Raw genomic sequence first — 144,179 nt, forward strand, 5'->3', positions numbered from 1 at the left:
CTTGGTATTATGAAAATGTTTTCACTTTATAGATCCTTTGAAAGGGTCGTGGGAAGCTCTAAGGTTCCCCAGACCACCTTTGGAAAAACCACTAATTTAATCCAAGAAATGAAGAGGGGAAATCCTTTTGAATGGTTTGGAGGTCAGGGAAGGGGGAGGTTGATTTTGGATTAGACCCCCAATTTGACCCACACTCCACAGAAAGCAAACTCGAGAGGGTTCTACTAGATTATTTTTGAGATTCCTCCCAACTCTTAACCATGTGGTCTCACTTTAATTCAACAGACACCAAGCACTGGCTCTGGACTGGGTCCCCAAAGGATACGGAGATGAGTAAGATGTGGTCCCTGCAATCACAGAATTTATTGTGTCATTGGGGGCCACATAAGGTCAGGGCAGGCCCACTGCCAGAAGTCTGGAAATGGCATCAGGCTAGCAGGTGAAGGAGAAATGGCTAATTTCCACTTCCATCAAAGAGAAAGACCAGGAGCTGGGGAGATAGCTCAGTCGGTCGGTAGAGCGCTTGCTTTGTAAGCACAAGACCCTGGGTTCCATCCCCAGCACCAAAAAAAAAAAAAAAAGATCAGATGCAATTTCCTCTTGAACCAGCAAGTTGAATAACGTCCCCACTGGCATTCAGGGGTCCCGTCATCCTTTACCTGCCTCTTGCGCGGTTGCAGCATGTGTCCTTAGCACTTAGCAAATTGAGAATCCATGGTGCTGACCTGTCTGAAATCTGGATATCCAGGCCCCCCTACACCTCTGCAGCACCCAGCTTTGTTCCTGCTGCTGCCGCCCTCGGGCACCACTCTGGTCTACAAAGTCTTGGCTCGAGGTCCCCCTCACCTTCCCCACTGGTGACACCTCATTTCCCAGCTCTTTGAGGTGTCCTTAGCCCATTTTAGCCCAAATTTCCCATCCCTGCTGCTCACTGGCTGCTGCTCTTTTCTTCAGTCCGCTCCACTGCTCCTCGTCTACCTCTCTGTTCATTCACTGCCAGAACTTCTTGAAGGGATGCAGAGACCTGCCGGCTCCCTGGCTTTGCTGTTCCTGTGCACTTCTGCATACTCCCTGCTCCCTTTACTCTCACTTTATTTTTCGCTTTAACACATCTGTTGCCTATGTTCTGTACCACAATGGAAGTGCCCTAAAAGCAGGGATTTTTGAATTTTGCTTCCTGTTGAATCTCCACTTTCCAGATAAGTGCTGGGCATAGAGCAACAGACCCTTATATATTTGTTGAAAAATGAATGACTTGTCTCCCCTCACTATACTGTAAGCTCTGTGAGGACAGGGGCTTGGTTTGTTCATGTTTTATCATGTTATATCCTCAGCACAATGCCTGGCACCTAATAAGCATGTGTTTATTGAATCAATGAATGAATCAAGTTCCAGGTAAATTATTTTTTTTTAAAGCTGCTTTTGCCAGGCGTGGTGGTTCATTACTACAAATTGGGAGGCTGAGGATTGCAAGGTCAAGGCCAACTTCAGCAATTTAGTGAGGACCTAAGTAACTCAGTGAGACTGTGTCTCAAAAAATAAAAAAGAACTGGGGATGTGGCTCAGTGGTAAAGTGCCCCTGGGTTCAATGCCAGGCACGTGAATAAATAAATATATAGAACTGGGGGTGTAGCTCGGTGATAAAGTGCTCTGGGTTCAGTTTCCAGTACCAAAAAAAAAAAAAAGCTGCTTCGGTTGCTATTATTTGTATATTGTCCTTTGCATTTGCCCCTTCCTGCTGTGACCTCCACCTTGGCTTCAGCAATAACCTTTAAGACTCTGCAGCTGAAATCCATCCTACATGTGTGTGCCACATTACTTAGCTAAAATAATATACTGATATTGCTCTGCTGCTCAAAACTTCCAGTGCCTCCTCCTTGTCCCTTGTCGTTTCTAATATATAAGACAGGCATTGTTGCAAAATCATCTCTAGGTTGACTGTTCAGAACAGTGGGAAAACTTTCCCATCCATGCCACATACGGATCAATGAACCAGGTCATGGTTTATGATGCCCGTATATATACAGTATATGTATATAGATACAAGTACATCATGTATATTCATAGAGACTGTAACAAAGAGCTGAACTGTAGCTTAAATAAATATAAAACAATGTTTCTAGAGGAAAGTGCCCAGGTTCATTTTGGGATGCCCGGCAGGCACATTTCCCTGCCTAGGAAATTCCCCCTCCAAGTCAAAATTGGTGATTCTTACGGGCTATGACAGTAGCTGTCTAAATACTCCTGACATTCAGAGCACTCTCATACCAGTGTCATCATGAAAACTTCAAGATGGAAATCTATCCCATCATTCCAGTTAACAGTGATAGCTTTCCTGCTGTGAAGTCTAGAAGGCTTATTTGACAACTATTCTACCTACTATATTAACATGTTTATTTAAGTTTTAAATTTGTTCTAATTAGGTATACATTGTACACAAATGGAGCACGACTTCGACTTCTCATTCCTCTGACTGGACATGGTGCAGTCACACTGGTAGTGTAATCGTACATGTGTACAGGGTAATAATGTTCGTCTCATTCCACTGTTCTTCCCATTCCCACACTCCCTTCCCTCTCCCTCATTCTCCTCCACAATCCAAAGTTTCTTTATTCTTTCCTACACTTACCCCCCCCCCCCATTATGGATCAGCATTCACTTATCAGAGAAAACATTTAGCATTTGGTTTTTTGAATATAGCTTATTTTGCTTAGCATGATATCTCCAGCTCCATCCATTTTCCTGCAAATGCCATAATTTCATTCTTCCTTAAGGCTGAGTAATATTCCATTGTGTATATGTACCACATTTTCTTTATCCATTCATCTATTGAAGGGCATCTATGTTGGTTCCATAGTTTAGCTCTTGTGAATTAAGCTGCTATAAACATTGATGTGGCTACATCACTGTAGTATGCTGATTTTAAGTCCTTTGGGTATAAACCAAGGAGTGGGATAGTTGAGTCAAATGGTGGTTACATTCCAAGTTTTCTGAGGAATCTCCATACTGCTTTCCACAGGGGTAGCACCAATTTGCATTCCCACCCGCAATGTATGAGTGTACCTTTCTCCCCACATCCTCGCCAACACTTATTATTGCTTGTGTTCTTGATAATTGCCATTCTGACTGGAGTGATATGAAATCTTAGTTTTGGGTTGTGTTTCTCTAATTGCTAAAGATGATGAACATTTTTTCATGTTTGTTGATTAATATTTCTGTAAACACTGTGAAGTGTTTGTTCAGTTTCTTAGCCCTTTTTTTTTTTTTTTTTTTTTTTTTTTGGTGTTGTTTTTTTAGTTCTTTATATATCCTGGAGATTAGTGCTCTATCTGAAGTGCATGTGTAAAGATTTTCTCCCATTCTGTATGCTCTCTCTTCTAGACAAAGGTGCCAAAACATACACTGGAGAAAAGACAGCCTTTTCAACAAATGGTGCTGGGAAAACTGGAAATCCATATGTAGCAAGATGAAATTAAACCTCTATCTCTCATCCTGCACAAAAATCAACTCAAAGTGGATCAAAGGCTTAGGCACTAGAACAGAGACCCTGCACCTAAAAGAAGAAAAAGTAGGCCCAAATTTTATTCATGTCAGCTTAGAATCTGACTTCCTTAATAAGACTCCTAAAAGTGCAAGAAGTAAAATTAAGAATCAACAAATGGGATGGATTCAAACTAAAAAACTTCTTCTCAGCAAAGGACACTATCATGTATTTTTAATTCTGAGTATGTCTTAACTCTGATAAGACTGTAAGCTCTTGGAGGGAAATGGATCTGTTCTTACATGCTGTACAATCTGTGGGATACAGTAGTAAGCACTCATTAAATAGTCACTGTGTGAATGGAGGAATTAATGCCAATAGAATTCCAGATGACACATCCAGGCAAAGTCAGGAAACTTGTCTTCATAATGGCCAATTCTCCTTTACCTCCCTGCAAAGTATCCCGTAGCGCTAATATCAGGAACTGACTTGGAAATGTGTGTGAGTGTCTATAATAGGAAATGGCTGAAAGTATCAATGAGTCAGTGTGAAATGACCTTGATTAATGTTAGCTACTGTTTTTCACAGGCCTCTGTGTGCCGGGTCACTTATAAACATAACCTTACAACTGTAGTTTTCTGTGAGGAAACTGGAGCTCTAAGATAATGGGATATCTTGTTCAAAAACTTTTCAGGGATACAATCAGGATTTCAAACTTGGCATTGAAAGCAAAGTGCTTCTGACCTCAGAGCAGGTTGTGAAGATGATGTGGAGTAACCTATTGCCTTACAGACTAGTCAGGGATGGTGTGATTGTCCGAGGGCCACACTGAAGCTTCTCCTACTAAAACTGCTGGTCCAAAGGGGATGGCATTAACTTTTCCAGATCAAGTATTTTTTTTTTTTTTTAACCAAGAGCACATGAGCGGCTTCTCTCCCCAGTCAGCACCTTCAGATCCCAAGCCCATGGTCCTCTGACAACATCTTTGCTCCTGGAAAAACTCAAGACTTGGATCAGGTCAGGCATGGTTGTGCATGTCTATAATCCCAGCAGGTAGGAAGTCTGAGGCAGGAGGATCACAAGTTCAAGGTCATCCTGGGCAACTTAGCAAGACCCTGTTTCAAAATAAAAGGGTTGGTAGAGTGACCCTAGGTTTGATCCCCAGTGCTACCAAAAAAAAAAAAAAGGCTTGAGTCAGACACTGCATGTGCTGTTCAAGGATCTTGCCTGCAACATTGTTTATAACAATAAAAATAATGAACTACATGAATACCTTATTATCAGCAGAGGGTAAAGTGACAGTATGGTTAACCTCTGGGTGAGGTACCATGCTATGCAGCTGTGAAATGATATATATATATTGCTACAAAGAAAAAGCAAGATACATACATATGTGTCTAAGCATAGGAAATTCACAGGGCTTTTTACATTGACTATTAAGAATTTTAAGGTATCCAAGAAACTTAACAGGGACTGCCTGAGAGAAGTGGTTCGGAAGGAAACACTTGAACTTTTCAGTAAGTTTCTGTGCATTTTTTGAAAACCAGGGGCACTGCTTTTTATTAAGCCAAAGAAAGCGAAGATTGATAAAACGAGTAGAAATACTCAGCAGATGTTTGGAAAGGGAGAGAGTTATAAGAAACAGGTGATAAGGAAACCAACATCGTCCTAGTTCTGCAGTGAGGATGGTAGTGGTAACACCCTGATTTCACCTCTAAGGGGTAGAACAGGTGAGCTGTAGAAATGGAAAAACCTGGGGCTCAACTTCCAGCTGCCCGGGCCCCTCTAACCGCAAGATGTTGAGATGAGCATCTGTAGGTGGTGTGAAATCCAAGCCGAGGGAGCGGCCGCTTTCAGTGTCTGGAGTGCGTCTTGGTCACTCATTTCCCAGGCTCAGCTTCGAGCTGGACGGATTCCGATTCTGGAACTACTCTGCCCATATTACCAAAGGGACACTCAGGCTCCAAGGGTCCCCGAGCTGGGGTGTGATTTTGACCCTCGCTGACCTGAAGGCCTCACTTCTAGTAGCTACGTGTCGCCAGGCTATTCCTGTCTGTTTAACTCGGCAGCCACCTGCCACCCTCGGTGGCAGGTCCGCAGGCCTGAGACCCTGGGGGTCCCGAGCCAGCACCGCGGAGGCGGCGTCGACGCAAGGGGCGGAGTGCCAGGGCCCTCCAAGCCACACGAGTCTGCTTTCACCATTCAAGTCCCGGGACCAGAGAAACCAGGAGCTCGGCGTGAGCCCGCCCCCGGCAGCTGCGCGCCTGTCACTTCCTCCCCGCAGCGCGTGCGGTCCGAGGATGAAGGAGCGAGAACAGCCACGGCCTAGGCTCTCTGGCACCCTTGGATTCTGTCAGTTAGAGCTGGACCGTGACCCTGTTCCGCAGGCCCTCGGGACCGCGAGTCCCGGGTGCGAGGTTCGCCGGGAAAACGTGAGAAAGGCGGACCCGCGCCCGCCGGGACTTTGCCAGGGCGCGTGCGCGGTGCGCGTGCGCGACGAGGGCGCGGCCGACCGGGGCTGCGGCTGCGCAGAGGCGGTGCCAGGCGCTGCGCCTGCGCAGTGGCGGGGCGGGGCGGGAAGAAGGGAGGCGGTGGCACCGGCGGCGGCTGCTGAAGAGGAGGAGGAGGAGGAGGAGGGGGAGCGAAGGGAGGTGTTTCTGTCAGTTCCGGCTGTTTGTTCGGGAAGTGGATCCGCCGCTGCCGGAGCAGCCCGGAGGGAGCTGCGGATCGCGAGGCCAGTACCGACCCCGCCCGCCCGCGCGCACCGCCCCCGCCCGCCATGGCCCGGGACTACGACCACCTCTTCAAGCTGCTCATCATCGGCGACAGCGGTGAGGGCCGCAGCGGCCGGAGGCGGCGCGGGCCCTGCCGGGCGCGGCCCGCGGGGGCCTCAGGCGGGCGGGCAGGCGGGCGGGGAGGTGCCGGCCCGCGCGGGGCGGGCGGGCGGGGCTGCCCGGCGGCCGCGGGCCCCAGGGGCGCGCCGAGGGGCTCCGGGCCGCGCGGAGCAGAGTCAGGTCGCTGGGCTGCTGAGCGGAGGGGCCGAGCGCGCGGGGTTCACTCCCGGCGCCTGCTCCTGCCTCACGTGTGACCTTGGTCAAGTCGCGTATTTTCTGGAGTTGGAGAGACCTGGGTTCGAGTCCTGGGATTACCAGCTTCTTCACTCTGTGACCTTGGGCAAGTTGCTTCACCTTTCTGATCCTCAGTTCCTGCATCTGAGAAGTGGGGACTTACCTCGCTGGGTGGTGTGAGTGAGTATCCAGTGAGATGAAGTGGGGAAAGTGCTTAGCGCCGGTTCTGGCGTAAAATAAGTTCTAAGTAAATGTTAGCTATTGTTGTTATCATCATCCGTATCTTCTGTAAGAGTCACGCCTCTGTAAAATGGGGATAGTCCCAGAACCTGCCTCATGGGATTGCTGTGAGGTTTAAATGATAAGGCAGGTGAAGCGCCTCTGCATGGTTCAGTTTCCTCATCTGTAAAATGAAATCATAGTAAATCTGCTCCAAGGCTGATGTGAGTGTTCAGTGAGACAGTGCACGTGTGGTGTTCTGAACAGTGCTTGGCACATAGCAGTGGTCTTTGCTGTCACCCTACAATATACCAGAGGAAAATTGGGGGTAGCTTTAGCCAGTATTATAAATGTGGACCACATACACACTCCTTGAGTCCTCCTAGCTCAAACGGCTGCTCCATCTCCAGTTCCTAGAACAGTGCCTGGCAGCCAGTAAGTCCTTAATACATATTTGTTGAATGAATGAACACTGAGGGTCTGTAGGAAAGATAGACTAGTTTCTGGCAAGGGTGAAGGGGTTTTGAGGTGTTTGGAGTGTGGCAGCTGAGCAGGTTTATAGGGTGACCAAGAAGTCAGGAAGGCAGGCCCCAGAAGTTTATGGGAGTATAGCTGAGGTGCTGGGTTTATATGATGTCCAGGAAGGAGTCTTGGGAGCAGTGAAGTTTATAGACCAGACTTGAGTTGAATGTGGGGAAGCAGGTCATGTGACAACTGGAGGCAGAGGCCAGGTTGGTGGTAGAGCCCATGGATTGCTAAGGGGAGAGAGAACCAAATCCCTTTTAAGATCCAGAGTGTAGGGGTGTGAGGTGCAGTGTCATAGATGGGTCATAGACGTGGATAGTTTTTTGGTCTCATTTGTGAGTGGGTTTGGGATGTGGTTGGTGGTTTGGATCAGGTGGAAGATGGCTGGGGTTTCTCTGGTTGCTGATGGAGGGGAGATGTAAGGAGAAGAGTTAGGGCTAACCAATAAGATGGAGGGGTTGCTGTAGTTGGGGATGGAGTTAGAAAGGTGGAGGACTGATTGGTTGTGGTTTGAATGAAATAACTAGGCAAGCTGCGTAGTCTTGTACTTTGACATGGCCTTTGGCACTCCTTGGGGTCCTGAGGCTTATGCCTTTATAGGATTTACTTTCTGCTCTGGCCTTGGTTCTGAGCAGCTGGCCCCAAGGTGGTTTTTTTTTCCTTTTGGAATTAAAGTTAGCCTATCCTGGTCAAAGGTCTTTACCCGCCGCAAGACATCTTCAGCTTGTGTGTTGATTTCCAAGATGAAAGGCCTAAAGTCAAGAAGATGCAGCTTGCTGGCTTTTCTACCCCAGAAAACCCAGTGGATGTTTTCGGCCTGCTTTCTCACAGTGCATTTTGCCTGGTGTATTGATTTTCCATTCAGAATTCAGGTGTGGGAGAAGACTCATTGGGTCAAGATTTATGTGATCTGGCTCCTAGTTCAGTCTGAGCATGGAGGCCTGGCTTGTGGAGAGGAGCTAGATGCTTTGCTGTTTGATTTCTCCTGACAGTGAGCTGAGTCTCCAGGTTGAACACTTGTGAGACTGGGAGATGGTAGCCATGGGAGTTCAAACTAAGCTTTGCAGCTGAGCCGGGAGCCTGACATCATCGCTACCCTGCACTGGGCTCCTTGTGTGTGTGCCTCTTAAGGCATATCAAGTGATTTCGCGGACACTTTCTCATTTGATTCTCACCATTGCCTGTATGGCTTGTCAAATAAGGAAACTAAGGCTCAGAGGAGGTGACTGGCTTGCCCAAAATCACACAGCTTATCAGAGGCAAAGCCGGGAATTAATGCACATCCCTGCTAATATGGGTAAGAGCATATGGGTGTTGGACTGGCAAACTGTAGGCCCTCAATGAATGTTAGTTTCTTTCTTTATAAATCTAGAGTTCTTCTTCCCACTCTGCCACATTGTACATGCTTCTGGAATGTATTCCCTCAGCTTTTGCATCTCTTCTTTATGCCTGTGATTCTACACTTCCTCTTTATATTCTTGTGACATTGGATCAGATTTGTAACCACATTTCATCTGCATCCGTTGGGTCACTTACCCTCGTTCTAGAACCTGGAGGCTGGAGTGGCTTTCAGAGACCTAGTTAAAGCCCTTCACTTTACAAATGAGTAAACTGAGGCTCAGAGATGCGATGTGACTTGTCTGAGGCTGTACAATGAAGTAGTTGGCTGAGATGACTACAATTGAGACCACCTGAAGGTCTAAGGGTCTGCAACAGGTTGGAATTGAAGCAAAGAGGGCTCAGGGGTCAGAAGCCCAGGGGAGGAGCAGGGCCAAGGTGAAGACTTTTGTGTGGCTGGCATGAGAAGGACCAGAGGCAGAATGCAGGCGAGTGCTGTGACAGTTGAGTGTGGTGTCTCCTGGCTGCCAGGAAGCATTGAGTGCTGCTGGGGCCTGTGCTTCCTGCAGGGTAGGGGATGATCGGATTCAGAGGTTTCTTGCTGGAGGTGGCCATACGGAATCTTAGGCCGTGGCAAAACAGATTGGTACCCTCTGTGTCTCCTGAGGCAAGTGCTATCGGGTGAGTGGTGGCCCTGTGTTTTCTCAAGGAAGCCTCTTCCTGGGATATCTGGAGATGGCGTGTCTCAGTGGGTTTCTATTCCTTTTAAAGGGAGAATGGTGTTGGAGATGATGTTGGGTCCAAAGCAGCAGGCCATGTGGTGACTCTGGTGGCCTTCTGCAGCCTAATGGTTTTCAGCTGCTCGGTAGAGGACCTTGGGGGTAAATGCAGGGGATGCTGCTGTGTCACTGCAGAGAGCACCAAACCGCTTGTCTTTTGTAGATATGTGGATTCGGATAAATTTTAATTTTAAAAAAGATTCTGCTGCCCCAAAAGTTTGAAAACTGCTGCTTTGGCTCCTGTTAATTCTGCAGTAATAGCATTAGGCAGCAGAGCTGTCAATGAGATTGGCATTTTCCAGTCATAATTCATGAAGCAGTGTTTTGTTGGTGCCTACTAAGTGCCGGGCCCAACTCACACACGGAATACACAGGGCGAGTGAGGCCAGGTCTGCCTACTGGAGGAACTCAACCTAGTGGCCCAGACGCAAGCATTTAGCTGAGTAAGCTGGTCCCAGAAGACTCCAGGAGAAAGCAAGGAGGCAGCAGGGTGTTGGTGTCAGGCAGGGCACCAGTGAGGACCCAGCCCAGAACTTGGGCTCTCCTTGGGCTTAGCAGGAAGCCTCACGGCTGAGCAATGAGGAAGTGGTGCTGAGCAAGAGCACTGTGGGCCCTGGGCTGAGCAGCAGGTGCTGTGGGCACACACCTGTCTGCTCAGGAGAGCCTCAACCCAGGTCTAGGAAGGCAGACCTGGTTGTGCTCAGAGAAACAAGTTCTTCTGGACAACGCCGGATAACTCACTCGAAGTCCCGAAAAGAGATCCTTAGAGAAGACTGGCCTAGGAGGATGTTAGGGGTTAGGTTAAGAGAAACACAATGGCTCAGTCTGCAGCAGTGGTTTGCAGATTTGGTTACTTAGGGGGCGGGAGGGGGGAGGTGGAGACCGTGCCCTCTTTGAGAATCAGATTAAAGCCTTGGGCTTCTCCCACAAATAGGCATACATACTCAAAATTTGCATGTAGTTGCAGGGCGTTTATGAGATCCTAGGTCAAGAGCTCATAGTTTGTTGGCATTTCCATTAAAAATCTAACAAGAGCGAGATGTAGCAACCCACTGGGGCCACTTTATTCTGCTTCCTGAGACAGGTGCTAGCAGACTTCCCCAGCAGTAGGTATCAGGAGGCGCTGTAGAGCCCTGGCTTTAGGATCTCTGCTCTACTGCTTCCTGTGGAGGCGTCTTAGTCAGCTGCTTAGCTTCTGGGAACTACATCCTCTGAGGGGACTCTGGGAGCATTGAAGTGTCCACCCTGCAGGCAAAATCAGTGCATGTTAATTCTTCTGAGGTTGACCTCGTTGGACTTAGGGGTCACAGGGGCTGGGGATGGGGCAGGAGTTCACAGGGCAGGGGCACTTAGAGCTCGTAGCCACTGTGTTTTGCTGACAAGGGGAAGCTAGGCTTCTGAGGGTTCTGCCCACTTGTGGAGTAAGCCACCAGGAGCTGCTGCAGTATGTGCAGTGGCCTGAGCACTTGGCGCTGGTGCAGAGCCCTCCACGCCATCCTCCTGGCTGGTGGTGATTCAGCCAGGGCAAGGTGGCTCATGGTTCCAGCCGTGGGTCTTGTTTTCCCTACCTGCAGAACAGCCCTGATGGTCTCAAGGGATCTTGTCAGTTCTAGAACTCCTTGTTTCAAGCTCCTTGAAAACAGAAGTCCCATACATGGGTGTGGTTTTCTAGGGACCACGTTCTGGATGCACTAGGGGGACAGTCTCATTTGGTTGACCTTTGTCCTACAGTGTCTGTCCTCTGCTATCTCCCAGGACAGCTCTCAGCAGGGCTGCGGTGTGAGACCCTCTGTCATCTCCCCCAGGGGATTTAAGAGCAGCTTGTCTTACAGGAGGATGAAGGAGAAGGTCAGGATAGAGTGAAGAGATGTTCGTGGTGTGTGACTGGTTGGGGAGATGGGAAGCGGCCTTGAGGAGACAGCTGGCACCACCAGCTCCTTATGGGGACTCGGGCAGCAACTCCCCCAGGAAGGACGGGCTGGAGGGAGGAGCGCCCCAGCCTGCTCATCGGCGCTGTCTCTCCTGCAGGTGTGGGCAAGAGCAGCTTGCTGTTACGATTCGCAGACAACACGTTCTCAGGTGAGTCTTCCCCTGGGTGCTGGTGGGACGTTTGGGTTTTGAAACCTCCTTCCCCGGCACCAGAACACACTTGCTTCTGCCTAACGCGGGGAACTTTCTCATTTTGGTTGCCAGAGGAAGGAAGAAGAGGGCTGGAGGCTCGGGTCAGAAGCCTCTGTGTTCCGCCTTAATCCATCTTGTTAAAAAAGAAAGCTCCTTTACTGCTCACCATTTTCCTGCACAGCATCTTCTTGTGTTCAGCTTTTTTTTTTTTTTTAAGTTAAAAAATTTTACTGGCAGTACATGCTTGAGTAAGATTTCCAATAGGAAGGACTTACTAATGTGAGGATTACGGATGTCCCGGCTCTTGCCCCCTGCTGCTCCAGGAGCCTGTGTTCCTGGGGGGTGGGGGGGGGGACGTATCTTTCAACTGTTTTCTGATTCCTTACCTTCTCAGTCTACCAAACATGCTTCCATGTTGCTATGTGTAGACCTCCCTGGTTGCTCTTCCTGCCTCTGAGGTTCCCCGAGCTGTGTGGATGCACCACGATTCATTACCAGTGCTCTTGTTACGTGTGTGGTTTCTGGTTGCTTCTGTTTTCATTGATGCTGCATTACTTGGGGTACACTGTATATTCTTGTACACACAGTTCCATAGAAGTGGGGTTACTGGGTCACAAGGAGGTGCATTTATAGTTTTCCTAGGTACTGTCAACTTGCCTTTCAAAGATGCTGAGACTAGTTCATATATAGTCCTACTGAAGAGTTTGAAAGTATCCCTTGTCAACTCTGATTAGTGCTTCAGTTTCGTTAAAATGATAGGCAAAAAGTGCAGTCTTGTTTGAATTAGTATTTCCCTGATCACTGGTAAGGTTGAGCATGTTATTGTTAGTTAAATACATCATGACCACCACAGGGGCTTCAGGTGGGGTCGGCTTTGAGTAAGAAACTGAAGTGTGATTATCTTGTGGGGAATTCCTTCTGCTGTGTTGGAGGGCATGCGACACTTAGGAAGTGTTTATATGGCTAGTGCCTCTCTCTTGGTGAAGTGGATTTTGCCCCCTTCTTCTCCCTGAAATGGCTCTGCAGCACGGCTGATGTTGGGGTGTTGGAAAAAGCTGGCTTCTCTGTGTTACCCTGATGTGGTAACTAAGCCTACATCGGTGAGGCAGAAGTAGTTGTCCTTCTGCTATAGATTGTTGTAGATCACCTGAGATTGTGCACATCACAGTACTTGGAACAGAGTAATCACTCAGTACACACCAGCTATTTGTGGTTGCCATTATCTTCTGTTCAAGGATGATAATTACTGATCAACCTCTAGTTATGCTGGAAAACATTACTCTTCCTCCATAAAGTCCCTCTGACTCCACATCAAATCAGCCTTCAGCTCTTGGGTGACTCTCCTGCGTTTTCTTCTTTCTGAGTGGACTAAAGGTGGCTTGCTTTCATTGGTTTTAGCTGGAGGCATCATGGCAGCACCTGCCAACCACGTCGCACACTGCCAAATTTATTCTGCTAGTACACATCTTTGGCAGGTTCTTTTCTCTGTTTAATAACCTTGGTGGCCTTCTCTCACCTGAGCAGAGTTTACAGCAAGTTTCTCCACTTTGGAACTCTTCACACTTGGCATCTTGACTGTGTTGTGGGGCTGTCCTGCGTGTTGAAGGATTTTAAGCAGTATACCTGCGCTAGATCTACTCAGTAAGTTGCTAGTAATGTGATAACCAAAAATATCTCCAGACTTAAAATCATTCCTGGTTGAGAACCACTGGTCTTCCTAACCTGTTTCCAGCTTTCTTCCTCTTGCTGCTTATTCTGCATATTCTTTCGTTTTTGATTTTTTTTTTCACTCCTTCAACTGCCCGGTGTTTTGGAGAGCCTCGTGGTGTGAGGTCTCTACTCCTTGGTTGTCCAAGAGTGGAGGAGCACCAGGTGCTGGCTTGGTTTCTGAATGCATTCTGGTTGGGCTTTGACCTTTACCTTGCTTTACCTGGTCATCTGTGTGTCTCATTTCCTACAGTAGGTGACATGGGACACTCTAAAGGGAGTGAGAACCTGTGCTCTTCTTGGTGGTCACCTTTGTGAGCCTGGACTGGACCAACTCACTGGCCATTCTCCTCAAATCCATCTTTCACACAGATGCCTCAAGAAAGCTGTTTAGCATGCAGCTCATGCCCCTGGTTAGAACCCTCAGTGCCTCCCCATCACACAAAGAGAGTCCAAGTTCTCGAAAATGGCACAAAGGCCCAGAGATCTGGCCTTGGCCCCTCCACCTGCCTCCCACCCCAGGCTTGTCCTCACCGCGCCATTGCTAGTTCGCTGCTGTCTCCTCTGCCTGGCGCAGTGCTTTTCAGCTGCGCGCGGGTTGGGTCCTGTTGGTCTTTTAGCAGGTTAATTTTGTGGTTCATTACATTCTTTTTAAAATAGAACAGAAAAGAAAAACCCAGAGTGCATCATCGGTCTGCCCCATTCTCAGGTTATAGCTGACATGTCCCCACCCTAGCCACTTGGACAGTCCGTCCCTCTTACCCAGTCACATCCTAGTTTTCATTTCCTTTGTAGCAGTTATCACTGTGAAATTGCCTTGCCCAGTTTCCTTCTCTGTGTCCTGCCTCACCTGGGGGCAGGCCATGTCTTCCTTACTCGGGTTCCTGGGGCCTGGACCTGACAGGACCCCGTGTGGGTGGGGCAGGGTTGTACAGCCCTGTGCAGTGCGCGGCCTGGCTGATGTCGTGTGTGTGCAGGCAGCTACATCACCACCATCGGAGTGGATTTCAAGATTCGGACAGTGGAGATCAACGGGGAGAAGGTGAAGCTGCAGATCTGGGACACAGCGGGGCAGGAGCGCTTCCGCACCATCACCTCCACGTGAGTCCCCTCCCACTCCCACCTGCGCCCCTCGCCTCAGACACCTTGCATTTTTGCACAAAGTTGAGTGACAGTGCTGGTCGTGGTAGAAATGTCACTGGGTGGGTCCCAAGGCTGTTGGGAAGTGAGCTGGTCGCTGACCTCAGTGGGTGGGGTTTGGCTGTGCCCTTCCCCTTCCTGAAGATGTCGGAGGACGAGGGAAGTGCCGTGGCTGCTGCCGGGGTGGGCGGGCCTGCTCTGGTGTCCGGCAGGACAGTGGCTGCGCACCCTCCCCTTGGACGCTCAGCTTTACCCTCAGAGTGGCAACAGCAGTGGTGTTTGCCTTACCAGGTGGTTGTGACGTGCCCGGCCCAAGTGAACACTGAGTCAGTGGCAGTTCCTCTTGGCAGGTGTCCGTTCTGTGCGGGCTCCCATCACCAGGCCGACTCCTCGGAGGTGGCTCTCTTGGGAGGCCTGGAAGAACATGGGTATGTGGGAGCCTCTTCCTCTACCCCCGAAGCTTTGACCGGACGTCGGTCTTGAGTGCATTGCCCTCCTTTGCTGCTATGGTGCCTTTGGTTCTCCGCTGCAAACAGGAGAAGACCTAGCTGACTCCAAGTCCTGTGCAGGGGCTCTTGGTTCTTGGGCCGTTGATGGAACAGATTCCCGGAAAGCAGGGCTCGAAGGCAGACGGCTTGAAATTTAAATTTCTGTTCTGCTGTGTATCTTCAGACAAGTTGCCTAAACTCTCTGGGTTTCAGTTTCCCAGAGGGCTTATTTTTAGGATTTGTTTGAATGCTGGGACCTGGGTCCAGATCCCCTGCTTTAGGCTTTTTGTGGGTCACCTCAGTGAATTCTCCCATAGTTCTCTGTGCTTGGTGCTGCCGTTGTCCTCATTTTATAGCAGTGGTCTGCTCCCAGGGGTGGCAGAGCCCTGGCTCTTCCGTGGGGGGACTGCCTGAGCCAGAGCAGTTCCCCTGGGAGGATTGGAAAGCCTGTGAGAAAGTTCCCCAGCCAGAGACCCTGCCCTCCCGTCAGCGTGGGAGCAGCGTGGAGCCAGGCTGGTGCCCATCCTGGGCCCCTCAGGAGCCTCTGAGGGCGGGGGGGCTGTGAAGGTGAAGCACCCGCACAGTGGCAGCCAGAGCGTGGGCAGGAGGGCTCTGTCACCGTTAGCCTGTGCTGAGCACTCGTGAGCCATGGCCCAGGACTGCCCCACGCCCTGGGGTTCCCACGCCTGGGGCTGCTGGGCACAGTCCGTGGGACTCACCTGCCTGAGTGAGGGCGGTCAGCCTGCCCTCCAGGTGTAGTGGGAACTTGAGGACGACTAGGTGGCAGGATTGCTGTTGAGAGCTTTGGTTGCCTGGAGACTGCAGGCCACGCAGGAGCCCCTCGCAGGGCACCAGAGCTGCCAGGCCTGGGCACTGACCCACTCGTCCTTACGCTGGACCAGGCCTGTCGCTGAAGGCTTCACCACCCGTGTTTCACTTCTCCCAGCGGAGAGGGCAAAGTGACGGGGCTCAGTTGCCAGGTCAGGATCAGAACTGAGGCCATCTGATGCCAAAGCTCAGACCTCCACCTCGTTCATGGTTGTGTGGCCCCACAGACCCGGCGGAGATCCCCTTTAGGGGGCTTCAGGGTGGCCTTGGGAGATGCTTGCGGCTGGGGCCAGGCCTGGTGGGCTGGGGCCCTTTCTGCAGCAGATGCTCCAGCCGCTCCCCTCCACGTGGTCAGCTCTTTCCAGGACGGTGGGTGGGAAGGAGGCGACCGCTCCTCCATTCCACGGGGGAGACTTCGGAGGAGTTACTCCGCTGCCCAGGGCAGTGTGTGTTTTTTCCAGGGTGCTCGAGGGAGCCGGTCCCTGCCGGCCACCCTGCCTGTCTGGGGGTGATGAAGGCCAGCCTCATTTAGGGCTCCTTGGCCCCTCGAGGTGGGAGGCATGCACAGCCCACCCAGGGGCCACGGACGCTCGCGCCTTATGGTGGTTGACACAGAAGGAAGGAGCGGTCGGGAGGGATGGTCTGGTTTTTTGACTTGGGGCATGAAAGAGAAACCAAAGTCGCATCCTGTTAGCCGCTGACAAAGCCAGCTTTCCCCTCGTCTCGCTGCCCCTGAGAGGCGGCTGGGCGGGGAGAAGGAGGGGGAGAAGCCCTGGCATCAGACCTGGGGACCAGGCGGGACCAGGGCATCCGCCTGCTCACTCCCCACAGCCTGAGCCCTCACTGGTACTGGCTGCCCTGACACCTGTGGGACCAAGTCCTGGCAAAGACGAATAAGGGGTGGTGCCGAGCGCTGGGCTTTGCGCGTGGCTGGGGCGGAGGTCTGCTGAGGGACGAGGGTCCTGCCGTGCGGGAAGCCCAGGAGCACCGGATCCCCAGCCCAAGCGCCTTCGGAGACTGCTCTCGGTTGAGCCCCTTCCCTGGGCCCCTGAGCAGGCGAGGTTCCCAGGGAGCGGCAGGGGGCTTGGTGCTGGGCTGAAGCTGGAGGCATTTCTTGGCATCTCAGCAGTCTTAGCAGAGGAGGTTTGAGAGGCACTCTGCTGCTGGCGCTTCCTCTGCTGGCAGGGGACAGTCGCCTGTCTTCATGGTTCCCGGCAGGCACTCCCGCACCGCCCTGGAGTGTCCGCCACGCTGCTTGGTGTGTGCTGAGCTGGCACAGCAGCTGCTGGGGGGCCAGGGCTGGTTCTTGGGATTGTCAAGCTCCCCCAGAACCAAGGGGTGCTGCGGCCCTGGAACGAGGCAGTGGACGGAATGACCTGGGAGTTCTCCGCGGATGTCCGTGGGGTGGAGACAGATGGACCTGAGTGTGGTGGCAGCTCCTCTGGCTTGCAGTCTCCAGGCCGCCCCAGCATGCTGCCTCTTGGTTTCCTGCCACCTCTGTCTGGGACCCCAGACTGCTGTGGAGACACTAAAGACGCCCAGCATCCACTCCGTCCTCCTTGCAGCCCTTGTGGTGGCATTAAGTACTAGTGTCCCTGTTTCAGAGCTGAGGAAGCTGAGGTGGTGGCAAGGTGGAGCCAGGGTTGCTCTTTGTCCTCAGACTGGCCATGAATGTGGAGGCTTCTCAGATTGCTGCCCACCAGCCTGCCTGCTGCACCCTGTGCCACCTCAGAGCCAGGGCTCGGGCGCAGCTGCTTTCCAGATGTGCTGCAGGAGCATGCAAGTGTTCAGGGCCAGCCAGGTGCAGCCAGAAGGTCCGGGGGCAGGCAGCCTGTCCCTTGGGTTCGCATCCTGGGTGTTCTAAGCCGCCCCCAGTGATGGAAAATCTCTGCAGCTTCGGGGAGGAGAGGGGCAGAGGGACGCTGTTGGGGTTTATGTAGTGATGGGGTGCTGCCAGGGTTTCAGGGAAGTGTGAAGCCCTGTCCTCCTATTTAATGTTCTTCATCTGTCCCCTGAACAGTTGGGGTGAATGGGGATGCTAGTCTGGAGTGCTGGGTGCCAGGTGTCTGGCGAGGAACGTTGGACACCCTCCTTCCTCCTGGACCTAACTGGTGTGCGTCTGCATATTTGGGTGGTGGTGTGGCCGGCCCCCTCTTCTGGGCACCCTGGGTGCCCACACAGCTCCCACACTCTCCCTGCCATCAGCGTGGATGAGCCAAGAGTGGCAGGAAGGGAAGTGCCACCTGCCCCTGAGGGAGGGGACACAGATATGCCAGGCTTCACTAATGCTGCAGCTTCTTGGAATGGCATCGTACTAAGTCAGATTTGGGGAAGGAAAATTTTTTGAATGTTTAAACAGGGATAGTGATAACATGATGTCAAATACAAAAATTGTCAACTCTAAAAATAAAAGGAGAACTACATAGAAGTGTGCAGCTGGTGGCAGACCGAGTCCCCTGGGGCGACTGCTTAGACCTGGTCTGCCACCTCAGGCGGGCACCCTTCCTCTGCAGTGCCTGGGGACAGACAGGTGTGAGGAGCCCGTGCTGCTGAAGCAGGCCCTCTTGCTGGCCAGGCATGGCTTGGGCGTGGTGGCCAAGGCCGGGTGCAGAGCCCAGCTGCTGGGTGTCGGAACGACTGCTCCTCCCCAGCTGCTGGCCTGCTGCGGGCAGGTGGCCATGGGGAAGCGGGTGCCCTGACATACACCCTGGCCTTACAGGTATTATCGAGGGACTCATGGGGTCATTGTTGTTTACGACGTCACCAGTGCTGAGTCCTTTGTCAATGTCAAGCGGTGGCTTCATGAAATTAACCAGAACTGTGATGATGTGTGCCGAATATTAGGTGAGGCTGGGGACGGTGGGATGCAGCAGGGTGGCAGGAGGTGGTGCCCTGCGGGCCGGCTAACTCTGCTTTGCCTTGAAGTGGGCAATAAGAATGACGACCCCGAGCGGAAGGTGGTGGAGACGGAAGATGCCTACAAGTTTGCCGGGCAGATGGGGATCCAGTTGTTTGAGACCAGTGCTAAGGAGAATGTCAACGTGGAAGAGGTGAGGCCCCCCGCGACCCTGGGGAGCGGGCCAGGTGGCCCTGCTGGACCTCCACAGCCCTCCTCCCGGTCCCCAGCTGATCCTGCATCTGAGTGAGCAATGGAGAACATTATAGTGACTAACATTTACTGGGTGCCTACTGCGTGCAGGCCCTTTGAAGGTCGTGGCTTGTTCTCACAGGCCTCTGAGGTAGGGATCTACATTTCTAATTGGGGAAACTGAGGTTCCAGGTGTTCGTCACTTCAGGAACGTCACTCAGCTACCGAGAGGCACAAACTTGGGTCTGCTACCCCCCAAAGCCCTGCACGGTCCACTTCGGCCCCTTCAGTCCTCCTCATCCCTCCACTGCTAGCTCTTTCTGCTCTGGCTTTCCCTGGGGACGTGGTTCTTTTTCTGTGGCTTCCAGAGCAAAGGCTGCTTGCTGCCAGCTCCTCCGAGCGGCTCCAGGGGCTGTTCGCATCCCTGCAGACCGTCGGAGCCTTGGTCTCCGGAGCGTCCCTTGTACTCTTGTGCGCCTGCTGAAAAGTGGTTGCAGTTCTGAGAGAGAAAAGCCAGGCCTTTTGCCACAAGCCCAGTGTGGCTCCACTTGCCAGCCTTGGGGTAGTCATGCCTGCCCATGTGTGGAGTCCAGGGCTCCCCACTGCATGTGGGGACACTGGCCACACAGTAGTGGGGAACAGACTCCTCAGAGTCAGGCCAAGACCCAAATCCTGGACCCACCCTCTCTGGATTTCATTTGTTCATCTGTAGCTTGAGGGGGACGTGAGTCCCTGCCTTACAAGGTATGAGAATCGAGTGAAGCAAGTCACGTCGAGTGCTTGGCACGAAGTACATGCTCAGTAGACGCTGGCTTGGCTTTCTCATGCCTTCTGCTCCCACCCCTGACGTTGCTGTTACTTGCTTTTCTGGGCAGAGTGGGGAGGACTGTGGATTGGTAGATGGAGCTTCACGGGACCCTGGCATTGGAATGAGTGGGGTGGTCCAGGAAAGTTTCCAGGCAGGACATCCGGGCCTCACAGGCACTGAGGTGGCATGGGGTGGGCAGACTGTGGTCCCCTCCGTCTCCCTACAGGGCAGGGCAGCTCTGTATTGTCAGAAAATTCCAAATCCAGAGGAAAGGGGTTCTCCTGTCAGTGGCGATCCCTGAGATTGACGTCCCCAAGTCCACACAGCTGTGGGTCTTTAATGTTCCTTGGTGACCTTTAAATAATTCACCCCCTCCTCCTAGAAAGGGTTCTGGGGACACACCTGCAAAGCCATTCGCGAGCAGAAACAGAGTGCTGGGCCTGGGGCGGCCGCTGTGCCTGTCCTCTAGGTCCGGGGCTAGTCCCGCCATGTCGTCTTTCCAGATGTTCAACTGCATCACAGAGCTAGTTCTCCGAGCAAAGAAAGACAACTTGGCGAAACAGCAGCAGCAACAACAAAACGACGTGGTGAAGCTCACGAAGAACAGTAAACGAAAGAAACGCTGCTGCTAATGCCCCACAGTCCACTGCAGAGACTGCACTGCGGTCCCTCCCCAGCCCGAGGCCTGCGGGGGTCCTCGGGGGACAGTCTCAGTTTCGTGCCGTTATTTAATGAATTCTCTCCACGTTTTTGTATCGGGAGGCGCCATTGGCACTTCCCCCCCTTCCCCCTCGAGTGCCAAGAAGGCGTTGGACAAGCCCGCCCTTCCCACTGGTGCCCTCTCCCCGCCGAGGCGCCTGGACCTGGTGAGGACGCTCCAGCCAAGCGGACTGATTAACCCATTTGTACATAGTGTATATTGCTTTAACCAGCTGCACACCCTCGTTCTGCTCTGGCTTTTGCCTCCTTAATGCCAACCTGTCGCAACAGACCCTCCCCAGCCCTCCTCACCGCCAGCAGCTCCTGTGGAGGCAGCATCTCGTTCAAGCTGCGTCTGTGGCCGACCTGGGCCGGTGGAGTGGGCTGCGTGTTGCTCACTCTGCAGGCGGTCAGCTTCTCCAGGGCCCATGCCAGCCGTTCTCCTGCCCCCACAACTGCTCCGGGAGCGGGGGGAACCTGGCCTTGAGGCAGACCCTGCCCTCTGCTGGCCCCATGCCTTTGGTTTGGCAGAGACAGGCCGTCTTGCCCTCTGGCTGACAGGTTTCTTCTCCTGCCTTCTCCACGCCTCTGGTACAAACCCAGGGGGCTGCGTCTTCTTAGAGCCACATGTTTCTGTTCCAGCAGAAAGGTAGGGTGTGTTTGTGCAGATGGGGCTTTCAGGGGGCTATAGGAGCATTATTTTAACAGATAAAGACTATGAAGCCAAATCAAATGAATCAAGTTCCTCACAATTATTTTCTTTCCCCGAGGTTTGATTGGCACAGCAGCAAAAATTGTGGCTGTCCCACTTTGGGTCCAGTGTTCTTAGAAAAAAGCAAAGCAAATGGCTTTGTGTCCTTGTGGGGCTGGGCCCCTGGCCCTTTTCTTGGGAAGAGCCAGTAGTCTGTGATACAGCACCGGGGCGCCCTGGTGTAGGTGTAGGGGGTGGGCACCAGGGCTGCTGGGTAATGAGGAGGACACTGCTGAACTGGGACAGGGGACTTTGGATCACTGACATAATCATAGTACCAAGGCAGTAGGAGGATCTCAGCAGATGGGAAGGATGGTAGCGGGGCTGGCTAGGGCAGCCATCTACCCGAGTCCCCTAGAGAAAGCCAGGGAAGACTGTCTGCATTTGACCATTGCCCTCCCCTTCTGTGGGACACATCATTCCCCTTCCCCTAAAAGGATCACGTAACCTGGGAAGAACTGATTTCAACATCATGAAATGTTTTATTAACGTTCCTTTCCTTGGCGATTTCCAGGCAGAGCCCTGATTGGACAATCACATCACAGATCACACTGCAGATTTTCCGTGTTAACACTGTGGATGGGTTTTTAATCAATAAAAAAATGGGGGTTTCTTCTCACCTGTCTCTCCACTTGTCCAAACTGTTAAAAGGTGGGGTTCTGTAACGGGCCTTTGCTTTGGAGCTGCAGGCCGGGGTCCTGGAGCTGTGGGTCACGGAAGCAGGGGCCATGGACGGTGCCGCAGGCCACCCTATCTGGTTCAGGGTGGCTGGGAACAGACATGGGGCCTCTGCCTTCAGGACTGTCCTGCTGACCAGGAGCCTGTGGCAGAGGCCTGTCATACTTGGCTCTGAGCACTCAGGTGAAGCCAGGAGGGAGTGCTTGCAAAGTCAAGCGATGAGGCCAAGCTTCCAGCCCAGGGTAGAAGCCTCAGTGGCTTCTGGCACCCTGACACCCAGATGCAGGTGGTGGGTTAATTTTGGTGACGACAGTGTCTGTCTCACTGAGTGTTACACGCATGAATGGGGGGTTGTTGGGTGGGGGTGGGGGACTCAGGGCTAGACCAATGTCCTGGTGGACTTGATGTGAAATTCCTGTCAACAAAACTTTTAAATGGTTTGCTAGGATTATTTCTGTATTGAAAGTTTCTAATTATGCTTTTTAAAAAAATTACTAAAAAAATAAAGGTTCAAGCTGCCAAATTTTCTTTCAGGGTCTGTTTGCTCTGCTCTGAGTGGGCCTGGCTTCATCCCACCTATTGTGCCCAGCTCTTGTGTTTGGCCTAAGTCTTGTACAGGCCCCTGTCAAGGCCCTGGGACATTTTAAGAAGCCAAGTCCACTTTCTCCAGGAGCAGTTGGTCCAGGGTCGAGTTTCCCCTCCAGATCGACGCATTGGCTGGGAGCACACGTGGGTAGATGCCAGGGGAAGTTCCATGTTTATTCTCCACGTGCCAGAAGGACGCAGTGGCAGCTTTTGCCTGGAGTAATTTCTGGCTGGATGTTTTCTGCCAAGCTCCAGGGCCCTCTTCTCAGCCTGGGGAGCAGTGCTGGCAAGTCTGCCTTGAAGTCTGCACACTAGTGCCCGCAGGGAGCCCTGCCTGATGGAAGAGGTTCAGGGTAGGATGCTGGCTGCCCCCCTCCAGGAAAGGTGCCCCTTCCTGGTCCAATCCATTGGATACCAAAGGACAGGAGGTGACCTCCCAGGTGTGGGCCCAACTATTGCTACTCTTCAGCAGCCAGTGGTTCTGACGTGCAAGCCACATTTGGACCAAATGACCCTTCCATATACCCAGGCCCGAGGCAGAAAGCTCTGTAGAAACTCATTTTATTCTTATTCAGACTATTTTCAAAAGAAGCAGTGGTGCAGTTTTTCTAAAAATATGCCTTTATAGATTTATATATATATGTATATTATAAAATCCATACATGTATTTACATGATTGCTACATACAAAATTACAGCACTGTGGTATGTACATATCTGTAGGTACATTCTTTCCGCTCATCCCTGCTGTGCTTTTCCCCTGGGAGGGAGGGAGACTGAGTCAGTGGTCAGCAGCCTGAGGGCAGGCTGGGCCCGAGAGCCTCGAGTTAGGGCCTCAGCAGAGACGGTGGGCGGCTGCGGTGGAGGGCGCAGAAGCAGCAGGTTCAGGCCGTGGCCCTCTGCAGGCCTGGTGGGCAGTATACGGAGGCTCCCCGCAGCCTCCCTTTATACACCCATGGTGTCAGTGCTGCCTTGGAGGAGGGGGTGGCTGGCCATACCCCTCTGAGGACATTCTGTGGCCTGGACTTGCTCAACTGGGCCAAGAAATTCTATCTGAGGGGCGAGGGGGCCATGGAAGAAAGATGAGCCCTCTCTCAGCCCTGGGCCTTCCACAAAGAAGAGAGGACTGGACCCTAACACCTGTCGCCAACCAGCAACAATGCTGCCTGGCTCAGGCCTTGCTAAGGGTAAAGGACTACTCTGGAGAAGGCCTTGGAAGAGTGTTGGTGGTGGCCAGGGGACAGAGCCCTCCCTTCCTCCCTGGGGCTTCAAATGGCCCTAGTCGAGCTTGGGTACACCCCAGCTCGTAGACTCCTCGGCCACAGGCTGGGCCTCCTGCCTGCGGAGGGGCCCCAGCAGAGGTGCATGCACATGGGTAAGGGGCCGCACCTCCCCTTACTCTGGGCCAGTGGCAGGAATGGAGGCACAGGCCTGGGCCTGCTGCCCTGCAGGACTCGGCAGACCCCTGAGGCTCACGCCTTCCAAGGCATGCGGACAAGGGCCTCCGTTTCTAAAACTGAGGAGGCAGCAGTGTCTGCAGGTGAGCTGTGAGCAGGTGGGTCTGAGCAGCAGAGCCCAACCAACGGCTGCGCTGGGAGATGCCTGAGCCCTGCTCGATAATGGGATCCTGGGAAGCCCAGGCTTGGGCTTGGCCCTGGCCCCACTGTGGGGACTGGTTCCTGCCCATCCCTTGGTCTAGAGCAGCTTTCAGAGGCCAAGAAGGCCCCTGCCTCTTGGTCTGTCCACACTGACAAAAGGGAGTGGGATCTCTGGGACCTACTGGGCCCCAGTGTGGGCGGCAGGGCGGCTGCCCAGCCAGGCCCCAGGGGAGGGAGGCCCTTGCTCACACCGCCTTTTAGCTGTCTCCAGTCTGCCCACCCTTGGTGGCTGACTCCTCCCAACTTAAATCTTCCTGAAGAATGAGAAGAGCCGTTTGCCTTCAGTGGTGCTGGGCTCATCGCCTCGGCCTGCACCGTGGCCCCTGGAGAAGGCAGCAGCAGGCTGGCTCCGTTCCTTCAGGTGCGTGTCCATCAGCTGCCGGTCAATGACCCTGTGCATGTCATCCTGCAGAGGGGGCAGAGTGGACAGGGCTGAGCACCAGCTCTTGCCTGGACCTGGGGGTGAGCAGGGAGGAGGCGAATGTTGGGGGATGAGATGAGGATGAGGGATGAGGGGTGAGGCGAGAGCAGCAGCGGCCGGGGCTGCCCAACCAAGAGCGCAGCGAGTGGGCAGAGGCCAGGGTGCACACGCAGCCCCCAGTGCTGTCTCCTCAGGACTTCAGCTGGCTTCTTGCCAGTGTCCTTATGCCACTCCCTCGGCTGACAGCTCAGCTGCTGTCACAAAAGGCCACCAGAGAGCCAGGCCGCCCTCACAGCAGGGGCGACCAGCACTCTCTTGCCTCCTGATCTCTAGAGCTGTCTGGTTCCTTGGCCCTGTCAGAAGGCCCAGGGTGACCTTAGTGTGCCAGCTCTCCAGCTTCCGGGGGCTTCTCCTGCCATTCCCTCCACCTTCAAATCTGCAGCCTGGGCTGTTGATGCCCGTACTCCTGGCAGTCCCAGGGGGCGCGGGAGGAAACAGTCCTCATCCCCGCCCCACAAGCGCCCTGTGCGGCACGGGCCATGAAGCTTACGGCCTTCGGGGCTGTCTGTGCCAACTCTGGAGTATTTCCATTGGCTTCTTCCCTAGGGTAAGACCGTATCCCCTCTAACTTGCTGGCTGCCCAGAAACTGCACCCTGCCCAGCCTACGGAGCAGCATCTCACCCCACAGAGGCTTCTGCACAGACTTCACTCTTTCCACTCTAACTGACAGATTCTGATTCTGTGTAAGAGGCCATCTGACAAAAGGGCTCTTGTCACTCACAGTCTGTGAACTGCTGGTAAGATACATCAGTGGTCCCCTGCGCACGTCGCTGGCAGTAGTTTAACGAGAACCTTGGTTCCTTCAGCCTGGAACCCAGCAGCAGGCTCTGGATGAGCCTTTGGCCAAACTCCGCGGTGAGCTGGCCACTTCTCTGAAGCTTGGGCAGGAAGCTGGGATGTCTGAGCCCCCTGCCTGACCAGTGTGACCCTCACCTGTCTCACCCCCGCTTCCACTTGTAGGTGTCATTCAAATGTCTTTGCAGGGTTCAGGGTGAAAGGAAGGTACCTTCCTGTCCTGTCACCAGGAGGGTGACCTCACCCTCCCTGGCTCATGATCTGCACCCTGGCCTTCCTCTATCCCATGCTCCTCAATCCTTCCTGGCACCTGTCCTCCTCGCCCCCCGCCCACTCCCCCATTCTACTCAGGTCTGATGCTGTGCCAAGTATTCGCCAGCACATGGCTCCTACCTCCAGGTCCCAGTGCAGCTTCCTCAACACAGCCCCCTGTTTTTTAATTTTTTTTTTTTTTTTTTTTTTTTTGGTACCAGGGATTGAGCCCAGGGTGCTTAACCACTGAGCTATATCCCCTACCCTGATGGTGGCCTCCAATTTGCCATCCTCCTGCCTCAGCCACCCAAGTGGCTGGGATTACAGGCGTGTGTGTTTTTAAATACAACACAGGAATGTTAATGGGTCCCTTAAAAGAGAATCCTCTCAAAGCTACCAAAGTTTTCTGGCAAATCCATTGCAAACTGCACTTTTATACTCTAGACACCCAAAACTAATGCCATGAAACGTATCTTTGGAACTTCACAGACACTCGCGTGCTGCTCATAATCCCATGTCTGCTGTCATTTCTGGAGGCAAAACAAGCCAGCTACAAGGTGGTGGCACTGAGAAACCAGGTCAGCCTATCAGAGAAGGCCACCCTGTCACTGCTGGCCACATGCTGAGGAGCTTGCTGAACACGATGTGATGATGGAGGGAGGCTGGGGCTCGAGGACACATCACACTGCACAGAGATGATGCCAGGCTCTGGCACACACAACACGGTGGGCCACAAGGGGAGGTGGCAGGGCAGGACGGCAATGGCAGTGTGGAAAGGGAGGGTGGACAGAGGGCTCAGGCTCACCTCGAAGGCAGGAGGGGTGTACAACTAAAGCTGTTGATACGGGAACTGAGAAAGGCCACTAGATCAGAAACCAAAGGAGCCAGATAGTAAAAAGCCCTGAGGAAGCAAACTGCAGCCAGGAGAGAAGAGAGAGAACAGTGGCGGTAAGCCGGGGCCTGGCCAGCTGACAGCTGGACAGGAGCCAAGGAGCCAGTGACCAGCACTCTGGAGCCAGGATTAAGGCTGCCAGCCCCACAGGACCTGAGAGGAATGGTCACTGCTAACCTGCCCTCCACAGAGGGGCTCGCTCACAGGTAGCTTTTCATCAGTCTAGCGGGGATTTCTTGAGGAGAGACATCAGTGGCTACACCCACATCCTGATATCATGCTACCCAAGGTCACCAATGCAAAGCCAGTCACAGGCTGGGCCCGCAGGGAGCTGCACTGCACCCTGAGAACGGTGGTCCTAGAGATGGACACGCTGATCCATTTTTCCCAGTGCAGCACATGCTCTTTGGGAAAGGGAAGCTGCAGGCCTCTGAGGACCACAGCTGTCCCAGGGTTGCTGCGCTGCAAGCAGCTGTGAATTTTCACTTGATCACGTGGGGTTCCCAGCCCCTGCATGTTAACAGGATTTCTTTCTCTAATTTAAACCATGCCCAAATGACCAGCTGAAGTAGGGCCTCAATCCAAGTCTGGAGGGCACTGCAGCAGCAGCCTGGGGTTTGCCACTCCCAAAAGCACTCTCAGGCATTATCCCCAGGAAATGGGTGCACAGGAACTCTGGATTTCTTCAGGTAAAGACAGGTACTGTTCACCCAGTTGCGTGGGACCCTATGTAGCAAACGTCTACTCTGCCGGGTTCAAAGACCCTCCTGGAATCTTCTTTTGCCCTGGGCCTCAGGGTTTTTTACCTGCCAAGCCTCAAGCTGCTGGGAGAGGTTCAGTTTCTGCTGAATGGCATCCAGCAGCTGGCTGTTCAGAGACATCATGTCCATCTTGCACTTGGCAAGTTCTAGCTCCACGGCATTCTTCCTGAAAACAGACAACCAAGAGTGAGCACACCAACACCCTGTGCTGGGGGACTTGGAGCCCACAGGGTTAAGGAAACAGGCTCTGACCCCAAACTCACAACAGAGAATAACCATAACTATGGTTAGTCTGCAATATGCCTTCCCACATATTCTCTCAGTTATAACCAACCTACAGGGGAAGGGATTATTTGCCATCTCCATTTCACAGATGGAGAAACAAAGGTTCAAAGTAGTTGAGAAGATGATACTTATGTGAGGACTGGAGCCCAGAGGGAAGCAAAGGCCTCGCACAACACAGAGGAGCTACTCATCTGTGCCTCACAAGGCCAGGGCTCCCTGGAGGTTGGGACCTTGTCCTCCTGGCATAGAGAGAGGGTCTCCCTTTAACTAGTTACTTTCTTTAAGGGAACTGTCCCAAAGTTCTGGACGTGTGTGATGGCAGCCACACAACAGCACTCATCAGAGCTTCGTATCTGACAGTGGGAACTGGTAAAAATCAGGTGATGGAACACAGTCACCAGTAAGAACTATGGCGTAGAGTACTTATGGGCAATTCATGATGCTGCTCCGTGGAAAAAAGATCAGAAAACATTAGTTTTGTGAACTAAAAATCGCCAGTCTGTTGGAGGTTGTACACAGCCCTTGCTGGTTATACGGGTGATAATTACTGATGGTTAACTCCCACAGACTTTTGCATTTTCGCATTTCCCATATTTCATGTGTTACTTTGTTTCCCTTGCTCAATATTCCTAATTTACAGCTGTTAAATGCTGGAAGAAATTAACCTTGGGGGTGGGTGGGGATGGGAATAAAAAGCAGGAGGGAGCAGCCTCTGCAGAGGCGGTCCTGACTGCCCAGCCATCGGAACGTGCTTCATTTGGCTCTTGCCACGTCAACCACTCCCTCAAGTCCTCGAAATGGCAAAGCTCAGTGTCCTTGTTGCACACGCCACGACCACTGCACCACGGCGCACCGCCCAAGGACAGCTAGAGGATCCGCCTGCAGAGATCGACTGCCTGCTCCGGCCTCGAAACACTGTCTGCTCCAATGGAAGCCGGAAGGAGGAGCAGGTGGGTCCCATTTAAGGCCACCGCGGTGACCAGCACTTCCTCTCTGGCCTTCACGCCACCGAACAATTAGTCACCTATCCCAACACCCAGCCACCCGCCTTCCCTGGAGACGCGGCTTCCGAGGACTGTGCGCCAGCCAGCCCCGCCCACTGCGGCTGCGGACAGCCCGGATAGGACCTGAGCCTGTCCAATGGGCGTGGAGCTCAGAGGCAGCAGGCTGCCTCCGTCACGCCCACTGCCATTGGCTGGCGGCGAACAGTGGAAATCCTCGCGTGGAGCCCGTTGCCATGGACGCCGGCCCGTGCCGCAGTCCCAGCAAGGACGTCAGAGCACACCGCAGGCTGGCTGGGCTGGAAGGAGGTGGAGACGACCTCACGAGCTTCCGCCGGCAGGTGGCACCGTGTGCAGCCGGAGCCCCCAGGAATGTGCTGACTAATGTCGCTGGCGGGGCCAGATTGCCAGTGGTGCGCCCCTAGCGGGGGTCTTCTGACCTCAGGAGCCCCGAAGACCTGCACCCCCTGAAGGTTTGCTCACTGTGGAATCAGTACTTGTCATTCATGAGAAGCCCCAGACCCGGAGAGCACAGCTAAAGGAGTCGCCGATCAATATATTAACCATTTTTTAAAGAGGAACGTTTCCAAGTACTAGAATTCCTCGCTTAGATGAGACCACTAGCCGGGCGCCGTGGCGCTAGCTGTAATCCCAGCGGCTGGGATCACAGGTTTGAAGCCAGCCTCAGCAGTTTAGCGAGACAGTAACCAACGTAGTGAGACCTTATTTCAAAAATAAAAAAATAAAAAGGGCTGGGAATGTGGCCCGGTGGTTATGCGCCCCTGGGTTCAATCCTGGTACCAAACAAAGCAAAAAACCCATTAAGTCACTCTTTGTTTTTGTAAGGCAGATTGCTAGCCCAAGGTTTACTTTTGTTTTTAGGCAGGGCCTTTCATCTGTGGGGAGATAAAATTATTTTAACTTTCCTGACACTCAGCTGTCGTACAGGATAAGGTACACTTTAAGGTTCCTACAGCCCAGTAGGAAAGAGAAGTTATTTTTCGTAGGGACTCTCACCTCAGAGTACACATTAAACTCACCGAGTAAAGTAACCCCGACTACAGGGATTAGGACTTAATTGTTCCGGGAGGGCCACCCTGGTACTTGCAGGAGTTCCCCCAGATTATTCTAATGTGCAGCCAGCATGGAGGAGAATCAGAGATAATGTATACAAAAGTATTTTGCAAAATGAGGTGCGGGTTCCACTTTAACTGATCCCTTATGCCCGTTGTTTCAATTCTAATACTGAGATTTTCATTTCCAAGGAAGAGAAAAAGACCCCCGCCCCTTACAGTGATCTACCACCTTCCTTACCCAGCTAAGCCCTGTTCTACAGGGGTCCAGGAGAACAGGGTCCTCACTCCAGAGTTCTCCCTTTGAAGGGGACACACCTAGGAAGGAAGGTTTGCAAATCTAGTCAGACTGGGGCATATTAGCTGGGCCTCCCCTAATAGCAGGCAAGGGCATGGACTGCAAGAGTTGGCAGCCACCTCTCTCTCAGCAGAGCTAGTTTCCATTCTCTCTCTCTCTCTCTCTTTTTTCTTTAAAGGAAGAGGGACTAGACAACCTTTATGTCGTTTTATCTCCCAGCTTCATGCTGATGGCAGAATATGGTCAGAACTTCATGTTCAGCCTCTTCTCTATTCTGCTGAGAGGATGAACAACTTGTCTGTATTATTAACTTCATCCTGCTTTTCATTCCCAATGGGCTTTCACAATTAGCATCTTAATTTTACTGTTTTTATTCCCTCATTCTTGTTAGATATGGAAAATGAAAAACTCAAGATAGTGCGGCCTGGGAGACGGGAGTGAAAGAGAGCCATACATTTGATAGCTTTCATCTCTTTCAAGATAAATCCTTTTCAAATGCTGACAGGTGGGGACAAAGTGTTTCATCAAACCTAGATTGATAGTCTCTAGGAAACACTCAGCTCTTCCAAGATAAAGCCTCTCCAGGTGCTAGCCACTGACCCCCAACCCCCAAACCCAAATTCCTGAGTGCCCACACCGATATACTCACTAAATCAACTCTCAGTATAGCCTACATAAGCCCGAACTTCTCCTCTGGCCAGTGGCTCATTTTCCACAGGAGAGTGGGTCCATCGGAGGTGTACTCCTGTTCCTGAGTAAAGGCTGAGATGATCTGTGAAGTTTGTGTCCAGTCCAGTCCTTTTGTGCTAACAGTTCAAACAAGTTTGCCCTTTGCTATTCATAAAGGTACGTTCCTCCACTTTCTATCACACTGCCATTCACGTATCCATTACTGGGAATCCAAGGAACAAATATTCATAAATAGGTATGTGAGCCTCACCAAGAATTTCTAAAATGAACTAAAATTGATAGATAACCTGATACGAGGTTTTGACCAGCTAGACAAGGGAACCCAAAGGTAAATAGAAATGAAGATGAAAATATAAAGACACAGCGGGAGAGGAAAAGTGTGTGAAGAAATGAGAAAGGGGAAGGTTACAGTGTGAGGGATTTTAAAGTCACACACTAACTGTGTGCTGTTTTGTGTTTTTAAAAAAGGCATAGTGCAAAAGCTGGGCACGGTGGTACATGCCTGTAGTAATCCCAGCGACTTGGGAGGCTGAGGCAGGAGGAGTAAGCAGGCCCTAAGTAACTTGGTGAGACCCCGTCTCTAAATAAAATACAAAAAAAGGCTGGGGATGTGGCTCAGTGTTTAAGCACCCCGGGACTCACCACTCAGTTCCAAAAAAAAAAAAAAAAAAAAAAAAAAAAAAAAAAGCCTATAGTTAGAAGTTGTTTCCAAGGAGCTCACTCCGGACTCCTGAATCAGGAGACCTGAAGGTGGAGGCTAGTGAGTCTCTACTGGTTGTGACCGTCTCCCTACCTGTAAGGTAGGGATTAAAAGGTTTTTACATCTTCCTGAGGCTGGGAGGATGAAAGGATATCATGTTGTGTGAACAAGACAGAGATGTACAAATGTGGCTATTAAGCTTGCTCTCTCTCTCTCTCTCTCACACACACACACACACGTTGTTGACTGACCTTTATTCATTTACTTATATGCAGTGTTGAATAATCAAACCCAGTGCCTCACCTGTGCGAGGCAAGCCTCTACCACTGAGCTACAACCCAAAACCAGTGAATACGTTTTTGGCAACTTTATTTTTATTTTTTTAGTTGCAGATGGACACAATACCTTTATTTCAGTTATTTCTATGTGGTGCTGAGGATGGAACCCCGTGCCTCACACATGCCAGGCAAGCGCTCTACCACTGAGCTACGTCCCCAGGCCCCATTTTTGGTAACTTTTATAGCCTCGCAGGAGCTCAGTGAAGAGGGAAGATGGAGCCCACAATAAATAATTCACAGGGAGATGGGGAATATGTAAAGATGGCTTGCGACCGGCTATGGAAGATATTTCTACAAGACAGCTCCCCAAGAAATACCGAGGAACAGCACGGCTCAGGAGGAGGGCGGGGAACCTGGCCAAAGGCAAACCCTCCCAGAGCACCCTTCCCTCAGAACAATGGGCCTTCAAGGACAGTGGCAAGTACTGAATGCTGGGCCCTAAGCTTTGACGTCCCCATCGCAAATTAGCCCTAAATGGAGGCACAGCAAATATCAACTCTGGGAAACAATAGACCCCACAGAAAGAACAGCAATGGGCAAGATCAGAGAGTACTTGTCCCTGGGATCTGTACTCTTCTCTCCCAGACAATGAGTTTCAACCTTTTTACAACCACCCTCCTAAATTAAAGTTTTAACCTGTACAACTAGCCCCTGACGTCAAAACTGCACATACATGGCTTCCAATGATTACATCGTTGTACCCTATAAAACCAAAATCCCCTCTGTAACTGACAGCCATTTTTTCATCTGGAAAATGGGCCCCATCAACACCCAAGCCTGGAAAGGAATAAAGGCTTCTTTGAATCCATTGAGATGTGCCTCCTGTCCTTTCACACTTATGGTCTGTGCCTATGTATTTCCAAGTTTTTGAATATAAGAGAATGCATTTATACATTTCTTCTCTGTAAAAGAAAACCCAAAACACTATTTAAAAAAAAAATGATTGGTTTATCAGAAACAGGGAAGACAGAAGAAACTGATAAATGACACTATGGGATGCAATCGAACCCAGAATGTAGAAAAACAGACAAATTATCCCATTTTTCAATAAATGCAATATGAAAAAGAAAAAAAATAGGGATGGAGAAGTATTATAGACTTTTGGGACCTACCAAGTAAAAGGAATATCTGGAATCTGGAGTTCAGATTCTACTTTTTTTTTTTTTTTTGGGTACTGGGGATTAAATTCCTGGGCACTTGGTCACTGAGCCACATCCCCAGCCCTATTTTGTATTTTACTTAGAGACAGGGTCTCACTGAGTTGCTTGGTGAGCCTTGCTCTTGCTGAGGCTGGCTTTGAACTCATGATCCTCCTGCCTCAGCTTCCCAAACCAACTGGGATTATAGGTGTGCACCACTGTGCCTGGCCAGATTCTCATAAATTTTAAAAAGGACAGTCAAGGGACAATTGGGTAACTTAAATACTGACTAGATACTAGATGTTAAAAAAAAGAAACAAAACTGTTCTTTTTTTTTGATAATAGGGATTGAAACTCAGGGGTGCCCAACCACTAAGCCCCGGCCCCAGCCCTTTTTACATTTTATTTTGAGCTGGGGGTCTAAGTTACTTAGGGCCTTGCTAAATTGCTGAGGCTAGCTTGGAACCTGCAATACCCCTGTGTCTCTGGTATTACAGGCATGTGCCACTGTGACTGGTGAAACTGTTTTCAATTTCACCATATTGTGGTTATGTGTTTTAAGGAGAGACTTTCTGGTAGAAACATATACTGAAGTGTTCATGGATGAGATGACTCGATATCTTGTGATTTGCTTTAACAGAATCCTGTGGAGAGATGGAGGAAGCGGGTGGGGACACAGATAGAAGAACTGCAAATTGACTGGTGTTGAAGCTGAGAGATGGACAGATAGGGGTTCCTGTTATGTTCCTTTCTTTTGTGTGTGCTTAAAAATGTCCATAGTAAAAAAGTAAAAAGATGGAGCCAATATATATAATGAAATTGGAAAGCTAACATATAAGTGGAAACAAAAAGCAATGCATGTAGCGTGTCATCCTGCTGTTTTTAAACACACAACTATATAACACACATGCCATACACGCACAGGAAAAGGGTCTGCCACAACACACACCTGACTTTTTTTTTTTTTTTTTTTTTTTTTTTGCTACCAGAGATTGAACCCATGGACACTTAACCACTGAGCCACATCCCCAGCCCTTTTTGTGTTTTGAGACATAATCTTGCTAAGCTGCTTAGGGCCTCTCTGAGGTGGCTTTGAACCTGCGATCCTACCTCAGCCTCCCGAGTGGCTGGAATTACGCACATGTGCCACCCAACTTTCAACAGTAGTGTCTACCTGGGGAGAACAGGACTGGGGTGAGGGTGGGTGGTACGGAACTCTCACCTTTGTAGTCTTAAATATGACTGGATTTTCAAGACTCAACATGTAATCCAGCGTATATGCTCAATTTTGTAGAAATTAAAAAAAAAGGCATCCCCACTTACTTTGCAATAGCCTCATCCCGGTCCCTGATGGCCTTCTGAAGCTGCTCCTTTGGTTCCTTGTCCTCAGATGTCACTCTGAGTCGGTCCCTCTCCTCTTTCAGTGCAGTCATCTCCACACTCAGCAGTGTCACCTAATAGGAGACCAAAGAAAATGGAGTGTGATAATGCCACTGCTGCTGGTCTGGGTGATTTCCCTTCCAAGAGGGAAAAAGGACCTAGAACCTCCAGGCAGGCCTGGTGTGAGGTGAGCAGACTGGCGGTGCCCTGTTGCCGCCCTGCTCCAAGGTAGGGCCCTTCTCTCTTGAGAAAAGAGCCACAGGCTGGCATATGACCTAGCCTTGCCCGTCACTCCCTGCTTCCTGGGAGTTGAAAGAGGCTGTGCGAGTGGGGGCCATTCCTGAAGCAGCAGGTTGGTTCTGCTGTCCCCTCCCCACGGTTTCCTCCTGTTTGGGAGCCAAGTTCTCCCACTCTTCTTCCGGTTGGTTCTGTAAGCTGTCAGAGTTCATTCTAAAGCAGGCAAAGCTTTTGGTACACACGCCTTAAGCGTGGCAGGGTGGGAGCCCCTTCTTCTAGGCCGATGGGATCAGATATGAATCGGATGCCTGACCCTGCCTTCTTGTAATATATTATACATTTCTCTGACATTTTCCCAAAGAAGGATGGGTTTATTCAGATCTGCCTTTCTTCCATACAGGGACAGATGTCACCTTTCAGCACACTCTTCAGCTTTTCAAGTCTTGGGTCTAATCATCAGATAGAGTGAAACTGAGCAAAATCCCCAGGCCTAAGGCTGAAGATTAAGCTCCCCAGACTGAGAACGCAGGGCTGCCGGCCCTAGGAGTACAGGGAGGGCAGCCACTCTGGGGGAACTCAAGAGGGCGCCGAACAATGAAGTGGGTAGAAAGACGACTTCTCGTTGCCAGGATGGGCCGTGGACTGTGCACTCTGCACTGAGGACAGCCCAAAGCCGCAGCCTTCAGGGGTGGGGTGGGGAGGACAGCTTAGGTGAGCAGGGTCACGGCTCGGGGAAGTACAGGAACAGCTGAGGCTGAGGCGGGCCAGGTGCAGGTGAGACGCCTGGCCTCATGCTAGTCGGGGCAGGTTCTGCAGCCTGGTGGATTAACTCAAGACCCAGAAAGCACCTGGCAGACAGCAGGACCTCTTTAGACCTAATGAGCTCTGACGTGGCCTCCGGTCAGGTGGTCGTTCTGCCGACGGTGTAAGGGGCAGGTAAAACCATATGCTGGACGGAAGAGCCAACATTTAACACGCCTCAGATAGAACTCCAGAACTTTTTACTTTGCCCTGGAAAACCTAGACAAGCCAGAGCCCACCTACCTGCCTTAGGAGAAGGAGCAAGGGCCCTTTCTTTTTGAACCATATATACTTTCCATAAAGATCAGGAAAATAAAAACACCCAAACTATTTCCCACCACCAAGTTGTTCTGCGGATCAAATGAGCTCTAGCTCACCAAGGATCTGGGGTGAGGTTGTGGGTTCTGCTCTCTTCTCCTCCCTGCCAAGGTGGGACCTACTTGTCAATAGCCGTCATGGCTTGTCCACACATGGTCTTAGGTAACATCCGCCTCCAAACCCACTTTTTCCAAATGAGGTGGGTGGCTGCACAATTAAACAGTATCAAAGACAATGCCCTGAGGTCACAAGTGCTCAATCTGCTCTTTCATTTCATGATCACGTGAGCGCTACCTAGGCAGCCTTAGAATACGCAGCTGAACTAGCGGGGGCACTCTGAGAGGAAGGGATTCAGCAGGGTTTCGAGGAGGAAGTGAAACCCGCTCTGGAACCTGAAGGGCGAGTGGGTGGAGGTGGTAAGAGGTGGGAGGGAAAAGTCTTCCGGGCAGGCAGTGAGCTGGAGAGAAGGCCCACGTGTGGGAAAGCCTGAGGAGTGTGCACTGCTGCCCTTTTAGAGCCCATGTTTAGCTGTGTGAACACAAAATGGGTGAGGTGGAGTCAGGAGGGCAGGAGACGGGTGGCCAGTGGGCAGGCACTCTGTTGGCCGTGGGGACCCAAGGCCTTCTATGACCTGAGTATAGAAGCAGGCCAACTACAGGCAAGGGGCACCCTGTTTCCAAGTCACTCTTCAGGAAGGTCATCCATCAGGTGCAGGAGGGCAGACAGACTGGGAAGTGGTGACCACGGACAGCAGCAAACGAATGCAGGTCTCAGAATGGGGCAGGGGTCAGGAGAGCTTGAAGAGGAAGTCACCGCACCTGACAAGGGAAGCTCCAGGATGCTGGGTTCAGCTCCCTTCTGGAGTATCTGGCAGGCCCCCGTCAGGCATGATGGCTGCCCAGTGAGGCTGCCCTGAGTCTCCTACCACCTGGACTGAGCTGCAGGCCCCCTGAAGAACAGGTTTCATATTCTGCAGACTAGTTCTGAGGACCATTCTGCCTCCTGGCAGCTGATCCAGTCCTCAACTGAGGAGGCCTGGGCGAGAGCTGACACCAGGGGAGGAGCTGGGCGATCTTCAGGTCTGCCCAGGGATTCTGCCTCAGATGGGTAACTACCAGTTGGATTAAACTTGGGCTTTCTTTTTTTAAAAAATGTGGTAAGTTTCTGAGGGGGTGGGGCACTACTGGCCACTCACCTTCTAGACCCACACCTGACTTCTAGTTTCCAGGAGGGAAGAGCACTCAGACAAGAAAACAGCAGCTTGGAGGTCAGAGCATTCATCACATGAAGTTTGACCCTGGTCTAGGAGTTGTTGGCTAGAACCTTGGTCCCAGCCAACCTTGTCTGGGTCCTGTTTTCAAAGGGTTGAGATGGCTCCGACTGCCCTGTGACACTGTATGGTCCTAGAGGGCAGGGGCCCTACACAGCCATCTTGTACCTCTCAGAGTCAAGGCACACCACTGGGGGACGAGGAATGTCAGGCCCACTGTGTTGGCCGCCATTCCTAGGTCATTCTGGAACTCGATCTGCACCCCAACTGCTGCTGTTTTGGGATGTCACTGTGACTCCCATGGGACAGTTCTGGTGGATGCAGTGTGGCAGAGAGGCTTTCTGCTTTCAGTATCTGAAGCGATGACCTATAGGAGAAGCCCAGTTCTATACCCCACGTGAGACACGAGTGCAACCACCTGCTGGGTGAGCTACGTGAAGGGAGTCCACGGGAACTGCCTGAACAGGTCATCAGCTGAACTTCTAAGGTAGCTTCCTCAGTGGGATGGCCTCCTAAACGGTTCTGCCTCAGACTCTTGGCAATCTGCTCTTTGCCTGAGATAATGCCTTCTGATGAATTTCTAGTTTTATAATCCTAATAAGCAAACAAAACAAACTCCCACAAAACAATACCAAAGAGCTGATAAGCAAGAGCTTATTAAAAATAAATAAACTGGGTGCAGTGTGTCTGCCCGTAGTCTCCACTACTCAGCAAGCTGAGGCAGGAGGATCCGAGCCCAGGAGCGCAAGGTCAGCCTGGGTGATATAGCAAGTTTCTGTGTCAAAAATTTTTAAAAATTAGAAAAAAAATACGATGAAACAATAAAATAAATAACATTTTAATTAATACAAAGAAGTTTTAGATCCAACTTTGTCTGCACTGGGCAATTCCAGTTTGGAAGATCTGTCCCTACGCGTGAACTGCTCTCCCTGGCCGTAAGACTACATGAGTTTAGGTAAGAGAACGTCTTTGGCTGTCCAGTCCACTCCCAGGGTTTGGCCAGGAATAAACCACAGCTTTAAACAGCATCTTTCTGCCTTTGTTCTCTGGCTCCTCAAAAAGAGAAGAGTGTACTGCAGTGATGGCAGCAGGCGGCCTCCCAACATCTTCACAGGGGACCACACTGGGGCATTACTTGGATGACCCAAGACAGACAGTTAACAGAAATAGAAGTGTAAGAAACACCGAGGTGAGGGCTGGGCTCCGATTCCCCCCCACGGCAACCTCAGGGAGGAGGGAGGGAGGGGGGACCCTTCCGACCACGAAAGGACAGGCTGGAAGGGGCCAGCTGTAAACTGCTGTTTGCTGGTGATCCCTGGCCACCACCCCAAGGAGAACAGAACCTGCACTCGAGCATGGTCAAACCAAGAGCCTCTATTTGTCTCGTAGGACAGGTTTTAGAGGCTCCTTCTGGTTAAGACTGCTCCTAAGTCCTTTAAAAATTTTCAGATCAGACTATAAATGTCTTTGTCCAGTGTTCACAAGAGACGGAATCATGATCAAACAGGAAAGGGACAGCAAAGGCAGCAGACACTTCCCTCACACTGACCAGGCCTCCAGCGGTGACGGCGCGTACACCGAGGCAGCAGCCCCGTGAAGATCAACAGTCCATTTCCCTACCAAGGGCTGCTGGGAAAACCCACAAGGGCCTGGAAGCAGAACTTTCAGCTGCCAGCATCGCCCGTCAGCCTGACTCTGGCTCTGCAGACGTGTCCCTGGAGGAAATGGAGGACCGGCCATTCGCAGTCCTACTAATTATACTCTGGGCTGAATGAGAGGACTGGTTTCTTCTGAGGACGCCCAGTTCACCTCAACTTCGGTCACAGTCCCCTGAGAATTTGATGGAGGAGAGTCAATTCTCAAATAGAAGTGGGGGTAGCTGGGGGTCAGTGCGCATTCCCCACACGAGGCTGAAGATGGGGGTGCTCACCTGACTGTGGAGTTGCTGCAGCTCTTCTAGGCTCTGCCTCAGTTTACCCCTCTCTCCCTCCATGAGCTCCCTCAGGGCTCTCGAGTCCTCACTGGTCTGCCTTATCTGTTCTTCTAAAGAGTCATCTTCAATTCTCCGGGAGCTCTGGCCACAGGAGCAGCAGCCAGAGATCGAGAGTGGAGGGATGGATTGTGAGAAGATGGAGAGGAGACAGAGGTGAGAGGAGAGAGAGATGGTGGGGAGAGAGCAAGAGAGATGGAGAGAGGGGAGGGAGAGAAAGAAAGAGGGCATGAGACAAAGGGGGGAAAAGAAGGGGTTTAGGGAGAGATTCTTGAGTTCATTTCGACGATAGCTAGGCATTCATTTTCACTTCAGGCTTGAGGGAGAGGCGGCTGTGTGTGTGAATGGCACACTTATAGCTCCTGCCTCCCAGTAACCTGGCCTCCATACTACGACATGCCCTGCCAGACACCACCAGGCTTCACCTACCACCTTCCTCTTATTCCCAATATGGACAGAAAGGTAAGTATTCTGCAGGGGGATGAAACCGAGAAGAAATAGTTGCTTAAGAGTTGGGCATGGGGGCTGGGGATATAGCTCAGTTCAAAGAGTGCTTGCCTGTCAAGCACAGGCCCTGGGTTCAATCCCTAGCATCATAAAAAAAGTGTGATGTCTCACCAAGTAGAGAATATCAATAAAGAGATGGCAATGTCTGCAAGGAAAAAAAAAAAGAGTTGGGCATGGGGATGCAGTCAAGGAGAAATCTCATGAAGTTGAGGCGAGGCCAGTCTGCCCAGGACACATGGGACATCCCCACAGGGAGCCACATCTGAAATGCTAAGAGGGCCCTGGCATTGATCTGTCGGCTTTTTGTGTGTGCTCACATTCCACCCCCACCCCCCTGTACTGGGGATTTAACCTAGGAGTGCTTAACCACTGATCTACACCCCAGTTCTTTTTTAAAAGATTTTATTTTGAAACAGGATCTTACAATTGCTGAGGCCTGCCTTGAAGTCTCGATCCCAAGTTGCTGGGATTAGAGGCGTGTGCCACTACGCCCAGCTTTTGTTACACTCCTCTGGCAGGTCTTCTAAGCTTGCCTACCCTTAGCTTATCCCAAACAAGGACCAAAGGGCTACAGAAAAGCAACCTGATGTTTTTACCTGGATCTTATTCCTCTACTCAGTTTCCAAGGAGAGTCCTCAGACTGGAGTTAACTCTACGCTAATGCCTGCAGGACACCTTGGAGCCCCCATTCCTTGGCACTTGGTCCCTCTGTCTGATCACTCATACTCAGGGCTCTCAGTCATAACTAGGGGAAGGAATTCTGACAGCCACTTGACAGACTCTGGTCCTGGGGTTGACATCACCTGCTGCACCTGGCCCGCCCCGCCCCCTCCTCTTACCGTGGGCTCCATGCCGTCCACGATGCTCTGTATCAGCCTCTTCAGTTCGTTGAGGGCAGTGCGTAAGCTGCCGGCTGGCACATCCTTGGCGGACGAGGTTTCTGAAGACTCATCCATGGAGGAGTCCGTGGACACAGCTGAGTCAGCACTGTCATTTCCTCGAAGGTGTGAGCACAGATAGCGAACCTGGCAGTAGGCCTCCCAGAGCTGCAGTCGCAGCTGTGTCACAAAGAGATATTCTTGACTATGGACTCCAGAGGATCCTGGCCATCTTTGTCTAGTATCTGAACCCAAAGGACACCAGTTCTAGGAGAAAAGGTTTTGGTTTCTAAACTTATCTGTCCCAAGAAACACTCATCTTGGGCCAGTACACCTACCCAGACTGCCAACTCTCACCTGCCCTGCTCTCCAGCCCCTCCCATCGCCACTTCTTTGTTATATAATTGGTTCTTAGTTGGAGTCAGGAAGTGACGGGGAATGAGAGATTACAGGAAGGATGGAAAACTGAAAAGCAGCATGGAGTAAGGCTACAAGCATTTCCTCAGATATGGGGTGAGACCAAATAGGATGTGCCTGTGCCTCTGACGCTGTCCTCTGGAAGCTCCGCTCCAGGCCTCAATGGACAAGGTGTGTGGGACCTGGAGGGCTGGGGACAGACTTCAGTCAGGGCCTGCCTCACACTGCTCTGGCCTGCCGGCCTAGGGGCCCTCACCAAGCGACAGCAGGGTGCTAGGGAGGACAATGGCCCTGAGAGCTTGGGACCACCTCACATGCTGGCGAAGGGATGTCAGCACCTGCTCTCTCTCCTGCTCCAACTCCTCGGCCTCCATGCTCTGCTCTATCTCTGACAGGAGGGATGCGCTGGTGGCTGCGGAGCTCTGCAGACTCCTCTCCTCAGTGAGCTCCTCCACCTTCACCTGCAGCTGCCGGCAGGAGAGCCGCACCTCCTGCAGCTCCAGTTGGCTCTGGTGCAGCTTTCAGGGAGAGAGTACAGGTTAGGTTCATCCCAACCGAACCGAGCCGGCGAGAAGTGCCTGAGCCTGCCAGCGCCTCTAGAACCAACCCACAGAAAAACACGAAGGTATGGAGTGGAGCAGACTGCACCCGGAGCATGTCAGCCAGATCCAGAGCTGGGAAACGCCACGGCACAAAGAGCCCCAATTCCTCAACGGAAAAAAAAGGCAAGGGAGGAAACTAGAGATTTAAGAAGACTCAGGGGACTCGTCAACCAAATGCAATGCGTGGGCCTGTTTTAGGTTGTATCTTGATTCAAACAAAAAATGTAAAAAAAACATGACATTTATAGGACAACTGAAAATTTGAACATTCATTGGGTTTTTGATACGGGCATACTGTTAATTTTTTAAGGTATATAGTATTGTGGTTATATTTTTAAAAGTTCTTTTAGAGATACTTAAAAAAGCATTACATGTAATTATGTTAATTGCATATTAACAATACTTTTTAATGTTTTATTGTTTTAAAAATAAAAATTCAGTGAAAGGAGTATTGTCAAAAGACAAAAAATCATAATTTACAGTTTAAAGCTCTTTATTGGCTTTATTCCACATATATATATATATATATATATTTTTTTTTTTTTTTTTTTTTTTTGCGGTACTGGGGATCGAAGTCAGGGCCTTGTGCTTGTGAGGCAAGCACTCTACCAACTGAGCTATCTCCCCAGCCCCCTTTTTTATAACATTAAAAAATTTTTTTTCAGTTGTTGATGGACATTTGTTTTATTTATTTATTTATAATGGGGTGCTGAGAATCAAACCCAGTGCCAGGCAAGTGCCCTACCACTGAGGCACAACCCCAGCCTCATTCGCTGACTTTATTCTTGATTCTAGAATCAGGTAACACTTCACTCTGTAAAACAGAGTAAGTGTTCTTTGAAATATCTTTTATTTACAGCTGTACTTATTAAAATTCTGGGACTTACTTCCAAATAAAACAAAAGAAGTGGGTATTATGAAGATGGGCAGGCCTGGCACGAGTGCGGGCTGGCAGGGCGGGCAGTGAAGCATGTGGAGCTGCCCCGCGCTACTCCGCTGCTGAGTCTGCGTGGAACCCTCCATAAGGAAAAGCTCACACGCCTCCTGAGCATGCCACGTGGGGCTGTGGTGGGGCTCGGTGGCAGAGCGCTTGCCTGGCACAGGTGAGGCAGGGGTTCCATCCTCAGCACCACATTAAAAAAAAAGTGTTGAAGGCGTGGAACAATCAGAACTCTCACTGCTGGTGGGAGTGGAAAATGCAGACACACTTTGGAAAAGTGCCTGGTGGTCTCTGTGATCCAGTAACTCCACTCTTGGTTGCACACCCCCCAAATATAAAATGAGCACAGAAGACATGCACAGAATATCACAACAGTCATGCCTGGTAAAATGCTAGTAAACGGAATGGGTAAATTGTATGTTCAGAGGCTGGAATACCATATAGCAATAAAAAAGAATAGGCTGCTACTATATACCACAATATGGCTCGATTTTATAGAAATGCTTGTGCAAAAACCAGGCATAAAAAGTACATGATGTATAATTCTGTCATTAAGAAGTTTCCATACTTAGGGCTGGGGTTGTGGCTCAGTGGTGGAGTGCTTGCCTGGCACATGTGAGGCACTGGGTTCAATCCTCAGCACCACATTAAATAAACAAACAAACAAATAAATAGGGATTGACACCTACAGCTAAAAAAAAAAAAGTTTCCAAACTTCACTGAGATAGACTGAAGTTGAACTAAAGGCTGGCTTTTGAGGAAGGGGCAGGGTTATTGCTTGCAGGGAGTTGGTAATGTTTTCTATCTTGACCCAGGAATGGGGAGGGGGTTACCAAATGTACATATTTGTAAAAATTTGCTTGACTATCTACTCAAGGGTTTGTACACTTTACTATGTGAACAATATATTTTCAAGAAAAAATTAAGAGAATAAGGGGTAGCTTGGAGAGGAGCAGGGGTGGGACTTGGAATAACATGTGGGCCATGATGCCAAACGCTTTACTGTACTTCCATGGGAACAGCAGTGTCTCTGCTTTCAGCGTCACACCCGACCACTGCAGAGAGGCCCTGGAGCAGAGGCCCATCGGCCTCATTCCTGTAGCCACAGGTGCTGAGCCACAGGGGAAGAGGGCTTTCCCAACACTGCTGGTGGAGACTCCCAGGCGGGCTCTTCCCCTCTCCACACACCCTCCCTGCTGGCCTCCAACAGACCAGCAGATCCTTCAGTCTGCCTTAAGGATCTCTGAAGTGAAGCCCATGGTTCTAGTTCTAACACTATGAGCAGAAATGTAGATGACCTCAGTCTAACATACGCCCTGCATCCTGTACTGTAAGCAGTTTGCCCTTTCTTGGTCCTTTCCTTTTTTTGCACTGGGGTCTGAACTCAGGGCCTTGTGTATGCCAGGCAAGTGCTCTACCACTGATCTACATTTCCAATCCTTTTTATTTTTTTGAGACAGGGTCTTGAAGGTCCAAGGCTGGCCTTGAACTTAATGATGCTCCTGCCTCAGTTTCCAAGTAGCTGGGTTTACGGGTGTGCCTCACTGTGTCTGGTTTTTTTTTTTTTTTGGTCCTTTCTGAAGACTGGAAAGAGTTAATAATTACTTCGAGATGTTACTTTTCAAATAGCTTCCATTCTGCAAGCCAAATATTAGGTATGTAGCCTCTGACTTTTCCCACACATTGCTTTTTGATTTGTAAAGTATCTCAGAGATTTTCCCGTAAGCCTACATTTTTAGAGCTGACAGGGCCACAGAGATCAATGAATCCAAGCATCTCAGGCTCCTGACGATGAAACGGGGCTCAGAGACGGGGAGGGATGCCAGATGAGGGAGGAAGCAGCAATGCAGGGGTCACGGCTCCTCCTCCCTCCCCGCCATTACTCTGGCCCCTCTGAGTTCTTTATGCAGTCTACACAGGGCAGCACTCTCTGGTAAAAGGCTGTCCCTCCTGCACAGGAGGGAACAACTCAGTCACCGCTGCTATGTGCTGCCCTCTTCCCTGTGCACTCTGCAACAGACCTGCTCCTCACATAGCAGACATAGCTGCAGAGTCCTCGCCAGCCTGCTAGTGACCAGGCACGTAGCCAGATGTCACACCTGCACAGGGATGGTGTTTTGTACTTGTGTTCATGGATTGATGGACTACACCTCCCCGTACCTTAACAGATATTTTTCTGGGGGCTGGGAGAAAAACTTCCTGGGGCCATCTCTGTTTCATTGAAAGGAGAGGGGGGCCAGGCATGGTGTCGCACACCTGTAATCCCTGTGATTTACGAGGCTGAAACAGGAGGACTGCAAGCTCAATGACAGCCTCAGCAACTCAGCGAGGCCCTAAGCAACTTAATGAGACCTTTCCTCTAAATAAGAAAGGCCTGAGGATGTGGCTCAGTGGTAAAGTGCCCTGGATTCAATCCCTCCTACAGAGGGAAGAAAGGGAATGGGGGAGGGGGAATAGGGGAGGGAGAATAGGGAGGGGGGGGAGGGAGGAAGGGAGGAAGGAAGGAAGGAAGGAAGGAAGGAAGGAAGGAAGGAAGGAAGGAAGACTGCACTGGGGTTTTCCAGACTCTTAGCCAAGTCATTTTGTGGCGCCTGAGAGATGCAGACTGTGGGGGCACTGGCAGCAACTCAGAGATCTGGCTCTCGGAGGAGGAAGCAGCTCCCAGGCCTGTAGTCAATGCTTTAGGTGCTCTGGGAGCCTCACCTTGACCCATTAGTGCTAGAAAATGGTTGGGTAATGGAACCAGCAGCCTGAATGAGCCCTCGCTAGGAAGGGTCTAGAGCCTGGCTGCTCAGAGAATGAAAAGCAACTGGCAGGCCTGCTCTGCATGGTTCCCATGGGTCAGCCATACCTGCTCACCAGGGGAGCTCCTCTAGCTCTGGTTTTGAGGAAACTCAAAGAAAACAATCAAGATTATTGGGGGGGGGGGGAGACATTCCTAGGAAGCACTGGCACAGTTATAACAGCATACTAAATTGGCAAAATGCTTTACAATTATTTTCTAGACAACTCCACGTACATCTCAGCAGGAGAGTTCCACACAGACAAATACGGTTCTTATGCACCCGACAAAATTAGTTCAATTACTCATGCACCCTCAAAGGTGCTTAATTAGTTACAACAGCAAAAGAACAAAAGATCAGGAGAGGTCTGGTTCTCTGGTCAGTGACTGATTCACCAGCTGGGCAGATATGTGCAGAAAAACTAAACCACACAGGGAAAAGTCCATTAACTACGAGAACTCTCTAAAATAAGAAATATCACCTTCTGTACAATGACGATGACACCAAGTATATTTCTAGGTATGAATAGGGACGACATTAAAAGATTTGTGTTTATGTAGCCTACAAAGTTTAAGCTCACGATTCTCAAGCAAGCAGAAGTGGGGGCACGCTACTCATCTGACATCGTGGTGCTGCGAAGGTGTGAGGTAACATGATGTGCCTTATGGCACGTGGGCCCAGTCACCTGTGTCCTGGGTCACCTGCAGCGAGTGGAGGTCTGTGCTCTGCTAATGAAATCCACCACTGCTGGGGCTAGGCCCCGTGTACATCTACGCAACAGGGCAGCAAAGTTGTCCTTAGAGGAACAATACAGACTTTCTTTACTGAGTTTTATTAAGAGTGTAGCAAAATGCTTGATATGAACTGGGTGCTTGGTTGTATTTGGTCAGTAGCTTAAATATCTGTTTTTGACAGTAGGACCCCCAATCCTATAGTGAAAGATATCAAAAGGGGGCTCCCCTGGCAGCAACAGGCCCATTACCTTGCCTGCTCAGTGTTCTGCTCCCCCTTGACTGAGGGCTTAAAATCACGGATTAAACACATTCCAAGGCCACTGGCTCAAAGTTTTACAAATCTGGCTTAGGACAACTTTATGCTGCCTCAGTAAGATGGAATTTTTATTCCTTTGTCAGTGCAGGCCATTTCAGGAACAGACAGGACCTTGTGGAGGGCACTGGTCTGGCAGCTTAATAAGAGTTTCTCATAAACAGAAAAGATAAGAATTCAGCTGGAAATGTGGATCTTCCAAACAAAGTGGGAACTGCCTGACTTGTCTGAGGTCTTGGGTGAAACCTCCCTCACTCTTGTACTCTAGTTGGAAGACGGTAGGCAGACAGATGATGAGAGGACATGCCTGTGGTCTGACCTGATATTCTTGCTGCTACAGGACATGCAGCCCATTGTATCAGTACCTGGGGGCCCATACTGTCCTGGTCCTTTTGCCCCATCTCCAGGTCCCCAGAGATGGACTTGAAATAAGGACTTCTCTCTTGTGAATTCATGTTAGACTGAAAGCCTCTCTAAGCAGGCATTATTTTTCTATTTTTTCTGGACTTTTTCTTCCCTTTTCTGCTCCATGCTCTCAGTATCCCTCAGGCAGTGCTTGACGGGGTAACCATGATGGTCAAATGCCAACTTGAGGAGCAGGTGAGCAAGAGTCACCAGATGGAAGGGTTCTAGTCTCGACTCTACCAAGGACTTAGTGTATGACCTTAGATGATTTGTTTTCTCTAAGCTCCAGCTTTACAACGCGTGTGAAGGCCCTCTGTCCCTGCAGAAAGGCAGTGCTCACTGCTATTATCATCAACCTTGAAAAATGAGAAAACTCCTTTCCATTTAGAAAACTGCTGAGGCTTTTGTTAGCACCATTTAAAAAAAAAATTTTTTTAGGGCTAGGAATGGAACCCAGGGCCTTGGGTATGCAGCCCCAGTTTCTGCTCAATGTCTTCTGAGGACTTACTATGTGAGAAGTAACCAGTTGAAGGTACAAAGACAGAGAGGATAAAAACTGCTGATTAACCGTCCCTCTAAGAGGCTTGGCACTCAGGTGGCAGCTTAGTTTATGGTGTCAGTGATACCGATATTACCCAAGACCCTGTTTCCTCATCCCATATCAGGGCTTCCCAGCAGCCTACCCTGGAGCCCAGAGGGAACTCCATGGGCTGGCCTTTGGGTGCTCAAGCATTACCTGGCTAACCACTTCTGCATGAACACTTCCTGCTGGGTTCAAGGAGCCCAAAGGGCAGTGAACACCCCTTGTCTCCAGTCCCAGGCCTGGCCAGCCCAGCAAAGCACCTTGGTAGCAGATGTACACCCTGCCTTGGGGGAGGCTAGGAATGACAGTATTTTTGTTCTGGGGGTTGTTTCTTGTCAAGCTTGGGAATTCATTTGAGATCTGGTGGTAGTTCCCAAATAAGGACAGATATGGCTAAGAAGAAGCCATTTCCTTTAGGAAGGTTTAAAAAAAAAAAAAAAAAAAAAAAAAGACTAATGAGACTCACAAAAGGGTCAGCCTGTGCCTTTCCTGGCAACTGGCAGAAGTAGAATTATGTCTTGCTGTGTTCAGCGGGCAGCTTCTTGGTTTCTGTTCTGTGCCAGCCAACTAAATTTCCCATCCTAAGAAGGCAGCAGCAGAGAGCCCTGTGGGCTGAGGACAGACGGCCACAGGCGTCCTCTGAAATGTAGCAGATTTCACAGACGCAAAGAGGCCAGCATGATACTCCTTGTGCTCCAGTCATGTTAAAAGCCCAGGAAGAACCATGTGAAAGTGCTCCAGCGGCAGGGGCGCAGAACGCGTGGCCTATGGAGAGCCTGCACTCCTCTGGCCATGACTCAAGTCAGTGAGTGCCCTGGGGAATCACAACAGGTCCACAGTGAAACCTGTGTCACCTGCTCCTACCAACCCCTTTGCTTTCTGGCTAACTGCTCCTACTGTCTGGCCCTGGTCCCCCAAGGACAGCATCTCTGCCCAGTACCTGCAGGTCTTTGTCATGGCCCTGCCTCTCCAGGATCAGCACCCGGTCCTGTAGCTCCTCCACAGTCCCTTGTAGCAGGTCATTTTCCTCTAAGGTCGCGCTGAGACGATGTTCCAGCTCCCGTTTCCGATCTGACAGCATCTTGATCTGAAAAGGTGAAAAGTCACAGGGGTGGTGTGGCGCGTAAGAAGAGGGACTAGCCCCAGTGACGAAGGCACATGTCTCTCAGTGTTGTGCCCAAGGACTCAGAGGGCCACCACCTCAGAGAAAGGAGTGATGAAATCCTGGGCTGAAGAGAAAACTGTCTGGTGGGGGTGGGAGTCAGCCGTGGGGGCTGGAATGTGGGCTGCCAGGCAGAGGAAGGGATGGTTGGTGTTCTGGAAATTCCAGAGATAAGACCGAGAAGGCCCAGCCTTGCCTGCCCTCACCACCCGGCCTCACAGCTGGTGGGGAGAACCTGGCCTCTGGTGCTACTCTTCCTTCTCAAGTCGTGAGCATGAGAGAATGCCTATGTCATCCCCGGGAGCCACTGTGTTGTCACACTTGCTGGTTTTCCTCTATCCTTGCCCCACAGCTGGCCCCTCTGGCATTAGAAGTCACAGTTCAGACCTGGGGTGCTGAGTTAACGGAGCAACTAACAGCGTGCAGAAGGCAAAGTAATGTCTGCATCAGCTCATGCCCTGGGAAAGGACAGGAGAGGGACCATGTGGACAGCTGATTACTCAGAGCACCTTTTACCTGAGAAAGTAACTTGTAAATAGAAGCAAACTCTCCTTTTATGAAAAAGGCTGGCTTATTCACCCACAGAGTACCGAGTCTCCTATAAGAATGTCCTTGTACAACCGTCTGTCTACCGCCTCAGTGTCAAGAAGAAAGCAGAGGAAAGAGAGATTAGTCTTCTCTGGCCTCTAGGTTTGCAGGGAGAAAAGCTCAGCCAATGCTCCAGAGCCAGCAATGCTTCACCCAGAGCACCACTCTGCTCAGGGGCTCCAAAAAGCCCTCTCACCTTCCCAAGAGGTACTGGCTTTGGGGGAACTTTTGGGGTCCTGCAGGTCCCCCCGGCTCCTCCCATTTTTAACTCCCTGCTGAACTGATTTCTTATCCAGCTGCACATTTGTAAATACTTCTGACATGGTCCAGAGAATGATGCTTTTAAGGCTCTTACTCAGGTGAGTTTTGGTGACCAATCTCAGAATCTTTCCAGGAGACTTTGAAATGCTGTCTAATCTGTCCTAGGCCCTCAGAGAGCCCCTTTCCCCGTTTCTTGACTGTTCTCACTCTCTGCACTAGAGTTCTGCTCTTAGGGCCCAGATCTTCCCTGGCCACCAATCAATCAGATACGATGCCGTCCTGGGGAAAGGAGGTATGTGGCCTTTGTCCAGAGAGATCAGGTGTCAGGTAACAAAGAAATACTGTCTCTTGAGGGTGCACCTGGGTGAAAGACCAAAAGAGCAAGCCTCCTTCGTGAATGGAACCACTATTCCTGACAATGAAACAGAGTTACCAGTATGAAGGGAAAATTCTCCCTCTAGCTCGTTTTCATTTAAATACCCTCTGACCTTCAAGTTCTCCTTCCCATGGAGCATCTTTGTTTTTCAAGTTTTACTCAGTGGAGTAACTAGGCAACACGATTCTGGTCTATGTCAGACTCTTAATAAAAACTTAGAAGTTCAGCGTTACATGGAGTAGTATATTTGAAATGAAAATTTCACAGCTTGGCCTCCAGCAGTAGTGTCACTGGATGAAGTAAGGAATTGGCACTACGCTGCCAACTCCCTCACTCCACCCTACACACCCTGAAACACGTGATCAAATCTGGCCATAAACATTCCTGGGAGACCCTGTTCTTGAGGGTCTAGAAAAAGTGAATGAGCGAGTGGGGGAAAGAGGAAGATGGGCAACTGGAAGGAGCCAGAGCCCAGCAGGGGCAACTGAATGGCAAATCATGCACACGCACAGTCACAGACAGGCATGCCAAACCCCACCGGTACAAACTCTACTTACTTCAAGAACCTGCTGCTCAATACCAGTAGGAATGCCAAGGGAAAGGAGGAAGGAAGGGGATGGGAGGCAGAAGAAAAGAGAAGATATTGACAGGGTTTAGGAAAAACATCCTCAGGTCATTTATGAAGTAGGGAAGCAGCCGATGAGGTTTCTCAGGCCCCACAATGGCTGATTCCTTGGCCCAGCGGAGGGTGCTCGTTCCGTCTGGCTCTAGACTGTCCCCCCAAAGTCTTGACTTAGCCAAAGGGGATCAGATTTCTTGGGAGCAGATTAGGAGGAAGCCTCCCCTGGGGAAGTCCCTGCTCGGGCTGATGTGACCCTCATCTTCTCCTCGCCCCGGGGCTGGATGCTCACAGTACTGCTCCTTCAGTGTTGCTCTCTTCCTGTGGCCCACTCAGGACCATAGACCCTGGCCACCAGGTCTGGCCTCTCATTGCTTTCAGTGACATTACTGCATCCTGGGGACCACACAAAGTGCCTTCTATGTACTTGACTACCAAATCTTCACAAAAGTCCTATTACACAGAAACTTCTATTACTCTCACTTTACAGGTAAGAATAATAGCAGACCCTACTAAGGTGGACTGAACTGGACCTAGGAGGAATGGAGAAAGGGAAGATACCCTTCCCAGCTTTTATGTGGGGCTGGCAAGGGTATTTTTGGAGGGATCGACACACTCAGTAAAATGTAGGTCACCCATGATTTCAATGCCCTTAGTAGCAATTCTGAGCACCTTTATTTTTCCAGGCAACAGAGCTAACCAGAGGAACAAGGATCAAATGCTTCCCAGTCTCTCACAGAAACATCTCTCTTCAGAGATTTTTAATCCCTTTTATACAGAGCAGGTTTTTGTTTCCCCCTCAGAGGGCTCCTGATCCAAAGACCGTGCAGAGCCTCCAAGGAGAGAAGCACTTCTCCTCCCTGCGAAGCTGCCAGCAGGCTCACCTCGGCCTGCAGGCTCTCCAGCCGGATGATGTGCTGGTTGGTTGACGAGTTTTTCTCCCGAAAGTCTTCTCTGAGGGCGTGGACCTGCATGGAGAGTTGCCTCTCAACTTCCGATGCCTGCAACAGAGGAGACCTTCAGAGGCGATGGGAGGTGTGGGGAGGAAGTCTGCTAGCATCCTGCCTTTCATTTCTCAAGCATCTCTTTGCACTTTCCTTTCCATAAGGAGTTCCGGATGAGATGCTGCTTTCCCACCCACAATACATTTGTTCTGAAGCACCAGAACAGGATACACCCCACCCCCACCATCAATGACTATCTAGGGTTGAGACCACTTTATTGACTAGAAGCAACAGGTCCAGGAAAAAAAAGGAGCTCTTAAATATTAGTTATCATTATTATTCTGCATATTTAGAAACTCAGCAAACATCCCTACCTTAAGAGAAAGGCTCAGTATTTTACATGAAGTAATGACAGATACACCTCCAGTCTTAGGAAGTCCTTTATTTCTCCAATCAACTTGCTCAGCTGGGTTCAGGCAAATCACCTCTGTCTGCATCTCTCACTTCCACTCAACACTGGCACTATTTTGTTGTTCTGTTGCCAGGGAATGAACCACTGAACCACATTCCCACCCCTTTTTATTTTTTGAGACAGGATCTCACTAAGTTGCTTAGGACCTCACCAAGTTGCTGAGGCTGGCCTCAAACTTTTGATCCTCACGCCTTAGCCTCCTGAGTCTCTGGGATTACAGGTGTATATCACCAGGCCCAGCGACATGGGTACTATTTGAAATTCCTTGTTGTGTCTGTTAAGATTGTGGTCATTCCTTCCCCAAAAACATTTTTTGCAACATAATTCTTGAGGGAGGGCTGACTGAGGTGCTTCTTTTCCATTCCACCCATTTACTCTTTGGTGTTGCAGGGGGTCCTCTGAAATAAGGCTCCCTTGGTAAGGTATGAACTCCAACCTCCTTAAGGCCCAGACTGACCCTATTGCAGAGGGCTCTGCAGGCTGCCCTAGAGAGAGCCTTGGACAAGCCAAGTAACTGCCTCAGTGATCTTCTGAGGCCAGATGGGGGTCAGTGAGCTTTATAGGTTCTTGGGGAGAGATCACCATGTACTGGAATGGTTAGAAATGGCTTTAAGGAGGTGGGATGGTGATTATAATGTTGAAATGGTTGGCTAGCTGTTTAATGGCCTCTCTCTGTGATGGTTTTATTTTTAGTAGTCCTCTTTATTTTCAAGAACTATATAATTGTCTTTTTTTGGGTCCACATATTCAACACACATGGCCTCACTAGAGAGTCACATAAGAAACCTATTTCTGTTTTTTAAACAATGAATTACAAAACGCAAAATAAAACCAAATTAGAACACACTTTTCCTTTATATTCCAAGTTTAATTTCAGACACCACTGGCTTTTTAAAAAATTATATATATATACTTTTAGTTGTTGATGGACCTTTATTTTATTCATTTATTTATGTGTGGTGCTGAGAATCAAACCCAGTGCCTCACACATGGTAGGCAAGCGCTCCACCACTGAGTCACAACCCCAGCCCCACTGGCTTGTTTTGGATGTCTCACTTAAAAATATGTTAAGTAGTCACTTTTGCCTAAATACATTAGTTAACATTTATTGAGTATTTACTAAGTGCCAAGAACTATTATGCTAAATGCTTTCAATGCCTTATCTCAATGGTCAACTCTCACGCTCACCCCTGCCCCACTTCACTAACAAGGGAGTGTGTTCATGGAAGTGAATGAACCTGCCCAGGATCTTAGCAGGTGAGACCATCAGGATAACAAACTCTGGGCTTCTCACCCTCAGATTTGGACTGCAATATTGCCTTCTTGTACTTTTAAACATCTTTTTCTATTTCCATTGCTCACTACTGAAACCAAACTTTACATGAGTTCAATTTAATCTTTCCTTTTTAAATACTAAGCAATTTTATTTAAGCCTCCTGCAATGTCTTTTAATGGAATGGAGGACCCATCAGGAAAACTCCCTTTCATGTGCTACAGTTTGATTGCCTATACATAATTCAGCTGACCTGGGGTTTTAAACATATTTGAATTTGCAAAGCACTGGGTAACTTAGGTAGTTAATGGTACTCCTGGCACCACCTGCCTTAACTTGACTCACAAAGCCAAAGAGATGCGCTCAGTCTACAAATCAAGCTCAGCTAGTCTAAGAAATGCTTCTGTAGACAAGCCTCTGCTCAAAGTGATCTTCTTAGAAATGGAAATGTTTCTTCTTACCAGGCAGTTTGACTCTAGAGTCTGAGCTCTTAAACCACTGAACTATAATGTTTCCTTTCAATATGTGATTCCTCAGATGTGCCCAGAGATGTATAACTTTCAAAGGCTTTTAACCTACATTTCTCCTGCGAATCTCTATTAGCTCGAAGAAGCAGGAATCACTGGCCTCTTTTTGCAGACCTTTCCTGGGGGTGGTGAGAGGTTCATTCTTAGAAAATGACAGGCATGGTTAACTTCTCATAATTGTGAGTTTTGTTCACTCTCCTTGATTAGGCAGCAAATAAAAGAGTTGAGGCAAAACCCAGCATCTGGGTAATTAGCATTTCCACCTCCCTTTGAGCTTTTGGAGTCTTTGAGCTCTTCAGTATACACTGTATACATGTATTCAATTACATGGTACTTTGTAAATATGTACAATGAAATTTATCATTGAAAACAAGATTAAAATGAAACAAAAAAACCTCTCAACATCTGTTAGCATAGGTAAATATAAAATAAGATGCCAAGATTTTAGTTCAGGTATTTGACCTTTTCAAACTTTTCCCCCTTACAATAAAAGCAACAGATGTTCAGAGTGTGGGGGGGGCAGAAATATTAAATGAAAGAATTTCCACTTACCCCTCGTCATTAATGCCACTCCCCAGTGGTAGTCACTATAATAATTTTTTCTTGTGGGTCTTCCCAGAAAGTTTCCATTCTATTCATACCTATGTATAACACTACCTAAAAACTTCCCTTTAAAAACATGTGTATTTTGGGCTGGGGATATGGGTCAGTGGTAGTGCATGCATGAGGCCCTGGGTTCAATCAATAAATGTATGTGTGTGTCTGTGTGTGTGTGTATTATACATAAATGAACATCTTTCCATCTCAATATGTAGATCTGGCTTAGTTTTTTTTTTTTTTTTTTTTTTTTTTTTGGTGTGTGTGTGTGTGTGTGTTATTGGGGATTGAACCCAGGGGTGCTTAACCACTGAGTCACATCTGAGTCGCATCCCCAACCCTTTTTATTGTCTCAGGGTCTCACTAAATTGCTGAGGCTGGTCTTGAATTTGTGATCCTTCTGCCTCAGCACTGGATTATAGGCATGTACCATTGTGCCTGGCTGCCTTATTCTTTTTATTTTATTCCTTTATTTATATGTGGTGCCAAATTGAACTCAGTGCTTCACACATGCTAGGCAAGTGCTTTACCACTGAACCACAATCCCAGCCCCTGCCTTATTCTTTTTAAGAGTTACATGAATATATCATAACTTAAGTTATAAATATATGATAATTTAACTAGTTTCTACTGATGAGCATTTAAGAGGGTTCCAAAAATTTTTTTTGCTATTTTAAATATTGCTGCAAAACCCATTTTTGTTCACCCATCTTCATGCCTGTGGGAGAATACCCCATGAGTAGATAATTCCTCTAAGTAAAACCTCTGGGTAAAAAAATATGCACATTCATTCTGATAGGTATGCAAAACCTTTCCTCCAAAATGGTTGTGGCGTCAATTTATTCCCCTACCAATAGTACAAAATGCTTACTTCTCAATACTGTGCCACCACTGGGTATTATGAAATCATTTAATCTTTACTGATTTCTAATATCTTTAAAAACTTAAATCTCTTTAACTTTCACTTTCTACAGAAAACAGAAAACGTTCTAGAAATAACTCTAGTTCTGTTACAGAGTGCCAAGAAGTTTAATACTCACATGGTCCCTGACCTATCCGAGTGCTTGGGTTACTGTTATTCAGCCAATTCTCCAGTGTGAAACACTCCAACAGTGAGTTCTTTCTCCCTGATGGGGCAATTCGGTCAGAGGACCACCGCAGACACACTACCTCCTCTACACTGTGCAAAGCTGTTCCCCAAATACTTTTCTTATTGTCACCACTACCCAACATATGAACATTCCCCAAACTGGAACATTTAGATTAGGTTTGCTTAAACTGGCCAAGGCAAAACTGTTAACTATACATTTTCTGTTAAATGGAGGAAATGAAACTGCATTAGTTACACAGAAATATCCATTCGCTTATCAAAAGGAAAAAAAAAAAGGAACCAATTAACTTAGAAATTATTACAGGAAAGATCTATCATCTTAATACTCTGTTGGAACAATCAAGTCTACCTTTAGTACAGAAATTCTCCATCTGCCTGCTGCCAAAGACGATGGACCATGGTCACCTAGGGAGTGGCAGTGAGAGTGACAGGATGAGGACAGCAGCTAGGGCAATGGTTAACACACTGAACATCTGCTATGTGACTGACCTGGATCTAAGCAGGTCACATTTACTATCTCGTTTAATCTTCATAATAACACAAAGAAGTAGGAACATGAAGTTTCCCATTTAAAGCTGAGGAGATTGAGGGCGAGTCCTACTGGCATTGCTGAGTGCTGAATTTAGGGTTTCAACCCCAATGGCCACCTCTGCAGTCAGACTTGACACGAGTGCCTCCTTTCCATTCCATTCCTCTCTCTCAAAATGCTTATGTGTGACATTAGAGCAATAACCTTTAAATTACCCTTTTAGATAAAAAGAGAATTTTAAAAAATACTGTGGTTGAGAACTACTGATCTAGGACAATATTCTTCTTGACTCTGGGGATTGAACCCAGGGGCACTTAACCACTGAGTCATATCCCTAGCCCTGTTTATTTTTCATTTTGAGACAGGGTCTCGCTAAGTTGCTTAGGGCCTCACTATGTTGCTGGGTCTTGAACTTGTGATCCTTCTGGTCAGCCTTGCAAGCCACTGGGATTACAGGTGTGTGCCACATATGGTTCTTCATGTTTTTTTATTTGTGCATGTAATAGTATAAACTGATGGGATCTGTTGTTACTTATTCATACATGAACATAATATAACACTAATTTGGCCAATATCACTCCCTAGCACTTCCCCACTCCCTCTCACCCCTTGGTTCCGTTCCTCTACTGATCTCTTTGATTTTGTTGAGACCCCCCCCCACTTTTTTTTTTAATCTCTCTAGCTTCCATATGAAAGAAAACATATGACCTTTAACCTTCTGAGTTTGACTTACTTCCCTTAACATGGTCTCTAGTTCCGTTTTCCTACAAATGACATTTTGTTCTTTATGACTAAATAAAACTCCACTGTGTATATATACCATATTTTCTTTATCCATTCATCAGCTGATGGACATCTAGGTTGGTTATATAGTTTGGCTACTGTGGCGGGCAAGACCCGGGGCCCAGGGTTACGCCACATGCATCCAAAGATGGCGACTGGCAGAGAGCCAAAGGGCCTGCTGAATGCCTTGAGAAAAACAGGAAGCGTTTATCATTGGCTGTATGATAATTAGTTCAGCTGCCTAGCGCGTGGACAGATATATCTTACATGGATGCTTGAGCTCGTGATCGCTTGACCTTTAATAGGATTGGATGGACATATCTGATTACAATTGCTTATGCATGAGACTGCTTATATATTGAGGGTGTTATCCGAATAAAGTGGAAGCTGCTTGGGGAACTTCTGAAGAGTATATGTCGTTTGTCCTGCTGGTCGGCGACAAGCGGCAGGCTACTGTGAATTGTGTTGCTATATCCATGGGTATGCATGTATCACTGTCGTACAATGACTTCAGTTCTTCAGGATAAATACCAAGGAATGGCATAGCTGGGTCATATGGTAGTTCCAAGCCTACTCTTTGGAGGGACCTCCATACTGATTTCCATATTGGTTATACAAATTTACAACCCTACCAACAGTAAAATAAGAGTTTTTCTCCACATCCCCTCCAGCATTTATTATTAATTTTATGCCTGATGACTGCTATTCTGCCTGATGTGAGATGAAATCTCAGTGTAGTTTTGATTTGCATTTCTTTAATTGCTAATGATGTTGAATATTTTCCGTTTGTATTTCTTCTTTTGAAAAGTATGTTTAATTCATTTGCCTATTTATTAATTGGGTTTTTTTTAGTTCTTTATATATTCTAGATATTAATCCTGTAAGATGAGTAGTTAGCAAGATTGTCTCCCATTCTGTAGGTCTCTCTTCACATTCCTAATTGTTTCCCTTGTGCAGAAAATTTTTAATTTTATGTCATTCCATTCATTAACTCTTGGCATTATTTCCTAAGCTTTAGGGGTCCTACTGAGAAAAGTTGATGCCTATGCAGATGTGCTGGAGTGTTGATCCTATGATTCTAGGAGTTGCAAAGTTTCTGGTCTAATTCCTAGGTTTTTGATCCATGCTGATTTTTGTGCAGGGTAAGAAATAAAGGTATTTAAAACATTATTACATTTAGTTGACTTTCCTCCATTCTACATGTGTATACCTACGCTATTCATACATTTTCACTTACTATTTCGTCAAAAGCATTTCCAGATTACTACTGTTGGTTAATTATCACTTTATATGACTGCATAAGATTCCATCCAATAGATGGGTTTTAATTTCCTTTTCCATTTCCTTATTGTTCCACATCTGGGATATCCCCATATTTTGCAATGATCAGACACGGATGAACACGTCATTGGGTGATAGAACTAACATTTGTATAAGAAGTGGAATGGACAACCTCTTATTGTGTCAGAAAGTAGATGAACATACATTAGGAAAACCACACCAATTTGAACCAAAAATGAGTTTCTGATTAGTTTCTGCTTAACTGGAAGATTCAATTAACCAAGACTGTATTTTCTGATTTTCAAGGTTTTACTGTTGAAAACTTTCAAATTTGGTAATGGGTGCCATAATCCTATTGCTAACATATTACAGGATAAGTCTCTTTACTCTCAAGTATTCATAGGAATAAATATGACAGCTATCTACTGAATGATAAATAAATACAAAAAATATAGTTTACTGTTCTTGTTAGGCTGGAGTGTGCTAATTCCCCCCCCAAAAGACTTTTAAAAATAAAGCTCAGAAGTGAAGTCTATCATGTATTTTTATTTTACTTATATATTTTTTTACACTGGGGATTGCTCGTAGTAGTGATCTACCACTCAGCTACATAACTGGTTCTTTTTACTTTTGATTTGAGACAGGGTCTTGTTAAGTTGCTGAAGTTGACCTCAAAATCTCAACTCTCTTGCCTCAGATTCCCAAGTAGACAGGATCACAGGCATGTACCACTATGCCTGGCTCCTGTTTTCCCTAATGTTTGAAGACAACAGATTTTCAAAGGAAATTTTTCATTTCTGGTGATATGGAAGACAAGGTTATTTGGACTGACCCTCCTACTAAAAAAAATGCTAGATAAATAGAACACACTTAAAAGCATCAAAGAGCTGAAAAGATATTGATAGCGGTAAGGCTCATGTTTCACGTATGCAAATAATTACAACTTGTCTATGGAACAAAAACAGAACCAAACAAACTGAACTGCAGTACAAATGAGTAGCATAACATAACCTGAAGGGGTGGAGAAGAAAATACTAAACTAAATAACTTTGGAAAAGTTTTTTTTAACTGTACATTCTAAGGTTGAAGAGAAAAGATTCTGCACTGTAGTTAATTTGTTTCTCAGGAATCTGGGTTAGCAATTCTAACACTACTGACACATATTTTTTAAAAATGTACAAATGAGGGCTAGGGTTGTGGCTCAGTAGTACAGCACTTGCTTAGCATGTGTGAGGCACTGGGTTTGATTCCCAGCACCACATGTAAATAAATAAAGGTCTAGCAACAAGTAAAAATATGAAAAAAAGAAAAACCTGTACAAATGAGCAAATAAATATAATTAGGATTATGAGAACCAGGGTTTTCTCTTGCAGATAAAAGAAGCTACAAATAAGAGGGAAGGCTAGAATGAACCATATAGTATTGGAATGGAATCAGAAATAGCAGCATGAACTTATAGTTTTTAAAATACATACAAATGAAGAGACTAAGAAATGAACATAGATGTGTTTTGTGTGTGTTTTAGAGCACACACACACTTATTAGCTCTTTCCTCTGAGAGGGCCTAAAAGCAATGACATCCTGGCATCAATAAGCACACATGGTGCTCAGATCTTGGTTTCTAAATACCATAGTCTAATGTATGAACCAAAACTCCCTGGAGAAATGGTTAGTTCTGGGTTTGGGGTAGGAAAAATAAAAGTTGCACTTAGAATATTTTATGGTACTAGAAAGAAAGAAAGTGCTTTAGAAAAATGGTGGTGGTGCATGGAATTGACATAGAAGTCAACCTGAAGGAGTCCCAATGGCTGGGGCTGGGATCATCAGATCAATACGCAAATAATCATAGTAATGGATTAAGATACATAAGATAAATATTCATGAGTTCACAGTGACAAATGATTGAATAATAAAAGGAGGGAAAGGGAGCTGTTCTTTCTTATAGACGAATTTCAAAGAATACACATAGAAATGATGAAAATAAAATCATCACTATGCAAGCAAGCATCACAGTAAAAACCACTGCACGCAAGAAATAGAGAATGAATGCTAAAATTAGTGGGCAAAAATCTGATAATAGATATTTACAATGTCTCAAAATATCTCCCCACAAGATTATACAGGGAAAAACAATAATTTTACAGTGGGAAAGCCTGGTAGACGCTACCACCTTAACCAAGAGATCAAAGTTAACATCACCAGTAAAAAGACACAGCAACACCACATATCCTTCATTTAATGTGCTAAGAGAACGACTCTGTACCTCTACACTACTCTTGGCAAAAACACATTACCTTGACTTATCTGTGACTAATTACACAGATCCACAATGAGGGATTTCCTACAAAATCTGAAGAGTACTCTTCAAAAGTATCAAGTTCAAGAAAAACAAAGAAAACCTGAGGAATTGTTAGAAAAAGAAGCATGATAACTAAATGCAATATGAGAGTCCACACTGGATCCTGGACCAGAAAAAGGACACTTGTGGGGAACTTGCAGAATTCCAGTATGTATGTAGATTAACTAATAGTTGTGTTGCAATATAACCAGTATTATGATTACTAAGGTGTTAATACCAAGAGGAGAGGGATATGAAGGCTGTATGAGAATTTGTATTGTTTTTGCAATTTCTCTTAAAGTCTAATTCTATTTTTAAAGTCCCAGATTAGTTGTTTCCCTAGACACCTGATAGAGGAAAACAGATCCTCTCTGGAGAATGATGCCTTTAATTCCCAAATCAAATAACTTCATATTTTCTAATAAAAATAAACAGATTACAGTAAAAAAAAAAAAAAAGAAAGAAAGCAAAATCAAACATGTATACATGAAAACAAGGACTCATGAGCAAGAACCATCAGAAAGAGATACATAAGTTCAGATCCTGAAATCCTCAGAGAAAGATCATACAACTCTGCTATGCTTAGAGAAATACAAGTTTTAAAATATCTCCAGGGAACACAAACATATAAAATACAACCTATTAGATATTTTTTAAATGAAGATATAAAAAATAAACAATAATGAAAAATTAAAAACTCAATGGGTAGTATAAAATTAAAGAACTCTAAACATTGGAAGGCACAGTAAGGATGAATCAGTAAGGATGAGATTGTGAGAATCTCTGTATCTGTAACACATATATCATACTTCTACCCAGAACACATAAAAACCCTTCTAACTCAGTAAGAACAATCTGTTATTTTTTAAACGAGGCAAGAGATCTAGACAAACACTTGGATATATAAATGGCCAATAAACATGTGAAGAAGTGTTTCACATCATTAGTCACCAGGACAATACACATTAAAAACACAATGAAATACCACTACATACTCACAAGACTGCTACAATTAAAAGGTCTAGCAACACAAAATATGGGCAATGTGGAACAAATGAATTCTCATTTGGTGAGAAGAACAAACCTACTCTGGCATAAAAAACCAACAACTTAGTTTCTTATGTACATAGTAACTAGTGTTTAAGAACATACAAGACAGTTGAAGAGAAAATTACCAAAACAGAAGATGAATCAAAAAGAATTATCTACAATACAGATGGAAAACAGAAGAGATGTATTAGTATAATACCTCTGCAATCCCAGATAGAACAGAGCTAAAGGAACATAGGCAATATTTGAAAAGATAACAGTTAATAATTCCCTCACCAATGAAGACACCAATTTAAGAACTCAAGAAGCTCAATGAACCCCAAGTAGAATAAACAAAAAGAAATTCACACCTAGATGTATCACATAGAAAGTGCAGAACAAGAATACTCAGAGATAATCTTGAAAAGCAGACCAAAATCAAACAATTCACTATTCACTATTTAACATTATTTTTGTTTTGTCTTGTTTTTTAAAGAAAATAAGTATATTGTTTTGGGGAGTGGGCAGGTGTCCAGACTTGGAACTTCAGAAACTGCTTCTTGATGCCAGCAGTGCTGGTGACCTTGAGTATGCTTAAACCACTGCCTTGCTCGATTGGCCCATCGCGATGCCTCTGAAGCAGGGGGACAGATGGAGGCATGTTCTCGGGTGCTTCTCAAAGCTACTGCACTTGCGCATGTAGTGGAGACGGTCCTGGCCAATCACAATGGTCCTCTGCATTTTCATCTTGGTCATCACACCAGACAGGATCCACCCTCGGATGGAAACATTCCATTGAAGATGCACCTCTTGTCAGTGTAGGTTCCCTCAGTGGTCTTTTTTAGTCTTGAAGCCCTGACCCTATTTTGAAAAAGATGCTAGGCTGCTTTTGGTAGGCACGCTCAGGCTAAATTTCCGCCATCTTCCCGGCTGCTTGAAGAAAAAGGAAGCGGAGGTGGCACTGGGTTTCCTAATTTGCTGTGCAGAGACTGGAGAGGAAGTGACGCAAAAAGTCTAGGTAGCACAGCTTTGGGCAGTGCTTCCAGTGGACTCTGATCGACAGGAGCCTTAACCAATCATGTGATTCAGAAACTGCAAGACTATGCGCCCTGATGGGGCAAGACTCATAAGATTACTCATAGAATAAAAGTAAAAGAAGATAATTGGGAAAAAAAATATATCAGAACAAAGGCAGGTGGCTTTTTCAAACACTAGACTTGGTTTGATTAATATGGTTTGGCTAAATGGGTTCATATTAGATCTCTGTGAAATAAAAAAAATGTACAAAAATGTAAATATGAAAACTTTTTTTTTTTGTCTTTTTTTTTCCTGAAATCTACCAAGTGCTCCCTGTTATAAAAGGCTCAAAAGATCTTCCAGACCAGTCCCTTACCCCCTTGACTGGTTTTCACAGGACTAACCTTTTCTTTCTAGAATTAGCTGAGGCACCAACTCATCCAAGCAGCTTTCCTGAGTGCCCTGTGTTCTCACAGCATCCTGAGCACAACCCTCCAGTTGTGCTCAACTTGAGAGTTGTTGAGCACATCGGTTGTTAGTCATCGGCTCACACTACTTCTCCCTCCCTACAGCTGAAGCTGTTAATGGCTCTCACAAATTGTCTGATTTGAACTTGAACACAAGATCTTTTGAGGCTAATAGAAACTATCCTTGAGACATGAAAAGAACTGTTTAAAGGTACAGTGGTAACTACAGAAGAAAATAGAAAAAGGTAAAATTTCCGAAGAATTAAGGTAGACATAAACACGATATATGTGAAATTAGTGTCGTCAAAAGTTTATTAAGACTTTACTCTAGATGGCCAGATTTATCCAAGGAACTAGGGATGTGACAGTGAAGAAAACAGACTGGTCCCTGTCTCAGACTCTAAAATTGTCAGAGCTGGACTATCATTCATAAATGAATGAATGAATGAATGAATGAATGAATGAAATGAACTCCCTCATCGACCAGATGAGAAAACAGGCCCAGAATGGATGCCTTGGTCACAAAGTAAAGGGTAAGTAAATAAAAGAGATGCTAATTTAGGGAAAAAGATGGGCAGGGATAGAAAAGCAAATCACGGGGAACAGGGACTCACAATTTAACAGCAACATGGCTGATAAAGTTTAAAGAAGGAGAAAATGAAAACAATTCCCTCCCCTTAGGCTTAGTAGGGTCCTTATAGTTGCAAATATAAAACATTTTCTTTCCCTGGTGTCTCTTTCTAGGTTTCGATAGTTTGAAATTCATTACTATTTTAATCTCTTTCCTCCTAGACTTGGAATTCCAGTAGCCAGGACATTATTTAATACATATTTGTAGAATGAATGGTTTATGTTTTCTTACTACAAAGTCCGTTTTCCTTTTAAAAGTGTCCTTTTCATTTTGGTAACATGAAGCATCATGCCCTCTAATCTTTGCAAAGCCCAACTTGATGACCAAAGAAATTATAGAAACAAACATCTAACAATTCGTTCAAATGAAAAATGGGAGATTTTAAACAAAGTTTATCCTGTCCAAGCTTTTCAATTTATTTCAATGTTTCATAAATATCTATTTTTTAACATCTTGAAGTTTGATACCTGTGAAGGCAGACATGTGTCCATGATGAGCTGCTGTGTTCTTGCACATTTACAGTGTTCCATGAAACACCAGAAGCAATGCTTCTGCTGCACCAGCTTACTAACACCACCTTAGTGCAGATACATGATGTAAGCACCGTGTACTCAAATTTATGTACAAAGAAGTTCAACGCAGTACTTTTTTTGGTAAAAAATTGGAAGCAATTTAAATGTTCAATGTTAGCAGACTGGATTAAAATGAAATGCTATGCAATGAAATGCTATGTACCCATATTATATATCTACCACCATAATATATAGCTAACCATATTAACAGAAAAATTTCAACAACATACAGTAAAAAATTGGCATATTTAACCCCATTTACATGAAATCGTGTATACATTTATGTGTATACACGCATAAAAGAATGTGTAAAAGCCATTTATCAGAATGTGATCAGTGGTTACCTTTGGAGAGTGAGATTCTGACTGATTTTTACTCTTGAAAAATATATTTTTTGTGACTAGCAGTGGCTGGCACACTTCTGCCCAAAACAAGGACCAAAACAAGGGGGGGAAACCAAGAGCTACATCACTAGAGTGTGAGAGGCAGAGCACTGGGGCACAGTGGGGATGTGGCAGAGACCCTGCAGGGCCGGGAGACACATGTTACCTTATAAAGAGGAGAATGAAGCCACAAAGCATCCGCTGCTCCATCACTTCAGATCAATCCTGAACCAAGAGGGACTTCACTCAGCAGGAAAGAGGTAAGCAAGAGGTCACTGGCAGTCCCCACTCATGCCAGACACCTGAAACACTTGCTGCTGAGAACCCCATGGCCCTTGCAGGATCTGAACCCAGTTAGGGGAGCTGCCAAGTTACTCCAACACTGCCTTCCCCAGAGAAGGAGCTCGGCCCACATTATGCTTGCCCCACCCAGACTCTTGCTGCTTGGCGTCATCTTGGCACTCTATCTATCTGGGGTTATTGGGAAGTGACAGGGCAGCTGCCCAAGTGGCCCCACATGTCCAGCCCTCTGAACTAGTCAGGAGGCCTGGTCCTAGCAGCCTTTCCAGAGTGGTCCTGCCCAATCTTTGCAGCCCCATGAAGCAGCTGAGTAGTCCTTCTCAGCGGTTCAGCACATGGTGACCCTGAGAAGCAGAGGCTCAGCCCCACCCTCCCAGAGGAAGCAGAATGGGTAGACCACATGAAGCAGACAGGAAGACTCTCTGAGCAGTTTGGCCCCCAGAAACTCTGCAAAGTCACCTATGCAGCCTTTAGATGCTGAAAGGTTTCTGGTACAGCCTAGACCTCACTACTAGGCATGACACACCACACCTACCTCTGCAGTGGTGTGGCCCCACCTCATGCAACCCACGCAAACTGACAGGTGCCCTACACATACCAGCAGCTGGGCACACTGTACCCAAATCTGTCAGCAAATTTTCCCCAATGAATGGCACTACATTCCAGCTGTGGCAACTTCTGCAGTTTAGGCCACTGGGACACTTGCAGACACTGCCAACACTGATTACAGCTAAAGAAGCTACATGGATACTCAAGCACCCACCAGGGACCACAGCCAACACAACATATCCAATCAATACCTAAGATATATCTCTAGTAGAAAGTCTTTTGACTATGAAGACAGCTCTATAAAGCTGATAGAGACAACTGACTTGCCAGATGGGCAAATACCAATGTAGGGACACACAAAGCATGGAGAAAACAAGGCAATGTTAACACCTCCAGCCGGGCATGGCGGTGTGTGCCTATAGTCTCAGCAACTCAGGAGACTACGGAGGAGAATCACTTGAGCCCACAAGTTCCAAACCAGCCTGGGCAACGCAGTGAGACACCATCTTCATGTTAAGAAGCTCAGAAGATGAGATGAACACTCCTGAAGCAGCAACATAAGGCCCAGAATAAATATTTGTAAAAACTGGCAGAGGGTATGAGAAGCACACAAATAACTCAAGACATAATGGTTAACTGTCTCAAGAACAAAGCACACAGCTGTGTGACCTTGAGAAAATCATCTCACTACACCTCAGTTTCCAAATCTGAAAGAGAATGATTAAAAGAACTACCTTTCAAGTTATGCCAGCACTAAAATACAAAAACACATAAATGCTTAGCACAGATTAAATACATAATACTATTATAGCTATTACTACTATTTAGGATGAGTAAAAACCTGGCATTTCCTCAAAGAAAAATATGCAATTTGAAAGCTGAAACCTTGGAGACTATCAGGTTCAAATCCCTAATTCTGCAGGTGATGAAACTGAGGTGTGGCCAGCACTCAGGCCTCTCAGGATGAGGTAAGCAAGGAAAGATAAGGACCTATAAGAGAACACAGCTAGTTAGTGCTCTGCTCTCATTTGGGTTTCTATTTCATTCCTACTTATTTGTCAAAAACAAAAAGCCATATGCTGGATGATTTTCAGGGATGAGTTTTTGGCAAGTCTGATGTCACTACCAGTATTTATTACTTGTGTAAGGGAAGGCCTATAAAGTCAACGCAGGTCCTACTTATGGGTGGAATGTGTCAAAGCCCCTCTCTGATGTTTGGAAGGTGCATGCCCACTAGGTGGGAGCCATATCTAATTTTATTTGAGTTAACTTTAAATTTAGAGCACAATAACAATTTTGTTGTTATCATCCTTTAAATCACTATCACTAATATAATCCCTCAGAAGCAAGCAAGAACAACTCCAGCTGCACAAGCTTTAATTAAGGGGGGGGGACAACTGTTAATCTGGTTAATCTGCTGTTTCTGAAAGAGGATGATTATTCAGTCAGAACCCTGCTGCTAGTTAGTGAAAAATTCTTCAGCAGTCAGAGAAAATAGATTTCTAAATTTTATTTTTAAAAGTTCAATAAGAGTTCATATAGTAAGTCTCAGATATTTCCAATTCACTGCCTTCACAACTGCAGCCTTTGATTTACTCTTTTTTTTTGGGGGGGGGGGGGACCAGGGATTGAACTCAGGGGTACTCAACCACTGAACCACCTCCCCAGCACTATTTTTTATTTTATTTAGAGATAGGGTCCCACTGAGTTGCTTAGTGACTCACTTCTGCTGAGGCTGGCTTTGAACTGGTGATTTTCCTGCCTCTTCCTCTGGAGTCGCTGAGATTACTGGAGTGTGCCACTGTGCCCAGCTTGATTTACTCTTAAGTTTGCGTGTGTGTGTTTTTTTTTTTTTTTTCAACCCAAATGACACACTGATGTGTTAAGTGGATGGCCTAGCCCTTGCACTAATTCTAACACAGATGGAATGCTTGCTTAACTATGCTTTGAATTGGGGATTCAGAGATGAATACGATATAGCTCTTGTGGGAAGTCTTCCACCTCAAAATCTAAGAACAACTTAATCTATCTTCTCCAGGTGACCTCAGGGAGAACTACTTAACTTTCCATGCCTTGGTTTCTTCACATGGAAATGAGGATAAAGTAGCACCTAGCTCATAAGGCTGCAAAGGAACTTAACACATGGAAAGGGCTTAGGACAGTGTCTGGCACACAGGTGTACCATGTTACTGTCTTCCTCCTCTCCATTACTGAAGACCACAGAAAGGCTAGCAAACATAAACAAGGGTAGAAAAGAAAGAGCTAAGAAAACCAGGCCTGGGGACAGATGGAGGACGGAAAGAACGACACCCCCTACTGAGCAATTGCAGGGAATTCAGGAACTCTTTCACCCATGAGAGAGCGATGAAAAGAGAAACCTGAAAAATGTCTAGGGAGCCATGCGAGAAATGCAGCACTGCATAGTCCCCAAGAACACATCCACCTTGGAATAGGCTTCCTTCTTCCCTCAGGGTAGAAAATACTCAGTACCATGGACTTCCTGGAATGTGAACTGCTTATGCTTTCCAAAGGAGATGACATGAAATCCCTGGAAAAGAAACTGAGAATCTTCTCACGATAACCAGGAAGGCTGGGAGAGGTTATGCACTGAACAGCATTCCACTCAGCAACCTGTGGGCCAGGACAGTGATGGGATGGGATGGGATGGGGCACACCCTCAGCCTCCACTACAAGATAGGTGATGTCACAGGGCCACATTCAGGATTCCCTCAGAAAATAACTGTCATGTCTAATCCTAACAAGGAAAGAAAATTCTAGTATTTTCAATGCTTTCTTTTGGCTATATGGCTTACCAGGGGACCTGATTAGACATGAAATGGTGGTTTGAGTTTTAAAATATTCTTGTTTGGAGCTGGAGAAGGGTTAGGGAAAAACTGCACTCTAAACTGGTGGCCACTTTCTTCTCCTCATCACCAAACGCACAAGACTATTAATCAAATTATGCCTTTTTGTCCTAAAATGCCACTTTCCATGACTGTGCTTGTGGTATGCTGCCTTTTGGGGTGTCTTTTCCCAAACTGTCACTTTAATAGCCCAATTCGGAGACGACCTCTATTTGGCCTTATCCTCTGCAAAGGTGAAATCAGATTGTCTGCAGCACCGTGAAGCTCTGTCACACGCTGTTTTCTCTTAGACTGTGAAGGGCATGAGCATAGCAACTGCATTACCAATTTATGTTTTCCTAATAGAGTACAGAGCACAGAGTAGGTGCCCAAATGTTTACTCTGTGAGATAAAACCTGAAATGAGTCCTTCCTGTGACAGTCCACCGACTGCAGAAAACAGAAATAGGATTAAGTTAAACCCCAGAAGTGCCCCTTTAGCCAAGTTCCACCAGGATCGCCAGGAATTAATGAGGCAACTCCCTTTGATTTAAATAGCCCATCCCTGACGAAGTGCACCATCTCCTCCCATGGGTCACTGCCACAGCTCAAGCAGACTTACTCAGGCTTTGATGTCAATTACCCATGACTGATCCAAGGATTTGTTGCTCAGTGCTTCTACCTATACCTTCACCCTGCTTTTGCATGTGTAATCTTTTATTATTCAGAACCCCAAATTTCTTTCCCCATGCTCTTCAAAAACCTCTACTAAAGTTCTTTCTTTTATAAGGTCATTATCTTTACAGGAGATGGATTTGAAATCCTTTTTATAATTTTTGCAGTGCTGGGGATCAAACCCAGCACTTCATGCATGCTCAACAAACACTCTACTACTGAGCCCAAACCTTTAGTCCTTAATATTTATTGAGACAGCATCTTACTATGTTGCCCAGGTTGGCCTCAAACTCTTGGGCTCAAGTGATCCTCTGGTCTTGGCCTTCCAAGCAGTTGGGATTATAAGTACTACCTGAAACACACCATTCCCACCTTGAAAATCTTTTTTTGGAGCTTGTCTTAAAGTAGGCAACCCCAAAAAGTATACCTGAGAGTAGACTATACATTCAAATTTCTTTCCTATGAGAAGGAAAGTTTGTGTTGTTAGTCTGGGTTGAACACCACAAACCAAACCCAAGGAACTGGAAGATACCTATTTATTAGGCACTTTTTATGTCCTGGCACTGCTCTGTGTAATGTGTTACTCCATTTTGTTTTAACAATGCTATGGGATAAGTATTGTTAACCTGCTGTACAGATAAAGACACTGAAGCTAGAGTAAGGCCCATGAATAAGATTGCTTAACTAGTAAATGATGGTGCTAGATTCAAAGGCAGGTCTGATACCAAAGCCAATGTTAACACTAATATGCAGTCACAGCCAAGGGAGAAGGCGGTCTTTTAGGTTAGGTTAGTGGCAAAGTCAGACATCAAGTTGGTACTTTTTCCTGAAGGCTTGGAAAGCTCTTCTGTTATGTGTCTCCAGTTCTGACTCCCCTCTGATTTCAGGATCCTGTTTGACTGCCTTCTCAACACACCACTTGAAGAGCTAATGTGCTTTACAAACTCAACAGGTCCAAAACCTGAGCTCTTGATTCCAGGACCTCCGCCCCAACATGCTCCACCTCAAGTCTTCCCTTCTTGGCAGAGGGTCACTCATTCTTCAGGAATTCAGGCCCCAAACAGAACTTATCCTTGATTCCTCATCCCCCCTTACAGCTTGTATCCAAACAATCCACAAATCCTGAGGACTCAACCTTTAAAGTCCTCCTCAGAGGGAGAATGAAAGTAGCTGATATTTATAAAGCTGCTTGAACAGTGCCTGACAAATAAGTGCTGTATTTACTGAGTAAAATAAACACCCTACCACTGCTCCCCGCCTCCACTCTCCCACTCCAGTTTCAGCCAGCATCCTTGCCCATCAACTACCAACTGCAGACCATCTAACCAGCCTCCCTACTTCTATCCTGGCCCTCTGACTTCTAAAACCCAAGTGAGATCATGTCATCACTCAAAACCCTCTAGAAACTTTCTCACTCAGGGCAAAACACAGTACGGTCCTCATCAGGGCTTGTAGAACTTTCAAAATTCCTCCCCCACTGCACCTCATCTCTGTCCTGCGGTATCTACAGCGCTCTTGGTTCCTGGGCTCCTTGCTGTCTTCCATCAGATCTATGCACTTACCTCCCTGGGCCTGGGCCTCTCTTCCCTCAGAATCCAGAAGCCTGTTCCCACTTCACTCAGGGGTCTTCTCAAATGTCATCTGATCAAAGAGGCCTCCTACTGCTTACTGCTATGGTTTGAATATGTCCCTCAAATTCCCATGTGTTGGAAATGTAATCCCCAAATTCTTAAGGAAGCGGTTGCTTTGGGGAAGTAATGAGGATTAGCTGAGGTCATGAGGGTGGGGCCCCCACAATGGCATTAGTGGCTATTTAAGAGGGAGAGAGCTGAGCTGGCACACTTGCACTGCTTTGCCATGGGAGGTCCTCTTCCACATGAGGCAACAAGAAGGCCCTTGTCAGATGTTGAGCAGGTGCCAACAGCTTGCTCTTGGACTTCCCAGCCTTCAGAACTATGAGCCAAATAAACTTCCATTCTTCATAAATTACCCAGGCTAGAGTATTTTGTTACCATAATAGAAAATGGACTGAGACATTTACCCTACCCCTGTGTCAATATTTATCCCCTTCCTATTTAATTTTTCTTCACACCTAGTTCGTTAACTGAGTTACTGCCTCTTTCTTTGCCCTTGGTAAGTTCCACAAGGTCAGGGCCTTTGTTTTGTTTCCTGCCATAACTCCAATACTCAAAACCACAAGAGGCCCATAGCAGCAAATTTATTGAGTACAGAAAAATAGGTATATGTGAACCCATTTTCAACTTAAGGTTGTCTAAAACGAGGAACAAATTATGTAAAATACCCTTATTAAATAATTGATTCCATTTTCAGCAGGCAATTTTTAGTTTTAAATGTTAAGAATTTTATCTTTAAAATCTTCCCCATAATTTAAGTAAAACAGACTGAGGATCATCCAATTTTTTACCTCTTCCCCTACTTACCTACCTACGGTCATGAAAACTCTACTCAAATTAGATATAAATCCTTTTTCCTATCAGATTTATCTTATTTGTTATGTCCATTTTATATAAACTACTCAGAGTTCAAGAATAATGCTATTTCCTTACAGGGGAAAAAAAAATCCATGGAATGATTTTTTTTTTTTTTTCCTGAAAAGTATTTCCTAGTAAATGTTCAAACATAGAAATATGGAAAAGCAGAATTTAGATTTTGGGTACAGCAACCAAGTAGCCTGGTAATCTCCCAGTGGGACATTCTTCCAGTGAAAGTGAGCATTTACTGATGAAAATACTTCTTACGTCTTGCCACACACAGATTATGATTCATCTGATGGTTGCCTTGGAAACAATAGTAATGCTAGCAAGGATTAGTCCCATAGGGTTTTACCACTTGGTACAGAATTATTTTCTGTGAAGTCACTGGGGAAGCAACACAGACAGTATGAGGGAATTTTTAAAAGGCAGAGATTGCCTGAGCACAGGGGACAGTGGGGAGCCTGAACTCCAGATCAATCCCATTCACTCCTTATCCTTATGCTGCCACCAGCTTGGTAACCTAAACTCGAGCCTCTGTCCTTTAAACCATATATATATATATATTTTTTTTTTAAATTTATTTATTTATTTTTTTGTACTAGGGATTGAATCCAGAGGCACTTAACCACTGAGCCACATCCGTAGCCCTTTTTATTTTTTTGAGACAGGGTCTTGCTAAGTTGCTTAGGGTCTCGCTATGTTGCTGAGGCTGGCTTTGAACTCTCAATCCTCTTGCCTCAGCCTCCTGAGCTGCTGGGATTATAGGCATAAGCCATCATGCTTGGCTAAACCCTACATCTTGCATGAAGTCTTTGCTAATAAATTTCAGTTCCCAGTTCTCACTTCTCAATTCATAGTTTAAAAAATGGTCTTCATATAATTTAAGCATCTAATGATGTTTTGCATGGTTCTCTAGATGCAAATTGAACTTTCAGTTACTGAGCACTTACCCTGAGCCAAGCACCCATGCCAAGGGCCATCAAAGTGTTTCATTAAATTCTCTTAATAGTACTTGTTAGACAGATATTACCAACCCACTATTTTGATGAGGAAACTGAACTTCGAAGAGATTAACAGATTTTCCCATTACATTTTCCCAAGTAAGCCTCCTCACTTACATTAACCTGTAGGTTCCTCAAAAGAGTGGCTCAATTTACCCTGTGACCTCTCCAGTACTCCAAAAGCTCACAAAAATCAGTCAACAAAAAATGATTTATTCCATTGTGTATATACACCATAGTTTCTTTATTTATTCATCTGTTAAAGGGCACCTAGGTTGGTTCCACAATCTAGCTATTGTGAATCGAGCTGTTATAAACACTGATGTGGCTGCGCTATTGTAGTATGCTTATGGAATATTAGTCAGCAATAAAGAATAATCATATTATGGCATTTGCCAATAAATGGATGGAATTGGAGAATATCATGCTAAGTGAAATAAGCCAGTCCCAAAAAACAAAAGGTCAAATGTTTTCCCTGATAAGTGGAGAATGATATATAATGGGGGTTGGGGAGATGGGGAGTTAAAGAAGAATGGAGGAACTTTAGATTACATAGAAGGAAATGAGAAGGAGGGGGGTATGAAAAATGGTGGAATGAAACAGACATCACTACCATATGTACATGTATGATTACACAAAAGGTATGAATCTACATCATGTACAACTATAGGAAAAAAAAGATGTACCCCATTTGTGTACAATGAATCGAAATGCAGCCTGTAAGAAATTAAAAAAGAAAAAAAATGATTTAAACAAAATCGACAATGAAAAAAACCACACTGGATGTGAGCAGGTAGGAAGAGGGAGATCACTGACCTCCCCCCGCCACCCCCCAGTACTAGGGATTGAACCTAGGACTTTCCCTGTGGTAGGCAAGCTTTCTAACACCGAGTTACATCCCTTAAGTCCCCTTATTTGGTGTAAGAATACTAAAAGACTTCTGACAATGTCCACATACTATTTTAAAAATGTATATTACATTTATGCAAATCTTTTAATTATGAACATATTGGAGTTTGGTCATGATCACTTGTGAGGTATATCACAAGTCATTTGTTTCTACTAATAAAGGAATGAAGTCAATCTTTTACTTAAAAAAATTCACTAAGCAAATTGAGAATGCTTACTATATTCTCTCCAGTGGGGGAGAGAAGATGTAGTTACAGCTAGCACTCTGAGCAAAGTGAACACTACAGAGCATTTTTTAGCTCTATCTTGAGGGAAAACAGGATTAAGAGCCAATGATGAAGGAAAAAGTACTGGAACAGGGATCCCCAATTACTGGAATCTGTTCCTAACTGTTGCTGGCTCGCTAGGTGAATATGAGCAAGGCACTAAGCAATCTGGCCTCTGCCTCCTGGAGACTTCAGAAGTGCAGGACAAATGACCCACCTATTACCAGTTCACTCTTGGGGCAGCAAGACACTACTTAGTGTTCTGAGCTGCACTGTTCTATTTCCTGTTTCTCCAAGGATGGTGAGGGAGCTGGAGTAGCTTGCTCCTTCTGGAAACTGCCTAGTGGATTGGTTTTGTGAACATGAAACCAATAAGCTTTGATGTTGATACAGGTGTTTTCTGAGACAAATAGAAAGCCAAAGGATGAATCGTTCAAACAAATTCTGTTAAAAAGTGGAAATGTATTATGTAACCCAGAATGTCCTCGTGATCTTAAAAGTTATTTCCAAGTGAACATCAACTTCTCAGGAGGAATTAAGAGATTAAAAGCGTAGCTCATTCTCTCAGGTATTAAATACAAAATAAAAACCCATTTCCTACTTTTCCAAGGTGCTGGCAAATCAACTAGTCAACATCTGTGCAGGTATGAGGCTCTGTCCCACAGCTGAACACCATTCTATTTAATCTTGCCTCTGCTTTCTTTGTCAGTCCACTTCCATGTCTTTCTGGGATGCCATGAAAAATACTAATGAACTGCAGTCTCATAAACCTGAAAATTCTCAGGAGCAGGGAAGCTTAAAAAGATAGAAATGAAAATCTGGAGCCTCCAGATTAAGGCTCATTTAAATGCCAGAATAATAATTTTCAAGCCAAAAAAAAAAAAAAAAAAAAAAATCAGTGACAAACAAGCTGTCACCTCAGAGTTCCTAGATGAGAAAGGAGGCACTCTATAAATCAAAATGGTCATTAATAAATCTAACAAATTAGACACAACGAAGACAACCATTCCAAACAATGAACCAACATCATTCAACATAGGATTACTGAACACATATCTTAGGCAAAGTAATAGCATGCTGGTCACCAAATAAGATGCAGCCCTTCATTCGAGGCAGGACACAAAAAAACTTAAATGAACAAATTAGGTATCACAGTTGCTCAAGTAAAAGCAACTCAGAAGTACATAAATTAAAACACTGAACTGTGAGAAAGAAAGCATATTAAATCACTTCATTATACATTTATCACAGTGAATTTTGATATATTTCTGTGCAATGAGATTCACCAATAGTTCCAATCTTCTGAAGCAGTCAGTCATAATTACTATATAAACTCAAAAGAATGGATTTTTAGGGATCATAAAATACAATTTCAGATGAAATTCAGAGGAAAGTAAATCTAATGCTCCCAGTACAAGAAAATCGATTACTGATTCAATAGCTTATTTCTGCAGCTGAACAAAGTGCAGGTGGTTTACACTGCAGCAGAAAGAATTAAACTAGAATAAAAGCTACTTTATTAATGGAGCAAGTTCACAAAAGTTCTCAAATCACCTTCCTCGGCCACACCCGCCCCCCTTCCTTCCTTTTTCTTTTCTTTTTCCTCCTCTCTTTTCTTTTTGCACTGGGGAATGAACCCAGGTACACTTTATCACTGAGCTATATCCCTGGTCCTTTTTGTATTTTTTATTTTGAGACAGTCTAAATTGCCCAGGTTGGCCTTGATCCTCCTGCCTCAGCCTCCTGAGTAGCAGGATTATAGGTATGTACCACTGCATCCAGTCATGGTTATAGCCAATTCAATAATTTTACTACTAGGAATCTATCCTAAGAAAATAATCAGAGAAGCTGTCAAAGATTTATGTAGTTAGCAATTTCTGAGGTGTATAACTTACATAAATGTGTGCTTAAGTGTACCTGCAGTTATGTACAAGATATTATTTGTTAGTACCTAAAACTGATAAGTACCTATCACCAGTGAAAGGAATATTGTTAATATTTATAAAACAGAACATAACACACCAAATAAATTAACAAAGTTACGTGCATCAATGCATATTAACTGTAAAAACAAATTGTTAGGACAGACACAAAATAATTCCCACAGCATGATTCTATGTACATAAAATTTCAGAACAGGTAACAAGATGGCATTTTTTTAATGGATACATAGCAGGTGAAACTCACTATCAAGCAAAGGAGAAGAATGATTCCCATGAAGCTGGGGGAGAAGAGGGCTGTGCTCCTGGAGGTGCTTCTCAAGGGCTGGCAATGCTCTATGTCCCAACCTGAGTGGTGGTTACTTGAATGTTTGCTTTTATTCCAGCATTTCATTAATATGTATGTGTATGTTTTATGCTCCTTCTGTATGCTTCACAGTTGAAATAGGTTTTATTGAAAAAGATTCAGGCCCAAGGGCATTCCTTACAATAAGCAGTTTAGTCAGGGTTGAAGAGCAGTGTTTCAGGGTCAGCTGCCTTTGATGTGGATCCCAGTTCAGCCACTGCTCACTGCGTGCTTAGGCCATATCTTTGCATCTTGTTTTGAAGAAATAGGATAAGGATGCATACCACGCAGGGCTGACATGGGAATCAAATCAAAGTGTCTAGTACAGTGCATCGTACAGAGTGAGCATGCAATATTTTTCTTACCCTGAAGGAACAGCTGCAGAAACAACCCAACCAAGAGCACCTTCTTTGTGCAAAGCACAAACAGGCAAAGAGCTATGGGAAATCCATACAGCTCCAGTGTAGTTCAAGAGAACTGACAGTAATTTAAACAAAGGTCAAAGTTTAAATGAAATTGAGATACTGGAAGTAGCAGAGAGCTGTGTTCCTGCTGGCCCTGAGATAGCAGCAGTCGGCCATGCTGGATCATAAAGTCATGGTCCTGCCCTTTCCAAGCCCAGATGCTCCTGTGCAAGCTCAGGGTTCCCACTCCAGCGAAGGAGGCCCACTGCCAGATAGGAGCGCTCAACTCCCTTGGTGTTCAGTTAACTTCAGTATCATACTTTTAGTTATATATAGTTCAGTCATGTCTGTCTGAGTTACACACAAGTAACTCAGTATTGTATTTTGAATGTTCCTATGTCTGCATTAAAAGATAACTCTTGGTTTGTCATTTCTAAAGATGGCAGTTCTCAGATCTATTTTATAAATTTTTCCAATTTCATTTTAGTATAATTTCTACTAGTCTACGATACTGGTTCATTTTCTAAAATCAGATCAGCAAGTGATATGGACCAAAATCATGTAGTAAAGTTACATGTGAAAATTTGGTTGGCGATAGGCTATTTTTGTCAAAGTGCTCAATGACAAGGATGAGAAATGGGGTTTCAGTATTTGGTGGCTTTTCAAAGAATCTTTCAAAGCCAGTGCCTGAATGCTCTATAGATTACTCTTCTTATCGAAAGGGGATAATGAAACTGAACAATGGAGAAGCTTACATATCATCACAATACTTCAGGGGCTAATCTCATCTTCACTGAGGGACAATCAGCTACCTATCCTCTGATGTAAATCATCAGAAGTTCACAGCTTCTAGCCAAATACATTTGACCTGAATCCAACAAGCTTTCATATACAATCTCTAGTTAACTAGTAGAACCAGGGAATAGAAAAATGAGCTAAATGTCACCATGGGGACGCAAACTGACAAGTTCTAACTCTGCAGGAAAACTGGACCAGTTACTTCAACACACACTGGCACACAAAAGGAGCAGAGTTGTACTAGAATAACACTTATGGGACAAGGCATGATACACTAGACACAATGCTTGGTTCTGGATTAAGAGTCTGATGTGGAAAACAACTACCTAGGACTTTATGAGGTCCATCAGGAGAAATATGAATATGACTTAGAATTAAAACCATAAAAATTACTGAAGTAGAAAGGTGGAGGTTACTGATTTTAAATGCAGACTACAAAATAGTACTTGTAATGTATTTTTAAAAAAATTTCTAGATGTATTTGTATGCTTAGAAAGTCCCTAAAACATCTACACTGAGCTGCTTCAGTACTGATCTCAGAAAGGTATAAATGTGATATTTTTTAATTATGTCTTTTTTTTCTCCCAGTGCATATGTATTGGTTTTGGTAATAAAAGTTGAAAAAGTAAATTAAATAAAAATCTTAAGTAGTGTATGACTAGTCCTACATAAATGATAATGAGTTCAGAAAATGAAGCAATTATCGCTATGTGCTAGAATGGTAAGGGAAGTCTTCATGGAAGAGAGGAATTTTAGCAGACTCTGGAAAATGGGTAAAATTCAGGTAAGCAGAAACTGTTAATTCTTTATTCCATCGTCAGTCTGAAAGTGATAGGGCTGTATGGACAACAGGTTGGCTAGGCCATGAGATACTTAGACCAGTGGGGAAAGAAGGATTTAAATCTTCCTTTTGGTCTTATCCACTATGACCCCAGAATTACCCAGATTCATTACTACCATGAAAAGAAGCACCAACTTATTCTGGCTTCATTTTCCTGAAAGATTTCTTCCTGGTTCCTCAGAATGGAATGTTTTGCCTTTGAGAATGGAATGTTCTAACACAGGTCTGTGTGGAGTCCTGCGTGTGTGGAATGAGGTGAAGGGAAGGTGTGGTGGAAAGAATTTTGAGATGGTTAAGACAGCAGACATGAAATGGCCTTTTCAAACTAGATAGGGTTCTGTCATATTCATAAATGTGTAGATTCCAGTTGTCTCTCTGACGTTTGAAAAGCCTTATATCATGCAAATATTAAAACACACAGGGACAGGAATACAGCTCAGTGGTAGAGTGCTTGCCTATCATGTGCAAGGTGTTGGGTTCAATCCCCAGAGCACATATACACACAAAGGAAGAAAGAGTTAAACAGTAAAAAAAAAAAAGGGGGGTGGGGGTGGGGGGGGGACTATAAACAAACACCAAGCTCTAGATCATGCTATACATTCCTAAGTGCTTAGGAGTGACAAGTACTGATGTCTTCAACTTACTTTGAAATGCAAAAATCTGACAAAGTGACTGACAAACACAGATGGGGAAAACACGAGTAAAATACAGGAGATGGGCACATGATATTCACTCAATAACTATTTCAAATTTTCAGTATGTGTGAAACTTTTTTGAATAAAATATTTGGGGAAAATAAATATAGCTTGGTACCTTACCTATAGCTGATAGTCCTCAATAAATATTTGCTGAATTTAAGAAAACCCAAATTAAAAAAGTTTAAACACAGAAGGTTCTAAATGCATGCCTGGTCAAATGCATGCCTCTAATTCCAGAGACTCAGAAGGCTGAGGCAGAAGGATTCCAAGATTGAGGACAGCCTCAACAACTTAGCAAGACCTTGTCTCAAAAAAAAAAAAAAAAAAAAAAAAAAAAAAAAATTAAAAATCAAAAAAGGACTGGGGACATTGCCTGGTGGCAGAGTGACCCTGAGTTCAATTCCTATTACTGTAATCAATCGATCAATCCATGCCTTGAAGCAACTTCTATAAGAGAATTTTTAAATTTGGTCAAGTCTAACGATTTTGATCCTCTGAAACTAAGATGCAAGCCTAGAGACAACTGGGTTATTTGCTATGTCCAGACCATGTTCATTATTCACAGAAGGATCAAAACCAAACAGAATCTAGGGCAAAAGGCAACCAGAAGTACTCGCTGGGGAGAAACGAAAATAAATGAGAGAGAGCATACACTTCCATGAGAAAAGTCCCTGGCATAAATGTGATGTGGGCATAAAACTTGGATTTGGAGCCTGGAGCCCAGAGTCCCACACATACCAGCTTTATTAATACTATTCATGTCATGGATCTTGGACAAGTCATTTACTCTGACGTTCCTCTTTTGTAAAATAGGAACAATATTTACCTTTCTACTGCACAGGTTCCGATCAAAGAAAAGTTAAGTTTTGTAAATCTTAGAGCATAAAACAAATGGGAGGTCCCCCAGCACCATGCTAGCACCAACTGACACCGGCCTGTCCCATCTTCCAGACACAGTCATCTCCTCAGGAAAACACAGCAGCCAGGCGTCATCAGTGCCTTTCTTGGGCTTGTCTATTCCCCAAGTGAGGGTCTGAACTTTCCTCTAAATAATGGGGCTACAGTAGTGATGATCTACATCTTCCTACTTGTTTCAAGCTCAGTTCACTTGGCATTTAGCTGTTATTCCACAAATATGTTCTATCCCCAGTGCTGTTTAAGAAATACTATGATACTGTATTGTTTACCTGAAATTTGCTAAGAGGATGGATTTTAAGTGCCTACATATCTTTCTCTTTTTTCTTTTTTAGTACAAGGGATGGAACCCAGGGGCTTTGAACCACTGAGCCACACATCCCCAGCCCTTTTTATTTTGAGACAGGATCTCAGGTCTCGCTAAATTGATGAAGCTGGTCTCAAACTTGCAATCCTTCTGCCCCAGCCTCCCAAATTCTGGGATTATAGGCAAAATCTTTCTCTCTCTCTCTCTCTCTCTCTCTCTCTCTCTCACACACACACACACACAAATGGTAACTAAGTATGGTGAAGGATGTATTAATTTGATTGTGGTAATCATTTAAAAATGTATAAGTGTATTAATTCAATTTTCACTTTTCAATTCTATCTCAATAAAACTGGAAGGAAAAAATACTAACTTAGGTATTAGTAACAAAAAATTTCTGGGGTTAAAAAAATTCAGGAAACACTGGGTTACTAAAGTTTTTAGTATACTAATACACACTGCAAATCTCCAAGAGGATAGAACGTTACATGTTTCCTGAATTCACTCAACCACAAAACCTTTCCTGTTCCGAGACAGTTTCTTGAGATTGATGCTACAAGGGGCACGATTTGAAGAAAACTTGCTATAAACATTTTTGAAGATTCTAAATAGATCTATATTTCAATTCAGGGTCTATGGATGGCAACCGAGTTAAAAATAAAAAGAATATTTAGTTGTAATAATCACCAAGTCACAAACTGTGTTTTACAGAATGAAACTGAGGGATCTTTGTCCTTCTGCCTGCTGAGGGGAAAAATGGTGCTCAACTTCAGGCATAATGATAGCTATGAACTTTTATTCTTCCCTTCCCTACCTTCTCTTGTTGTGTGTTAGCATCTGCATATCAGAGAGAATAATCTGCCTTTGGTTTTTTGGGACTGGCTTAATTCACTCAGCATGACAGTCTCCAGTTCCATTCATTACTGGCAAAAGTCACAATTTCATTCTTTATGGCTGAGTAATATTCCATAGGGGGATGGGAATAGGAAAGGCAATAGAATGAATCAGATACAACTTTCCTATGTTCATATATGAATACAGGACGAGTGTAAATCCACATCATGTACAACCACAAGAATGGGATCCTAATTTGAATAAGTTATACTCCATATAAGTATGTAAAAAAACCACTCTATTGTCATGTATATCTAAAAAGAATTTAAAAAATGATTATTTAAAAAATTTTTAATAAATAAATTCCTTCCCCTTTAAAAAGGGGGGGAAAAAAAAGACAGTTATGTAGTTAGAGCAGGGACAGAATGCGACCCTGAGATTCCGTAGTATGTTCTTATGCACCTGAGTGATCTTCACACATGCACACTTGCAGATTTAGAGCAGGATCCACTTTGGGCCTCTGACCACAGCATCAAAAGCCACGTTCTAGGGCCCCAGCACAGGGATGGCTTTCGCTCCACATGCATTCCTTGCAGGAGCCTCCTTCTTGGACATCCTGGATCCCAACTCCATCATCCTTTTTCCAGCCTGCTTTTTTCTAAGTCAGCTGATACCCTTCAATCTGACTCCCTGTCTGCCTACAACTGTGGGATCTGGAGATCGCCCAAATATCGAGGTTCCTGTCCGGTCCTGACCCACTGATGCCAATTTCATAAAATAGTATGGTTTGTTAATTTTCAGTATCCTTCCATTTTATTTTTTCTGCCATAGTTTTTATTGGTGCATTACAGATGTGCATAATGGCGGGATTCATTGTTACATAGTTGTACATGCACACAATGTAACAATATAATTTGGCCAGTGCGCCCTTGTTTTACTGGGGGCAATTCTTGGATAGGCATTTGACAATGGGTCTTTCTAAAGGCCAACAAAACAGAAGAATTTGAAAGGTAGAGAGGGAAACATAACATTAGAGATATTTTCTTATTCAAACTCTAGTGAAAAGCAGACTTGGGAGAGACTTCTATTTCTAATAAAGCCTGTAGTCTTGGATAGTGAGAGCTACATTCCAGTTCCAGACCCTTGACTAAATTGACAGTCAGGACCCTGATGATCAGACATTATGAGAAAAACAAAGCTACTTAACAGTTAGCCTTCAAATAGCGAACTTCCCAGATGAATTCTGAGTCATTAATAGCATAAGGGTATGGTAGGGAAGAATGAGATTACCCACCACTGCCTCAATTAAAACTTTGCCTTAAAAAAAAAAATTAAGAACAGGACAATCAACATTTTAGTGCCTCTGAATCTTTCTCTGTTCATCTATTTTGTATTATAAACACAAATTAAAAGTAAACAGGTTTGTTAATTAGGAATGTTGTTGTCAGTCTCTGTCTTAGATGAGAACAGCTGAATGAGTCCTATGGGAACTAAAGATATTTTGGATGCTTACTACACTACAGCCAAGAGAAAATTCTGGGATATAAACTGTTCCAGCAGAAGCGTCATATTTTCAACAATACCTGGGGAATACAAATTGGATTTTTAGAGATCTCAAAGAAGTCTGAAGAAATAATGGTCATGATAGCTGATCAACTCTGGGCAAATCAGTCTCTCCAGGTCTGTTTCCTTGTCTTTACCAGAGGGATAACAACTTTCAATTCAGTTTCTTTACCTGCAAATATGGGACAATAACATCTAACTAATAAAAACAGTTGTGAGTCTCAAAGGGGATAGTATATGAAAACAGCTCATTATAAAGCACAAAAATATTGGCATTACTAAACTTTTCAAGACAAGTGGTACCTTGAGAGGAATGGAGTAAGATTCAACATCATTTCAAAGGGATGTGAGATGATAGCACCATTCCAATTCTCTCATTTCAAGCCCTGAAGAGTCAATAATTCAAATTCCTTATGTAATACCAGGTCCCCCATGGAATTCTCACCTCAGTTTAACACCAACTCCAACTAAGGTGGATGGGGCGGGGGACCTATTTTCTGTAGTCCCCAGTCTTTGTCCTGCTGTAGCGCAGGATCCCACAGTCAGGCTCGGCAGGTAGGTGGAGCTCAGCCACAGAGGCAGTGAGGAAGCAAAGCAGACAGCCAACTCCTCTTCACGTCCCACACCAACATGTGCTGGAGGTGTCAGGAAGCTGCATCCATGACTGGGCCTTCCTTCTGTATGTGCCCATAAAACATTCAGAGCCACAACAGCCTTTGCCTCAGTTATTATCGTATTTTCTTGTTATAGGCATTTAAACTTATCATCTTCTGTGGTGTTTGCCCTTTTTCTTAAGAGTCGCTAGTTCCCTGTTGGTCTAGATTTGGCAAAGCCTTCTGATGCTTATCATCTTCCACGTTCTCATCTACCTAGCTTATAAACCACTGTTCTAAGTGACACTCTATCTTCTTTTAAATTCATCAAAAATTTTTTTGACAGGAAAAATTTTTGAAGAATATAGAAAACTAGGGAAAATATTCTATGGATGCTGCATGCCCAGTACATCACAGTATTAAATGTTAATGCTTTGCTCTATTTGCTTTGTCATTTTTTTCTGAAGTAAATCATAATAAGAATATCATCTCTATATAATCAAGTTAGGATGTTGTCTCTATAAATGCATATTCACAGATTTCCATGTGAATTTCAGAACAAACTGATAAACTATACTTGTGAATTTCTACAAAAATACTTTTAATATGAAGCCCTTAAGAGACGGATGCGGAAAAAGGAATGTGGTTTTTACAGGAACATATACTACAATACCATTTCAAGCTATAAGAAATAAAAATAATTCCTTAATATCCTCTGATACCCAGTGATTATTCTAATTCCAACTATACTACTACATCTTATTTTTAAAACAGTGATGTATAACTGATACACAATAAACTATGCATATTTAAAGCACAGGTGGCAGAGGTGATCAGCAATCAATGATACACAGTCTGAGTACCAGTGTAGCAAAGAAGTCTTCAGAGCACAGGGTGATGTGGGGGCTCTAGTTTATAGGTCGAGAGAGCAGAAGGACAAGGGTATAATCCCTGCAGAAGGACCACATCCTGGAACACATTCCACCAGATGTCCTTACACACACACCTTTGACCCCAGCCTGCACCAGAAAAGGTAGAAAAGGGAGCTTCTGTCTCCAGTAGTGTCTCTTCGCACGCTGCACTAAGAAAGTTTAACATCATGACTTAAATGGAATTATTTTAGAGCATATATTGAAGATACTTTAGAGCATAAACTGTGAGCAGAGGGGTAGAAAACTGTTAACAGGCAAAATTCTCTTGTGTTCAGGGTTTATGGAACTTCTTGGATCTGTGGGTTTATATTTCTCATATATATTATTCAAAGTTTGAATAATTTTCAGTCACTATTTTTTATTCTGTTCCCCCTTCTATTTTGAGACTCCAATTATACGCATCAGACCACATGAACTTGTTCCACAGCTCACTGATGCTTTTCTCCCCTCTTTTTCCCTTTCTGTGTTTCACTGTGGTTAATTTCTATTGCTATGCCTTCAAATTCACTAATCTTTTCTTCCGTAGTATCTAACCTGCTGCTAATGACATACAGGGCATTTTTCATCTCAGACATTGTAGTTTTCATCTAGAAGCTGGTCTGTTTTATGTATTCCATGTTTCTAACTTTCTAAACATAATAAAAGGAATTATAATAACTCCCTTTTTTTTTTTTTTTTTTTTGCGGTGCTGGGTATTGAACCCAGGGCCTTGTGCTTGACAGGCAAGCACTCTACCAACTGAGCTATATCCCCAGTTCTTCCCTTAATATTCTTTTATGTTAATTTTACTGTGTAGCTCTGGGTCAGTTTCAATGGATTTATTTCTCTCCTTTTTCTTTCTTGGATTGCATTCTCTTGCCTCTTTGTATGCCTGATAGTCTTTGAATACTGGCTGTTATGAATTTTATCATGTAGGGTGTTGGATAGTTTTGTATCCCTACACCTATAGCTTTTCCTGACCTTTCCTATGGGATACAGTTAAACTACTTTAGTTCCATCCTTCAGAATTCTGTTTTTAAGATTTGGTAGGTTGATCCAGAGGAGTGCTCATTCTGGATTTAATTATTTCCTGTAACTAAGGCAAGTCCTTCTAAAGTACTCTTCCCAATGTCCCATGAATTTTGAAATTTTTGTCTGGCTGATAGCAATAGCACTTTGTTATTACTATGGGAACACTGGACACCATTTTATTCCCTTTGACTTCCCAGTCTTGAATTATTTGCTTACATGCATTTGTTAATCAGTATCTCAAGAGAGACCTTCTGCAGGTCTTTAGGTCTGTCTCTCTCAACCTTCTGGTACCCTGCCCTATGCCCATAACTCAGCCAAGGGAGTCCACTGGGCTCTGCTTCAGACCCTGCCTCTGATGATTGAGCCTGGAAAGTCAAAGCGGTTGAGGGAAACTGCAGGTCTCATCTCTTGTTTCAGGGATCACTATCCTTCCCTGCCCAATGCCCAGTGCCTTAAAAACACTGTTTCATATAGGTTCTGTGGATTTTGTTGTTGTTTTGGTAGGAAGGCAAATCTAGTCTGTTACTTCAGCTTGGCAGAAGCAGAAGTCCCCAAGGTATCTTTTGAAGCTAATTTGTTCAAACAATGATCCACATATTACATTTGGCTTTTATGTCTCTTAAGTCCTTGTAAATCTTAACGAATTCCCATCCCATATCTCTTTTTCTATGAAAATTGAGTAGACCCAGGTAGTTGTCCTATGGGATGCCCACTTTCTGGATTTGTTTGGTTGCTCCTCTTAACTGACTTGTTTCTCTACCCTAGGCACTGACAAACTTCCTGGGAAGATATAGAAAATAAACATGTAGGACCGGGGTTGTGGCTCAGTGGTTGAGCACTTGCCTAGCATGTATGAGGCACTGGGTTTGATTCTTAGCACTGCATATAAATGAATAAAGTTCCATCAACAACTAAAAAAATAAAAAATAAAAAAAAAAGAGAAAAGCTTCCTGGGTCACAGGTCTTTTTTGATTTACACTATTTTTGTCTTTTTTAAACCCAAAAACCATTCTTAGGTCAAAGGCCATACAAATGTAGACCTTGGGCTGGATCTAGTGGTTAAGGCTACAATTGGCCTTAACCACTGTTTCCTGCAAACTGAAGTCAATCTAAGGCCATGAATAGAATTCAGGTTAAACAGTTTTCACAATCATGTCACCAATGACGATGTTCACCTCAGGGCATCTTCCTGAAGCCAAGATGGAATTCTACATTAAACTGATCCCTCCATGGTAAACCTGTTTTCTCTTTATGATCTGTGAATAATCTGTGGGATAACTTCCAGTTCCTGTCTACCCTTCACCTAATGGTTTTATTATCTGTAGTTTGTTGCCCAAATCATTTTTTTGGAGGTATAATTGTTATTCTCTAATTAAATCATTAATTCTACAAATATTCAGTGGCATTCTTAGGTAAACAGCATACCCTCATCACTTAGGAGTCATTTGGTCACCTTAAAAAAAAAAAAAAAAAAAAAAAAACCTGATCCTGGAAAAATGCTTAATTAGCTCCTTTTATCAAAACTGAAGAGTAAGGAGGTTCTGTTTTGTTTTGTGGCATGGGGGCTGGAACTCTGAGCCTTATGCATGGTTGGCAAGTGCTCTGCCACTCTGCTATATCCCCAGCCCTGAATATTTTTTTTAATGGTAACAAAGAGAGTGAGGTGGCTTTCTCTGTTCTGCATATTATTATGAACTTTTGGATTTTTCTACATCCATGAGTTTATATCAATTGCAGCCAATTTTCCAGTTGCCCCCCCCCTTGGCCAACTGGAGTCCCTTTAAACTGGTTCCTGTGTCCTTTTGACACAATTCCATTAGTTTGTTTTAAACTGAGGAATGAGGGGCTGGGGCTGTAGCTCAGTGGCAGAGTACTTGCCTAGCATGTGTGAGGCACTGGGTTCGATCCTTAGCACCACATAAAAATAAACAAAATAAATTGAGGAATGATTATTCCATTAGACTGTGTCCATCACATGATAGCTAAGGCAAGGCTCACTTTGTCCAATTCCTGTTTCAGACCTGGAATTAGTTGTTTCTCTGAGAAACCTTGGCTCCTTTCAATAAGGAATGATAAGCAGAATTTAAGATCTGGTACTAGAGGTGCCCACTAATACTACTATATCCATCCTAACCCATTCTGACCTCTTTACTTTTGAGGGTATTTTCCTCGCTATCCGTTTCACTCATCCCCTTACTTATACAACATTTGTAACTACTGAAGCATCTCTTGCTAAATACTAAGGTGCTAATATTTTTGTCCCCAGGTTGCATGGCATTGCATGACTTTTTTTTTTTTTTTTTTTTTGTGGTACTGGGGATTGAACCCAGTCCCCAGCCCCACTGCATGACTTTGACCATGAATTTCATTAAAAATGAAGGTATAATGACATTAAAACAATGGGTAGTATCCCTCAATTGCTGAGTACCAGTTATAATGCTACATCTCTGTTACTAAACTGTTAGATTTTTTCAAAAAGAAATTAATTTTCTGCTTTCTTAATCACCATTAAGTTTTATAATCTTCTGAACCCAGGACACTATGAATAGCACTGGAGATACAAATGAGTCTAAGACCATCTCCAACTTCATAGTCCCTGAGCCTTGGTGAGATACCTACTTGGTGAGATGCAACACAGTAGCTCAAATACAGTTACTATTCACTAATCCAGGTAAGTACTTTATATAGTTTACAACTGTAACAACCTTCAAAGGTATCAGGACATGATTCTTTTACTTTATGTTCCCTACTTTTTCAGATGAAGAAAATGTGCAATTTCAAACTCCCTGAACCTCAACTAGCAGTCAGTAAACAACAGAGCCAAAATTCATCTAGTACTCAAACCTGTGCCCATTTCACTCTGCCATACTGTCTCTTAGAGAGAGTGACAGATGAAATATGCCCCAACACAGCAAAGCTTGAGGTTTTTGTTCTCGTTCTACACAATTTCCTGGCATTGATTGTGGTACTTAGGTGGAAGAAAGGCTTACCTGGGAGGTCCTCCGTGGCATGGTATCAATCTAACGAGGAATCCAAGAGTCCATTTTGTTCCTTACAGATGACGGAATTAATAAGATACTCATAACATCAGCTGCTGACACTAAATCAAGCCAGAACAGCTGTCCCCAATCCTGGTTTCTTACTAGAATAGTAACTCTCATCCTTGGTTACAAGTTACAATCACCTGATATTACAAATCCCAATGCCCAGTTCGCATCCCAGAACAGTTACATCAATTCTCTAGGATGAGACCCAGTAATTGGTATTTGGCTTAACAGCTCCTCAGGTGATTCTAATGAGCACTCAGACATGAGAATTACAGTTTTAGAATAAAGAAATAATATTTACTAAATGACTCTGAATAGACTGGGGAGAAGGTTCCTACCAAAACAAAACAAAACAAAACAAAACAAACGCAGTGAAATCAAAGACAGTGAGTAGATACAAAGAGCTATCTGAAGCCATCAGGGATCAAGCATGGAAACAGGTGTTTCCAAGTATCCGTGCAGTCTCCAATCCAAGAGAGTTTTGAGGAAAAAGACCACTACTGGTCTAGTTTGACTCAGGAAGTCAGAATCTACCTGAGGGGTCCTCAGCCCACACTTCCCACCAACAACAGCCACCACCGACTAAGCAACTGTCATGGGGCCAAGGCTTGATGTATTTTCATGTAGTCTTCAGACAATTTTACAATGTAGGTTTCTACTACACAGATGATTCATAAAAAAACACAAGATACCTTATATTTATTTCTAAACAAGCCATCTATCAGTGGTTCAAAATTTAGAAATCATGGATCCCCTGGGAATACTGAGCTTCTATGAACGCAAAGTACTGCAGATTGAGCACATTCCCTGGACAGATGCTGCTGCGATTACAGAACACAAATCCTACAAAGAACATCACTCATCCCCTAACAATGTATCATTTAATATTTTTAATCAATCAATCAATGCTAACACATCTATTAAAAATCTCAGTCTACAATTTTTTACGTCTTATAAGAAAGTTCTTTTGTGAAGAAACTATCTCATACACATGGTTAGTGAAAATGTAAAATGGTACACGTTTCTTTGAAAATCAATGTGGCAGCACCTTAAAAAGTTAGAGACATACCATACAGTAATTCCACTCCTAGGATTTTACACACACACCAGTGAAATGAGTCAAACACCAGACTATATGTTGTCTTATTCCATTTATATGAGACTGAAAAGGGAAATCAGCACAGACAGTGAGGACTGACTGCAGAGAATACAAGGGAACTTTCTGGGGTGACTGAAATGTTCTAAAGCTGTATCCCAGCAATGGCTGCACAATTCTATACATCTGCTAAAATATAACTGAATTTTAATGCAACAGGTGAATTGTATACACTAAATTATACTTCAGTAAGGATGTTTTAAAATATTGTGGGAAGTTATTGAATTAGGTTTAAATTGCAGGGAGTCCTTATGACAAAAGACTGGGAACCAGTGCAGGACAATGGTAAAGGAATTCAGTAAGAATGAGTGTGTGTTAAAGGAAGTGAAATATTAATTCTCTGTTGAGTAAACCTTTTAGTGAACAGTCCAATGTGCTACATGGTTCAATTATAGAACCAAATAATAAATATATGGTTACTGACTCCTGAGTCCAGTTCTCACTCACACAGAACTTTCAGACAGGTGCTGAGCCCTCTGTGGGAGGTAGCCAGAAAGCAGAGTCCTCAACTCAACAAGGTCAGGTACGTGAACTAACAGATGGCAGAGTGTAAAAAACAAAAGAAAGGTGCTAGAACAACAAAGGCTGCAGAAGGAAGTGGAAAGTGAGCTTGGCCTTGAGAGTCAGGGAACTTCCAAAGGTTGGGGGGCACACCTGCGGAGGCAGGAGGGGAGGCAGGAGGATCATCGGAAGGCCCAGGTCAGTCTCAGCAACTTAGCAAGATCTCTAACAAAAATAAAAACAGAACAAAAAAGCTTGGCAGAGGGGTGTGACAGGGTGTGACACTGAGAAGGGAAGGGAGGGGGGCAGGAGGCTCTTCCCCCAGTTTTGGGTGGGAGGGAGGTTCACCTTGAATTACCAGTCCTCGTGAGGGCATCTGCTCTGTCACTTTCCCTGGCTCTGGGGGATATAGGTCTGTCACTCCTGCTGACAGTTTCAGTCCATAACCAACACCTTTTTCTTTTTTATTATAAAATATTAGTTTTACACACACATTTTGATTCATTGCACACAAATGGGGTAAAATTTTCATTTCTATTTCTATGGTTGTACACAATGTATATTCATGCCATTCATGTAATCATACATATATAGGGTAATACTGTCTGTTTCACTCTACTGTTTTTCCATTCCCACTCCCTCCCACCCCCACCCCTTTTTCCTCTACACCATCCAAAGTTCCTTCATTCTTCTCTCTCCCCCCCATGGCCCCCCACCTTTACATATTGTCATGCACTTATCAGAGAAAACATTAGGCCTTTGGTTTTTTTGAGCTTGGCCTGTTTCACTTAGCATGATATTTTCCAACTTCATCCATTTACCAGCAAATGCCATAATTTTATTCTTCTTTATGGCTGAGTAATATTCCATTGTGTATATATACCACAGTTTCTTTATCCATTTGTCAATTGAAGGGCATCTAGGTTGGTTACATAATCTAGCTATTGTGAATTGAGCTGCTATGAACATTGATGTGGCTGCATCACTGTAGTATGCTGATTTTAAGTCCTTTGGGTATAAACTGAGGAGTGGGATAGCTGGGTCAAATGGTGGGTCCATTCCAAATTTTCTGAGGAATCTCCATACTGCTTTCCAGAGTGGCTGCACCAATTTGCAACTCCACCAGCAATGTATGAGTGTGCCTTTTTCACCACATCCACGTCAACACTTATTATTGCTTGTGTTCTTGATAACAGCCATTCTAATTGGAGTTAGATGAAATCTTAGGGTGGTTTTAATTTGCATTTCTCTAATTACTAGGGATGATGAGCACTTTTTCATATATTTGTTGATCACTTGTATATCTTCTTCTGTGAAGTCTGCATAACCTACGCCTTTAACGGGCCACGTTCTGGAAGACACAATGTCATTCATTCTGTTGTTTTCTTGTTGTTGTTGTTGTAAATGGATACGATACCTTTATTTTGTTTATTTTTATGTGGTGCTAAGGATCAAACCCAGTGCCTCACACATGCCAGGCAAGCACTCAACCACTGAATCACAACCCTAGCTGTTTTGTTTTGTTTTTTTTAAACAAAAAAGACTCTTTTAAATACATAAATTCCTTTCATTTTAAGGATATGCCATTGCAGGAAAGAAAGGCTTTTTAATTCAAACTCTGCCAGTTTTGGAACAGGATATTGTCTTTGAAAAGACTGACCTCAATTCTACGCTGTGTTCAATTTCAATTTAGTTTTGAGAAAGGAGTCAAATATTTAAGTAGAAGGCAAGGCTTTGAGTTGACTAGAAATAATAATTGGTATGCTCTTCAAAGAGCTGTTAAACACTGAAGTTCCTCTTCAATAACATATGTCTGTTAGCAGCCTTTTATGTAAACATACTGTATAAAACAAAACACTATTGTTTCAGTAAACAATTATTTTTACTGCAAAATTTGTTAACTTTTTTTTTTTTAAACAAAGATTTTCATAACACATTTGCATCGACCACAGTTTTACTGGCTCTCTGACCTTAGATGAGTCACATCCTCTTGGGTCTTAGTTGTTTCTTTAACTGTGAGATCAAAGGGTCAGGCTAGATAACACAGATTAGCCTCGGCCCTCAACAACCAGAATACTAAGGGTTCTCACCATCCTAAAACCTTAAAATTTATAGTCCAATTAGTAATCGCCTACTCTTTCAGTCTTCAGAACAAATTCATAGTCTTTTTTGGACCCCTGCCAAATACATTACACTAATCACTACTGGGGATAAAAACCAGTTAAAAAGACAGTCCCTGTCCTTCAGGTTGTCTAAAACCTAGGAGGAAAATGAATGCCAGGTTCAATATTAAGTAACAAGAAAATGTAGACCACAAAAACAAAAAACCAAAACAAAAATTCAGACCATAGGCTTTATCATTTAGATAAATTAAGAGTTTGATATAAAGCATCTCCAAATATCCTTACCCTGGCAGGCAAAATCAAAGATAATGATTATTATGTTCCATGCACTGCTCCACCATAGGTGGTGGGATGCTGGTCTATGGGGACCATGAGCTGGACACACAGTACAGCAGGTCTCATATTCATATCTTATTATTTTTATTTCTGTAGAATAATGATGGAAAACAGGTCATAAGTGATGAACTGTGTGGAGGATTCAGCTCAAGTTTTTAATTTACATATTAGAATATATGGAAGCAGTATCTGTTCTAATCATTAATGTAAAGGGAAAGACACGTTATGACTTCTCTGACATCACAGTTACGTCTTGCCTGCACTCTGAGCCTGACCAGAAGTATCATAGGAGGAGGCATAACTGGTATCCATAGTAACATCACCAGATGGGGACCATGTAGAAAGCTGTAACCTAGCAACAGATGACGAGAGGTGTGAAGGGGGAATTACTCTAGCTCTGCAAAGGACAAACCCGTACCACTGAGTACAACTAACCATAAGAGGGCAATGTGGAAAAACTGACTTATCGATGGAGAGCTGGGGAGTGTCAGTCTCATAAAGCCCCAGTACTAAGACATACAGCTTCCAACAGGAAAAGCACAGCAACACCTCCTCACTCTCAATACTACCCATCACGTGCACGGAAAGCACCTTGTGTGTCATGAGTGGAATGGAAAATAAATGTTGGTAAGTCTCAGTCATCTCAACCCATATACAGAGGCAGTCAATTTGGGTGAGAAGACCCCAGTCTCAGAGAAGCTGGAAAATGTTCTGCATGCAAAGAAAGTGACATCACATGGGTTGGGTTTGTGGCTCAGTGGTACAGTGCTTACCTAGCACATGTGAGGCAATGGGTTCGATCCTCAGCACCACATAAAAATAAGTAAAATAAAGGTATTTGGTCCATCTACAACTAAAAAAAAAAAAAAAAAAAGTGGCATCACAAAGCTGGTGGACTCACAATGTACTACATGCGTGAGAACCCCAGGCCTCCACAATCTTCCTCCTTCTTTCTCCTAGAGAGCACATACGTGTGGATGTCTGGAGCGTTAATCCCCTTGTTTCACTGACAGGGAAACTGAGGTCCAGAGTGAGGACTTTTTCAAAGTCAGAAAGCTAGTGACCAAGCAGGGGCAAGAACCCAGGTCTTCTGTTTTCCAGGCTAATTCTTTCCATTAAAACACAATGCTACTTTTCTTCTCATGTTTAAACAGGAACACTTAACAGGAATGGGAAACTTCTATTGTGTGAAGTTACTGAGAGCAAAAGGCTCATCTACCATGACAGTTGGTATTACCCTACCCTAAGGCAATCTGAAAAGGATACCTACTTTTTTATTTCAGGGATTCTGGATCAACTTCCAAGGAATTTACCCAACTCTGGGATTACCAAAGAGATTACCTGAGTATAAGACTAAAAACCATCTCTACTTGGGATAGAGCAGTGCATGTGTACATACACTATGCCTGCCTTGGGATCTTACCTAGTTAGAAATAGAAGAATTTTGCAACTGGTCACTCCAACCCCTTCAGAAAATTCAAGCCCAGAAAAGGAAGTTCAGAACTCTACTGATATTGTTATAGTGAGATGCTGACTGTTCACTTATCTATTTCTTCTCCAGGACACACAGCAGGCTTACATTTCCCAGCCTTCCTCATAACTGAATGTGGCCCTGTGATGGACACCTAACCAGCCGACAAGCAGAGCCATGTGCACCATTTCCAGGCACGGCCCACAGAAAACTTCCAAGCTTTTTCCTTCTTTCTATGACCTTGAAACCATTTGTTGCAGATGATAGTCACAAGATGGAAGGAGATAGATAGCTGCTGGAATTGAGCACAGCTCACCAATCAGGAATATCAGTTTTTAACTCTTTTGTTAAGTTACTTAGATTTGGGCATTTATCTGTTACAGCAATATCAGTATTAACTGATAAAACCATAACTATGCTTGCTCCTCTACAAAAAAGAATTAGTACTGTTTATTCCCAAAGAGATGGCTTATTTTACTTGTTGAGCCAATAAAAGCCTCACTGGAAGTAGTAAAAGACTAGGACTGCAGACTTAGCTTGTCACCAAACTTCCCTGGGGCTCACCTTCCTTAACTAGTTATAGATAAGTGACTTGCAAATCAGTTTTTTCTTTCAATACACAGCTGAAAAACTACCCTTTTCCCCAAATAAAATATTAAGCAGAACTTCAATATATAAAACATAAAAAGGCTCAGGCTGAAATGGAAATGCAGAAAGGAGCAGGAATCTGCCAGCTTGACGTCTCCTCCAGCTCCTCACAACTATTCCTGAGGCACCTCGTGGAGACCTGTGACTCCCGAGAACTGCTGACCTAAACTGATGGTGTTCCAAATTATGTGGGCTTTTTGTTGGCAATCAGCCCTTTTCCATATGAAATCTGATGAAAAGCTTCAATAAACGGAACAGATAAATCAATCTTATATTAATGTTAAGTATTTAAAAACTTTAAATGTATAAAGTTTATAAACTATAAAAGCAATGAGGCCTTTTTAAGACAATTTGAAATTGAAGGACAATGACGATGAGTGGCAATCTTAGTACTGACAATTTACGGATTTAATTTTGGTTTAAATATTGAAAACAATTCTTTTTGGGGGGGGGTACCAAAGATTAAACTCAGGGGCACTCCACCACTGAGTCACAGCCCTAGACCTATTTTGTATTTATTTAGAGACAGGGTCTCACTGAGCTGCTCAGTGCCTCACTTTTTTCTGAGGCTGACTTTGAACTCGAAATCCTGCCTCAGCCTCCCTGCATGCACCAGGCTTGCAAACAATTTTTTAAAAATTCCGATGCAACTAGTCTGTGCACAGTTCACATTACAATTCAACACACTCCAGTTAACAGAGGTGGCAGAGACCACAGGCCGAGCCCCACAAGGGCAAGTGGGCCACTGATAGTCGGTCTCTCACGCAGTGGATGTGTGGTCTCTGTCTCTAGGGACTACATGAGGTCTGTTTTGGTAATGATTCTTTAAAGTGTTATAAATTTTAAAACAATCAAGTTTGCATAACATTTCACAAACCACTGGTTCAGATATAAACTAGAAGTTCTCTTTTAGCTCTAAATTTTAAGATAGCATTGGATCATTGTTCCAGACTAATGAAGAGAAATGGGGAGGATGTAGTCAGTGTCAAAGTAGCACCTGCTTTTCTGCTGAGATTGTTTATTCAGTGAATAAAGATATTTTATTTTTCAAAGCAAAATAAAGATATTTTATTTTTCAAATATTTACGAACCAGAACTAGGGGCTGGCCAGCAGAGTTAACACAACAGTGTATGGTTTGCTGTCCCTGATTTTTTTCTCTGCCTGTAAACTCCACCCTTCCTACCATCTGTAACCCAACTAGCAAGTTCAAAATTTGGGGGCTCCACCTCATATCAGGCAAGGGTGGTTCATTTAATTGTTTCACCTCTCTGATACAATCCATTGAGCTATCTATAGGGACTGAGGGATTCGAGATTTCAATGTCAAAAAGACAAACTGCCATTGTATTAAGTTGACTCTAGCAACGTGAAGATCTGTTTCTAGAGGAATTTTCACCTGAATTTTCAGCTCTGCAGCCTCCAAAATTGACTTAATATGCTCGAACCTTAGGCTGTCCTCTTAAAAAACAAAACAAAACAAAATAAAAAAACTACATACGGCTGTAACTAACACAATCTTTGTGTAATCAACACAATTTGAAGACTCAAATCAGGCACGGCTCTCCCAGGTAAATAATTAAGAAAAGGCTCACATAATCAAGACTCTACCAATAAAAAACACCCATATGCTTAAAGAATAAGCAGTTACCACCCAACGTGTTTAACTGCTAATTAGCAACAGTTCCAGTGTGGCAATGCTGGAGTGCCATCTTCAGAGACACCCCCATTCACAAAAGCCCCTACTGTGTTTCAGCTGAAGAGATTTCTCTCAGCACACTGTTTTTAATCCTTCTAGCACACCTTGACATCAGACAAACTGTTAAAACGAAATCTCAAATCTCTAGATTCATTTTACCTGGTGACTTTGAAGGGGCGCCTAAAACAGTATCACTCAGCAAATATCAATTTAAAAACCAATAAATCAATAAGACAGAAATACACATGAAGAGGTAGGTATTTTACTGATTGACTACCATCCTTGAAAATGTACAAAAACCAATTTTCAAGCTAGTGGGTAATCTGTAACCAGTGTAAGGTCCTGGGCAAGCGTCACTGAATTTCTAATCCTCAGTTTCCTTATCTGCTAAATGATTACCACTCCTTCCATCACAGGAGGTGATGAGATCAGAAGAGGTCATATGAATGACCTTTGGAAAGGTCACTATTATTTGGCTGGAAAATAATCTGTTTTCTTGAGCAGTGCTGGGGATGGAACCCAGGGCCTCATGCACGCTAGGCAAGTGCTCTACCACTAAGCTCCACCCCCAGCCCTTAAAAACTTTTTTTTTCAAGGATAGGTTGGCTGAAAATTGCCACATCCTTTTCCACAATGTCAATCTGTAAGTGATGTGACCTTTAAGAAAACAAGTAATACAGCTCCCACCTCAAGAGGCACCAAAGGCCATTCAGGCATTAACACCACTTTTGGTGAGCAGGTGTTTGTTGTTCACAATGTCCCAGAAACAAGGACAGCAACATGTCCCCCAAAAGAGGAAGAATAACACTGTTAAAGCCTTTAATCCCAAGAAAGGAACCTAAGAGAGATTTGTTTCAAGGATGCACCGAATGCAAAGCTGCTCATCCAAAATGAGCTGTTTACTCTTCAGAGGAAAATTAGTTTTCTCAGGACAGATTAACTTCAGCTAGTGTGCAAACCATGTACTGTGTGTGGCAACGAGACCAGAGAAGCTTTTGGGAGCGCAGCGCCCAAGAGGGAGGAAACACAAAGCACCTGCTTGCATCAACCCCCTACAAGGCTTACCTCCCAGGTAGGATCCCAGAAGAGTGGCTCTTCTAGGAACTGAGAGTGTGGGCACGGGGTTAGAGGACAATGGGGGAGAACTGAAGGGGCTACTCTGGTCTGCAGTCACTCTGAATAAGCAAATTCTTGGATGACAAACTAATGGAAGGTACTCAGCTCCTGAAAGAACCTCAGATGCCGTGGAAATTAACTCAATATTCCACTACCATGCAATGGAATTCTCATTATTAGACTCATGTAACACTAACGTGAATGTTTAAAGGGAAGCACAAACAGTTCAAAAAGAATTATTTGATTCTATACTCCAGCCTCCCCTCTTCCCCTCTCAAGTCTTTGGTATTTCAGGTTAAAAAAGCTACTATTCCTCCAGCAACAAAAACCCGAGTCATTTTGATTATCTTGCCTTAATCCCCCTTCCCACACGCAATTGTTCCACTAGAAGACTTGCTGGTTCACTGTCAAAACACATCCAATCTGACCCCCTCACCACCTCCATGATCAAAGCCACCCATCATCTCCACTTGCAGAGCTGCTGCTTCACAGATCTTCATAATTCTACCCTCGGGCCCCATCCTCCCACAGAAGCTAGAGTTACCCTTTCATAGCCCTTACCAGGTCATGATGCTCCTCTACCCAAAACACATCGCTGCCTTCCCACACACAGACCCCCAAAAGAATTCCAGCTCTGTATCATTGCTGGCAAGGCCCTACAAGATGCAGCCACTGACGATCCTCATGACCTCATCTACCATCTTCTAAACTGATCGCACTCTAGTTACAACAAGCTTTCCATTCATTTCTAGGCTTTTACATGCTGTTCTCTTTGCATGGAATACTCTTCCCCTTTTTTATTCTGCTCAAACTTCACCTCCTCCCAAATTTCCTCTGATACCCTATCAAAAACCAGTCATCCCCTACAGTTGCCACTCTCTCAACCTCTACCCAGCTTCATTTTATTCTCAGCACGTTACCCCTACCTGATTGGTATTATTTATGTATTTCCTTCTTTACTATCAACCTCCTGCATTATTTAAGGACAGGGAATTTACCTTCTTCACTGCAATCTCTCTTTAGTGAAAACATACACAGTAGGTGCATGTTATAAATATCAACTGAAAGATTTTTTAATTGCAAAATATAACATGTCTACTATTTAATAATTATAAAGCAAATACTCATATAATAATCACCAAGGTCAAGAAGTAGAATATTGCCAGCTCTCCAAAAGCTTCCTCCCAGGCTCATTTCCTGACAACAATCATCCCAACACACACACACACACACACACGCGCGCGCGCGCGCTCCCCGGTAACTATTTTGCTGATAGTGACCTGTTTTGTTTTTATACTACTTACACTTACTACTTTTTGTTTTTATGCTACTTACACATGCAGAATAATAGGTTTTTCAGTCTTAAGGACAGATGTCAGGGAGCAAGAATACAGACAAAACATTCTTGGAGGGCACTATGAAAGCAGCTATTAAAAACTTCAACGTGTGTACCCTTTGACCTAGCCACTCCATTTCCAGGGATCTACTAGAGAAATGCTAAAAAGAGTGCATAAACTGCAAGGATGCTCAAGGCAGCAGTGCCTGCAACACCAAGTCACTGTTAACAGTACATATACTCAAAAGCAAATGTTACACTAACTGTGGCACACCCACAAACACTATATGGAGTATTATATACAATCATTAAAAGTATGAAAAAAAGTACAAGATTAAGTAAATGAAAAATAAAACCATTTTGTTTGGGGGGGTGGAAACAAGAATAGAAAAATTATGCCCATGGGCTGGGGATGTGGCTCAGTGGTACAGCACTTGCCTAGCACACATGAGGTCCTAGGTTCAATCCCCAGTACTGCAACAAAAATGAAAAAATAAAAATTATGCATGTATGTGTTGTACATGTGTATCATGCATGTAAAAAATCAAAAATTGAACAGTAAGCTGTCATTAATTTTTCTAATTAGGGAAGAGTCATAGGAAATTTTCACCACTTACATCAAGCATTTCTGTTCTGTCTCAATTTGACTTTACTGTGCAAAAGTTCTTTCTGCAATCAGAAAGTGACTATAAAGGTAAATATATTTTTAACTTAAAAATCTATAAACTTAATAACCTTGAGATAGACGCAAAATTAGGATTTCTGAATCTCTACAAAGGGATATTCAGTAAAACTTAGTTCCTTAAGAAGCCACCCCGTCCTAGCCAGATGAACCAAAGCACACAAGAATACCCCACTGGGTGCCAAGCTCTCACGATTTCAAACTGTCTGGCTTCACCTGAACCACGATGGATCTTTATTTCAATCTCTCCATCACTGATCCTTAGACAATTCCTCCAGGTATCTCTTGGTCTAAGCCCTTCCAGTTTAAAATGCAGGGTTTGGTTTCTCCTGGCCTTGGACCTAAGTTCTTGTGGAAGGTTTTTTTTACCCCTTCCTATCTCAGTGATAGCCCTTTTTGGTTTCACTCAGCCTTTGGAACAGCATGTTTTGAATTTTGCCCCAAATACAGCTTCTTGCTTTGACACAATTAGAAGCACTCAAAGCCAAAGTGATCAGTTGTGTGTCTAGATTTGGCTGTTGCAATGAGAGAAAGGAAAAAAAAAAAAAAAAAAAAAAAAATAGGACTAATGGAGAGGTCCCTAGGAAAATAAAGGCAAAAAGATTATAGCATAATTCCTAACCAGATAAGGGGGAAAATATGATTTTAAGGTGGAGTCCCAAGAGCATTACTCTAGCAAGAAGTCACCAGGGTCACACAGGGAGCAATTCTATATCCTTGACGAGGCTCCGCTCAGCAGCACTCACTACTTAGCTTTCCAAAGGAGAACCTCTGTTTGCCTCCTTTTCCTAGCTCCTCACTATTTTGGTCTGTAAAAAACAAACATGACGTCAGTCGGAGACAGAGTTCTTCTGTCCGAGGAAGGAGGGGAAGCCATAATGATACCCAAACCCAAATAATGGCCAACACACCAGTGAGATAAGAATTTTTTAGTAAAGTTATTTACCAAAAGTCATTTCCACATCCATCAGCAAGGTAAGACCACACAGGGCCAGTTACTCAGTACCTGCTCCACCCACAGACCACTGAAATAAAGTATCATGCAACACAAAAGGACCTGAGGTTTTAAATCAGTGCACAAGGGCTCTATCCCACTCTTATCTGTGGCACTCTTTTCAGTTCATGGAAGGTCAGGTTTTCATGCAATTCCAAGAGTGTCCATGAAGGCAACACTAGCTCTCCAGGCAACTGAGTCACCATTATCCACAGCTTACCTGCTAAGACACTGACATCAACGGTATCTCTGGCCACTGGTTTTCAAACAGCACATATATTTCAGAAAGGTATCATTTCTAAACATTAGGTACATTAAATAATTATTTGCTAAAAACAACAAAAACCCACAACAATCTTTTATTGACTGCCAATTCCACTAGCTATCAGTTTACTACAAGAAAAAGACAGAGGCAGTCTCTGCTGAGTTAATAACCTAATAGTATTTATTTATCCAAGAATGTGGGTTCCCTGACTATTCCTTGGCTGACTCCTCACCCTTCCAGTCTCATCTCAAATGTGATCTCCTCAGAGAAGCCTTCCCTGTCCCCCTTCTTCTAGTTAGTCTCCATAAATCACCCCTCATAGCACCTACAACTTGTGGGCTTATTTACAGACATCTCTTTTAAATGGATTAAAAAAACAGGTTTTCTGTTCTCCATGGAATTCGCAGTGCCTTGCTCAATAAATATTTGCTGACTGTTGAAGATTTAAAAATAGCTGGTTATGGTGGTCTATACCTGTAATGCCAGCTACTAGGGAGGCTGAAGTAGGCGAATTGCCAAGTTCAAGTTTAGCCTGGGCAACAGTTCATCTCAAAATGAACTTTCAAAAAAGGGGCTGGAGATACAGCTCAGTGGTAGAGTGCCCATGGACTCATTCTCCAGAACCACATATAAATAAGCAAATAGTACGTACAGACATCCAGGTTTTCACTATTTTATTCAGAAAAAATACGAAGTAGGTCTGGCATTAGAAAGGAGTAATGAGATCTGGGAGTTTTTCAAAGAATAAATTGTTCCACATGTCTTCCCATTGACCTAAAAACCTGCAGTCCTTAGACATGTATTTTTAGCATGTGGATATGCTATTGAGAATAAGGAATCCAAACGAAATGACACCACTGTGAACACCTCCCATAGAATACTACTCACCAGGATCCCTGCTACCTATTGGCCGAATGTACCCCCAAATGGTTCTTACTATGGGTTGATTGTGTCCTCCTCCCCTATTAATACACTGAAGTCCAAACCCCACTACCTTATAATGTGACTTTATTTGGAGACAGGGTCTTTTGTAAAAGTGATCAAATTAAAATGAGGTCATTAGAGTGGGCCCCAAATGAATATGACTTGTGTTCTCTTAAGAATAGGAAATTTGGAAACAGAGACAGAGGAATGATAATGTAAAGAGACAGCAGACAACCCTCTACAAGCCAAGGACAGGCCTGGAACAGATCCTTCCTTCACAGCCCTCCCAAGGAACCAGCTCTAACACCTTGATCTTGGACTGCCAGTCCAAGAATTGTGAGACAATAAATTTCTGTTGTTTAAGTCACTTTAGCCTGTGATACTGTGTTATGGCAGCATTAGCAAACTAGTACAGTTTTCTAAAATCTAAATTTTTAAAAATTATCCCCTATTAGTATTCCTTTATATATATTTAATTGGAAAAAATTATTAAAAATTTTAAGTTATCCTGGCTCTTCAGAGGAATTTTTTCATTTAAAAAATCCAGGGCTGGGCATGGTGGTGCACACCTAATAATTCCAGCTACTTAGTAGGCCGAGTCAGGAGGATCCCAAGTTCAAGGCTACCCTCAGCAACTTAAAACACTTTTCTTTTTAAAAATTTGTTCTGCTTAGTTACACATGACAGTAGAATGCACTTTGACACATCAAACATAGTAGTATGTCTCATTCTTCTGGTTGTATATGATATAGAATCTGGTGGTGTAATCATATGCACATAGGGTAATAATATCCAATTCATTCTACTACCCTTCCTACCCCCATACCCCCCTCCCTTCCCTTCTGTCTAATCCGAAGTACTTCTCTTCTTCCCTAGCTACCACCCTATTGTGAATTAGCATCTGCATATCAGGGAAAATTCAGTCTTTGGTTCTTTGGGATTAGAAAAAGCAATTGTGAAATTCATTTGGAAAAATAAGAGACCCAGAATGGCCAAAGCAATCTCCAGTTCCATCCATTTACCAGCAAATGCCATAATTTCATACTTCTTTAAGGTTGAGTCATATTCCATTATGTATATACACCACATTTTCTTATCCATTCTTCTGTTGAAGAGCACCCAGATTGGTTCCACAGTTTAGATATTTTGAGTTGGGTTGCTAATGAACATTGATGTGGCTGCATCACTGTAGTATGCTGATTTTAAGTCCTCTGGGTATAAACCATGGGAGTGGGATAGCTGGGTCAAATAGTGGTTCCAAGTTTGCTAGGAATCTCTATACTGCTTTCAATAATGGGTGCACCAATCTGCAGTCCCACCAGCAGCATATAAGTGTACCTTTCACCCCACATCCTCGCCAACATTTATTGTTGTTTGTATTCTTGATAATTGCCATTCTGACTGGAGTGAGATGAAATCTTAATGTAGTTTTGATTTGCATTTCTCTAATTGCTAGACATGTTGAACATTTTTTCATATATTTGTTGATTGACTGTATATCTTCTTCCGTGAAGTGGCTATTCAGTTCCTTAGCCCATTTATTGACTGGGTTATTTGTATTTTTGTGTGTGTTAAGTTTTTTGAATTCTTTATATATCCTGGAGATAATGCTTGACCTAAGGTGCTTATGGTAAACATTCTCTCCCATTCTGCAGGCTCTCCACCTGTTGTTTCCTTCGCTGAGAAGTTTGTTTGATTCCATCTCATTTATTGATTTGGAGTGGGGGTAACCAGGGATTGAACTCAAGGGGACACCACCACTGAGTCACACCATAGCCCTATTTTGTATTTTATTAAGAGACAAGGTCTCACTGAATTGCTTACCATCTCGACATTACTGAAACTCACTTTGATTTTGTGATCCTCCTGCTTCAGCCTCCTGAGCTGCTGGGATTACAAGCGTGCACTACTGCACCCAGCTCATTTATTGATTCTTGATTTTATTTTTTGCACTTTAGGAGTCTTGTTAAGGAAGTCAGTTCCTAAGCAAACATGGTGGAGATTTGGCCTTACTTTTTCTTCTATTAGGTGCAGGGTCTCTGTTCTAGTGCCTAAGTCTTTGATCCACTTTGGGTTTTGGGCAAGGTGAGAGAGAGGGATTCAATTCCATTTTGCACGTGGATTTCCAGTTTTCCCAGTACCATTCATTGAAGAGGCTATTTTTTCTCTAATGTATGTTTTTGGTGCCTTTGTATTTATGTGGGTTTGTCTCTGTGTCTTCTATTCTGTATCACTGATCTACGTTTCTGTTTTTGTTCTAATACCATGCTGTTTTTGTTACTATGGCTCTATAGTATAGCTTAAGGTCAGGAATTGTAATGCCTCCTGCTTCACTTTTCTTCCTAAGGATTGCTTTAGCTATTCTGGGTCTCTTATTTTTCATGATTGCCTTTTCTAATTCTATGAAGAATGTCATTGGAATTTTAATAGGAATTACATTAAATTTGTATAACACTTTTGGTAGTATGGTCATTTTGACAATGTTAATTCTGCCTATTCAAGAACATGGGAGATTTTTCCATCTTCTAAGGTCTTCTTCAATTTCTTTCTTTAGTGTTCTGTAGTTTTCATTGTAGAGGTCTTTCACCTCTTTTGTTAGATTAATTCCCAAGTACTCCTTTGTTTTTGAGGCTATTGTGAATGGGGTAGTTTTTCTGATTTCTCTTTCAGAGATTGCTTCATCAGTGATGTATAGGAACACATTTGATTTATGGGTGTTGATTTTATCCTGTTACTTTGCTGAATTCATTTATTAGTTTTAAAAGTTTTCTGGTGGAATTTTTTGGATCTTCTAAATATAGAATCATGTCATTAGCAAATAGTGATAATTTGAGTTCTTCTTTTCCTATTCATATCTCTTTAATTTCTTTCTTCTAATTGCTCTGGCTAAAGACAAAACCCTCTCTTAGAATAAAACATAACAAGGGCTAGGGATCTGGAGATATAGCTAAGTGGAAGAATGCTTGTGTAGTATGAGCAAAGCTATGGGTTCAATACCCAGTACAGCCCAAAAGAAAAAAATCCATACAGCATTAGGAATCAGTGTTGATAATAACCCATGTACAAAGCATATTGGATTCTTACATCACATTAAAAAATAAATTCCAGATAGACTAAATATCTGAATGCAATAAACAAAATTTCTATAATGAATATGGAAAAATATCCTTAGGATCTAGAAGATGGGTTTAAGCCAAACAAAAGAACAAACCATAAAGGAAATGAATGACAAATTTCATTTCTTTAAAGGTACGTACTTCGGTTTAGCAAAAGACTCCACAAAGTGAAACTCTAGTAGTATCAAGCATGTGCTAAGAAAAAAAATAAAAAATAAAAATTTAAAAACCTCATACTAGTAAAATAGGTGAAGAATATAAACAGGCAATTCCCAATAAACAAATAAAAAATGCTCGCTAGTAATTCATGGAATGGAAATTAAAACAATAAAAATTCCATTTCACATACCTGAGATGGGTAAGAATTTTTAAAATCTGACAATAATGAGGTGTAGGTAATGTGAAGAAAACGTACACTGGCTCTCACACACACACTGCTGGTTAACCAGCACTGTTAAGAATGTAAATCTGTACAAACGCTTTGGAGAATAATTTGGCTGTATCTCATAAAGTTTAAGAAGTATTTACTCTTGGACTCAGCAATTCCTCTTTTAGGTAAATGTGCACAAGAAGAAAAGGCAAAAGAATATTCATTACAGGGCAGGCATGGTGGTGCATGTCTATATCCCTACCTGGGAGGCTGAGGCAGGAAGATCACAAGTTGGAGGTCAGTCTGGGCAACTCAGCAAAATCCTGTCTCAAAAAATATAAGGGCTGGGGCTGTAGCTCAAGCGGTAGTATGCCTGAGGATATGGGTTCAGTGTATCTCTTGCCTCTCAGCGTATCTCTGTCTCAGTCAGTCAGTCAGTCTGTCTGTCTCTGTCTCTCTCTTCTCTCTCTCTCTCTCTCTCTCTCTCTCTCTCTCTCTCTCTCTCTCTCTCACACACACACACACACACACACACACACAGATATTCACTGCATAAAAGTTTGTAATAGTGAAAACTAGAAATAAGTTAAATGTTTACCAACAAAAGAATACATAAATATATGACAGTATATTTACACAAAGGAATACTAAACAGTTAATATGAATGAACTGAAACTATATTTATCAACATGAGTAAAACCAAAAACATAACATGGAGTCAAAGAGAATGAGTTGCAGAATTATATGTATACTATGCTGCCATTTATTAAACATTCAAAAAATGGAAAAATTATTATACATTGTTAATAGATAAAGATGTAGATATATAATGAAGATTTATGTCCATGTACATACATATACATAGTATAAGTACAAAAACATGAATGAAAAGAAAGCTAACTCTAGAAAATGAGACAAGAGCTTCAAATGTATAAATAATATTTTACATCCCTTAAAAATCGATTTCCAATTTTTAGGGGCTGTGGTAGTGGCTCAGTGGTAGAGCACTTGCCTAGCATGTGTGAGGCACTGGGTTTGATTCTCAGCACCACATATAAATAAATGAATAAAATAAGGGTCCAAAAAAATAAAAAAACTGAAATAGGACAAAATAAGACTTTTGAAAGGAAGATTTATATTTTCTACAGTTTTTTATGCTTGAGATATCTTATCATTTTGTATTTAATTGTAGATGTGAGGCAAGCACTCTACCACTCAGCTTCATCCCCTTATTATTTCATTTTGAGACAGGGTCTCACTAAGTTACACAGGCTGACCTTCAGCTTGTGATCCTCCTATCTCAGCCTCCCAAGTGTTTGGGATTACAAATGTGTGCCACCACACCCTGCTACTTATGATTGTTTTTTAAATAGATAAAGTGAAAATCTATATAGTAATCCCAAAGAATCACTAAAACTGTATTCAGTACTGTAGGGAACGAAAGCCTCAATCTTGGGAAAGTAAATGGGGTTAGAACCAAATGTTCTACATCTGGTGGGATATGTGAGGGAGGGAAAAGGAAAGATGTGGCTGATAAAACACATAGAAAAATGCCAGGGAAAAGGGTAAGAAAAATGTCCTTATCGGTTTCTACAAACTCTAGAGCTGTGCATCTTGGGGAAGGAAAATTTCAGAAGTCCCCAAACAATTTTAAATTTCATTTGCTAATACAAATCAATTGGTTTTTCCCATTCTTTGGTCAACAGGTGCTCAAGTCTGCCCTTAATGTTTACAAGATTATATGAACAGTGTTTTAGTAGTAAGAACTGTGAATTCTACCTGCTACTGAAGTTTCTAACACTGAGATTCATTTTGAAAATAATACCTTATTCCAGTTGCTTGTGAAGACTGAAAAGGCTAAACAAGAATCCTGTCTTACTGATATTATTATGAACAAGATTGTTTCTACATCATTCAAATCACAGCTTTGGCTTGCTGCCACACAAGTAGACTCTAGAAGCTTTCCATGGCACCTAAAAATGTCACACAGGTGTGGGGGTTACATCAGCCATAATCACTTGAAGACTTGCTACACTGGAATCCATACTTCTGCCACGGGCAGGTATGTAATGTACCAGGATTCTGACAAACCCTCCACTTCAATCTTTAAATGTAGACACTCACTTTAGGCTACACGCATGACCCTGTGTGTCTCTCCTCTCCCTGAAAGCAAGTCCCACTGCACTCCTTTGATAGTTAGAAAGATGTGTCTAACAAGTCCTATCAAACCCTACAGTCAATGCCATAGTCATGTTACTTTCTAACTTAGAAAGTGACTTAACCCTTTCCCCAAATATGTCAGCCTGAGTTTCAGAAAATGAATCAATCTTAGGAACTGAAAGACAACTTACATAACTTGTCCAAACGAGCAAATAAACGGGGATAAAGATAACCCCAGGGTGTATGCAGCAGAACTTAGTGGACACTAGGTATCATTGACTAAATCGTATTCAATTCCCAGGAGAGCCAATTTTACACAAGTATTTCAGAAATCAATTTAACTATTAAACAAAACACTATGTGCACTGATGTGTTAAAACAAATCATTATGGATTAAAATACAAATCTCACATGAATTTTTAGAACAAAATAATTTTTTACTTCCACATCTTAAGAGTCATATGCTCTTAAAGAGAATCAGGCCAGGCACAGAGGTGCACACCTGTAATCTCAGTGACTCTAGAGGCGAAGGCAAGACTCCAAGTTCAAAGCCAGTCTGGGAAACCAGCAAGACACTGTTCAACATTAAAAAAGGTCTGAGAATTTGGCTCAATGATAGAGTCCCCCTAGGTGCACTCCCCAAAAAAGAGAATCAAAGAATGACCAGATTCAGCAATCCACTGACACGATGGTAAGCATGGTGATGACCATCATTTATCAAGTACTTACTGTATTCCAGACATGCTTTATCTCAGTTAGTCCTCATAATGCTATCAGGAAATTTAAATAATATAGTTCTTCCCAGTACATACGGGAGGAAGCTAAAGGTAAAATAACTTTCCTACATTTGCCCAGCTAGTAAATGGCAGAGTTGGTGTCGATCCCAGGCTGTGTGGTTTCAAAACCTGTGATCTAAATTGCTACTTAAGCAGCTTGAAATTGAGGCACAGAAAATCTAATCAGTCTTGAACTGAAAGATACTTAAGCAAGTCCTGTATCTTTCAGTCCCTCATGTTTTCCCAGATGCAAAAGAAGAGCAATGCCCATCCCTTTCTTCATCAAAATGAAGTTCCAGAAGCTCATGGATACATACATGTGTGTTTACACAACACACACAAACAGCATCCTATTTTAGAGCTAAAAAGAATGTGGCTACACAAAACATGTACATGAGTGTTAATGACAATTTTATTCACATTAGCCAAAATGTGGAATTACCAAATGTCCATTGGCTAGTGAACAAAATATGTCATACACACAACCAACAGAATAGTCTTCAGCCATAAAAAGAAATAAAGTACTGATACACGCTACAACATGCAAATATGATGTTAAGTTAAAGATGCATGTCCAAAAGGTCATCCACATACAATCTCAATTATATGAAATGTGCAGAATAGGCAAATCCATAGAGCCTGCAGGTGGATTAGCAGTTGCCAGGGGTTAGGGTGTGAGGGTTCTGGGTTATGAGGAATGAGACGTGACTATTAATGGGTTACTTTGGGGGGAAGTGAAATGTGCTCATTAGGGGTAATGGCCGCACAACTCTGAAAATACATTAAAAAAATCACTGAATTATACACTTTTAAAAGGTGAGGTTTATGGTGTGTGAATAAAGCTCAATGAAGTTTTAGAAAATATTTTAAAAAACAACTAGCCAAAGGAAATAAATGTAAAAATACTTTGGATGAAAATATCACAAACATATTATACTACATTTTAAATATTATGCATTTCACGCTTATAAAAACACATTATATACACTGCACAAAAATATGGCCTTTTACTATCTCTGTTTGGCTGCCATCTTGTCCTAGGAGAATCTTAATTCACTTCAAAGTACTTAACTCCCCTAGTTCCTGAATACCCAGTTAATAAAATGATAATAAAATGCAATCTAAACTTGCTGCTGACAAAAACCCTAGAGACCTGCCCTGCTTCAAAGAGAAAGGGAAAAAAAAAAAAAAAAAAAAAAAAAATCACACAACTACCAAGGGCCTACATTGAAGGCCAGAGAGGATAACAAGACTAGATCGCCTGATAGTGCTACCTTCCTATATTCTTTTGGGAGTCACCTATCAGAATTTTCTATAGTGAGATCAGGCAATGGAACAACAATAAAGATATTACTTTAATAAAATAACCATCAATACCAAAACAAACCCTTACTTTCAGGTGCTACTCAATGAAAAACATTATTCATTTTCCCTTCAACGATACTTGTATATGGCACAATTTTTTACCCCCACTTTAAAGATAAGGAAACCAAGACACAAAGTCACCCAGTTAATGAGAGGCAGAATCAATTCCAAGCTCTCTGGTTTTTTGCCATGCCATGTTAACATTTTTCTCCTCATTCATCTTGGCATCTCTTTTTCACCAGATTAGGGTTGAGTCTGCTTTTGCAATATGAACTTGGCCCCCAAGAATTCTTCATCTCCCCTTTGCTTGTGTTGATTGGTTGCATTTGTTCCATCAGTCTCCATAAGAAATTCTTGCTTATAGTTGCACTGAACAAAGGTTTTTGAACAAATAAATAAATCTGGCCAGACCTCTCTCAATAATCTTACATGAGTAACAAACGGAAAGACTCAAACTCATAAAAGTTTTTATAAGGATTGAGATTCCTTTTCCAGTTTCTGAAAAAGGTTTTAGAATTGACTCAGAAATACTGTTACTGAACTGGCCCTGTGAAATGATTTCTGGAATTGTCCAGTTTTTGCTTTCCAGATAATCAAATGGTGATTGGATATTCTAGATGGGAAACCCACAGGGCAAGACCTTCAGCACTGGAATCATCACCTATCACACACGTTCTGATATTTTCATGCAACTAGCTGTTTTTGAAGTTATTATCAGGGATTGTGTTCCTTCTTTTTTCCCTCCCTCCCCTACCGGAAGCATTTACCTCACACTTCTTTGTGAGGCATGAAAGTCTTTCACCTCTCTCAATTCCAGCAGGAAGCAACTACAAATGAATGAAATTACTTCATATAGCGTCACTCATCAAATCAGTGGAAGACCCAGGGATTTACTACACACTGATCCAATACTGAGACATTGAATACCACCACACGGACCAAGCAGTGCTCTCAGGAGAGCATTAGTGCCTAGAGATGAGGTAAAAGAAATTCTTGTTTCCCTGATAACTAAGCTTTAGTAGTTTTATTTTCAAAACACGAGGACTGAGGCACAATAGTAAATTCAGGTCTTAATTTTCAGAAGGTGGATTTATTGATGAAGGCATTAATAACATTCCCGGATTTGTTAAAAAAAGTATGTTCTGTATTGTGTGCATGTATAAATATATAACAATGAATCCCATCATTATGTTCAACTATAATGCCCCAATAAAAATGTGGAAAGAAAAAAGTATGTTTTCTATTTAAATTAGATTTCTACACATTCAATCCTTAGCCTCCTTCTCTGAAATGGTTTTACAGTCTTGACCTTGGTCGATTAATACCTTCATGACACCACCCTACAATGGTATAAATAAAGAATTTCTACTTGATATGGACATAAAAATTTTAATATAGACACATCTCCTTTCATAATGCACATTCACAAATGTAACATCAATGATAATCACTTGCTCTAGAAAATTTCCCTGACCTACTTCAGTTTAAAGACAGCACTTTTCAATATTTGAACTAAATGAATTTACATCGTTTTACAAGGGATGATACTTTCTCTAGGTAAAGGAATCATAAATCATATCCTCTGAGTTATAAGGAAGTCAGAAGTCATTAAGCACAATAGCTTCATTTTTAAAAATGAGAAGACACCCAAGTTAAGATTAGCAAAGTCTTACGGATGTTTAACTACAGGCCTGGGTCTTGGTTCCTGACTCCTAGATGCTCTTGTAGATGGATGACACTTAACAGGTTGGTATTAAAACTAAAGGCCTCAAAAATCAGAATGTATAAGACACAGAAGCTATTTCTACTTTTATATTTTACACCATAAATTCTTAACTTGTGGACTCACCCTGCTGAGTTGATCCAATAACCTTGGTTCTGCTCTGATAGCTCCTGGACAGCCCGTGTTTTTTCTCGATCTGCTTCCCGAAGATGAACTTGTTGCCTCTCCAACTCATCCTGTAGCTGTTTCACATCACTCTCCAGCTCTGACACTCGCCCTTCCCACTCCCCTTCTCGGTTCTCAATCGTCTTCTCAGTTCATGTTTCTCTTGTTCTAAGTGCTAGATGGAAAGTAAAAAGGATTCAAAAACTTAAAGAATTCCAGTCTTTTGTTTTCTTCATGCTCTTAACTTTTCCTCTCCCAGTCAGTGAGCACAACAAAACACCCTGCCACATAGGACCAGTTGCCCAATTCACAGTTACATAAATACTCCTTTCCTCCAGAGCAAGGGAGGAGTTGGTTTCACAGGGAAAATACCACTTCCACCGGAAATACTTAACGTTTACTTTCCTTGGGCATGAGGTTCTAGTCTTGGGAATCCACTTGGAATTTAACAAGTCAACTAATCATCTGATGAACTGTATATTTAGTAAACAACTAAAAATGAGTCTCATAACAAAAATACTCATTGCTTCTTAAAGGGGTCTTTGTGGGAACCATTTATTATGCATGTCTTAATATCAGACTCTTACAATTACAGAATTTTCAAAGCTAGAACTCCCAAGATCCTTCAGATTAACTATTTCTTGTTACAAATGAGGCAACAGAAGCAGTTAAATGACTAGTTCAAGGTCAATTCTAGTAAATGGCAGAGCTGGGATTTGTGTCTAAGTCATATGACTAGTGCTCTAAATTACAGCTTAATATACATAATTAATCTTATGTATTTCTGTAATGCTATATATTTCAAAATCATTAAGGCAAATTGGGGTCTACTAATTGTGGCCTATTAATAAGACTTGCATATTTATTTCTGGTCCATTCAACCATTCAGGGCTATGTTCCTAGGGATATGGTGATAAGCAAAACAAACATGCTTCTTGCCTTTATGGAGTTTTCATTCCAGTGGGAGAGACTGATAGAAGTGTGTGACAAAGGGCATGCAAGAAAAGTACAGATGGTTTAAGTAGCAGCTCAATAAAAAAGGTCCCTTTGGATTGCAGGAAATATTTTGCTTTTGTGAGAAAAATATGGATGCCTCCTTTCAGACACAAGTATGTTCTACTTAAAACGCATGGCATATACATTAAAAGAGTGCACACTTCAAGTGAGTTAAAGTAACAATCCTCAACTTTTGGTGCTCTCAGAAAAGTTCTAATGACTGTTCAAAATACAACCACCAAATCCCCACTCCTAAGACTGTGATTCGGGGGTAATGGAACGAAGTCTAGACATCTATGTATGAATATACACAGGTATATGTATTTGATTTTACAGAAAATTCTGCTGCACTGAAGGCTGGCACTGAGCACTGTGCCCTTTCAACCTAAAACGAGCACATACATTCTCCTTCAGAGCACTCGGTCATCTCTTCTTGGGCAGCTACACTCTTACTTGACAGAAGTTCTCAGCTTTCAAAATATTTCTGGAATGCTTCTTTTGGGAAGCCTCAAGGCTAGCTTATCCTCATGAAAGAAATCAGTCTCATTGCTTCACATATGAGGTGTGTCTAAAAATGATATTATCTCTATTTCACCCTGTCATCTAATTGCCCTTACTTTGCCTCTGAGTGATTTGTGAAAGTTTCTGAAAGATAAATTTACCCCAAAAGAGGAAAATGTGCCACGATTGGGGGCGCTCAAAAGAATATGCTGAAAGATAAAAACAGCAATCCAGAGTTAAAATTCTGAGCACATTAGTAAAGAGTTTTCACTGAAAACTTCCAAGCTAACTAGTTTAAGGAGATCACTTTGGTTATTGCTATTCTAGTATATTTGTTGAAAACGTCACATTGCTTTACTTTTATACATTATAAAAGCGCTCAGGTTGGAGCATGTGGAAAAAGGAACAAAGGATGGACTTCTCACCAGCTTGAGAATTTTTTGCTCTATAATTCCCTGGCACTGCAAAACTTACAAAAATGAGGATGATTTAGTCAATGTAGAAATTTCATAAAGACCGAATACAGGAAAAAAATGCTAATTGGAATACTAAAACTGTGATACTTGGTTTTATTGAATTTTTCCAAAATGAAGACGGAGCAGAAGGCAGCATTCAAGAACTCAGTAATCACAGTGTTTACTGAGGCCAGATAAATTAGGCTTGTGTTCTAAAGAACAGAGAGACTTAAAAATATTCAGCAACAGCTGCTAGAGAACAGCCCAACCAAGCAACTAAAACAATCCAATCCACGAGGGGGGAGGGGCTGAGGACAGGTGGTGCTGATCAGTCTTACTGTCCTTATGTTCCTTAACAGGAGACAAACTCCCTATTCCAGGTTTCCCACCCCTTTGAGAAATTAAGACTTACCTATTAATGAACACAAGAGAACTTAGCTCTTGGTCTACTCTAAGAAAGGTTTCTCCTGGAATTATTTATTTCATTTCAGTGCTAAAATAACCAGCAAATTCTAAGTAGAATGTCAGAAAGCACAGAGGTCAGGCTCACCTATGCTCTCTTGTTTTTCAGGGTTATATAGTATTTTTAGAGGTATGTCAAATTGTCAAGGTCCTCAAAATAAGGAAAGTAAGAAAATGTCACAGCTAGAGAAGCCTAAGGAGACAAACCTAAATGTAATATAGTATCCTAGAATGCCTAAGAAGTCAAAAACTAAACGAAATGTGGTATCTTGGATGGGATACTGGAACAGAAAAAAGACATTAGAAGATGGCTAAGGAAATCAGAACACACCAAGGACTTTAGTGGGTATAATGTACCAGTATTGACTCATGAATTGTGGCAAATGTACCATACTAATATAAGATGTTACCAAGAGGAAAATGGACGCAGAGTACAGTGTCTCTGTACTATCTTTCCAATTTTCCCGTAAATCTAACTGTTCTAATAAAAAAGTCTACTTAAAACTCCAAAAACCAAAATATCATTTAGCATACATAAATAGATCTTTACCAATTGATCTCTGAAAAATTTAAAAGGAGCAAAAAAAGTTGTCACTATTTTCATAACTCCCGGATATGGTTCTTGGCGGGGGAAAAAAAAAGAGGGAGAGAAAGAAAGAACTGTTCCCTAAGAAGACCAAGCACTGAATGCAAATCAGTACCCTTGGGTTTGCTCCTCTAGGTTTGGTGGTGACTTCCAGATATTTGTCTTCATTCCCATTCTCCAAAAACAAAACTGCTACAATTATGAGAATTGTCAGGGGTGCAGGAAGGAAAATATAACTGAAGGAAGAGACTACCTCTATGGTAAGGGATGATCCACTCTCGGCCATTATAGGAAAAAAAGGGGATACTGTACGACAACAAATATTTTAATCCCCAAAGAATCAAAGTAGAGAAATACAAGTTGGTTCCTCAGTTCAAATTCCGGGGGGAAACTAGGAGAAAAAATTAAGGACTTGGTTGAATATGTCTTAAGTTCAAAGGAGTTTACAGATGCAGAAGAAACAAAGTCTTTAGAACTTAAAGCATATGAAAATCTGATTCAGTGAATATAGTCTTGTAAATTTGAGGCTGGAAAAACTGGCTAAAACCTAAGAGTTTTTCCAGTTATCTTGAACTCTCATTTTAACACTGAGAGATGTACCTCTAAACCATTAAAGACTTTAAACAGTATGCCTTTAATTAGAGAAATGTAGGATTGAAATGACAAAACAAAATCTTGGGTTTGGCACGTAACTGAAGAGTTAATTCATGAGTAAGTAGGAAAGAACTTGAAAATGGCTTGTTTGTCCTGAAGTTAGTTTTTTTTGTTGTTGTTGTTGTTTGTTTTTGGTACTAGGGATCGAACCCAGGGGTGCTTAACCACTGAGCAACATTCCCAGCCCTTTTTATACTTTGAGACAGAGTCTCACAAAGTTGCTCAGGGCCTCACCAAGTTTCTGCAGCTTTAAACTTGTGAACCTCCTGCCTCAGACTCCCTAGCTTCTGGGATTACAGGTGTGTGACACCATGCCTGGCAGGAAGGTGCCAGTTCTGAAGTAGTAAGGAAAGAGATGGCACTAAAATAAACTTGTCTAATAGTGAAGCCACCATTCTCTAAGTCCAGTCATTTTGTTTGTTTCTGAGATGGGGTTTCATTGCTGTTGCACAGGCAGGCCTGAAACTCATCATCCTCCTGTTTCAGCCTCCCTAATAGCTGGTATCATAGGTGTAAGCCACCGCACCCAGGCTCCATTCACATTTATCTTTCAAAGCACCTTTGAGAAAATGTGTTTGACTCCAATGTCTGAGTTTTGGGAAAATCATAAATCCTTCTCAAAGAAAGGGCTTTCTTTACTCCCAAATGTTTATTTTGATTGAAAATACAGTTACTGTGTTAAACTTTAGAACTTTATCTAAACACACACTCTAAAACCTAGGTTGCTCAAAAATTATACGGTGGGGAAAACTCATTTGCAGTTACCAAATGAAATAGTCGGCTTGCTACTCTCACATTAACCTTAAAAGAATTAACAAGGGCTGGGAGTATGGTTCAGTGGTAGAGAGCCTGTGAGTTCAAATCCCAGCACCACGTGCACAAAAAAAAGCAACTAATGGCAATATTTTAAAATGTTCATATGTTTTAAATGTTTTAAATGTTAATATGTTTTAATGATGTTTTCAATGTTAATATGATTTGTAAATGTTCACCAAAAAATTAGAGGTGGGTACAGTGGAGCACACTTCTAGCTCTGGCTACACAGAAGGCTGAGGCAGGAAAACAAACTGAGCCCAGGAGTTCAAGGCCAGCATGGGCAACATTGCAAAAACCCTGTTTCAAAAAACAAAAAACTTAGAATAACTTCATGATTTTCAGCTATATCTAGAAGAACTAGCATAAATAAACTTGAAAATTTTTAATTTGGTTATTTTTAAAATTCTGGTAAAATACATATAATATACAATTTAACATCTTTTTAAAAAATATTTTTTAATTGTTGATGGACCTTATTCATTTATTTACATGCAGTGCTGAGAATCGAACCCAGTGCCTCACACGAGGCAAGCGCTCTACCACTGAGCCACAACCTCAGCGTCCAATTTAACATCTTAACCATTTTTAAGTACATAATAGTTAAGCACATCCACAATACTTTGCACCCACTCCCAGAATCTAAAAAAAATTTTAACACTACTGTTCATCTGCTGACCTGCAGAGTGAAGATTTTAAATGATAGTTGAAGAGGTTAAAACTTTTTTTATTATTGCCCATCAAGCCAATTACAAAATACCAAGACTAATTTATTTTTTTTACAATAACACTTTTTGTTGCCATCAAATTTTGAAATCTTTTTTTCTTTTTGAATAAACATAAAGACTCCACATGGAAACCAGGATGTGTGTAATTGTACACTCAGTATTATTATGAAATCTATCCCTAATCAAACTGATACTATGTTCCTTTCAAGTCAGCTGTCTCTTCAATCAAGTATCTCACCAAAGGGATTTCAAAACTCAAGTATAAATTTCTGCAGTAGTACTTTTTTTTACAGTCGGGTAACTGAATCGCTTTAGGGGAAAAAAAAAGACATCCTTTTATTTCTAGACCTCTACCTCAAGGGAAATCAAACAATGCAGTTTATTAGGTTGCTTTTTGGCAGTCGCCACATAACTTTCACAAACAACGTTTCAGAGATGAATCTTGAGTTCATCAACAGGCAGACCCACTTAACAGGCCAGCTGAACCACAGGGCACTCACTTATTTCCTCTTTTTCCTGATTTTACTTTTGATATGCTCTGGACTAGACACACAAAAATCTTCTTATAGAAATGTTTGATTCCACTGATTGTTCAGCAGTAGCAGCGATATGTATAAAATTCCACTAAGGTCAGTTTCAGGCCGGTTCAGGTCTGTACTATTTTTTTCTCTCTCATAAGAATGAAAAGGACTGGCAGCAATCAGTAACTGAGTAGCAATAGCAAATGCAGTCAGAAAAGGACAAGCTTGTCTCCACACTCCACTACTGTAGATGACAATCCCCCACCTTTTTTTTCCTGTAAATCTCATTTTTAGAAATGCTAACATTCTGTACTGCATCTAAGGCTCTTTTCTAGTTAAGAGCAAAAACAAATGTGCATAGCTCTGAAAGACTTTAGGACACTCAAATGTTACAGATACTTTAAAAGGTATTATATATAACACAGTTACAAGTAATAGGGTTCTCATAGCGTGCATAAAACTGCACCCCTGAGACCCAGAACACAAAGTACAGCTTTTTACAAATAAATACTGAGGCGCAAATTAAAGCCACTACCAGCGGTCACATTTTGAACCCCTTGCTGCTTTCTGCAATGGAACCACATTTCCTAATCCCCAAGTATTTGAAGGCTATATAAAGCTTCTTCAGGGGCATTTGTTTCCCATAACTTTGACCTGCCAGCAAGTTAAGACAAGGGCATGTGGAGCCCTTAATGCCCAAACTGGAAAGCTTTAGGCTAACACCCTGATTAGAGATTAACTACTTCCCTGAAAACCTGGAGCATATCTTAAATGCTTACCGACTTTCTCATTTCTGTGTACAGACATCGCCTCAGTGGTGTATAAATTAGTCATACTGTAAGCTCTATTTTAGATGCTATGTACAGTACATATATAGAACGGCAGTGGAAGCCATGCACGGACCCACTTGCAGTGAGCGGGGTGGGAAAGTCAGGTGGGTTCAATGAATACCTGAACTAATAATTAGAAACCCTCCATCCTACCTCCCATTCCAAATGATTTTCTTCGAGGCAGGGTGAGCATGGAAGGGGAGACAGTAAGTGGCTCCCCAAACTACCTAGGACTAGGAGGGTACCCGGTCTGCCCCTACTTCCCATCCATCCAGAGAGATCCTCACCTCCAGCTTGTCCGTCAGCTCCTTGTGCATCTGCTCGTACTGCCGGCTCATGTCCTGGTTTCTCTCGAGCAGCGCCTTGCCCAGACGAGCCGCCAACACCAGATCCTTCTCCTTCTGCCGGATCACCGACAGCAGCTCGGGGTCCTGGGCAAGTGGCGGCTGTGGTCCTACCCCCTCGGCCGGCGGCCCGGGCTCGGCCTGAGGATGCTCCCCGGGGTCGGCGGGCCGCTCCCCGGCCGCCAGCAGCGCCAGCTCCTCCTCTAAAGCCAGTTCCAGTTCCCCAGGGCCCCCGGGGAAGGAGACCAGGGCGGCGGCGGCGGGACTCCGGACTGCGTCCCCGGCCGGCAGCTCCATGCAGCAGGCGCTGTCCGGCTCGGCGGGTGCTGAAGCGCGGCCGGCCAAGCCCAGGCAGAAGGCGGACATGGCCCGCGCGCGCGGAGCCCGCAGCGGTGCGGCCCGGCCGGCGCGCGCCAGGCTGCAGGGGGGAGGGGCCCCGCCGCGCCGCCCCGCGCCCCGCGCCGCGGCACGCGCCCCCCGGGTCCCCGCGAGCCCTGGGCGCGGCGCGCGCCGGCCCGCCCCTCCCCCGCGCCGGCGGCACGCGCCCCCGCCCCCGGGCTCAGCTGCTCGCTCGCGTCGGGGGGAAAACGAGGAGTGGGGGGTGGGAACGGAAAGGCCAAGGAAGGGAAGGCTGAGGGACCGAAGCGGGAGGGTAGGTTGCGAGGAGGAACGCCGCCGCCGGGTTTTCAGCCGCCCTGTTGCTGCTGCCGCCGCCGGCCGGGCAGCGTCTCACGGGGCGGGCTGCGCTCCGCTGTCGCTGCGACGCTCGATGTCGCTGCTGCTGCCGGCGGCCGTTCTGTGCAGCCGCGCTCCATGTCCCTCGGCTCGGCGGCAGCAGCGGCGACGGCGGCGGCTGCTGCTGCAGGGGCCGAGGCGGCGGCTCCACATCGCGCGCCGCGCAGCCCGGGGAGCTCCTTCCTGCCCTCCCGGCTCCTCTAGCTCACCGGGCCGGCCGCACCCCGCCCCGGGCTTCCGGCCGCGCCCCTCTTCCCGCCCCTTGCCGGCGCCTGACGCGCGCGGGCACCTGTTCGCCGCGCCCGCGCGGGATTCGCCAGCTCGCGGGTCTCCTCAGCGGCGCCCAGGTGGCGCCGGCCGCCGTAACCCCTGCGCTGCCTCCCCCAGCGCGGCCCGCTGCGCGCGCCGCTTGCGGGGGTGGAGGCGCACCCAACCCCTAACGGTCCCGGCCGCCCCCGGGCACAGCCACGCCCCCGATCGCGGCCCCACTTCGCCGCGCGGTGCGGCCCTCAGCCTCGCTCCCACCGCGCGCACGGCCCCGCCCCGGCACGCTCACCTCGGGGTGTGGCCTCGCCGGGTCCCGCACTCACCTCGGGCGGAGCGCGGCCCCGCCCCCTGCCTCGTTCCCACCCCGCGCGCGGCCCCTCCCGGGCCTCGCTCCCAGGCTTGGGCTGGGGCTTGTCTCCGGGTGACGCTCTGGTCTCTTAGGGGGTCTGTGGGTCAGCGAGACTGGGGACATTCCTCCAAGACCGGTGGCGAAGCCCCGAGAGAGTCGCAGTCACGGAATCTAGGTCTGGGCCCCCACGAGAGCTAAGCAGTCAGGAGAGGGAGCCCTAGAGAGCAGGAGGAGGAGGAGGGATGACTTCGGAAACCCGGCATCTTAATGATGATGACTCAGGAATATGAAGGACCAGATGCTTTGGAGATCAGCAGGCCGAGAGAAAGGGTTCATGTGGAGAAATAACGGAAAAAACTGCTCACAGATGGGAACGAAGCAGAGAATCCCCCTAAAAACAACCGCCTTTTCTTTTTTTTTTTTTTTTTTTTGTCACTTAGTAGTGCCAGGTGTCCGTACTAAGTGCTTTTTATGCATTATCTTAGGTAATCCTCAGAAGGACTTTATAAAGTAACCACCATCGATTTTCCCATTTTACAGTGGAGGAAACTGAGGCCTGAAATTTGTATCCGGGTCGGCTGATTCTAGGGTTCACATAGATCACTGTCCTTTACTTTCTTCACATATGAACAGTCTGCAAGAAGATAGTAGTAATTTATGACCAAGATGGACAGTTTCGATATAGAAGCAAAGCTTCTTGCAAGGATCAGAAGGATTGAAGACTCCCCTGGATAACTTCCAGTCAGTTCATGCTTTGACCTCATTGGTGATGCTTTGTGTCTCCTATTTTCAGAAACAATTCCATCTGAAGTCAGTATTGGTCCTTATTGTTTCCTTTTCTTTTTGGATGACAACACATTTTTTAAGTCAGATCATACTTTGACTCTTTCTGTCTCAGTGAGGTGGAAATTTCAGAACACCAAGAGGCTGAAATGGGTCAAATAATTTCTTTGGTTCTTATTCCTTATTAAATGCAGAGCCTAAACTATATTCAGGTATCACAATCTATCCTCAGATGGAAAGTTAAGAATCCAGAAGGTCCTGAGCCTCAGGGCTGGCTTTGGAAAGAAGACAGACAACAGAAGTGTTGCCACATCTATCTTAGGGCTGAATGTGTGCACTTACCATGGTGCCACTTAAACATTTGAATATTCTCACTTTTGTATTATGGTCTCCTCTGAGCAGAAATTGTGGGCCCTGGAGAGATCCAGTTGCTACCTCCTTTTGTCGTGTTTGAATCACACAAGGACAAGTTTCTCCCTGTCTTATATAAAGACACACATATGGAGGACAAACATGGTGCTTATCCAAAGGGGGTTCAGTTTTATTTGTTGTTTTTTCCCCTCATGCAAACAGGCCACCTGCCTTTCCAAAAGAGACCTTGGTTTGATTCCCTTTAACTCAGTGGTCCTGATCTGTGAAAATGAACTATTAGCATGCTAACCCTACCTCCTAAATTTCTTCCCTAACAATTTTCCACTGCCTACCCTGAGTAGGAAATGAACATTTCTTACTGTAGTTTTGGCCCTAAGCACTATATTCCTGTGAATGGCCAAAGGAGAATCAGCTTGTTTGGAAAACTATTTAGAATAATGATTCTTAAACTTTTTGACCCTAGAATCACTTTTCATTCTTAAAAATTATTGAGGACACCAAAAAGTTTTACTTTATGTGAGTGTAGATATTGATATTTGTTTTTATTTTTTTGTACCAGGGATTGAACCCAGGGTTGCTTAATCACTAAGCAACATCCCCAGCCCATGTTTTATTTTGAGACAGGGTCTCATTAGGCCCTCCCTAAATTGCTGAGGTTGGTCAGGAACTTGCAGTCCTCCTGCCTCAGCCTCCTAAGTCACTGGAATTACAGGTGTGCACCACTATGCCCAGCTAACATATTGATATTTAAAGAGTTAAAATAGCGGGCATGGTGGCTCATGCCTATAATCTCAGTGACTTTGGATACTGAAGTAGGAGGACTGCAAGTTCAAAGTCAGCCTCAGCAACTTAGTAAGGCCCGAAGTAACTTAGCAAGACCCTGTCTCAAAAAATAAAAAGGGTGGACTGGGGTTATTGCTCAGTGGTTAAGAGCTCCTGGGTTCCATCCCTGGTACCAAAATAAATAAATAAAAAATAAAAAGTTAATATATTGTGTTGGGAATGTAGCTCAGTTGTAAAGTGCTTGCCTAGCAAGTGCAAGGCCTTGGGTTCAATTCCCAGTATCATACACATGCACACAAAAGTTATAATATGGAAGACTTTTAAATATTCAATTTACAATATTTATAATAAGGATATTTTATGAATAATAATGATATATTTCCAAATTTTAAACAAATGAATGAGAAGGGTTACATTATTTCATTTTTGCAAATCAAGAATGTTCTTTAAAAAAATTTTTTTTAGTTGTAAATGGACACAATGCCTTTATTTTATTTATTTATTTTTATGTGGTGCTGAAGATCAAACCCAGTGCCTCACACATGCTAGGCAAGTGCTCTACCACTAAGCTCGGCCCCAGCCCCAAGGATGTTCTTTTAAAATTTTTTTAAAATATATTTTTAGTTGTAGATGGACACGATACCTTTTATTTTTATTTGTTTATTATTATGTGGTGTTGAGGATCAAATCCAGTACCTCACAAGTACTAGGCAAGCCCTCTAGTACTGAGCTACGACTGCAGTCCCAAGGATGTTCTTAAGTGACACTAGCTTTCTTTTTCCTTCCATGAGCATATGTGCATAACATGTCTACCAGTGCACTTGGTTACTGGTTTTAGTTTGGATCTTAAGTGTCACCCAAAGGTCCAAGTCTTGGTCCCCAGTGCTGTGCTACTGGGAGGTTGTAGAACCTTTAAGTAATGGGAGATCTTTAGACTTTTGGGAGTGTGTCTTTGAAGGGGATTGTGGGAACCCCCCCGCCTTCCGCTTTCTCTTTTTCTTGCAGCCCTTGAGGTAAGTGGTTTTACCTTTCCATATATGCCCCTACCTTGCCCATAGTAACGGAGCCAACTGATCATGTGTGGAAAACTTTAAAACTGGGAGATGAACTTTTTTTCCTTGGAAGTTGGGTATTTCAGGCCTTTGTTGCAATAGCAGAAGTCTGAATGTCTTAATTCATATTAGAGTATCAGTAGTGTTACCCACTATGGTTTTTGTACCATCAATTGCAACTGTACCATCAGTTACCAACTGTTGCAAATGACAACAGTTAAAAATAGTATTTGGCAATTAGCATTATGATGAAATTAGTTTTATGATCATTACATAAATTAAAATTACTATCATTACAATTATTATGAAAATAGTTTTAAGCAGCCACCCCACCCCTGGAAAGGCTCCTGGAGACCTTCAAGGATCAGTGTGCCACATTTTGAGGACTGCTGATTTAAGGCCATTCAAGACCATTGGTCAGCTTTGAGGCAATAGTGTGAGCAGGTACTTGCCTACATGGAAATTAGTACAAAGATTTAAAACTTATCAAAGGAAAGATATGACAACCCTCTGACTTCTAAAAAGCTTATTATATTTTTATTCTGCTTCATGTTAAAGCATTATATTCCAAGTTCTTTCTATAACACTATATCATTTAATCCTCACAATAACCCTATAATGCCATTGTGTGACATCAATATGTACTAGTACATCATACTGTGATCTTGGGCCTATCTGATTCTAAGATGCTAGCTTTGAGTTACTGTGCCTCAATTTCATATTTTTTACCCCTTACATATTCTGTTAAAATATATTTATTATTCATTTTGGTACATGGATATCCTGGTGAACTTGAGCATGTCCCATCATAACAGATTAAGGATGTGTTCCTACATGAGCACTATTAAAACACTAAGAGTCCAAACATGAACTTTTCCTTCTTAGAAATCCTGGGGCTGGGGTTGTGGTCAGTGGTACGGCGCTAGCCTAGCATGTGCACGGCACTGGGTTCGATCCTTAGCACCACATAAAAATAAATAAATGAAAATTTTAAAAAAAAATGTTGCTTAAAAAAAGAGAGAGAAAAGAAAAGAAAAGAAAAGAAATCCTGGTATTTCCCAATGTGACAACCTCATCCAATTTACCCAAATTGTTTATTTTTTTTATTAACATCTTGATCCGTAAAAAGCTGGAAAGTGTAAAAGACAAAACACTTCCCAGAAAAATTTGTGTTTGAAAAGTCAAGTGTTGAAGAAATATGAGTTGCTGGCAAAATGTGTGATAAAATAGTTTCATGCTTGATATTTTCAATCAGCAGCAGGGTGTGCGCGTGCTTGCATATGCATGCGCACTCATGAGTGTCTTCGGTTGTATATTTTATTAAATAGTCGTGGAAATATGGAAGTCTCAAAAGATCCTGAAATGTCATCCAGAGCTTCTTCCATGTTTTTAGAGATGAGTTGATTCAACATTTTGCAAAATGTGGTATATATACCCCTGTGGTTCTCAAGTTGTGTTTTAGGGGAAAATCATTAACTTCAGGGACTGGTGCTCACCAACATCCGTGTTCAGCAGATGTCCTGTCCCACCTGGTGTGGATGAATGTCATCTTTGCTACCCAGAGGTAAGCCTTATCTTGCTCTTACCTGACACACAGTGAGTCTCTGACTCCTTTCCCTCCAGCTTCTGTTCCTTCCCACCATCACCCTGCCAGCCTTCTCTTCCAGGTAAAAGCTCTGCTACAGTTTGTATAAATGTCCCCCTGAGACCTACATGTTAAAAGACTTAGTCTTTAGCCTATGGCCCAACAGGAAGGTGGTGGAACCTTTAAGATGTAAGACTTGGGGGAGGAAGTCAGGTCATCGAGAGTGTTCATTGAAGGGGACTTCGGGACCCAGTCCTTTGCTTTCTGTCTTTTGCTTCCTGGCCTCCGAGAGGTGAGCAAACTTCTCACCATGAATTTCCCATCATGATATACCACCTTGCCACAGGCCCCAAAGCAATGGGGCCAATGGGCCATTGGGTTTACACCTCCAAAACTGTGAACCAAAAAACTCTTTCCCTCCCTTTAGTTGATTATCTCAGGCATTTGTCACTATAAAAAGAAAACTAACAAGAACTTCTCCTCAGGTTGTGCATAATACCCCCAGGTCCAAGCTGCCTTGTTACCTCTGCCCATTATTCCTGACGACCCCTGTTTTCAGGTCCAAACCCGTTTCCCTCCCTTATGAGTGGACATTTTTACCTTTCCCTCCTCTTACTGATTAAGAGTGCTAACTCTTTCTGGACTAGAACCTAGTTCTGCCACTTAGGGGTTGGTTGATCTTAGACCTCTATGCCTCAGTTTCCTTCATTTATAAAAGGATTACAGTAAGAGTACTTATCTAATAAAGTGGTTCTTTTTTATTTTTATTTTTATTTTTTGGTACTGATATTGAAACTCAGGGGCACTTGACCACTGAGCCACATCCCCAGCCCTAATTTGTATTTTATTTAGAGACAGGGTCTCACTGAGTTGCTTAGTGCCTCACTTTTGCTGAGGCTTGGCTTTGAACTTGTGATCCTCCTGCCTCATCCTCCGAGCTGCTGAGATCACAGGCATGCACCACTGCTCTGGACTAAGGTGATTTTTAAGATACAAAAATATTTCATATATGTAAATCACTTAAAGTTGTGGCACATGGTAGGTACAATGTAGCTGCTTGGTAAATATATAAATGTATAAAATAATTGAGGATTAATCTCTCCTTTTGATGTCATAATCTTTGCTAATGTTTATGTCCATTTGTTTTTCCCTTATCTACCAGTTTCCTTTCAAAATAAGTTTATTCATTTAAAAAATGAGTCAATTTAAATAAAAATAATAAACAATACAGGTAGTATCAAGTATAAAAAAGTTATGGTGGTATGCAAATGAGTAAAGTAAGGGTACAATGAGTCATTGAGAGCAAAAATCTAGGGTTCCTGGATTTGATCCGCAGTTAAGTTGCTGTGTAGCTTTTTAAAATTTTTTTTTAGTTTTTAATGGACCTTTTTTTTTTTTATTTATTATGCAGTGCTCAGAATCGAACCCAGTGCCTCACACAGGCTCAGCAAAGCACTCTATCACTGAACCACAACGCTAGCCCAGCTGTGTAGTTTTTGAGAACAGCATTTAATGTGCCTGGGCTTTAATTTCCTCATCTGTACGGTAAGAGGTTGGGCTGATTCTCTCCCCTTCCTCCGATAAATCAGTGGTTCTTAACTGGGGGGTGACTTGTGTACACACACACACATACACACATTCACTCACTCCCAGGGGACATTAGGCAATGTCTGAAGACATTTTGTTGTTGTCACAACTGGATGGGAGGAGGCGCTACCGGCACTAACTTGGTAGAGGCTAAGGATGCTGTTAACTTCTACAATGCACGTCTCATGCACGTCTCCCTCTCACAACAGAATTATAGGGCCCTCCATGTCAGTAGTATCGGGGTCACGAAAACTCTGATTAAAACAAGCTTCTCTGGTGCACACTGTAATCGCAGCAGCTCAGTGAGGCTAGGCAGGAGGATTGCAAGTTCAAGGATAGCCTCAGCAACTTAATGAAACCCTGTGTCGAAATAGAAAGAACTGGGGATATAACTTAGTGGTAAAGTGCCCTTGGGTTCAATCCCCAGTACCAAACAACAACAACAACAACAACAAATATAAACGGATTTGCTCTTGTTTTGAAAACCTTGAATGTCACCCAAAGTCCTAAGGGTTTGGTCTCCAGGGAAGTGCTATTGAGAGGTGGTGGAACCTTTAAGAGGTGGAACCTAGTAAGAGGTCTTTAGTGATTGGAAGTGTGCCTTTGCAGGTGATTGTGGCACCCCAGTCTCCTCCTCCATTCTCTTTTTGCTTCCTGGCCAAGAACTAAAACACTTTTACTCCAACCCTGGACTCCATCACAATGTGATGCCTCACCACAGGGCCCAAGCAAGGGACCTAGATCATAGACTAGAATCTTCAAAACTGTGAGGCAAAAATAAACTTTTTTCTTTATAACTTAATTATCTCTGGTATTTCATTATAGTGACAGAAATCTGAGTAACCTAGGGTTCTATATGAGAGAGGCTACAATGTGAACACACAAAGGGTGCTTTTGGCTGCTTTCAGAAGTTTTCTTCTGGAAAAACCGACTCTTAATAGAGCCACACCACTTAGGGAAACAAGCAAATAAACAAAAAAGTCCCTTTCGACTGAGGGTGATGTCATATACCTGTAGTTCCAGCTACTCTGGAGGCTGAGTCTGGAGGATCCCTTGAGTCCAGGGGCTTGAGGCCAGCCTGGGCACGTATTGAGGGGAAAAAGCCTCACTCTTCTTTGGACTGAACTGCTCCAATATTGACTAAATTACTCCCTACCATACCCTTAGAACAGGGGTTCTAATGTTTTGACTGTTTCCATTGCCTGAAGTCATCGGAAAATAACCGTTTTACACTCAGGTTGGGCTATTTTTGGTTCTTCAAATACCACACCTAGAAAGATTTGTGGTTTAATTTTCGATGTGTTCACATTTCCTGCTTCTTTTCAACGATCTTGGCCTAAAACACACTGCTCATCGTGTTTTGCTACATACATCATTCATCTGAAGCTCATTATTAAAAAACATTTCCTAGTTTTATTTCATTTCAAGAATTTGCCAAACATTGTTATATCTTGTTCTTCTGCATCACATTCTGGCTTAATCTCTTGGCAGGCAAGTTATTTATATCTATTGATACTGCTCATACTAACACTGCTTTTTAAGCGAATTTCCTCCTGTTTTTATCCTCTATTTTTCTTTGTCAATTCAGAGAAAAACTGATTGTAGGAATAGTATATCATTTAGTTGCCAGGACAACTAAAAACTTATCCATAGATCAATGTCTTTAATCTCTTTTCTTTTTCTCGTCTTTTTTTTTTTTTTCTTCTTCTTCTTCAATGCCATGCGGTTGCCACTGAGAACATCCCCAGCCCTTTTTAATTTTAATTTTGAGACAGGTCCTTGCTAAATTACTGAGGCCAGCCTCTAACTTATGATCCTTCTACCTTAGCCTCCAGAGTAGCTAGGATTATAGGCATGCACTACCACAACCCAGATTTTCATAGTTTGTGTTATCATTGCTACTACTACACTTTTTACTCTTATCTTTGTGGACTTCTTGATGTCTTCCTGTGATCAGAGGAATGTACCTTTCTGAAGGGTCAAGACCAAATTGCCTGTCCTGGCTATGTTTTTGTCCGGGATGCTTGTGTAGGTGTGGGATGTCTATGCATAGTACATGCTCTGGGAAGATAATTGGTCTTATTCACCAGCAAATAATACTAATTTAATTTATATTTGACAACAATTGGGAGAAATAAGCTTTTATTGGTGATTGAATATTTTTACAAAGCAAATTATTTTTTTAAGTTTCCCAGGTTTAAGGAAATTCGGTGGCTTGTATAATCGCCAAGGCAGTTGGCCAGAAATATTTGAGGAAGCCATAGAAGTTGGTATGGGCTTGGAATTAACAGTATACGAAAATGTTAGGACTTTAGAACATTTTAGAATACATGATCCCTACACCTCAAGTGTTTGCATAAAACCAGTATGATCCACCAGTGTTTGCATAAAGAGTGTGTCAAACTGGTTATGTATTAGTCTCACCATGGCTTGTCCAGAACTCTGACTGTAGGAAATAGATGTGTTCACATTTTCCTGCTTCTTTTCAACAATCTTGGCCTAAACACACTGCTCATATGTTTTGCTACATACATCATTCATCTGAGTGAGGACATGATATCTAGAGTAAGCCCTGGTTTCAAGTCAGCACTTTCCCAGCTACTGGCTGAATAACCTGGGCATATTAGTTAACCTCTGCCTGAACAGGCATTGTGTAAGTAAAAAAAATCTGTTCGCTAATGGAGGCTTAAGGCCTGTATAGTGTGCCCTGTCCAGTAGGAGCTTGGTTCATTTTTATAATAAATGAATAATGTGTATAAAGCAGCACATTGCTGACCCAGCACTCACTCAATAAGATGTTAAAAGCAAACAAGCCAAACAGCTCCTTGACCTTAGAATGCCAGAATTATTTCACACTAAAATGGCCTATATAGTTTGCATTAACCTCTTCATTTATATGAACATATGTCACAGAGAAACCACTGTCCTGGATACTATGTGGAGGAAACAAAGATACACATACACACACACACCACTGTGATCCTTGTCCTCACAAAATTATAATGTAGTAAAGGTTTGACAACATGAACAGAAATAACTATAATTATTGGCAGTACTGGAAATTATATTAAACAGTATATTAAGTACCTTATAAATTATGCAATGCGTGTTTTAGAATTCAGAGAAGGAGAGTGCGCCGACACGGTGGCATAAAATGAAAACCTTGTTATTACAGTGTGCTGGCAATTCTAAACAATGTCAGAGGCAGCATATTCCCCTCCTCTCCACCTGCCCTTCACCTTGGTATGCCTCTGACTTCATTTGACCGTGTTATGTAGAGAGCATGGTCAAAACTGGATATCCCCTAGTCTCACCATGGCTTTCCATTGCCGCCACAAGAGGAGTGAGCTCAACATGGCTTCCTGCCTGTAGAAATGCTCCTTTACTGGGTCAGTGTAAACGCAGGTGAAATGACCATTTCTCCCGGCTTCTCTGACTACCCCTCTGCAGCAAATCACATTGGGCTCCTTCTGACATCCCACTCCACCCACCCCTTGCCAGTCTAATACAAGAAGGGATTAGAGAGAGAAGCAATGCCTTCCGGATGGGTTTGGAAAGTAATTGCATAGGGCGAAGAAAGCTGTTGTGCATGTTTTATATACATTTATATATACAGAAATCAAGAATTCTCAACAAGTCTATATTCCAGAGGACCCCCATATGAGATCACCCAATTAAAAAAGTACATGGACAAAGGACCTCAAAAACTGGTTATATAATTTAATTTAAGTGAAGGAAAAACCAAGAAAATACTCAAAGGTATAAATCTGCATTTTCCCCTCGGGGTCTCAACTCCGTGATTCAGCCTTTTTAAGTAATGTGGGTCAGGAAAACTGCTAATTCTGTAATGATTTTGTCAACTGTACTCAGCTGGTAGAGTTATTCTTTGCAGATCTAAAAAAAAAAAATGTTAAAATTGTCAACATTGGTGTCAACTCCAAATCGCATTGCTTTTGTTTATCACCATGAGTACTGTATTTATTTTCTCCATTGACAGTCTGTCCTTTTAATTGGCAGGTGGTGACAATACTGTTTGTGGCTCTGTTTTGAAATGCTGTGTTTGTGTTGCACAGTTCTATGGCTTAGCTGACACAGTGACACCAGATAATGTCTCAGACTGAATTCAACAGGAAAAATACCCTTTGCAGGACATCATGAGGACAAAACCCAGGAGGCCATAGATTGAGCTTGTGGAAACAGCTCAAGTTTAACAACAGGAGTCACACAGGTTAGCATGGAAAAGTGACTTCTTTTCAGTTGCAGTAAAATTAAGTTTGCCATCCTGACCATTTGAAGCATGGAGTGCGTTCCCAGCACTGGGCACCCGTCAACACCATCCATCCTAAGAACTCTCCTCGTCCTGCAGAAGGGAAGATCCATGCCCATTAACAAAAGTCCCCCTTCCTTCCCTCCCCTAACCCTCTGGCAACCACCACCCTAGTTTGTCTAGGATTTTACCTGCTCTAGGGACCTCAAGTAAGTGGCAATCAAATGGCATTTGTCTTTTCACGACTGGCTTGTTCCACTTCACATATCGTCCCCAAGCTTCATCCATATTGCAGCATAGAGAATTCCCTTGGATTTTTAGGGCTGAAAAATATCTCATTGTCTAACCACATTCTGTTTTCTTCCAGCCATCCGGTCAGTGGACGCTCGGGTTGCTTCCACCTTGGGCTGTTGTGAATAATGTGGTTTATGAACACGGGTGTACAAACATCTCTTTGTTTGAGTCCCTACTTTCAATTCTTTGGGTACATACCCAGAAGGGGAATTGCTGGATCATATGGTAAATTCTATTTTGAGCATGTTGAGGAACCGCTTCCCTAAAATCTGCCATATTTTTTTCCCATAGTGGCAGAAGAACTATTTTTAAAGTCCTCCGATATTGGGATGCACCCCCTTGTGCTTTGCTCTCATTCTTTCAATAAACATTACTGAGCACCTGCCTTGTAGAATGATCATACTAGGCTCCTGAAGTTTATAAGTAAGTCAATACAGAGTACAAATGAAGAGATAAATAGAAATAGATAAGAATAGAGAGAGAATTCCTAAATCAGAGCAAGGCTTGAATCCAGGGTTCAACCGCATCAGTGTTTTGATGGTGGGGATGAACATAGGGCCTTTGAATAAAATATTTATCTCTCAGAGGGGAAGTGGTTTATTTGGAAGCAGAGGAAAGAAGCATATGGAGATAAATATTGGGAGTTCCTGTTTAAAATATGGCTCAGCCATGAACTTCTGGTATATTGACTCATGGGTGGGGGGCCATCCCCGAGTGTATAAAAAAAAAATCAAGCTGACGATATACTGTGTGTGTGTGTGTGTGTGTGTGAGAGAGAGAGAGAAGAGAGAGAAAAGAGAGAGAGAGAGAGAGAGAGACACAGATAGAGAGAAATATACTGGGGCTTGAACACAGACAGTTTCTCCTACCTCTGAGTTACATACCCAATCAAGTTTTATTTTATTTTGAGATAGGGCTCCCTATGATTTGCCAATGCTGTCCTTGACTTGTGATCCTCCTGCCTCAGCCTCCTGAGTCACTGGGATTAGAGGCGTGTACCATCATGCCTGGTGGAGAAAGATCCTTTTTAAACTCGTTCATCTGACCCTCCTTAATTCTATTATATGCTTTTAAAGCTGATTTGATTGCAGTTTCATCCCTCTGCCCAAAATGAGAATGCTTTTGGTCATGCCGACGTTAGCATTTCAGTCTTCAATGAGCTTAAATTTCTTATCATAAATAAACCATTTGGATCCTAGTTTTAAACCATTGACTTAGCCCTAATTAATGTGAGTCCAATTTTAAAACATGGATTCTCTCTTGAATGTGCTGGAAAAATCAGATTTCTTCAGACTTTTAGACCACAGACCAGGGCCAGGCATATAATAAAGCACTCCTATCCTATTGAATCTTGTTATCAAGGAAATTCTGCAAAGGTAACATTATCTCATGAGATCTCTGGTTAGACAAAATCTGAGCTCATAAGGCACACAGGCTTCGTGTCTACTGAAATCTGTATAACTCAGTCTCAAAGTGCAAGCAAAATTGAGAGGATTTATCTTTGTTGTCTTCTAACTTCTATGGTGTTCCCTTTCTTCTGCTTCCAAGTACCCCACATCCTCAGGATTTTCTACCATGGTGAGATAGAGCCAGTCTCCAGGTAGTATCCCAAGCTCTGGCCTTTCCCATGACCCAACACTTACCATAACCAACTTGAGAGATGCAATGCCTGTCATGACTGATAATTACTATAGATTATATGGTTTTGTTTGTTTTTGTTTTGGTTTGGTTTTGTACTGGGGGTTGAACCCAGGGACACTTTACAACCACTGAGCTATACTTCCCCTGCACCTAAATTTTCTTTCTCTTTCTTTTTTTTTTTTTTGCGGTGCTGGAGATTGAACCCCAGAGCCTTATGCTTGTGAGGCAAACACTGTATCAACTGAGCTATCTCCCCAGCCCCCAAGCTATCTCTCCACAGCCCCAAATTTTTCTTTTTTTTTTTTTTTTTTTTAATTTAGAAACCAGATCTTGCTAAGTTTTCTTAGGACCCTTGCGAAAGTTGATGAAGGCTGGCTCAAACTTGGGATACTCCTGCCTCAGCCTCCCATATGGATGGGTTTTCTAGGTATGCTTCCCCACCCTGGTTATATATATGTTTACCCTTCCTGGAAATTTATTGCACACATCCAAAGAAGTACTCTCAAATTGTAGCATTTAATTGACTGGGAGTAGGCCAATAAGGGCAAAATTGAGAGGTCATATGAGACTCTGTGGCCTGTTCTTGATCTATTGTTTTGTTGTTGTTGTTGTTTTTCATTGTCCCCTTTAAGAATTATGGCTTTATGCTTTCTTCTCTCTCCTCTCATCGCTCTCTCCTCCTCCTCCCTCTCTCTCTCTCTCTCCTCTCCTCCTCTCTCCTACTCTCTTTCTTGTAATAGGGGTCTCACTGTATTGTCCCAGCTGGTTTCGAACGCCTATTCTCAAGCAATCCTCCTGCTTCAGCCTTCCAGGTACCTGGGGACAGCAGGTTCACAGCATCTAAATTGCTGCTCTTATGTGACCTCAAGGAGTTTTATGAATCCGCAAGGCTTTGGGTAAGACTAGGGAAATATGGGCTAAATTAGGGGTTTGGATGTGGGTGAGCCACTGAATAGTAAGAATAAGGTTGTTTAGGGCCAAGAAGAATAACATTAAACAGAGCTGATCAGCGCCTAGGACAGATCCTATTTCTTCTGTAAGCACAAGTAGGCTTGTTCCCAGGGGGAACGGAAGCAAGGAGCTGGCCTAGACACCATTCACTTTGCCACTTTCTAATTACATGTTAGTATACAACGTATGGCATTTGCCAATAAATTGATGGAACGGAAGAGTATCATGCTAAGTGAAATAAGCCAGTCCCCACAAGTCAAAGATCGAATGTTTTCTCTGAAAACTATCCAAATCTGGGTGTGTGTGTGTTGGGGGTGGGGGTTGAAAAAAATGAAAGGGAGAGGCCAATTTCATCCAACTAGAGGAAAGATCAGTAAAATAGATGTGAGGGGATTGAGGAGGAGGAAGGGACAGGAAAAGGGAAGAACAGTGGAATGAATGTGACCCAACTTTTGTACATGTATGGCACGGTGGGTCCCCACATCCTGTCTACCCTCAGGACACTAATTAAAAAATAAAATAACAGATTTAGGAGGGATCTGTGGAGTGAAAGGAGGGGAGCGTGGGTGGAAGGAGAGCTGGGGACGAATTGGACTGGTTGGGTTCCATGCCTTTATGATTATGTCAGGGTGGACTCTGGTATTACATATAACCAAAAGAACAAATTACAAAACTAGCTGATGGGGGCTGGGGATGTAGCTCAATGGTAGAGTGTTTTCCAGCATGCCCAGGCCCTGGTACTGCAAACAAAACAAAACACCGTACCTGCTGGTTCAGAGAATCCCCAGGTGTAGTTACATTGGCCTGGTACACTAGAAATATGGTTTAAGTAAGATGGTTTAGGTGTGGTCCTGGTGAACATCTAAATAGGAATGAATGATACACAAACAAGCTTATCATTTATAATCAGCCATAAAAACAAAGTTTAATCTGTGTTAACCTAGGCTCATCTGCTGTATTGGTCACGTACATCAACCGGTAATAGTAATATTCTCAGAAAGTTCTGGTGCTTCATTAACACTTAGGTAATGATGGTAACTGGGCTTCTTTAAGATGTCTAAAAAACAGATCCAGATGGTTTGTTTCAGCTCTGGGAAATTTTGAAAGCAAAAAATGAACGATGCAATTTTATACCAAATACAGCTGCAACTTTCAGGGTACAAATTACTTTTCTTTTCATCCAAATGGAATTTAAGACTGACTCTCCAGGACTCAAGCTGAGTTGTGGATGCTCATTAAATTCTTGTGTAATAGTTGTTCCAAATTTAGTCTGACCACAAACTGTGACTCTAAGAAACAAACTCTTGACCATTTCCTAGAGGTAGGGAAGCTTTTCTCTGTTGCAGCTACTTGAAAAAAAGAGTGAAAAATGCATTATTCATGCAAGTCCAGGCCACCAACCTCACTAACCTTCCATTCATCTTTCCCTTGAAGCTCTATGTGATGGGGCCCCTGTGCTGGGTGGGTGGAAGCCAGAGAAGAAAGGGCAGAAAATGTGAGGAAATCAAATGGGGGTATCAGATTGGAATCAGGCCTGTCAGTGAGCTAGTAAGCTATTACAGTACCACTGTTTTTCAACTTACTTTTTCCTTTTCTTGCTTTTGGTATTTCCTTTGTTTACTGGTAAATCTCCTTTTGAAAATTACATATGAGCTCATCTTTGCTAAGGGGAGCACGGAGAGTGGGTTTTAAACTTATCTGTGTTTAGGCCAGTGCTTAAAAAGAAAGATGTTTATGGAGAAAATGAAAGACACACTAGGTTCTTCTTTTGTTTGTATTACATTTCACCAATTTTTTTTTTCCTTGTTGAAAAGAACATCAGGAAAAGAATTTAAGGTATGGAGTCGTGGCAGGAAATTGAAAACCCATGCAACATCACGTACAACCTGCTCTCACAAAAATGGCTAGCCTAAGAGGATAAGGTTAGCAACCTTGTTATCCTAGGCTCACTAAAATTGACCTGTAGCTATGTTACCTTTAACTTGACAGATCTTTTCAGACTCGATCCTTAGGAGTTTCCAACAGGGTCATATGATATTATTTCAATTGCTGATGAAAATATGAGTCTTCATGGAATGAAACCCTATCTGTTATTTATAGTTTAGCTTCTTCCAACCCCCCCCAACATGGTAGAGCTTTGCTTATTTAGGAAACATGCATACGATTTTGCCATTAATGTATTCAGTATCAATTATCCCCTTGCACACAGCTCTGTGTGGGTGAATTTCAGAGTCGAGAATTCCCTTAAGAAAATGAATTCTCAGTTTTAAGTTGACTTTGATCAGTTTCCCATTGTAGCTGGTTACCTGCAGTGAAGTAAAGCTCAAAAGATCTGATGCCAATTTTAACTCTTGGTTTGAGTCATGCTGATTAGGTTTAGCCTTAAAAAGAAGAAGAAATAAACCCTGAAGTGTGTGTGTGTGTTCATCCTGATTTATAGGTCCTAAACAAGAAGCCTGAGCTGATTTTAAAAATTCATAAAGAATACACTTTTCATTTCTGCTGTTTGAAAAATCTCAGGTATTGTTCAGCCTGAGTCTATAAACCAGGCCAACAAAATTGATGTATTATTAAGATCTTGGCAAAATTTTCCAACCTCCCCCTTCCCGGCCTGCCACCATCTCCCTCTCCCTTATCAGCTCCTTCTTTCCCCTCATCCACAAAATACCCTCATCAATTTCAGTGTCATGTGAAGAGCTGGTCCCCTGCCTGCCTCTCAGCCTTATTTTCTTTTATGGAGAGGCTATTTCCCAATGTCCTATTTGTGATTAACCTTGGGGGCTGGGGTAACCAAAAGTGAAGCAGTGCAAGCAGCATGTAGGGAATTTCCTGTACAGATTTTTTTTTCCCCACCCTCTTTGGTGGAAAAAACAGAAACTACTGGATAGCCTACATGACTCAAAATTAATCCATGAACCACATTTAATATCCATCTACCTGACCCAGTCGGAGTGTTCTGAATTAACAGACATGCCTCCCTAAGGAGATGGTAGGTAGCTCACCCTCACCTCTCTCTGGGTCCGGAAGGAAGTAAGCCAATGAGACATAAATCTACCTTGGATAAAACATTCTAGATCTGGCTGTATATCCCAAAGAATTGAAAGCAACATTGCTATTATTTGAATGTGGTTTGTTCTGCAAAGGTTCATATGCTAGAAGCTTGGTCCCCAAGCTTGTCATCATGTTGAGAGGTGGTGGAACCTTTCAGAGGTGGGATCTAGAGGGAGGCGATTAGGTCTTTAAGAGGGATGAATGCCTCTTTTCCTTAGGCGCACCACTGAAGATCCTGGTGTCACCGTGGGTTGCCGACCCACCCAGTGTTACCAGTATTGTAAAAACCAGCCTTACCCAAAGTCTTGTTTCCGCCGGGGTGTCCCTGATGCCAAAATACGCATCTTTGACCTTGGGCGGATAAAGGCAAAAGTGGATGAGTTCCCACTCTGTGGCCACATGGTGTCTGATGAATATGAGCAGCTATCCTCGGAAGCCTTGGAGGGTGCCTGTATTTGTGCCAACAAGTACATGGTAAAAAGTTGTGGCAAAGACGGCTTTCATATCCGAGTGCGGCTCCACCCTTTCCATGTCATCCGTATCAACAAGATGTTGCCCTGTGCTGGGGCTGACAAGCTCCAGACAGGTATGCAGGGTGCCTTTGGGAAACCCCAGGGCACAGTGGCCAGAGTTCACGTTGGCCAAGTCATCATGTCCATCCGCACCAAGCTGCAGAACAAGGAACATGTGATTGAGGCCCTCTGCAGGGCCAAGTTCAAGTTGCCCGTCCGCCAGAAGATCCACATTTCAAAGAAGTGGGGCTTTACCAAGTTTAATGCTGATGAATTTGAAGACATGGTGGCTGAGAAGCGGCTCATTCCTGATGGCTGTGGAGTCAAATACATCCCCAGTCATGGTCCCCTGGACAAGTGGCAGGCCCTGCATTCATGAGGGTGTCCACTGTGCTGTCCCCTTCTTAATCTTGCATGCACCCAATAAATCTTGTATTGTATCAAAAAAAAAAAAAAAAAAAAAAAGAGGGATAAATGCTTTTTTTAGGGGAGCGCCTCCTAGTTTTTGTGGGACTTCCTGCCAATTGTTACCAAAAGAGCAAGACCCGCTCTTCTTTCTTGTCTTGCTGTGTGATTCCTTCTGCACAAGCTGATTTCCGTTCCACTTTTCTGCCATGCTGTGATGCAGCCAAGTGGCCTTCGCAGGATACCAGTGCCATGCTATCTGAATCTTCCAGCCACTAGAATTGTGAGATTATATAAACTTCTTTTCTTTATAAAACATTCAGCCTTAGGTGTTTTGTTATTGCAACACAAAATGGATCAGGGTCTTGCTCTGTCCTGGAGGGTGGCCCTGAACTCCTAGGCTCAAGCGATTCTCCTGCCTCAGCCTCCCAAGTATCTGTGCACCACTGTGCTTGGCTAGGCCTGTATGCCTTTTCGTAGACCCTGCTGGAGTATTTTTCCTTGCCTTTTCCAGTTTCTAGAAGCTGCTCGCATCCCTTGACCAGTGGCCCTGTTCTCCATCTGAACATGCAGCCGTGAAGCATCACCCTGACAGTGAACCGTCACCTGCCGTCTCATGTCTCTCTGACCATAGCCAGAAAGGTTCTCTGATTTCAGGGATTCACGTGATTAGATTGGACCCATCTGGAATATCCAGACTCTTCTCTCCTTCTTAAAAGTCCCTTAAGTTTTATCGTATATGCAAAACCCCTTCTGCCATGGAAGGTAACATATTGACAGATGCCAGGGATTAGGACATGGAAATCTTTGGGGGGCCCATTGTTTGGCCCACCATGGACTATGACTTTTTTCAGTAACCCTCTTGCTTCAGTCTTCCGGTGTTGGTGACCTGCCACTCTGTGAGAGACAGGCTTTACCGCTGAGTGTACTTGTTCCTCCCCCCTCTGAGAAAGAGTGAGGACAATGTTGTTCTTCCAGACAGAATGGAGGCCCCATGTGGAAGGCGTGAAGGGACATAGATCATGCAGGAGCTTGCAATGCACACCAACCTTATAGAGCTTCCGAGGTCCTCTCGACTACCTTCTTCTTTCTTCTTTCCTGGTTGGTAACCTACCCACACTGAGTTACCTCTCTACTTCTGGTCTTGACACCATGCGATGCCATGACATGGGGATTTTCTAGGGTATTTTCAAGGTGGTAAGTTACACAACTGGGGAGCATGGGGTGGTTACTTTCCCAAGGCATAAATCTTGATTATTGAGAAGAGGCAGATGAGAGAGAGCAGAGAAAATACAGTTCCTTTCCTCTCTTGCATTTATTGGCTTCTCCTTGTGTCCCTCTGGAAAAGACTGCCAAGCAAGCAACCCCGCTGAGCCACCTGTGGTGGACAGTTGGGATCAGTGTGGAAATGCATGACCCAACTTTTTCTTAAACCGTCTCTCTTTTGTTCCTTCTCCTCACCTTCACAGGTTTTTCCTTCCTGTATAAAGTGTTAGCATGTTAATCCTTGTCTCAGGCTCTGCTTTCTAACCAGGTAAAGAAAGTAGGGCCTGGGATGCTGGGGTTGTAGCTCAGTGATAAAGCACTTGCTTGCCCAGCATGTGTGAGGCACTGAGTTTGATTCTCAGCAGTGCGTATAAATAAATGAATAAAATAAAGGTCCATTGACAATTTAAAAAATGTTTTTTAAAAAGTTAAAAAATAGTTATTTTTATTGCCATAAAGGAAAGGTGCCTCTAGATGCTTGTGAAGAGGGTGGTGAGATTGTAGACACCACTAAAAAGGAAAGCCCTAAACACAGCCCGCTGACTTAACCATTCTGTTGAGCTCTAGAATGGGCGATGGAAAAGGGAAATTGGCTCAGACATACAGAACAGTGACACAGAGGAAGTAGGGACAGTAGGAATTCGGAGCTTGGGGGGAAATTCTATGAAGACGTCTCTCCTATAAGCTACACTCCTATTTTCCTTCATCTGTTCAGCCGTTCATCTACCCACCCACACATCCCTCTATCCATCCATCCTCCCCTCCCTCTCTCCTTCCACTCTTTCTTGAGCACCTCTGTGTGTCAGGCACAGTGCTAGATGCTGAGGACACAGCAGTAGAGAGATGGACAGTGGTCCTAGCCTCCGTGGAGTTCTCTGTGTGTCAGGGAAGACAGAAATGACTCATTTAAATGAGAAGTGCAGAATTTAAGCAGAGAATTAGGTTTAGGACTTTCTGGTGCCAAGAAACAGATTGTCTCCTATTACTATAAGGATATTAATGGAAATAAGGAAGGCAGGAATCTCAAAGGGCTGCCAGGGCTCATGGGAATCCAGGTAAGAATGAACAGCTCAGCCTCCCTTGGCATATCAAAACTGAATCCTGCTGGGTTTCCAAATGACTACCGCGTAGGCAGGAACCCGAGTCAGCATGGCAACGCCAGCCCTTTTACCTCATGGATAAACTACTCTAACAACCAGTCTGCCCCTCAAAAAGGGAGTTTAGACAAATTAGACATGTCTTCATTTTCATTTTCAAGTCCATAGATGAGGATTGGATTAAGAGATTAGGCAGTTCTGCTCCAAGGAGCTGAGTGAAGCCCAGGTTCCTCCACAGTTGTGGCTCCGCCTCCCCCTGGCAGGTACTGCATGGAAACAGCCCTGGAGCCCAAGGGAAGAGGGAAAAGTGAGGAATTGATTGGGGAGGCTGCAGACATGCTCACATTTAATAGACCAGAACCCAATCATATGACCACTCCTAGTGCTAAGGAGGAAGAGGGCTGTGGTTTCCAGCTAGTTGGCTAAGACTCCTGGGGTGGGAGATGCTATTCATGGCATGAAGAAAGGTAGACTAGATCGTGGGTATGGTTGCCAGACTTACCAAACAATATCACAGGACATCCAGCTAACTCTGAATTTCAGATAAACTGGAATCATTTTCTTTTAAAGTGTATGTGCCATCTGGATGTATTTGTTGTTTATCTGAAAAATTGTTCCTCATTTATCTGAAATTCAAAGTGAACTGGGTATCTTGCAAGACAGTGATGTTAATGGTGATGTCTGGAACAAAGGTTCATGAGCTGCGACTGAATTCCCATAATTTACCCGGGTTTCTTCCTTTTCTAAATTAAAAAAATATATATAGTGGTGCATTATGATCATACATTGTAGTAGGTTTCATTGTTACATATTCATACATGCACATAACACAATTCGATCATTTTTATTCCTCAGTATCTTGCGTCTTCTGCTCTCCTTTTCTAAATTTTAGTGTCCAAGTTTTCCCTTGCTTCCATAAAATATCTCTTGCAGCCACAACAGGTGTTGGTGAGGATGTGGGGAAAAAGGTACACTGATACATTGCTGGTGGGGCTGCAAATGAGTGCAGCCACTCTGGAAAGCAGTGTGGAGATTCCTTAGAAAACTTGGAATGGAACCACCATTTGACCCAGCTATCCCACTCCTTGGCCTATACCCAAAGGACTTAAAATCAGCATACTACAGAGATACAGCCACATCAATGTTCATAGCTGCTCAATTCACAATAGCCAGATTGTGGAACCAACCTAGATGCCCTTCAATTGATGAATGGATAAAGAAACTGTGGTATATATACACAATGGAATATCACTCAGCCATGAAGAATGATAAAATTATGGCATTTGCAGGCAAATGGATGAAATTGGAGAATATCATGCTAAGTGAGATAAGCCAATCTCAAAAAACCAAAGGACAAATGATCGCGCTGATAAGTGGATGATGACACATAATGGGGGGTGGGAGGAGTTAGTGTTAGGGTTAGGGTTAGGGTTAGGGAGGGGGGCAAGAATGGAGGAAGGAAAGACTGTATAGAGGGAGAAGAGGGGTGGGAGGGGTGGGGGAAGGGAAAAATAACAGAATGAATCAAACAACATTACCCTATGTAAATTTATGATTACACAAATGGTATGCCTTTACTCCATGTACAGAGAAACAACATGTATCCCATTTGTTTACAATAAAAAAAAGAAAAAAAATATCTCTTACATCCTTTCATTAACTTCCTTCTTGCCCTCCCCAACCCCCTTTTACTGCTTATGCTAGCTAGAGGACATTTCTGTTACTTGCAAGGAAAAGTTTGCAAACAGCATTGCATAAGCCAAGTTTAACCTTGAAAGAGAATCCATGACAGCAACTCTTCAGAGAACTTTCGTCATGTCTTCTAGGCATCTTTAGAAGTCATCACTTGTCAGGATGGAATGTGCTACCATGTTTTGTATTTTATTGTGGTGGTTGTTTTTAAAGAAGCTACCCAAGGTCTGTGTTACAAATAAATAAGAAAAAGTATAGATTTATGCTGATAACTGTCACCTCCATATTAGGAAGGAAGAAATTCATTATTGGGCTGGTCAAAAAAATCTGATCAATGCAAATTTTATTTTCTTCTTCTCCCCAGAAGGATAAAAGGAGAGAAGATTAAATAAATAAGTAAATAAGTAAGTAAAAGCAACAGGCAACAAGAGAGAGGAGAAACAGATCAGTCATTCTACAAATGGAATAATCATCTTGAGATGTAGAAGCATTAAGAATGAGAAAACCGGGCTGGGGGTTGTGGCTCAGTGGTGGAGCACTTACCTAGCGTGTGTGAGGCACTGGGTTCTATTCTCAGCAGTGCATATAAATGAGTGAATAAAATAAAGGTCCATCAACAAATATATATATATATATATATATATATATATAATTTTTAAAAATTGGGAAAACGCTGAAGCAATATCTCCAAAGTGTTCTGATAGCCAAGAAGCAGCCATCACTGAATGAAATCAACCTTAGCAGAGAGGTTTAAAAAAAAAAAGAAAAAAAACTAACAGGGGAGGTTTTGATAAAACTTAGAGACATCTCTTGATTCCTGAGGAGTGGGGTTCATGCAGAGAAAACAGGAGGGGTTGTGGATCTTTTTCTCTGAGCAATTGAAAGAAAAGGGTAAATTGTTCTTATTCATCTGAGATGGACCAGGTGAGCTCATCAGATCCCTCTGAGTCCTATGAATCATCCTTGGGGTATCTTGAGGATTTACACCCTAATTATTCTCACTGCTTTTTAAATATATGTTACAACTAACTCAGAGCCTGCTCTTCGTGAGCTCCTTCCTCCTCTGCCACCCTCTAACTCCCTGGAGACGAGGGCTGCTGGAGACCATTATAAGTCAGATTTGGAAGCACGGACCACAAGCTTCTGGATGCCTCACGCCCTTCAGAAAAAATTATTAAAGAATCACAACATGCTCAAAAGCATGGCAAACCTAACAATCTGTCACCCAAAACGTGCTAATCATGTGGAACAGCAGCAATCAAATTCATGGCTACCTCTTGTGAAATAGGTACGTGACACTTCAGTGGTTACCAGGTGGTGCTTAAATAAACTGGGACACTTCACCTTGAGAGCTTTCGGAAAGTGCTGGGAAGCCAAAATAGAGATAAATGATTCAAAAAGCTGTAGAGTCTGCATACAAATAATGTAGTCTCGTGGCCTAAGATACCATACAAATGCCATTGATTGTGGATTTAGATTGTGGTTAGCGTGACTGAGGAACTGAAGTTGTAAATTAAGTTTTATTTCAAATTTTTAATCAAGATGAAATTCACATAACATTTTAAAACGAACACTTTTGTGGCATATAGTATCTTCACAGTGTTATGTAACCACGACCATTACTTAGTTCTAAAAGATATTGATTGACCCCAAAGAAAACCCCATATTCATTAGCAATCATTCCCAGTCTCCTCTCCTCCCAGCCCCTGACAACCATCAATCGATGTTCCATCTCCAGGGTTTACCTATTCCAGATATTTCCTAAAAATGGAATCATACAATAGGTGACATTTTGAGTCTGACTTCTTTTACTTAACATAGTGCAATTAATATCCATTTTTGAACCTTAAAACTGATTCTCAGGTTATTGGGAAATCTAAGTATGTTTGGACTACAAGAGTTTATGCATCTACTTTTTCATCTATAAATTTCATGAACTCTAAATACAGAGGAATTATTTTCAACTCAAATTTAATGTCAACTAAGATAAGCTTGTTGCTTATTTTTTTTAATGTTCACAGTAACTTTAATCATAAAAGACCAAAATGAAAAAATGTTCTGACTTTTATCAAAAAAGGGAATTAATAGGTATTCATGTTACTTATTTAATCTCAATTGAGATAAGCTGTAAGTGTGATTTTATTTTCCTAGTGATTCTGACTCTGTAAGAGCATCAGTAGCTGTCATAAGAGGAGAAAAACTCATCAAATTCCTGCAATTTGAACCATAACCAGTTTCTGTCCCAGTCTAAAGTCAAAGGAAAAGGTCAACAGAGGTGGCACACATATTATTCCTAATTGACTTTTCCACTTAGTAGCAAAAAAACATACACAAGTTCACAATAGATGCTCAAAGAATTTTTTAAAAATTAGCGTCCACTTTGAGTTCCATCTTTTGACTAGAATAGCACTGTTGATTTTGATTTTTTAATGGTGCCAGGGATCAAATCCAGGGCCTCTGGCATGTTAGGCAAGTATTTACCATCGAGCCACATCCCCAGCTTCTGCTATAATTGTCATTGTACACTTAAATTTCAAAGACTTAGAACAAAAAGGGAATGTAAAATATCTCACTGAGGGCTGGTGATATAGCTCAGTGGTAGAGCACTTGCTTAGCATGCACGAGGGCTGGATCCTAGCACCACAAAAAAATAGAAATAAAAAAAAAATCATTGAACATTTTTATACTGACCACGTACTGAACTGATTGAAATGAGACTATTTTAGCTGTATTTGGCTTAATAAAAATGTTTATTAAAATTAATATTAAAATAATAATATAAATTAATCATTTAATTTTAGGGGCTTGGGATTGTGGCTCAGTGGTTTTGTGTTTGCCTAGCACGTGTAACAAGGCACTGGGTTCTATCCTCAGCACCACATAAAAATAAATAAATAAAATAAAGGCATCGTGTCCATTTACAACTAGAAAGTTTTTTTTTCAAAAATTTAATTTTAAATTAAATTTAAATTAGTTAGCTTAATAATTAAAATTAACCCATTCCTTTTCATTTTTTCATTGTGGCTATTAGAAAAATTAAAATTAGGAACGTGACTTACATTATATTTCTGTTGAACAATGCTGTTCTAGTCAAAAGATCTAACTCAAACTGGACAATATATATATATTTTTAAACCAGGGATTGAACCCAGGGCTTTGAACTAGGGCTACGTCCCTAGCCCTTTTTTTTTTTTTTTTTTAAATTAATCAATCAATCAATTAATTAATTTAAATTGCTTAGGGCCTCACTAAGTTACTGAGGCTAGCCTTGAACTTGTGATCTTCCTGCCTTAGCCTTGCAAGCCACTGGGATCACAGGCATGCACCACCGTGCCTGGCTGGACACTAATTTTTAGAAAGTTTCTTTGAAATAAAAAACTTTTTTGAGCACCTACCGTGAACTTGTGTATGTTTTTTGCTACTATGTGGAAAAGCTGTTTAGGAACAATATGTGTGCCACTTTTATTGACCTTTCCTTTGACTTTAGCTTGGGACAGAAACTGGTTATGGATCAGGTTGCAGGAATTTGATGAGTTTTTCTCCTGACAGCTACTGATGCTTGTACCGAGTCAGAACAACTAGGAAAAGTCTTATGATATAATCATTGAAAAAAATCATTTTTGATGCTGGGGATTGAACCCAGGACCTTATGTACTAAGCAGATGCTCTACTGTTGAGCCCCTTACTGAAGTGTTTTAAATGAGGACAAAATGAAGGTAAGCACCGGCTTCCCTGCTTTTAAACTAATAATTTAGTAATATCAGTAATCATCAGTTTTGCGTGAGTCAAAAGTGTCTGCATCTCTGCCATTAAGAACAGAAAGATAAATCATTACTTATATCCATATCCATTCATTTACTAACAATGTATTGAGTAGGTAGGGTGTACTATGGTAGATGCTGGGATTTTAGGTGCAATAAGCCAAAATCCCTGTCTCAAGGAGCTTAGTTCCAGTGAGAACTGACAGAAAAGAGATGAATAAGAGAACCACACATTCTGATAACTTCTGGGGGAAAAAAAAAAGGTGATTTGACAAAGAGCGACTTTATCAAATGGTGGAGAGCAGGGGGCTCTACTTTAGATAAAGTGGCTGAGCACTCTCTAAGAAGATGACATTTGAGTTGACATTTGAAGAATAAGAAGGTGTCAGTCATACAAAAAGAGTCATGGGAAGAGCACTCCAGGCATAAGGCGCAGCAGAGACAATGGCTTATTTTGGGGGGCGGGTACTGGGGATTGAGCCCAGGGTCACTTAACCACTGAGCCACATCCCCAGCCCTTTTTTTGTATTTTATTTAGAGATAGGGTCTCGCTGAGTTGCTTAGGGCCTCGCTGGGTTGCTGAGGCAGGTCCAAACTTGCGATCCTCCTGCCTCAGCCTCCCAAGTTGCTGGATTACAGGCGTGCGCCACCACGTACAGCACCATTGGTTATTTTAGAGCATAGAAGTAACTAGATGCATTTTTTCATTCAAATGACCCAGGATTGGTTTCATGGACAGTCAACCATTTTTCCTAATTATTGCCAGAAGGAAGACCTAAGAACGGATTCGTTTTGGTAGAGGTCACCTAATATTCAACAGTGTGTTAGTTAATAATCCCATAACCAAGACACCTTTTACATTTAGC

The 144,179-nt window shown here is 43.8% G+C and overlaps 3 protein-coding genes across 4 annotated transcripts; 2 read left to right on the plus strand and 1 right to left on the minus strand.

Moving 5' to 3' along the window:
- Positions 1–6,127: 6,127 nt before the first annotated feature.
- On the plus strand, positions 6,128–21,659 carry RAB35 (RAB35, member RAS oncogene family). 2 transcript variants are annotated; one of them, XM_079151458.1, is made up of 6 exons: positions 6,128–6,312; positions 11,439–11,489; positions 14,216–14,339; positions 18,414–18,538; positions 18,620–18,744; positions 20,094–21,659. In XM_079151458.1, exons 1-6 carry the CDS (start codon positions 6,261–6,263, stop codon positions 20,220–20,222), a joined length of 606 nt encoding a protein of 201 aa, XP_079007584.1. In that variant the 5' UTR covers positions 6,128–6,260; the 3' UTR covers positions 20,223–21,659. The 2 variants fall into 2 exon arrangements, with proteins under 2 accessions (XP_079007584.1, XP_079007585.1); XM_079151459.1 differs by lacking the exon at positions 18,620–18,744.
- Positions 21,660–22,850: 1,191 nt separating this feature from the next.
- Positions 22,851–117,292, minus strand: BICDL1 (BICD family like cargo adaptor 1). Its single transcript, XM_079151344.1, is given in 12 exon segments — positions 22,851–24,366; positions 27,188–27,308; positions 33,990–34,120; positions 38,603–38,746; positions 40,009–40,227; positions 40,803–40,982; positions 47,765–47,911; positions 50,715–50,831; positions 109,935–109,960; positions 109,963–110,112; positions 110,115–110,148; positions 116,807–117,292. Coding segments are annotated over 12 exon segments (1,854 nt in total). The 5' UTR covers positions 117,230–117,292; the 3' UTR covers positions 22,851–24,204.
- Positions 117,293–134,766: 17,474 nt separating this feature from the next.
- On the plus strand, positions 134,767–135,531 carry LOC306667831 (large ribosomal subunit protein uL16-like). Its single transcript, XM_079150620.1, has one exon. It carries the CDS (start codon positions 134,782–134,784, stop codon positions 135,469–135,471), a length of 690 nt encoding a protein of 229 aa, XP_079006746.1. The 5' UTR covers positions 134,767–134,781; the 3' UTR covers positions 135,472–135,531.
- Positions 135,532–144,179: the final 8,648 nt, after the last annotated feature.

Source organism: Sciurus vulgaris (assembly GCF_902686455.1).
Source record: "Sciurus vulgaris genome assembly, chromosome: 8".
NCBI classification, from domain to species: Eukaryota; Metazoa; Chordata; class Mammalia; order Rodentia; family Sciuridae; genus Sciurus; species Sciurus vulgaris.

Bases quoted from the DNA above. Each gene is read 5' to 3' on its own strand.
- RAB35 (XM_079151458.1), top strand. From the start codon at position 6,261: ATGGCCCGGGACTACGACCACCTCTTCAAGCTGCTCATCATCGGCGAC. The intron at 6,313-11,438 runs GTGAGGGCCGCA...TCTCTCCTGCAG, and splicing joins GCTCATCATCGGCGACAGCG to GTGTGGGCAAGAGCAGCTTG. The intron at 18,745-20,093 runs GTGAGGCCCCCC...TCGTCTTTCCAG, and splicing joins AGAATGTCAACGTGGAAGAG to ATGTTCAACTGCATCACAGA.
- LOC306667831 (XM_079150620.1), top strand. From the start codon at position 134,782: ATGCCTCTTTTCCTTAGGCGCACCACTGAAGATCCTGGTGTCACCGTG.